Genomic DNA, 110,891 nt, shown 5'->3' with positions numbered 1-110,891 from the left:
TACAGTTCCACCGTGTCATTTCTTTTCCTTTATCTTCTCTTTATTTAGTAGTTGTAGTTATTCACTAGTGTGGATGGAACTTGTGCCATGCTGAACCACTCTTGTGTTGAAGATTAATCAACTGAGCCTGCATCACTACATGATTGCACTTGTACAGTATGGCAAGGGAAACCAGACAGTTTTCAACATTCAAGCTTTACCAATGACGTACTCTTATTTTTGTGTCCCTATACTGATAATGTAACATGTGTTTGGTGTGTTGTGTTAATTCTATAGTTAACTTACTGACACAGGGTAGGCATGAAAAACTCATAAAAAATAGGCAGCTTTAAAATTAACTAAAGCTCCTGCTAAAAGCCCCTCATATTATGTGTTGTAGTTTTGTTTTTGTAGCAGGTTTTTCACAACACAAAAATTGCAACTCAGTGTATTTGCAATGAAACTCATTTTGTGTTTTATTCCTTGTATATAGTATACTGTTAATGACAGTGCATTCAAAATTTTGACAGAATTCGAATAATGGTTCCAAGACAGACTAAATACAGTGCTAGTATCAGTTATGGGCTTTACTGTGTTGAAAACTGTTAATTTGGTGGACTTCTCATTACTGACATGAAACATTAAACATTGAAGTCATGACAATATTGGTGAGATTTATATTGGTGAATATAAAGCCATTGTTATAAATTGGATTCTTTGCCAATTGAACCACATACAATCCATACTGGTGCAGAATACACATGCTTACCCTGTGCTATAGCTATCATATACAGTCACAAGATTTATAACAAGATTGTATAGGTGGTCATATGAACAATATAACTGTTGTGTTAGCTTTCAAAATAACTCCATCGATGGAAGGGCAACTTTAAATGAACCCTTCTTGCCTCGCTTCTTGTAGTACACCCCCCTCAGTAAGGTGCACTCAAAACCAGACTGATACCCTGCAAACCCTGAGGAACTTAAAAGAGTATACAATACGGGAAGGTAGTAGACAAAAGTAGTCCATATCTCAAATGCATTATTGTGTGTAGTATGGAGTGGACAGACAAATTCAATGACAAAAGTTTTGCAGATGGTTAATATAAGTCACTGTGAATACTAACTGTAATGATAATAATTTGTACATATGTGTATTATCATTTCCATGTTTTACGTATTACACAGCTGTGAAGAAAAGGGTTGAGCTGGTTGAAAAATGTCGATGACTAAAGAAAGAAGGGAATTTTACAAAATATATGGAGGGGGATGTACTACAAGAAGCATGGCAACAAGAGATCATTTAGAGTTGCCCTTCCATCGATGGAGTTATTTTGAAAGCTAACACAACAGTTATATTGTTCATATTACCACCTATACAATCTTGTTATAAATCTTGTGACTGTATATGGTAGCTATAGCACAGGGTAAGCATGTGTATTCTGCACCAGTATGGATTGTATGTGGTTCGATTGGCAAAGAATCCAATTTATAACAATGGCTGTATATTCACCAATATAAATCTCACCAATATTGTCATGACTTCGATGTTCAATGTTTCATGTCAGTAATGAGAAGTCCACCAGATTAACAGTTTTCAACACAGCAAAGCCCATAACTGATACTAGCACTGTATTTAGTCTGTCTTGGAACCATTATTCGAATTCTGTCAAAATTTGCACAGTAATACCACTACTGCTAATAGAAAAGTTTTTGTTCCAAGACAGAGTAAGACTGAATAAATACAGAGTTAGCATCAGTTAGTATCAGTACATGAGTTTTGCTGTGCAATATAGTTAATAGCCAAATGTAGTCCCACCAACTAGACCAGGCATACAGTATATCCTTGCTCTGCTTAGGTTTGTGTACATTTTACTGGAGTATCTGTTTGGGTTGGTAGCCAACCCATCTGTTTTATATATAGATATTTGACTATAGCATCATGACATGTAAACATAAACTGCTTCAAGTACATACACTCTTGCACGTGATCCTATGATACATACACTTAGTCTAGTATGGAGTGATGTAATCACGTTCTGATTGCAAACTTTCAAAAGAAAGAAAAAGTATAGTGAATTGTCGAAAATTCTCATACTACAGTTTTTGTTAGGATTCTGTTGAGAAGTTTCTGTTTAATTAAGCTTTTTTTTGCAATTCCCAGCAAGTCACTACTTACTAAATACTTCAAATATCAGCTGTCCTAATATAAAGTATATGCATGCATCCATCAGTCTCTGTTGAGAGAACTATTGTAATACACACCCAATAATTATGCATACTTTATTCCTTTTAAAATGTACAAAGTTTAATATCTATACATTAATATAAAAACAAAGACTGCAGGTCAAACAAAGACATACCAGCTCAGTGCATAAACAGCCAATTAAGTCTTGTAACACTTTGGAGCCATGTAAAGTACAGGTTTACAAGACTTGCAACAGTTGACTGTGGTTACATTGCCAGACCACTTATTGTCAGGTCTGCCAGTGAATGTTCTATAATTGCTATATTCTGACAGATTCCACTATGGTTTCACTTAATTGTTTATTTGTGAAGATTACATTCAAGAGGTTCGTACTGATCCTCCTCTCCTATATGTGGAACACCACTAGACTTTACTCATCAATACATGCAATGAAATAACATGGTACTTATTAATGCTGTATACACCTTAACTTGTTTCGAATATAATAAGAGCTGGTCTTATTAATGAGATGATGAAGCTATGTTTGGCGTGGTCACTATAATGAGGTGGTCTTACACCTAAGCTAGTTAAGTACTCTAGTTAAGTACTCACTTATTAGATTAACACGTTGCTTGTAGGAAGATTATTCCAATTATGAAACGAATGATCCTTTTGTTAAAGGGTTCATTTCTGGTGCTGACATAATTTTCAACGGAATCAAAGTATGTGTGTTTATCGCTATTGTGCATACAATGTGTGTGAGATGTGGATTTAATTAATCACAATGTATTACATGTGTGCACATACATTCAAGAGTTCAAATAAATCTGTGTATTGTGTTTGCACACAAGAGTGTGTATGTGTTTAGTGTCATGCTGGTGTTATTCCTCAACACAAATGTATCGTAATGAAATAATCTACAGCAACTTCCTTTCCTCAGAGAAAGTTTAAAGCTCCCACCCATTAAAACTTTCAGGGTTGCCGTGCCAACACATTCTATAATACTAAAGCAATCAAAACAGTGAAGTTATCAAACAGTTTGCTAGACCAAATAGTGCCACCTAATTTGATTTTCCTTCTCTGTTATTCAGTACACAACATACCAGATCAACAAAGCTACCTACTGTACAATGTGTACATTTTGCTATGCTAATATTTACATATGCTACAGCAAGTGTATATATACATAATTTGTTTCTAGGTGTGAGGAGGAGTTGCCTGTTTGCTACAGCATTAGTATGTCTATGTGTATTAGAAAATTCAGCCTTCTTATATCATAAAGCCCTTTTGTTAAAGTCAGTGGCATACGTATCTAGACTATTTAGTTCGGCAAGGTACAGGGATTATCACTTGCTACCATCAAAGGTGACTCAGTATACTAGGACCTGAGATATCCCCTTTTAGAATTACAATTATAAGAATGAAATTTAAGCCTATTTAACTTAACTATCACTGATAATGTTCATTGAAAGTTTTTTTCCAAACTTTGAACTTAGACTGGAACACTGTTTTTGACACAATAGGACATGTGTAGTTCAGAATGACTTGGGATTTGGTTAATAGATCATGGTGCTATGAATTGTATTATCACTTGAACTCACTAGCAGCTATCAAAATCATTACCATATTATTCAAAACTGACATGGCTACAAGAAATGTCCTTTTAGTGGTGATCTAGCACATGGTACAAGTGCCACAATAAGGAAACGTGGTACAAGAAACGACACAGTAGCTCTAGACATTATGCATATACCAAGTATAAACATTGTAAGTGCCCTATTAGAGTATTTGACTGTGACATTAGGGTATCTCAACCTTGTATGTTTGATTGGACACAATGAAACCTAGAAATGCTTTTAAAGTGACCCCAATGATTTGTACAAATAAAAATTAAGAAGTTTTCTGCTGACTAAGTAACTAACTAATGTGACCGGTTTGATGTTTCATTGTTAGCTAGACATTGCTGTTGCCCAAGCCCTTGCCTTTTGGTGTCCCACAGAAAATATAATGCCAGCATAATGGGATGTCCTTCTTATAAAGTCCAAATTATTTTCTCTAGTAGTGCAAATGTGTTGATTTGTGGGTAACATGTGAATGGCTTTTCATGTTAATTGTTTACAAGAATTGTGCATAAATTTATCACCACACCTCCAATGGTTGATTTTAAGTGGTGGACTTTCTCCCTTATGCATAACATAGTTAACTTCATTGGCCAATAATTTAATCAGAGGTGCACATTAATCATGTGTGTGGTACTGTTCTTTTGTAGGAATCATTACAACAACAAATGCTGAAACAAAGAAATCATCTGACATACAAATTTAATCCCTACTTTATTTTGTTGCTAATTAGTAGGGCTGAAACAATCATGGTTTTTAGTATTAGAGTACTCTCTAGAGTTAATGATTGAGTACTCACGAATACTAACTACTTGTAGTCATACCCTGATTTGACATGTTTTATACTGACTTTAAGCAGTTTACAGCTTTTTCAACAATGGTACACACAATGTATTAAAGTACTGATGTTAGTGTTCAGTTATGCCAATCAAACACTATAGCCTTCATTGTGTCACTCCTTGATGGCAAATGCATCATGTTGGCTGGGTCATGTGATCTTAATGAGTACTTGAGTACCAATATTATTACCTGAGTACCAAAATCCTTAACAAGTACTTCAGTGTTTGCAGTATTTGTTTCAGCCCTACTAATTAGTGTAACTGATTAAATTTGCACAAAAGTGATGATTCCATTGTTTAAACACGTCCTATTGTAATGATCCTCACTGTTTTGTAAACTTCATAATTTTCTTACACTTGTTTTAGCATATGACTGGTACATGCAATTAAATGTTTAGTGTACGCGCACATGACCATGTGCACACATTGACAGATCCACACATCAGTGTAATGAACAGACATATATACATCATGTGCGTATTGTACCGGTATTATGCTATGGTGATAATTGAATGCGCTATATGTGGGTTCAGAAACAATACAGTGAAACCTCAATTAGTTACTACCTCATCAATTAGGCCACCTCATGATAGTGCTGCTGTGTGAAAGTTTACTTTGTGACCTCATTAATAAAACCATCGCATTCTAGTGGTCATGTCAGGTGGCATTTAGTACCATCAATACCCATATTAATACAAATATTGATTATGTTCTGTAATGAAACCATCTTATATCGTCAACGAGGCCTAAAAGGCCTGAAATAGAATTTAAGTCTTATATACCTCCCAGTTATCTGTGTTGTCACTGTACAACAGCACCCTATGACTGGGAGGACTTGTAGCACAAAATATCACTGTTTTGATCTTTTACACCAGCTTCTAGTTAGCTAATATATATGACAGTGACACATTGTTTTGTGTTGATCCCAGTGTAAAGAGCTATCAAAAAGTATTTGCTGTGTCAGCAAACACATTGGCTGCTACTGTGTATCTGTTGCAATATTAAAGGGAAGACTGCTCAGTATTTTTATACTGACCAGTTTTCCCTTTAAAAAAATCATACAGTTAAATTTGACTAAAGTTTTTGCAGTGGCAATGTATTATCATTAGTCCATCAGAACTATGACGGTGAATCTGAGGCTAGTGTTAACAAGTACATTAACTTGGAACTATATGTTAAACATTTACTCCTACCTTACCACAATGATGTGGTACATACTGAAAGTGTTCAGTAAGTTCTTTAAATGAATAACTGGAGTATGCTAAGAAGGTGATGAAGTTTCAGAGCCAATTGGGGAGGTACAAATGTTCTTATTGATAATAAGAAACCCAGCAAGAATGAGTGGTGAAGTGGTCTTGACAGCCGCTTTAGATCTGGAGAAAGCCATCAACCAAAGAGTGTTGCTAGTACACTTAGTCAAAACATGTACTCTACACACTGTCTAATTGGCAAGGAATTTTAATTGAAAAATTGATTATATATTTTTTTGTATCTGCTAAATTAAAATCTCGCCAATATTGACGTGACTCCAATGACCTATGGCTATCTGTGACCAAATTAACAATTCACCAATATCTTTACATAGTGAAATCACCAAATACAATTCCCAATGATAAAACCATGTATATGGTATGTTGTTATTAGTTTAGACCCATTCTTGGCTTAATAGGACAATGTAGTGCAATAACTGTGCAAGAAAGAAAGTTTCTACACAATTTGTACTTCCTGTGATATTTATTTTTAGATATGGTGTCTAGCACTACTTCACGCTCAGGACATATGTGTATAACTTGTACTAAGATTTTTAGTACCGGTCTGCACACCACATGCATGTTAAGTCACTGCTCATGCACGTACAAGTTTAAATCAAAGTTTGTGTGATGTCTTGTTGTGCAATGTCTAAACAGCTAACACATCCGAGAGTTTTCAAATACTTGGCAGACCAAACAACACCACCCAGCATGATATTAACAAGGCATAACACCATCGCCTACTCAATGTTTATCTCTACCTACAGGTAGCTACATTGCTGATACAAATAATATTCATATCATAGATAATATTATAGTAGCTATACATACTGGAATTCACAACAATGACATCATTCCCAATAGTGTACCCACAGGCAATGGTTGCTATGAGAATAGATTTTGAGTAGCCATATTTTGCTAACACTTAATGAAATTATCTTGACAGTTTATTACATTGGGTGAGTGTTATCAAATCACAGTGGTACGCAGCCCAGGCGTGGTACCAATACTTTTGCAGGCACCATTACCGAATAGTTTATGCTCTATTAGCTACAACACAGTTTATTATAGCACCACAGTTTTCAGTAGTTCTTTATTGTGGGAGCATTAATAAAAGTTCTCACAATAATTTAGATGTCACAATGAATATTCACACACACATGATTATATAAAACTGATAATAAAAACTTGTTCCACATAGGGGACATGGTATACCTTCCTATGAGTTAAACATCCTGTCCTAAAAAAAGAAGAATTTTGAGTAGTGCACAGGTATCCAATGTTCTCTATTGGCAGTGATGCTGTGTGATGCACCTGTTTTGCTCTTCTGGCATTAATTTAATTTGTCTATAAAGTTGTGGTACAGTACATGCTATCATACATTGCTGTTACAGTCAACTAAATTTCCCAAAGTGTTCAACTTGTTGTTCTCAAATCTAACCAATGAAATTGTTTACTAGATTGAAGACCAGATATACAACTGTCGCTTCAACTAGGTAACATATTATTACATTTTATTATGATGGGTGTATTGTGTTTTGTGTAGCTTGGGGTGTACAGTTTGACAACAATTTGAGGATTCTGGTTGGCTATTTTCATTGCTAACAAAGTGGGCCATCCTGGACAAATTTGCTTGTCTCCCACAAATGGAAACCATCCTAAACCAGAGTGTCTCTACAACAACCTGCAAAGTGGTAAATATTTTTTTGAACAAAAGAATTTTAGTCAAGTATGTAACAGGAACTCCTTGTTTAAAGAATTTTTCTAGGAATATATTTTTATATGTTGAACTTAGCAATACAGTGTGTATTTTAACTGAATTTGTGGATATTTTTGGATGCACACTAAACTCACTACAGTATGTGTAAATGTTGAGTAACTTCAGATACATGGTTTGATTATAGTTATAGAGTCCAGTTTACCTAAGCCCTCATTTTTCTTTAATATAACTACCAAACCATCACACAGCTCTGTCATCTGCCATCAAAATATTTAGTAGTTCTGTGAGCCTTTAAATGCTGCAACTGTTTACCAAGAAGTGCTGTAGAGAAACAAATGAGTTATGAGCCTTTATGAATATTCCACACTGTTACTCTGCAGTAGCTACGTAATAGGTGATATTGAGTCAATATGTTAACAAGATGTCCATTATTATAAAGTGTGCATGTTTCCACTCAATTTGAGTGGAAACATGCACACTTTATAAATGAGTGGAAACATGCACACTTTATAAATGAACATCTTGTTAACATAATGAAGTGGTTGTTCCTGTACAGTACCACAATGAATGTCGATATCTTTACATACCGAAATTCAAGTGAATACAAACAGTCAGATAAGTGTGCTGAAATTGAGTGACATTAAATCTGTTATCCGTGATAATGCTTAACAGTAGCTAACATATTGAACATGTGTGCATGTGTAGAACTCTTTTATAAGTGTAGATTTCTGTAAAGCACTTCTTGTCATTCATTCATGCAGTGTTATTGTTATACAGGTGAGCAAGATACTGGACTACTGGGGCTCAGGGTCTGGCCCACTAGTATGGAGGTTGACACTAGCTGATGTGAGAAGGACACTTCACCTCAGGTAGAGTGCAGCATTGTATATTATGTATGAATGCAGAAGTAGAAATAGTTTGATGGTAATTAACAAACTTGTTGTACTGTATACAAGAAGCTATGGTGGTTTAGTATAGGTTGATTGCAAAGGGGGAATACAGCGTTATCAGGGTAGGGTGGGTAGTGTAACCATCTTTGTGCTTACTTTTTATGTGCATGGAATCTAGGGGCCATGCCTACTAAACTGTCAGATTGTTTCTAGTGCATTCTCAGGTAAAGTATCTGAGAATAACATGCCACTCCAGAAAATCTTTGCATTTTAGACTCTCGTGGTGTATTCTCAGGTACCTGAAAATGTGATATGCTGCTCCAGAAACTTTTGTATTTAGACTCTTGTAAATTGCTTTTCTAAACATGCCGCTCCAGAAAAAAATAGTGATTTAAACACTCGTAAATTACTTCTGGTGCATTCTTGTGTACTTGAAAATGACATGCCACTCCAGAATTTTTTTGGATTTTAGACTCTCTTACATTGCTTCTGATGAATCCTGAGGCACTTTCATTTTAATTATTGTTTAAAATTTAAGAGAGGTGAGAATTTTTCAATGCCCCCTGCCCCCCTAAGTGAAACCCTAAATCTCTTTTAGCCACATGAACTCTAAACTACTTCAATAAATGACACAGTACTGCCTTGAATTATGATCAGTTGTGTGTGTGTGTGTATATATATATATATGTACCACTTTCACACCTCAGATCAAAGGAAAGCCAGTGCATATACACATATCGCACTGACTCAAAATGTTAATGAGATATACGCATTGCTACCAGTGCGTATTTCTTGTTAAGGCAGTGCGTATATCTCATTACACACTGCCTTAACGAGATATATGCACTGCCACCAGTGCATATATCTCATTAACTCGGGACATTGCACACCTAATAGGAGTGCACACTATATCCAGAAATCATCAGATTTATTTGATGTTATACTGTTATCCTCTTATCTTATATAGGGAACCAAGCAAGCTGTGATTGTGGGATTCAATTTTAATACATCAACAGTAGTTGTTTTTTACTTTTGTAAATGTAGCAAATTAAAGTCTCTTAAAATTGCTATATTAGCAAAAATAAAATCAAACTACTGTTTGATGTATTAAAATTGAATCCCACAATCACAGTTTGTTTGGCAAAATTCAATCCCACAATCACAGCTTACTTGGTTCCCTATACAAGAGAAGGGTATAGCAGCTAAAGATTTTGCCAATTAGGTGGGTCTACATGCTAAAGTAGAACATATTAGTTATACCACGGGCACTTGTGCTTTGCCTGTATATACGCACTCGCACTTGGGCCTGTGGCCCTCATGCTTGTACGTATATATCAGGCAAAACACTTGTGCCCATGGTATAACTATTACATATATATATATATATATATAAACAATGTGGCCCCATTTAGTTGCCAGGGGTAGACAGCATTATAAAATCACTAAATATCAAGTTTCAAACATGCAGCATAAGTTTAAATCAACACTTAGTGCAGTTGTAATTACTGGTATTTTCTAATAATTCTGCACTTGTAATTTTTTTATCACCCAGACGAATCGTAGGGGCGAGTGCTATTTCATTCTGGAAACCCCAGAAACCCCCCTAAAACTGCCCTTGCTGTGCCATTAACAATGGAGCAAGAAGCATTCTCTGGCTTTATTAAAAGTATGTAACTTGAGGAGGTGCAACAAATAAGTGATTTCAAGGGATCATGTCATATGTATGGTATATGTGCTAGCATTTATATGTATGCCAACCTCATATACTGTAGTTACCAGCCTTATTTATTTAATAGCACAAGTGCTGAAGGTCTGTAGGACACCTGGTTCTACAGCCTATTAAAGATGTTATATTAAGTACAGGGGTGGATCTATATAGGATTTCAGAAGTGGGGGTGCTAACATGGACATGCGTATATATATATATATATGTGGCAAGAAAGTTGATCATGATACAACTAGTGTGTGAAGCACACTCAGCATGTGGAACATGCTCTATCTAGGGGGTCTAGGGGCATGCCCCCCACAGGAAAATTTTGCAAATTTGGCCTACTGAGATTGAATTTGGTAGTAATTTTGAGTGAAAAATGATGTCACTTTGTTTATGTGATACCATTATTCCCCTACAGTTTGTCAATATAACTAAAGGGCACAGCCAATAGCTAAAATTCAATCTTATAGATTAACATCTTAAAGAACTAGTAGTGGAAACATTATGGGTATCAGCTGCACATGATCAAATTTAGTGTTTTGAAGTATAGTATAATATACAGTCTCATGGCTCAAACTACACTAGCTGTCCAAATTAATAGTAGAGATGAGTGGAGAGGGCAAGTAGGCTCACCAGTGCGTGGACTGCACGTGCACTCAGCATGTATAGAATTCTCCAGCCAGGGGGCTCTGGTGGTATACTCCCCTGGAAACTTTTGGAAAATGGTTATCACAAGATTGAATCTAGAAGCTATTTTTAACCAACTGTGGGTACAAGATGAATGAGTTCAGTTGAAAATAATTTTAATTAAAGAACAGAACTATATATACACTGTTTCTTGTTATTGGATTTTAAGAAACTGTCAAAGAGAATAAAGAGTGTATAGTTAATTGAATGTAAGGTCAAGAAGAACATTTAAAACACAGGATTGGATCTACGCTTAAAGCTGAGTTTCAAGGGACTTGATAGTTCAAACTCCAGAAGCTGCTATATTTAGATAAATGTAGCATGAGATTTGATCAAGTAAGGGAAAAAAACAGCTCTCAGATGTTGCAGCCTTGTGAACTTTATAAATGCTATGAAATTCACTATTATATAAGACCATTATTGTTTAACTTGCAAGAGAAGCATTTCACTGACCCAAGAATCAAGTTTGTAGTAGAGCCTAAAAAACTTAAACTATTTGACAGAAAAGGTTATTTTCAGAATAGATTTTCAATTAATAATGTTTTATACAACTTAGTACATTAAAGGTATAAATCTTTTACCTAAAGTGATTGGTATATGGTAGGATGTTTGGTACAATGGTGAGGGTAGCAGTGCATAGGTCTAGAAGAATAGGTTTAATTTCAGTTTACACTCTGGTAAATTCTTGAAAATTATAGTTTTAACGATGGTTGTTCTATTAGAGTAGTTGACTGTTCTATTAGAGTATTTCGATTTTAGCAGCTTCTAAAAAAGGTAAGACTTACTCCAAAAGAATAATTTTGAGCCCCTCTTAGTAATTCTTGTATAAGATTAGCTATTCCCCTTGCTCTTTCCATCTTTTCATTGCCCATACATGTGTATAAGGTGCAACTGCACCTGTACTACAGCTTCTAGAAGCTTCCTAGCTTGCTCATTTTAAAATTTTGGAGGGGGTGCTTCAGTCCCCCAAGTGGCCCCCTAAACCCGCCCTTGAAGTATGTTTGAAATGAAGCAGAAAGGATGACAGGACCTGGACAGCCTTGAACCTGCAACCATCCCATTTAGGTTGAATAGTTGCTTAAAACACAATATGGTCAGTTTCAACAGTTTTTTCCATCATATATTTAGGAATAATAAACACATGTGGGAATTGAGCATTACATATCCATTACAAACAAGAAAACATCACAAAAAATCAGATATCCTAGGTAATAGAACAGTCATGAATTCTAATAAACTAAAAAGACTGACAATTCTAATAAAGTAGTCAGGTTGGCATGACTATGAATATAGCAACCAGCTAAACAAAATGTTTATGGTCTAATACAGTAATCAACAAATATGATTGACAGAAATGCTGGCATGGTGAGCATTTCCAGTATGCATAATGTGTGGTTATTAATTTGGGAACTGCTCAAAAAGCATGATGATAGGTTTTGTTATCTTAAGCATGATGATAGGTTTTGCTCTTTAGCTCTATACTTGGAAGTACAATTAATATAAAATTTCATGGGTGATCTCGTACTAATTATTCATTTTTACATCATCAAAATTAAAATTTTAACTTGTAAAATCATTTCATTCACTTCAATTGTTGTTAAGACACTCGAGGAGTTAGTGCACAGAGCTGTTATGTCTGCTCTGGAGAAGCAGGGGTTGCTGAGTAATCACCAACACAGACTTCGTGCCAGGAATTATACTGTGAGTTTACTTTCAGAGACCATACATGATTGGGCATTTGCTCTTGAGCAGAGAAATAGTGTTCATTCTTTGTTTCTGGATCTGGTCAAGATCTTTGATTTTGTGTCTCACCACCAGCTGTTACTGATACTGAGGACTGGTTTTGACATTTTCTTAATACTTGTCACAAACAGAGAGAAATTGTTAATGGTCAAACGTCAGATTGGCTCCCTGTAAGATCTGGAGTTCCATGCTGGGCTTTTACTGTTTATATTGTACATCGACCCACTTCACCACTTAGTGATTAATTCTACTCTAGAAGTTGTTTTGCTGATGATGTTACTGTATACAAGGTAGTCCCAAGCGTCTCTGATTGTCAGCTTTTGCAAGATGACTTGTCTCATTTGTATGATTGGACTGTTGTCTGGCAGGTGCACTTGAATCCTACAAAATGTGAGGCTCTCAATTACATTGAATAAATGGCATGGTCTCCTCCCCTGTTTACCTATACCATCAATATAGTGGAGTTATTTCATAGAATCTTTGATTGTATATTTAGGCGTATACATTAACATGGCCCGACCATTGTAAACTGACAGCTTCCAAAGCCACAAATATTTTGAATATTTTGTGTAGAACAATGTTTGGGTGCTCTGCACTTAAAGGATGTGGCATATAGGAGCATTGTCAGGTCTTGCATGGAGTATGCCTGTGGGATGTGGAACCCCTGTACCAAAAAAAACTGTGCCGGTCCTAAATCATACTGCGTGCAAGATAATGAAAAGCCATTGGGACTTGGAAACTTTGAAGTGGACAAAATCCTCCAGAAATTGTGTATCAGATTTAATTGGCCATTTCAGATTTAATTGGCCATTCTTTTCCACTAAAAAAGGATCTTTTTAAAGTTTTCACAGGAAAATTATATCCAAACCTAAAGACCACATTTAGTCACCAGTTAACTTTCCACGCTATTTCTTCTTTTATTAACTCCTACCAATATTCGTTAATAGTTAATGGAATATTTTTGTGAAACAAGATTCCTTCATATGTTTTAAAAACAGGAAACTCTATCTCCAAATTCAGACCGGCATTGCATAGATGGTTATAACTTCTATTTTGTTTTGCATCTATGTTTTTTGTAAATTAACTAGTTAGTACTTTTTCCATTTGTTTTTTCTGGGGAACACCTAATGCAGGCATTTGGTTCTTTTGTGCAACCAAATCCAAAAAAAAGCAAAATACACCAAAACAGTGAAGCCATATAAAGGGTGCGGCCTTCAAAAAGCCTGGGTGAAAAGTTGTGAAATAAAGGTGGCAGCCATAAAATAGCTGCAGTGATGTTGATGATATTAATTCACAAGGCCATTATTAAACTTTATTATCATCCATACGCATCATTGACAACTTTTTCACCCAGGCTTTTTGAAGACCGTACCATTTTTATACAGTTTGGCTGTTGTTTTTTTTTTGTGTGGATTGATAATAATCTTATCTAATTAATTTAATGTATTTATCACTAAGCATGGATCCACACTACGTGTATGAAAGCATGTGTGCACATAAAACAATATTGATAAACTTGCTCTGTATCCGGTCATGTGCCCCCTCCATCTACACAAAATTGGGATACTCTAATAGAGCAGTCAGTCAAATACTCTAATAGAACAGTCACCACTATAACTATTGAGAATCCTCCACTGAGTATCATCTGCAGCACTAATCCATGGGCACTGTAACCTGCTAGCAAATTAAATTCACTTGGATAAGTTATGATTATATACTTTTAGGCTCATATCTGAATTCATAACTGTCACTGATCCCTATGTGCAGCTCTTGACCATGTATATCACTTAGAAATCACTATGATTTATGCGTAAAATTACTCTACATCAAATTTCAGTCCTGCATGAAACATATGTAAAATGCCTATAGCTTCTAAGGGCTGCTGGTACTCCCTAGATTCCCTGCTACCCACTGATCATGGTGCACCCCTTGTCAAATCTGGATCTGCCTCTGGTATCTACTTTCAGTGGTGTGAGCTAGAGTATGTACTTAGTTTGTGGGAATAAATGAGGTGTTTAAGAATCTTTAAGCTTTATTTCAAATCATGTAGTGATTCTGAATAAAGCTTAAGATATAAACCTACAGCAATTCATCAAACCTTCCTCCCAAAAATATACAGAATAAGTGTGTTTGTTGATGTTCAATGTGTTCTACTTTCAGAGAGGACTTCAAAGGTGATGATATTCTCTCTCTCTCACACACACACGCACGTACGCACGTACGCACGCACGCACGCACGCACGCACGCACCACGCACGCACGCACCGCACGCACGCACGCACGCACGCAGCCACGCACGCACGCACGCACGCACGCACCACGCACGCACGCACCACGCACGCACGCACGCACGCACGCACGCACGCACGCACGCACGCACGCACGCACGCACCACGCACGCACGCACGCACGCACGCACGCACACACACACACACACAAACTCTGGTGAGTCTCACAGTATGCACAGTCGAAATTTAATTTCTGTACAAATTTTACATGTCACAGTATTCAAATGTAATCAGTTTACATGGATATCCTTCAAGCACCTTCAGACAACCATAACCATGTTTACCTGGTGACCTATGTAGGCGATAAGCTGACCAGGGACTTGAACAAAATACTATTCAATTTTTCACTAATTTAATTATTGCTAGTACAGTGATTGCCTTGGGGATCATCCATAATTTTCAGCATTTCCACAAGCGTACAGAGAGTACCCTTTTTGCTTAACCCCTCCCTCCTACCCAAAAGCGTACTATAAAATGTTGATGTGATAGCTATTGTACAGTCAATGTTAAATTTCTTCGATATACATCTACCTGCACCTGCTAATCCTCAGGAATTAACATAAGCATTTGAAAGAATGTTGATTTATTTAGATATAGCCTTGCATGAAGCGGCAATCATTAAATTTTAGTGTCCAGCTGCAACTCAGCTTTTCACCACCTTAACATTCTAACTTCTAATCAAACACTAGTACTAAATTGCTTTATTTGGTGCCAACATTTTAAAAAGCATACAGGTGAATTTTACCCCCTCCCCCCAAATGTACTCTCTGTATTCTTGCCAAAATGCTAAAAATAATGGACGATTCTTTAAAGCTAAACCTCATAAAAGGATGGCAGGTTACTTGTACACAAGCGACACTTCTTGGGGATTATCACAATGGCCAATTTTGATCTAAGTACATATAATTTATAGTGTAACAATTTTATCAAATAAAATATAACACTTCACTGTACTGATGTTAGAAATAATAATTTTGCACTCAGTACACCAAACAGAGTGACCCACCCTGAGGTTGAAGCATGGGAGTGAAACACTACCCATCCAGTTCATTACAACCAGCAGTTCCAGTAATGATGTGTACAGGAGCCTTACAGTTGATATAGTCATGTTGGACCACCTCAAGATTGTATACTGGCCACATCCTCTCATAAGAGTGCTCATGACCAGTGAAATAGCTAGGAGAGTGCTATCTTTAATAGCTGGACTGTATAAGAATAATTCAGTTCATATGCTGAGTAACCTCTTCCACTTCATTACATTATCCAGGTCCCAATATTTCTAATTAAGGTATATTTCATGACCACCTCATAAAGAGACGTGATAAGACAACCTAGCCATGTGTAAAGTAACTTTCACTGGGGTAAGAGTATATTAAGAAAGTAAAGCATTCTGATTTTATCTTAATGATTACAAAATAATTTGCCCTGCAACAACAATGATTGTAATATGCACTAAACAAGGTACTAACTTTTTCGGTGCATGTATGCAAATAATTTGTTGTGAGTTGACAAATTAAGTTATACTGTTTCATAATGAGCTAAATATAGCTGCAATAATATTGATCATGAAATTTCAGTTGAACTCCTACTGTTCCAAATGTGTCGACAGTTCAGTATTCTTTCGTTGAGGCACTCAAATGTATAATCCAGATACCAGCACAATTGTGCACCTGTGTAAATGTATGTACATCTGCACAAAAAATATATACATGCACAAAGTTGCTTTATGTATAACTAGCAGCAATGCCTCCATGCAGGATGGACACATAGTATTACAGGGATTATCTGGACAGATACAACAAATCACATTCCAAGGTGGTGAAACATTAAGTGCACAAGCCAAAAGTTCTTTGACACCTCAAGAGTATTAAGCATATGCTGGTAGTAAATGGGAGGAAATAACATGGGTGTAGAAAGAAGGTCTTACCAGGGTTCTGAAACTCCTTTTGAAATATATATATATATATAAACTAGTGCATGGGCTTGCAGTACCTATCAAACTTTGGCATCACAAAGAAGGGTGCAGAAGATGGGGTTAGAAACCACAGAGGGAGCTTTCCCCCTGCACTATTTCAGATTGAGAATTTAGATACTCTAATAGAACAGTAATGACCTCTAATAATAAAGTAGATGCTGTAAAACAACCAACATAATGAACATATAGTCTACACCTGTTTTAAAGTCTATGGTGTATGCTTCAAGACCTTGAAAGCATAGGAGGCAGAAGACCTAGGGTGCCCAAAATTATGTTAAGTGCCGGTATGAACCACACACAACATGCTAATTCTTGGGGGTCTGGGGGGCATGCCTCCTGAAAAATTAAAAAAATAGGTGCAAGGAGATTGAACTTCGGTGATTTTTTAGCAGTTAATCAAGTACTATTTATTTTAATATATGCTTGACTGTTGTAGTATGGTGACTGCTCTATTAGAGTATGTATGCAAATTACAGTGGAACCTCAGTTATCCGAAACCATTGGGTTCAGGGGTGGTCCATAAATCTGAAAAGTCCATATCTCTGAAACTGTGTTTAAAATAGCATAAATAAAATTTAAAATATCTGTATTATCAACTACCCTAATAGAACAGCCACTACACTAATAGAGCAGTCAATTCCATGGTCCGATTAATCGAGAATCTGGAATTCCAGATAAGTGGGGTCCGCATAACTGAGGTTCCACTATATAAGGCCACAGTTATCTTACTGATGGGATTTCACCATGTTTAATCCAACTAACTCAATATCTATACAGTAACAAGTTGGCCATTTTAAGTAATGTGGGATTGTCTATATCTCAACTGTAACTTTCCTATCACACACACACACACAAAAATTTACACACACATTCTTCTGAACATGCACCATACACTAAATACAATAGTTTGTGAGAATAACTTTAGAAAAATAACATTACTACATAGTTACTTTTTGATGGTTCATAATCCTTAAAGTCCTTCACTGTGAAAGTAAAGTTTTCTCATTTTTTTGATGGTTTCGTCTGTTGTGACTCAGCTGGTTGTTGAGCTGGTTTTACTGTTATGATCAGATTATGGCTGTTAGCTACCATCATGTCTGTAACTTGGTCAAGAGACTTTCCAGTGACCTCAATACCGTTAACTTCCAGTATTTCATCGTTCACTGCCAGTAGGCCAGTGCCTTCAGCCAACCCACCTGGAACAAGCCGTGAAATGAATATGCCTTGGACTTCCTCTAAACCATATGGAGTCACTCTGACACTGTTGCCATCTTTTATGTAAAATCCCAGTGGTCTGTCTGAAGAGTGTTTCAATAGTTTTACTCGACGGAGGGTGTCAGGAAGCATATCCGCATCGACAATGGATGATACTACTCTAAAATTTTGTGGGATCCCAATTGCCTTCAGTTTGCTTTCATTGGAGTAGCGATATCTTGAGCTGCGCTGATGGGCTGTCATATCTGCCAACATTAGATCTGTAAAGAGGGGATATATTTAATATCTACTGCACTTGCACATATGAATGGTTGAACATGTTGTAATTCTGCATCATGCCAGTTGAAAACAACATTATTTTATTATGCTATTTATTGCTTACCCTGTTCTCTGTAAATGAATAGTCTTAGCAGTGGCATGGCTGTCGTGTAGGCTCTTAACAAATTATCATCGTTGTTGATTGGCAATAAATCACCATTACGTGGATCGGTGTAAGATACAGTGAAATTAATGTTATTCGGTAGACGATGCAATTGTTTAATGAGAAGGTGAAAGTCAGTGAATTGCTTCATTTTAGCTCGGTTGATGCTAAACCTCCGAAACTCACACTCAAACTAAGAAAAAATTACAGCATTACTTTGTTGTTAGACACAGCATAAACAAAGTGGTGAGAAAACAGAACCCATGTCAACAACTGGCAAGGTACAACTATGGACAGCCTCATAATTCTAAGCTACTTTACATAAGGCCACTCCAAATAAATTCTGTTTCCCGTCCTGGACTCAAGCATATTTGCATGCGGGTGGGCGGTCTATTTCCATTATTCATTATAAAATTAGCAGCTTTTTAAGCCTTATTTGTCTAGCACAAATGTGAAGTTTGCGCTGACTTGATAGCACTACCTACACGTGAGCTGACATGGTTTCAAGTGAGCCTGTCAGTATGCAACAATAACTGGAAAATAATGGAAAAATACGGAATAATGGAATATTTAGAGCTGACAGTAACTAGGTGCGGGCGGTGGACGGGAAACAGAGAATTTATTTGGAGTGGCCTAAGGCCACACCAAGTCAAACCTTAGTTTCTGGTCACCCGCCCGCATGGTAAACCTGGAACCCTCGTTTATGAGGACTATTATTAATATTACAGGTGCTTAAGTGCATGTGACCCAGCAAGACACTTATTTTTTACTGCAAAAGATCGAGATACTCTAATAGAGCAGTCAGGGATTCCAATAGAGCAGTCACACTACTCTTAACTCTAATATTAGGTATATATGCGACACTAATAAAATGTTTCTAACTATAGCTAGTTTTGTCCTTGATTATATAGCTGTTCAGATTATAACTGTTACTAATACTTTTGTAACCAAAGTAATTTCAGTAGCATTAACTACTAGCCCATGCAGATGGGCCATAGCTTTAACTTTATAATTCAAATGTAGTCCTCTAATGATTAGTCTAGTAACTTCAAATTCCTTATCACTGAACACTGCAGGGGTATGGAAAGCCGGCAACATTCGGTGAGCTTAAACTTAAACTTTTCCATAACTAAAATTAGATTGGCAAGTAGAAACCCTTATAGTTTAACATTCCCAGATGATCACTAAAAAACACTAGTCTGGAGTACTCAATGACTCAAAACTTTGACAGTTACTTTTCTCAAGGTTTACTGAATAGAAGGCTGGAAACACATAGCTAGTGGGCTAATACTTCACATTTGAATGAAGAATTTCTGATGTGAAAATAGAAGTTAAATTTCATTTTGGATCATGATCATTTGAACAACTTAGCTATAAGTCATAGTAATACTTTCCTGACATAGCTAATGAGACATTTATTTCACTTGGAAAGCATAAGTAGCTACATGAGCAAAACATTTCCTATAGTATATTCTAAATAAATAAATAAATATACTTAAATGCTATACATCAGTGTATAGCTAGCCATGATCCATCAACAACTTTCTTAGTGCATTTTTTGCCGAAGCACAACTACTTATGTTGTTGGTTAAGTTTGACTAAAAACAAAATCAACATGAATTTGCTAAATTGAGCAAATAATAATACCATACAGTATATTGTCACAGTAGAGTCTATAGTCCTGAAGTCCTGATCATCCGCCCGCCCGCATCCATTTTAGGCTTGGGAGTGACCAGAAACTAAGGTATGACTTGGAGTGGCCTAATATCTAACAGATGCGGAAATATTAAACTTAAATCTGTGAACTATGTGTTTTTCACAGAACTGAAGCTGCCACACACGCAAAAAGTATAACTACAATTTTCCGGGTTTGTTGGCGCACGACCATAAACATCCTGTTCAATTACCCTTGTAAGTTTTCCATTATTATAACGTAACTATGAATAATTATACATGGTTAAAATTCCGTTCTGTTTATCACTTTAGGTGTTCATTACTCACCTTCGACTTGATCTCTACGATGCTAGGATCATAATTCATGTAAGACGCGTTCGCTCCTGCCATAACGTGACGGCGTGTAGCTAGATCACGAAATATATTCTTGATGAATAGAAGTGCGCTGCCCGTCACGCTAGCTCAATGATATTGATATTTAATACACAGGTCTATAACTCGGCCGTGTAGGCCCAATTGTTTCTCATCCAATTACACGTACGTAAACATTAATACTTATTCTGACCGAAAATAACCGTATAACCATAGATAGCTAGTATATTCTCCGTACCCATAGTATTATTACACCGTACACAAAAGTTTGCAAGAATAAATTTAGCGAGGTTCCACATTTCCTTTACCGGAAAAGTAACATCTTTGTGAGGTTTGTTTCTACGGATCCTTTACGACAAAATTAATACTATATAAAGTTTTCACAACTTGAGATGCAGAGAAAGGTTTGATTTCTCTGAGAATCTGGGACTCATGAGCATCCCTAATATAAACCATAGAATTTTACAACAGTACCATAAATGTAAGTATACGGAAACTTCTTGGGACCCGTACCACCTAAAGGACATAAATAAAATAGAAATGACACAACATAGAGCAGCTAGATTTGTCCTGAATCGACCATGGAGAAGGAATATGCAACTGAAGATAGTATAACTGAAATGCTAACATCATTATGATGGCCACCACTCCAATTAAGGAGAAAATGTGCAAGATTAACTCTATTATACAAGATTATCCACAACCTAACTGAAATACCTAACAGCTACTTACCAACATTATCACCTGTCACCATTACAAGATCTAATCATGAACAAAAATTCCTACACTATCATACATCAATAGCCAACTATAAGTACTCAGAACTGACAATACCAGAATGGAATGGACTACCACAAGACATCATCAACCAACAAACTATTGACAGTTTCAAACAATTATTATACAATCACTTTTAATTTTAATGTACATTAGCACTTATGCCCCAGGCGGGCTCTGCTAATTAAACAATATAATATAATAATATACCTACTACAAAGAAAAACTGACTAAAAAACAAACTTAAGTTACAATTACACTACCCAGACTAGCCTACTGTACTTACACCCCTAATATTGGTCATATTGGCTACAATTATGCATTTCAATGTTGCCTGTTTTCTTAAGAGTTGCACAAATGTCCGGCATCTAAATAAACCATCTTTCAGTCACTGCAGCAATCTTATAATTAGTTCATTTGTTTTCTTCTGTTCAGCTGAGAATTTTTTCTTCATCTAAGACCTTTGACTGAAACTTTGAACTCTATTGTGATTCTGATGGCAAGTGATACCCTATCATGTTGCAACAAGATGATTCTTCTCTCCATTCTACAGCTCTCCAAACTCTTCTGATGTCTCCTTACTCATGATAGCTGTGCTTACTCCAAGCTCATCCCCATGACTGCACCAGGTTGATTTCATTAGTGGTTAAAAATTTTTTGTATTGGAAAAATGCATTTTTATTCTGAATTATTCATTATCTTTTAGCCTAGAACAAGTTTTGGCCTTCATATACAGGTAGAAAATTGCGAGCAAATGATGGCATAAACTTTTACTTAATACAGTGGAACCTCAGTTATCTGGACCCTACTTATCAGGATTCTTGGTTAACCGAACTACGGAAATGACTGTTCCATTAGAGTAGTTGATAATACTAAGATTTTAAAACTGTTCTTTATGCTATTTCAGTATTTATACATAGTTTCAGAGATATGGACTTTTCAGACTTATGGACCACCCCTGGTCTCAAGAGGTTCAGATAACTGAGGTTCCACTGTATATAGTGGAGAATAACACAATTGAGGTAGCACATGAGACTTCAGTTTAAAATTGGTCAACTGGCAGAGTTGGAGGTAACTAGTTACTTTGTAACTAAGTGATGTAACTGTTACTTTACCTGTAACTATAAATATAACTAGTTACATGTTTTGTAATTAGTATCTTATAACTAGAAATAACTGTCTGAAAAGTAACTAAGTTACAATAGTTACATTGTAATTATAGGTATACGTAATTATGCTTAAATTTTTGGTACCATACTATTAATATTTAACAGTGCATATAAAAGTACTGAGAGCCAATGGCAAGTGCTGCCAAGGACTCAAACTAACAAAAGAGGGAATTACAAAAATAAAATAATTAATTAGGTAAGTTCTCTGTGTAAGGGTGTCATCGATGTTGTGACACAGTGGAAACACGGGCAATTGTAATGAAAAGAATGAACATTATAGTATCATCAAAATATTGGATAAAGTGTTCCCACTTGTAGTTATAATATAGAGTTTACGTTTGACAATGCAAATAGGAAAAGATAAACTTATTCTTGGCAGAGAGTTCCGTAGACATGGTAGGCGATGAAAGTAAAAATTCTGTGCGATATTAGATGAACATTTGTGGTGGATCATTTTCTGAGATGAACCGATTCTTGTTTTAGAGGTATACTGAATTGAACATACTAAGCAATGTTAAAACACATTGATGGATGAGCCACATTAAGTGGTCACATTCTGGCTATTCCTCATGATTCTGCTCAAGTTACAGACGTAGCAATAATTTAAACTGGCAGAATTGTTATTTTCAGTGCACATATGTATTGCATGTTCTCTCCATCCCTTGTTATTGCATATATAGCTGAACAAAACACTCATGAAATTATGTTACAAAAGTGCTAACAAACAAGCTTAATTTTTATTATGAAAGTAACCAGTAACTAAGCTACTTTACCTTTTGAAAAGTAGCTGTAACAGTTACTAAGTTACATGGGATAAAAGTAATGAGTAGCTACTAGCTAGTTACTTTTCTGAAGTAACTACCCCAACTCTGTCAACTAGCATGCAAATTTTAAGAATATGATCAGTGTTGTTTGTCAGAAGTGGATGACCCCTTCGATTCTCACTTCAGAGGAGCCTCTGTTATTACACAGTCATGTACTCTAATAAAACAGTCAAGTTCAGGAACAGCCATAAAATTCACTATTACAAATAATCTATGAAGATACCCCAAGCTAAAACTAATGAAAAGGTATATGTGACCGAATTTGACAAAACCAGCTTCCACACACATCCAATTCTTCAACTTTAACCACTTGTAACTTGACCACTCAGTATGCTATTGACCTACAATTTTCACAACTTTCTGTCATTGCATTGTGCAACAACAGGTCAAACTTTGAAAGTGATGGCTTACTTCTACATTGAGTTATGATCCTTTAAAGTCGTAAATCTGGATGTGTGTGGAAGCCTGGTTTTGTCAAATTCGGTCACATATAATGAAAGCTGCATGTGGTAGAAAAAACATTGTGGTAACATTCACACTTACACTGGGTGAAAAGTTCCATGTCCGCTTGTAGATAATGCGTATAAAATGGCCATGAAATTTGTCATTTCAGCCACATTTCATACTTAGAACATTAGTAGATTTCAGTAAAGTTTCATACAGAGGATAGAGAAAGATTTACTACATCTAGAATGGAGCTGGAAATGAGGCAGTGAAGAAATGTACATTTTAACACTGTGAAATGCATACAGGATGTAAAAAATCCTGTAGCTGAAATCAACATTTTCTATATTGTGCATCTGCTTTATACTGCGCTAGTAATATAGCTAGCAATGTCTCGCTCCTGTGTTGTATTTACTACCCACAATACGTATTTCATTAATAAGTAAAAAAGCACATCATTTGTACAGCAACTATAATTTTCAGTTCACAAATTGAAGTTCTTGACACCTTCAGGATTCTTTTTTTCTGAGGGATGTTACATCACTAAAATTAATGTAGATTTGCTCTTTTACTTCTGTCCGTTGAGTGCAGATTTCTTCTCCTAATCTGTTTCATCACTAGTTATATATAGTTCTTATAGGTAGCATCTGTAAAAATGTTGTTACAATAAAAATATTGCTATAGCAATTTGTTTCTGTGACAAACCTTGAATTAATGTATACTATTCCTTGTACAGTGTCATTCATAGCTTTCACAAGATCCAGCCATGATCACAGGTTTCTCCACTGCCTAACTTCAATAGACCACAAAATACTCATTTCCAAGAACTATAGCAGAACTTACTATGTGATTTCATCTACAGTACTACCACAAGACATCATCAGCAGTCCAAGTTTTGAAAGCATCAGTAACTACTTTGTAACTTCCTTTGACAACTTTACGTAGCTAGGTGATGTTGATGGCAGATCCCACTGCCATGCAAATGATAGATAACAAATTAATAATGAATCATGAATTAGCCAAATCTTCTTACCTCACAATTGCTACAAATGCAGCTCTTCCTATATGTCTTTCTGCAAAGTTCCCTATGTCAGGGTAGCTTGTCATCTATAAAGTAGACTTAACCAATTCACTGTGAGGTAGTTGTACTAGAGATGATGAGTGCTTGTGGAATGCACCCAGTTGTCTCTCGATCCAGGGGGTGTTATCCTCTACTCCTTTTGCCAGCAGGCAACATGCGATTTTGTAGCCGCCAAATGCGTGTAGCACTGTAGCTAGCTACTGTAGCAAAGGTATACAATTGTGGCGTCGCTAGAAATTGGCGGAAAAAGATTGAAGAGGCGATATCTATGAACGATCATAAATGCTGTGACAGTCTTTATAGCTATACCTGCAGGTAAGTCTGCCATGGAGCACAAGCACTGTTCTAGTTCTGGATGACAACAAGCTGCATCATTGCTAGAGCCTCGTTATTAACTGCGACTAGAACAATGGGAAGAAACATGCAGCGAAGGTGATTGTGTGCAATCCAGCGGCGGAGGAAGTAGTTGATATGAGGGGGGGCTCTGCTAAGGTCACAACCAACTGACAAGAGTTTTCCACCTCACCAGCTACCATTTCTAGCTGATAAACTACATAAAAATCCTTACATAGCTCGCTACACACTGACTACTTTATTAGAGTGACTGCTCTATTAGAGTATCTCGATCTTTATATCACGGTTTTCAGCCCCACTCCAAGAAAGATAATTTCGGTGTGATATTATTCTGAGGGGGGCTTCAGCCCCCTAGCCCCCCCCCCCCCCCCCCCCCCCTTTCCGCCGCCTATGGTGCAATCTGTGCATGCATGCATGCATGCTGTTGGTATATATATACGAGCATGATAGGGCGGTGACCTCATCCATGCGCAGCCATATAGCTAGTGCGGTGGATGCACTGTGGCTAATTAGATTGTCCACACTGATTAGTAAAAATATTCATGTACTTGAATGCATTCCTGTCAACTTCTTAGTCAGCCTTAACCTAGACTAACAGAACAAAGCCCAACACACAAACACATACAAACACACACACAAAAGACAATACCTTCTCTTCAGCTACCACTTGCCTACCTGACTGCATCTGTGTGCTAGCTACTCATGTAGGCTGGTGCTAAGAGTCATCGTAAGCATAATCCTTCGAGGGCAGGACTAGTATTATACGTAACTCACAGAAAGGTGTACCATACAGTATCTCATGTGAATGTGTGGGCATGGCAGCCCAATTAAATATCACCTGTACCTTCACCCACTACATATTTTATATTAGAGCTATGGATGGTCTGCCTCCCCAGTTGTCATTAGGTTGCCACTTAACACCTGGGTAACTGTACTGGGCATCAAACCTGGCTGAAACCTTTCAATTGCCAAACTCAGACCACTTATCTTAACTGCCTCATTTACTCTCTCTCTCTCTCTCTCGCACACACACACACACACACACACACACACACACACACACACACACACACACACACACACACACACACACACACACACACACACACACACACACACACACACACGCACTAGCTACTACACAACATTAAATTTTTCCATGTATCAAAGCACTGATTGTGTCTACCAAAGGTAATGGATTTGATAGTGACAGACTGTTAGCAGCTACAGAATTTTTTTGTGATTTATAATGTCTGTGCTTGCATGCATGCATGAGTCAAAAGCAATAGCAAAGTATAAGTCCTTTCAAACTATTGGCACACAGACTAACAGCTGTTCCTTCAAGCCATTAAAATGAATATAACCATTAACACTAATGAAATAATGTGCTGTGGTGGATTCTCAGTATGCAAATTCATAGAGTTTTTTGCACTACACATCACTTCCTGCTTCGAAGAGCTTTTGCTCAATATGCTTCACACATCACTGTGGAGATTATTGTGAACACTTGGCACTTTTAAGTTAGTTTTAATATAGAAAAAGCTAGCTACCACCATTAGCAGGACACATGTGCATAGATGGATTGCATTCCATCTTAAGAGCCTCTGTGATTGAAACTTACTTTGCTACATGCTTAATGCATGTTCCGGACATGTAGATATGTATTATAGTGCACACAATAGTTGCTAACAGGTGACTAGAAATTCATTTACAACAGAACAAAGTAATGTTATAGTTTAATATGTATTCAACCAAAAGCATTTAAAAGTAGGGCTACCAAAAAAGTCACCATTTAAGAAAGGCCCCTATTTAACAACTGGGTAAACCGGAGCAATGTGAGTAACCTTTCTTGCTCAAGGAAGCAGCAACAGCAACTGAGCATTAACCCTGGCTAAAACCTTACAATTACCAAACTTTGATTGTGCCTACTAAAATTCATGCATTTGATAGTGACAGACTGTTAGCAGCTATAGAAGTTTTTTTGTGATTCAAAATGTCTATAGACCATGTTTACATGAATGAATAGCAAAGTATATAAGTCCCTTCCAAGCATTGGCAACACAAACACACTAACAGCTGTTACTACAAGCCACTAAATGGATATAACCACTAATGAAATAACGCTAACACACTGTGGTGAATACCCAGTATGGAAATTCATAGAGTAGATTACTAAGCTACACTTCACTGCCTGCTTTGAAGAGCAATGTGTTTCACATATTGCTGTGAAAAAATTGTGAACACTTGACACTTTAAACACATAAAGCTGCAGCTACCACCATGCAGGATCAGGTAACATAGTTAAGCAGGACACATGTACATAGATGGATTGCATTCCATCTTACGAGCCTCTGAGATTAAACTCTTACCTTGCTGACATGATAGAATTTTGTTCACACATTGCTGCTAAGAGGTGACCAGAAACTCATTTACAACAGAACAAAGAAATGCAGCAGGTAGCTATAGTTTATGTATTTAACCAAAAGGTCTACCAAAACATTTGTATATAGTTATGTGTAATTCTTCAACTCTATGAATATGACCAATTAGCTGCCACCACCCTTCTCACTCATGCAGTTTCTTAGCAAATAGCTAATTTTAGTAGGAGAACTTTATTCCTCATGCAAGTCCTTGCACATTACTAGCTACTAGTTACATGTGAATGATGATCACATCTAGTTGGTCTCATAATGTTATTAAGGCATACAGGTCTCCAAATCTGTATAGTAAATCTGTGAACTAAAAGAATTTAATGTGATACTAGCTATAGACCACCATATGAGAGTGCTGTAATCCAAACATTTCGTTTTCTTACTACATCATAATTCTTGCATGGCTTCTATTTAACTGTAAACCAACATTGCAATTAATAAACCATCTAAGTGTCATTAGTATTTTTTCCTGCAATAAAGTTCTACCAATAACCTCTTGTACCAAGAGTCCATACTCTTTATTATGAACTATTGATAGTACACATATACAATCAAAAATCAGTAATTTATTGTTAGGGACCCGCCGATTATGCTAGCATAATTTTGAGCATAATAGGTACCTAAAAGCATTGAGCATAATGCCAGCATAATAGGTTAAATATTTGTACGATAGTGTAAACTCTTGCTGGAAAAATGACAATTGCAAAATAAGATCGATATACTCTAATAGAGCAGTCAGTAACTCTAATAGAACAATCATCAAAGTGACTGTTCTATTAGAGTATATCGATCATGTCTCTTACATGCAGGCATGCAGCAAGAATTTATTATTTGTGTTCCAGCCGCTCATTTTTTTCTTTCTATATAGTGTTAAACTAGTAGCAAAGCATATGAACTAAGGCATGAACATTGAACATAATCGAGCATAATAGGTAAATATTGAGCATTAATTTAAGCATAATAGGTGAATTTTTGAGCAGTGCAGCATAGCATAATAGGTAAAATTATGAGCATAATCGGCGGGTCCCTATTTATTGTTATACATTACATACACTTGTCAGAAAGTGCCCAGTGGTAGTGACACAAAGACTAACACCTGTTAGTTTGACAACCATCCACTATAGGATTGCGGGAAAGATTATACTACAGTTGGCTGTGGTGCCAAAACAGAGACTAGGGGAGGTCACAACGTTACAGTATACTGTGTTAACGTCATCCATGACTGACCAAAGAGTTGAGATTAGCCATATTGTATTTTATTCTCAATGTAGACTTGCGTGCATCATGTATCAGGTAATGTAGACAGTACGATGCAGCTATTGCACACAGAAACTAGCTATATGTAAAATGATGTGATATCATCATAGCTAAGTTGATAGCTTGCTTCAGTTATAAAATTAATGTAAAGCAACATTACAATAATATGTCACCCGAGCGATAACCGGGAATGCTAGGATGGCATCAACTTAGTCACTGCACTGTAGCTATGTTACACATAATCACACACATAACTGTAAAGGCATATATTCCCATTCCTTATATATACACTAGGGGAAATGTTTATGGTGTACATGTATAATATTCATAGCCACTTACATTTCCTTTATTATTATATTCATGAAATGCACTATTTCTTTTTTATCTCCTGGCAACCAAGTGCAGGTTATTTTATCGTAGTAATCAGTACCTTTCCACAAATCCAGGTATATTATTGTAGTATATACATTAAAGTACATAGCATGAAGATGGTGAACCGCTGAAACAGTAAGTAAAGCCATCGCTAGATATTTACTAAAATAAACACTTTGTCACAACGCCATACTCCCCAGCTGTCTGTCACTATTCATGACAAATTCTTACATCCATATTGTACAAAGACACAAAGTGTAACACACAATTAAGGCCATAATATTTACCTTGGCATACAGTACATAACTATCCAGCTCCGTGTGTTGACTGTTTATATTGTCATGTTGAAAGCCCTAAAGGGTTGAGTATCATCACTGTATGCCATAGCTTGTTTTTTCTGTAGCACGGTAAGTCACTGAGAAATATGATTTAGATACAATTCTGGCATCACGTAAAGTTAATTTTAAAAGTAAAATAGAGCTTCCTTAGTATAACAATTCATATACCACTAAAAAGTTATTGCAGCAGCATAATATGGGTTACAGTGTTACACATTGTTATAGAGACACTCTGTTATATGATGTTGAAAGCCTATGTTGTGTTGAGAACCACGTTTTGGCTCAGTATTACACTGAGCTAAACACAAGAAACCTGTAGTATCCATTTGATCAGTTTACAGTTGCATTTTCACTAGTCATGAATGTGGTGAAAATCTTAATACTGATTTTATCTACATTTCTTGTAAATGTTAAAACAATTTACTGCAATGTGACACTAACAGGAAATTGTACAGAAAATGTTCAAAAACATTTCCTGCTGATAACTCAAATAGGAAATTCTAAAGGAAATCATTAAAAAAATTTCCTACGTGCTGACACAAGCAGGACATCTTACTTTTCGTGCAGTGTTAGTCTATGAAAGTCTCAATTCCACACACCACACTAAATACCAATGCCTTATGGCATGGGTTGTCTATAAAATAGTTTCAGTTCCATCTCATGCCCCATTCATGTTACTGTATTTTAATTTCATGTTACTCTTTCATAAGTTTAAGCAAAAATTTCATGCATGGTATCTGCATGTGATTTGTCCAATAGTTAGAATTCTTTACCAACATAATTTAAAACATGCATGCTAGCTGTATACTTGTCCACAATTTAAAAAGGTTAAAAAACGTTTCCCCAATGCTCCAGCCTACCAGAAAATAATTATGCCATAATCTCAGGGAGTGGCTGAAGAAAAGGCTGATGCTGTGGTGACTGGTAAGGAAACTTGTGTCAGACTTTACAGGTGCATTGTGTAGCTATTTTCCCACCACAATGCAAATAACCAAGGAACAAACGCATTTGTTGCACTATAAATATACTTATTTACCATGCATTGAGGTGTATTTCTATTGCAGTAAAGTATGTATGTTGACTAATGAGAATGTGTTGTGTTAATCTCTCATGGACAGCTGAAAACATATGTTACACTGTATGTATACTAGGCTAGGTACTGTTGTTTGATGCTTGGTACGTTAATGGGTCAACATACAGGTTCTTGGAATGTAAGATTTCACTGGGCCACTGTGATTTTCTGGTCAACCAGTCTGGACCATGAAGCAATAAATCAGATGTTTTGATGCTATCAGAGGAAATCTCCCTTGTGATGAGGTCAGCTGGGTTACATTCATTGGGGCAGTAATACCAAGTAAAGTTGGGCAGTAACTTGTGGATCTCATTAAAAACACGATTGGCTAAAAATTGCTGCATTAGGCCACTCCAAGTCATACCTTAGTTTCTGGTCACTCCCAAGCCTACAAATGGATGCGGGCGGGCGGATGATCAGGACTTCAGGACTATAGACTCTACTGTGACAATATACTGTATGGTATTATTATTTGCTCAATTTAGCAAATTCATGTTGATTTTGTTTTTAGTCAAACTTAACCAACAACATAAGTAGTTGTGCTTCGGCAAAAAATGCACTAGGGAAGTTGTTGATGGATCATGGCTAGCTATACATTGATGTATAGCATTTAAGTATATTTATTTATTTATTTAGAATATACTATAGGAAATGTTTTGCTCATGTAGCTACTTATGCTTTCCAAGTGAAATAAATGTCTCATTAGCTATGTCAGGAAAGTATTACTATGACTTATAGCTAAGTTGTTCAAATGATCATGATCTAAAATGAAATTTAACTTCTATTTTCACATCAGAAATTCTTCATTCAAATGTGAAGTCTTAGCCCACTAGCTATGTGTTTCCAGCCTTCTATTCAGTAAACCTTGAGAAAAGTAACTGTCAAAGTTTTGAGTCATTGAGCGCTCCAGACTAGTGTTTTTTAGTGATCATCTGGGAATGTTTAAACTATAAGGGTTTCTACTTGCCAATCTAATTTTAGTTATGGAAAAGTTTAAGTTTAAGCTCACCGAATGTTGCCGGCTTTCCATACCCCTGCAGTGTTCAGTGATAAGGAATTTGAAGTTACTAGACTAATCATTAGAGGACTACATTTGAATTATAAAGTTAAAGCTATGGCCCATCTGCACATGATGGGCTAGAAGTTAATGCTACTGAAATTTCTTTGGTTACAAAAGTATTAGTAACAGTTATAATCTGAACAGCTATATATAATCAAGGACAAAACTAGCTATAGTTAGAAACATTTTATTAGTGTCGCATATATACCTAATATTAGAGTTAAGAGTAGTGTGACTGCTCTATTGGAATCCCTGACTGCTCTATTAGAGTATCTCGATCTTTTGCAGTAAAAAATAAGTGTCTTGCTGGGTCACATGCACTTAAGCACCTGTAAAATTAATAATAGTCCTCATAAACTAGGGTTCCAGGTTTACCATGCGGGCGGGTGACCAGAAACTAAGGTTTGACTTGGTGTGGCCTTACTTAACAACCAATGTGAGGTAATTTGACTGTCTAACCACATCACAGCGGCGGAGGAAGTAGTTGATATGAGGGGGGGCTGGGCTGACCCAGACTTATTTCTATAGTTTGGTAAGGTGAGACCAATAAAAAAAAAAAAAAAAAAAAGGTCGCAACCAACTGACAAGAGCTTTCCACCTCACCAGCTACCATTTCTAGCTGATAAACTACATAAAAATCCTTTCATAGCTCGCTATACACTGACTACTTTATTAGAGTGACTGCTCTATTAGAGTATCTCGATCTTTATCACGGTTTTCAGCCCCACTCCAAGAAAGATAATTTAGGTGTGATATCATTCTGAGGGGGGGGGGGGGGGGGGGGGGGGGGGGCTTTAGCCCCCTAGCCCCCCCCTTTCCGCCGCCTATGCCACATCATGATATCAAAATGGAGATGGTGAAAGACTTCAATACAAATTTACCAAGATGTCACCAACCAACCACAGCTGCCATTAACTCTAGACTTGGGAGTATGTGATTCTTCATTGGAACTATTCTAGTTTTGAAAATATATCTGATTTTCCTGGCAAATGTATATCACTGTTCTGTGTGTCTTCTTATCACAAAACACTTTCCTAGACACAGGGTCAGTTAATATCTTGGAAGTAAGAAGTCAGTAGTGCCTTACAGGTGTTCAGCAATTTTTTGCCTTATGCTTCTGATCTAGGGGCTCATCCCAATCACCACCAGGCCATCACAAATTCTTGCATGAAGATTCTTGCTTGAACTATAATAGGTGAAAGGATTTTAAGAGGATTGTGGACTTTCCTAGAGCATACTTTTCTTTGAGACAGACTGGTCTTCCTGGGCCAGATTGAGGAGAAACTGATTTGTTGTATATAACTAGTAGATGTATTCTACAATAAGCCAAGTTGGTTAACTGTTGTGTTAGTATCTGTACATGTTGCGCCTTCTTTAGTTGCCAGCATTTGTAACTCTGTGCAGTTTAGGGCACATGATCTCAAGTTAAATTTGACACCATTCAAACGTGATTCCTTCTCACAGCTTGTGATGTAGTGACACAACCAGAAAAAATGATGTTGATATTCTCCATAGTTATGTTATTTACAGGGGCGTTAGTTACAGTTAGTTAGTTACATGACACATGTGTATGTTTGCCAAGTTTGTACAAATGCTACAAAATTGCTCATTGTTAGTTAGTTACAGGTAGTAGATAACCACAAGAAACTCGTATATAGTTCCTGTCTACTTCTGCTTGTAAGAATGCCTTTTCCAGATCAGTGGGATGCGATCAAAATACTACACATGTCAGTCAAAGTGAAGGCCTGTCAGAAGGCAATCATTTCATGTTGGGGTTTCCCAATGAATGGAAACTACAGTTATAATTTCCCGATAAAGTGTTGTCGATGAGGCCTTTCTTAGCAAGTTGTGTGGCATATAGTGGACACCCATGGTTTTTCATTTCTTTGCTGTTGTTCCACAATAATTTTACAGTAGAGTTGTAGGAGTCCTTAGTCTTGGGTTAGTTTGTGAGCTAAGGAATGAGTCTTCTTCATACACGCAGTATAGTTTGATGGGAGAGGTGGGTGCTCCTGTTTCCATGGAAACTTGACACAGTAAGCACTCAAAGATGTCCTGATTTGTGTCAGTCCGTGAATTTTTGCTACTCAAAGGGGTGAATTAGTATCCTCCTTAAGACTCATGCCAATTATGCTGGCAAAATTTCAAGCAAAATATTGACCAACAAACACTTGAAAAATTCATATTTCCTGGTACAGGGCAGGCAAAGGAAACTCAGAGAAAAGTTCAAATTTACTTTTCTTGTGGACACATGATATACCCTGTTAAATTTGACTATAGCACAGAACATGTTTCCAATTTTCAGACACATGATGTGCACAATGGATGTCCTGATATATGGTGTGTCCTAAATCAAAGTGGATGGTACGTATATGGTGTGTGCTTAGGTGCAAGATTTATGGTGTGTCCTGAAGTACAAGATATATTATGTTGTGTCCTTAAGTGCATGGTATATGGCATATGTGCTTAGGTGCAAGGTACATGGTGTGTCCTAAGTTAAACAAGTACATGGTGTGTCCTAAGTTAAACGAGTACCATGGTGTGTCCTAAGTTAAAAAAGCACATGGTGTGTCCTAAGTTAAAACCATGTCCTAAGTTAAACAAGTATATGGTGTGTCCTACAGTAAGTTAAAAAAGTATATGGTGTGTCCTAAGTTAAAAAAGCACATGGTGTGTCCTAAGTTAAACAAGTACATGGTGTGTCCTACAGTAAGTTAAAAAAGTATATGGTGTGTCCTAAGTTAAAAAAGCACATGGTGTGTCCTAAGTTAAACAAGTACATGGTGTGTCCTACAGTAAGTTAAAAAAGTATATGGTGTGTCCTAAGTTAAAAAAGCACATGGTGTGTCCTAAGTTAAACAAGTATATGGTGTGTCCTACAGTAAGTTAAAAAAGTATATGGTGTGTCCTAAGTTAAAAAAGCACATGGTGTGTCCTAAGTTAAACAAGTATATGGTGTGTCCTAAGTTAAAAGCATATGATGTGTCCTGAAGAACATGACATAAAATGTGTTTTGCGGTACATGATATATGGTATGTCCTGAATTTTAAATGCTGCACAGGCCAAATTACCAATTCCAGACATGTGGCATGGACAATGAATTTCTGAGGACCATGATATTATGGTGTGTTCTGAGGTACAAGATATGAGGTGTGTTCTGGACTACCAGACAGTTGACGTTTTTTTTCTGTGAAAAGCATTAAGCCAGCATAATAGGGTGATTATCAACATTTTAAACTAAATGTGCAATGTTCATGCCAAAAATACAGCAAAACATGACACACTACACATTATTACTAACCTGTTACTGTTTCATGGTTGATTATTGACACTTTGCAGAATAATAACAGCAGTCGGGAAATGCTGATATACTTTAATAAAACAGTCAACTATCAAGCATAGCCTTGAAATTTTTGAGCATGATAGTCTTGATTTTTGAGCACTGCTCAAAAGCATTTTAAAAGCATAATTGTCTCAAGCCTAACCCTCCTCGATTGGTATGGAGACATGTAACGTGCGCACACGTGTGTACGTGCACACACACATGCACGCTCACACAAACACACACAAACACACCAGAGAAGGGTTGGTATAGTGTGAATGGTCCATATAGGAGGTATCCTTGCATGGTGGGGACTCTCATAACCTTGCACAATACAGTCCCATCTAACTGCCAGTCATAATCTGCCAATAGGGAGCTTCAAAATCATTGCCCTTAGTAACTGGATTCAATTGGCTAATTGGAAACCATCATGTCCAGTAATTAGCTAAGTGTTCTAAGCGGTAAAGGTACAGCACAAAATTAGTAGAGTGATCTTAAGCATTTCAATGTTAATTGTTGTAACTCACTAAGTGTTCGAAGAATGATAGCTCTCCTCCGAATGCAGAAATGTAAATGTTTTCACTATGTTGTCTTGTTGTACATAAATGAGCACTATGTACAGTACCTTCATGAAAACCCTTGATTGAATGAAATGTTTGGTTTTGCATGTACGTCTTCAAACTAGGGGGGGGGCACGTGCATCCGCCACTATAACCTATTACATGCACAAAGGAGACAAATGTTAAATCTAACTGAATAATTTATTGCACATCACATGAAAGGACAGGACATGCATATTCTCCTCAAAAATTAGGTTACACAAACGTGATATGATGGCCTAATCATAGTGCTTGTTGTGAAGCTTAAGGAATTTTGCGTGCGCCACCAACCTTAAGAAATCACGTGATCGATATAAAGAATTCCGTAAAACATCGTGGCTTTCCACATGACGTAACGGTGTTCCGTAAATATACGCGTTGTCGGGTCGGATTCTTCTGAAGATCTCAGAGGATGTTCGGAGCATTGAAGTACAGCGCTTGGTTTACAGCACTTTTTGTCCTGATTTCCGCTAATGCATTAATATGGAAGAGTCCTCCCCAAGCTACGTGCAAGTTAGATTCATGCGGTGAGTGAGTACTTTCGGCACAGTTTAACCACAAAGGGCATTATTAAGGTTCTAGGAATTTCTGAAGGGGATTTCCGGCGGTAATAATAAATTTAGGTGTCCCAGCCTGCCAGATGTTGAAAAGTTTCTATCTGAGAGAAACTGCAGAAAGCTGTGAAAAGGAATGACATGTAGTGGTGGCCAAGATAGAAGAATTCCATCTTGGCCACCACTGCATAAATGCAAGTTCTACAAGCATTTAAATCGTTATACCCTAATCTTTAGATGTAAAAAAGCCAGTGCATGGTAGCTAAAGCATGCATTTCTCCATCCACTGACTACTTTAATGCAAAGGGATCATCCATAATTTTCACAGAGGTACTCTTTGCTTACCTCCTAGTCCCTCCTACCCAAAAATGTAATATAAACAATGTTGATGTTATACTGTATATTCAGTATGTGAACAAGTTTTTCCTTATAGTGAGTATATCTGCTTGCTTCATCTTCTGATTTATCAGAATGTAGACATCGAGAGAATATTGATCTTGTGTACACTATTAATTTTGGCTGCATAGCCAGCTCTTGCAGCAATTTTTCAGACTCCAGCTGTGACTCAGCTCCCACTACATTCTAACCGAACGCCAGTGCTAAATTATTTCTATTTATGGTGCTATTAAGGCCAACATTTTAAAAGTGCATGAGTAAATTGTGAACTTCATGCCAGTGAGTTCTATGCCAGTACAGTACCAGACTTGTCCTTTACTACTGACCATGATCCTGTTCCATTTGGATGTGTTCTGATCGAGTGAAAGCATACTCTTGGTACTGTTACAAATAAGCTAAAATAATGGATGATTCCTAAGCAGTTCTAAAAACAGTTATTGTTCAGTGGATGCTTGCTTGCTTTTAAACTCAGCCTTCCATCCATGTCCTAATGCCACACTGCAGACAGACAGATAATTATAAATATAGCTCACATGACCCAGAATGCAATGGTTTTAGTCTGTTCTGCTGTAATTTTTTATTTGTTGCATTTAGTCACTATAAAATGATTGATGCAGCAAGGGAATGTGACAATGTGGGAAACTATCAGGTTCTAATGATAAGCTCTGTAATAAAATAGAAATGTTATAGTAGCTGGATATACTTGTATAATAGAAGAGTGTAAAACACCTAATTTTCTTGGGGGTAGGGGGGGCATGCCACCAGTCCCCCTAGAATTAACATGCTTTGCATGCTGGGTGTGCTTTGTACACCTACCACTAAGCGTCTCTAAAATTAATCATCATGTTGCTGGTGTTTACATCATTCACAGCCTTTTAAATTAGCTTCACAACCAAAGGTCAAAATGGCAAAACTCAACACAGTGAGATGCTACTAAGAGGTGATTACAAAGCAGCAAATAACAAGGAAATCTGCTCTCCCCAACCTGCCCTAACCACTTACAATTTAGCTGTTTGTGCCCCTCCCCTTGCCAGCTCTTGGATTTGTCCCTGGGCTGACCCATATAGAGCTACCGGTAAAGAAAACACACCCAGGTGGAAGTATCATGAGGAGGAATACTTTTATTGTAGCTGGCTAGTTAGCAAAAAAATAATTATTGTCATTGTAATATAAGTAGCTAACTGTTATTACATTGGTGTAAAAGTAAAGAGTAATAGGTAATATCCAAGCTACTTGTTCAACACTGCTCCTCAGCTGTCATAGTGTCTTTTCTGATGAGAAATGCATCACATTAGCTGCTAAATGAACGGTCATATGATTTTATTGAATACTCGGATACCAATTTTCTGTCTAAATAATGAAATCTTAAATAGGTATCCGAGTATTGGCTAGGTATCTGAATATTGGCAGTATTTGTTTTGGCCCTACTTTTACCATAGCATTTTAGCTCAAGATGTATATGAAAGGCATAGAGTATGTGCTAACTCAGAACCAAGTGTCATGACTTTAGGTGGTTCATAAACTCCTGTTGAGGTTGAGTTTATCAAACAGTATGGTAATACTGTTTAAGTAGGGATCAGCCCAAAAATAACGTGCGCCGCCTAAAATTCCACCCTTAAAAATCATACACGACAAAAATCACCTTTATAGAATAAAATTGGTCCATCTATCACCAAATACAGCATTAAAAACAAGATAACACTTTGGATATAGCATTTTAAAAAATCACCAAAACTCTAATTTTTGTCTGCCTGCCTGCCTGCCCGCCCGCCCGCCCGACCGACCGACCGACCGACCACAGTTGCAAGGGTGGAGACCAAACGAAACAGCGCTTGGCCAACATTTTACACCACAATAGCAAACTCACCAGTGGGATGTGCCTTTTGGGGTTCCGATGACTGTGTGCCCTCTGTGCCTGGCTTTCATTTTATCTTCAATCAGGCTGGCTCTTCATCCTTCTTCATGCAATGAAACCATATCGAGACATTAATTTTCCCTATCAACACTTTCCTTGAGCAGCATATTTAGATGCCACAAACTTATTTTTATGTTCGGTGGATACCTGTAACTTCACAATAGGTTTAATACCATGTCTATTAACCATTGATTAATAATGATCGAGCACTGAGAACATACCTCTCTTAACAATCTTTTTACTTAATCGCAATGACACCCCCTGTTATTATTGGTCTAGCTGTATTCACAATGCTAGCACAGGTGAAATAGTGACACAGCCTCCTAGTAGGTGAAAGGCTGACTTGAGATAGCAGTAACAGTAATAGGGCAGTCACATGTATATAGCTGTATGCTACCACAAAAAATCTAACAAACTAGTATATTAAAAATTATTAATTAAGTAGGGAGCTAAGCAATAACAAGTAGTGAAACAAGAGACGAATGATGGTATTACAACATAGTTTGGTGGGAAAATTCCCACTTTGGCATTGAACAAAATCATTGTTATAACATGCCAAAGTAGGGATTTACCCAGTGTGCTATGCTGTAATACCATCATTCATCTCTTGTTTCACTACTTTTTATCACTTGGATCCCTACGTCATTTTAAATAAATAATTTTTAATATATTAATAATATTACAGTAATCAATCTGCCTTTTGCACATGAATCGCTACAACTTTTGGTGCTTTCTTTATAGTGGGATAGTGGGATACAGGTAATGAATCGATGATAATAGTAATAATGTGTTTTGAATACCTTTGATTGTTATTATTAACACTTTACAGTGACCAGCACTGAAGTAATGTAGCTCTTTGCTTTGGTTTTGAATGAATATGTTTTAGCTTAGGGGGAACAGTGCTAATTTCGGCTATTAGTGATAAGTAATAAGTATTGAAATTGTCTATCTGCTTTGTATATAGGTACCTCAAATGACAAAGTTAAAGATGTCCATGTGACATATTCTCCTCATCCACCACAAGTAAATAAAAATGTGACAATATTTTTCAGTGGAAATCTGGGTAAGACTTGTAGCTATGCAAAATAGCTGCATAATTATACAAATGTGTATGTCTATGTAAGAAACCGGGTCAGGTTCCTGGTCACCTAGGTCATATTTTGTCTGGGCTAAGTAATCTTGCACCAATATTGCTAGCATAATTTGAGCGTGATACGTAGGTTTTGAAAAAGCACTAAGCAATATGGCAGAGCAATAAGGTGGTTTAATTAAATTGAAAATGTGTGTGCCAACAAGAAGCAATTAATGAACACACTTGAGCACACTACACATTATTGTTGCGATTAATATTCTACTGTTTCTTGGTGAATTGTTTGCATCCTTACAGATACTCTAATAAAACAGTCAGCTCTCAAGCATACATAATTTTGATTTTGAAAGCATAATTTTGAGCTTAGTAAGCATTGCTCAAAAGCATAATTGGCTCAAGCATAATTGGCTCAAGCATAATTGGCTCAAGCATAATTGGCTCAAGTCAAATGGGTCTCACCTACTTCATAAAACATCTAGATCTGACCCAGACTTGACGATGTGGACAATATGGAGGGCAGTGATTGAAGATTGGGTCATTGCTGGTGAGATTGACTGCATATCATGACCGTAATCTAATACCCCAGCCCATTTGGCAGGGTGTTGCTTATGGATTAACCTTTATAAGTGCCTTCTCGTAAGATTTCTATTTGATATGCACCAGCTTAGGTACCAAACTAAAACCCTGAAACCTTTTTGAATTGTGAGCAATTGCTCAAGCAGTAAGAAATAAGTTTTGCCATCTGTAAGTTTATGTGAGCCTTTCCCATTTACCAGGAATATGTATTGCTGTCTGTAGGCTTATGTAGAGCTACACCCATTAACCAATCACCACAGTACACTAGTACTGTATATTAGGGATGATGGAGGTGTGTACTTTTATATTGACAAGCAATTAGCTTACAATACCTTCATGGAGCGGTTAGGTATAACTAACCCAGAAGTATCTTCAGGGCAGCCAAAAATGTTTCTGTTCAGTTGCTACAGAAATATAATATTTTTATTTTAATAGCATTTTCTATTGATTTACTAACTATTTAACTGCCTTCTTGCTTTACACCTTCAGACAAGTGTAACTCAAGGCTACAGGCTTGATTTTTTCACTGTTAGATATCACTCTAGCCCACAGTTCCATGCCACAGTATGTAAATGTTTGCATGCATCATGGACTTAACTTTGTCCTCCTTTGTGTCCCATTTCATTTTACTAACAGTGGAAGGTGTTGTTTTATGGTAGCGCATTATGTCTTCCTTATACTTGCATCCCTACAGTAATTCAGTAATGTGGAGTAAGGGTTAAATGTCAGCTAGTTTATATCTTCATTTGTAAGTGATCCTCTTTGTTTTGCTACATTTATGAGTGAGCTATAAAGAGTGTGTTGGTAATATATATATATATATACCATGATCATGTGAAACTTTAAAGGCGCCACTGGTTGCATATAGGGCATATATACCCCACAACTACAGGTGACCTTCCTGAGGTGAGTATATATATATACTCACCTGGGTGGTCATGTGACACATTACAGTGTCATGATTATGGGCTGATAACCCGACGTAGGCGAGCAAACGACGCCCACGCTAGCATGACTAATCACCCAGATGATTCAGGCTAATAGCCCTTGTCGTGCTAGGCGACCAATCACCCCAGCCAGTAAGAGTGTAAGCACTAGATTCGTTTTATAGACATACCTGAAAACTTCGATGATGTGGTTAGCGGCAGGTAACGTTGTTACTACGTTTGTTGATATGAACGGACAACTCCTAGCAATATACGGAAATGTATTTAACAAGTGCCACAATCGATTTTGCGTTGTCAGCCAACTGAATCGCGAGGATGACTATGCTGCAAGCAAATCTACCATGCCTAACTACTGTGAATTACGTATGAGTTCCTTTATACGTTAGTTAGTGTACGTGTGGTGTTTGTATGCTGTGCGTCAATTAAGTCATGGCATACATCATGGCTACTTCGGTATATTCTACATATATACAACCCAATCCTAGGCTCAGTGACAGGCATAAAAGCTAGACCGCACTACGTGTGGATTCCAGTTTATCAATTACAAGCACATTATTGCCTACACTTTTCAACAGGTACAAACTCAGTTTAAATTACAAAAATAATCACATGTTATTCAGCAATGCAGAACAGCTGCAAGTCACCTTACACTGAAGTTAATGGTGCACCCTGTCAGGTTGCTAAATTGTAAGCCTCTCATGATATCTATAGCCTCTTCCTTAGTACCTGATACTGTTTTTCCTCCAGACTCATCCTTTTTACTTTCATCCTCGACAATCGGGTTTTCATATCTTGATGTTCATTAACAGTGTCCTTACTACTTGACATCTGACTCTACTGTATTGATGTCATCTTGGTAGACTTTGGGTAGACCTTTTCCTTTGTTCCCCATTTTAGCAGCCATTAACGGTACACTAGAAATTGTATCACATACTGTTTGCTGTTGGGCTAGACTAGTGCGTTCATAAGGATGCATGCCATTAGCTGACAAGTGACCAGACTTTTCCATGATGAGCTTTTCAGGCACTCTGCCCTCGTACATCCAACTGATTGCAGTTGATCGTAAGCTGTGGTTACTTTTGTCTGTTACATCTAAACTTTCTGCTTTTGCAATCTCTTTCAGCATACTAGACAGAGTGTTATGACCAATTGCTATATTCATATACCATGGATCGGCTGGTGAATCTGGAACACAAGGTTTTAGCTTCATATAGAAAACATCACCTTGAAATACACTGTTTGGTAGCTTGGACAAATGCAGCTCAAGTAAAAATACATGGCATTTATCTCCCAGCTCTGGTTTGACAAACTGAGTCACAACCTTATTGTTTTCATTAAGCTGATGGCTACCACCAGGGTGATTTTTAGATCCATGCTCTGTGTATTGCTCATAGTGAATCATCTCACGAGGGTTGTCAGGATTGGCAACCTCACTATAAGCAAACTGTGATATCTTTAATTTGCGATGTTCATCGCCCCCTCGAAGGACAAAATTAAGCCCATTCAAGTAGGAAACAGCACGAAGAAGCCCCAAAGTAGACTCACTTGATAGTACACCCATCTGCTGTAGTTGTTCTTCTTCATCACGAGTGATAATCTCAGCCTGTTTTCTAGAATTTCCAACGCAATGCGAATGCAACTCACGAAATCGATTGTTTAGTGCTTGATGTAGCGGTTGAAAGCTAGTATTAGTTGGATCGGCAAGTCTAATAGCACAGCCTTTTTCATTGGTGATGTATCGCTGCAACCCTGCAATGTATTGAGCAAGAGACCTTGGAGTGTATTCGCCACCATCTTCTTTGCGTAGTCCTATTAGCGACGTACACAGCTAGTGACACAATGCACCATGGTCATCACTAAGCAGGATATTTTCTGGCACCTTGTTTTCGACAGAGCGTTCATTCCTTTGTTTGTACCATAACCTTACAGCCCATTTAGTTGACTTGCTCGTATTTTTGGGAACACTGTGCTTCCTATATCCTTACTAGAAGCGACAGCAAAACAATCCTTAGAAAATTTATCTGCATTTATTGTTATAACTTTAGAGATAATCTGCTTCGCTTGGCGTCTGGAGCCAGGTTTTCTTTTTCAGATATCGCAACAAAAATTGCCATTGTACACACAAAATTTGAATAGTACGCATTAGCAAAGCGACTTACCATTGGCTCACATTTGATTGTGGGTTTCATTGCTGTTCAAGCCTTCGTCATCATTCGTCATGTCCACTTACCTCTGCAAATTACTACAAATGGTTAGTCTTACATATTAGTTAGTAGGTTTTTATGCATTTTTAATCATATTTTATATATTTCACGCTAGTCAACTAGCTAGTCATAGTATATATCATATGAACCATGGCTACTTTGGTGTTTGGGCTTGGGGTTTATCAGCGGTAAACTTCCTCTGACCTCGGACTCGGGTTGTATATATGTGGAATACATCTCGTAGCCATGGTTTATATATTACATAGAATATATATGTTGTTTTAATGTGTGTGTGTGTGTGTGCGTGTGCGTGTGCGTGTGCAATTTTGATATGTAATGATTTGTATGTAATATGGAGCTAAATGTCCTCTAACACTGTGCCACACCTGGTTGTCATGTACCTCCATCTTGAAATTTTGGCCTTTATAATTAATGCTCAAATGTAAAATATAATGTATAGGTAGTAAATAGCTAACTGTTATTTGTTTGGTGAAAAAATCTTTTGCATTTGTGAGAATTTCAATAATAGGGCCACCTCCAGAATATAAGACCGCCTCCTTAATAGGGCCACTCACTATGTGTCATGTAAGTGATCCTTTTACAAGTATCATAAGATTTTACTGTTTAACCATACAGTACATATATGTATACATAAAATAGTTGAAGAAGTTGATAAAGGAGAAATGAGTTTTAAAGTTACTTTTAATTCTTATGAAGTAGATAGAACTCTAAATCTGTGTCATGTCTTGGCTGATGCAAACTTGACCTGTCCACTCCATCCAGGTATTCATGTTCGGTTCATTATAGTGATTTATATCATGTGAATTTTAGGTCCTTTCAAGTTTGCGTATACTGTACCTGTACCTCCAATTGTTCCACGAGTAAGTTTATGTTTTGTCATTAATCAAGACACACGGTAGTGTGTCGTGCGGCCAAGAAAGCCAGTACACCACACCACAAGTATATTGACAGAAAGAAAGAAAACAGCCTTTTCATGCGTACATAGCTCCGTGGCCTGTTCTCCAAAGCACACCATTTTAGCATTATAGCTGTCCGCCAGGTAGGGTAGGCCACACAGCAAATGTGATTAAATTTGTAACAGCCATTTGCTAGATATGGGAGTTTGAAATTTCATTTTAATTTCTTTGTTTTTTCTCCTTATGTCATACAGGGCTACGGGGGCTTCAATTTATTTTCGCATACTTTGCAAAATTGCTGTAAAATGGAAACGTGCATGTAAATTGATTGCCTCAATCTTTGGCACAAATGAAGAGCATGTACAGGTAGATTCAAATACCAAGTTTGCTGTAAATCTGAGGAATATCCATAGATAGGCTGATCATCGTAGCGGTGCCTTTTGATAGTTTGAACAGCGACAAAGTTATAAAGCAAAAACCAAACCAGTGTAAAATTGTGGGATCGAGATACTCTAATAGAGCAGTCACCATGGGGTAAAATGGTGTGCAAAAAATGTCAAAAAAACCTTACCAGAGTTCAAACCATGCCTAACACCTGCATCCTTAACCCCTGAACCGCTGCTACCTTGGTGATCACCTCACTTAATTTCTGCTTTATAAATGAAATTTCTAGTTTAAATCCGCTTGTAATCAAACGTTTATAATTTCATAGATCTACCGATGGAAGTACTAGATTCTTCTAGAACATTCTATGTATGTTCTATTAGAAATCCTCAAACAACTGTGCACTCTATCAGGGAATTACAATAATATTATCGAATATTGAATTGAATCATGCAATACATTTGTAAGTCTGTCTTCAATAATTATCATTGTGTCTGCATAGAAAAAAAGAAATGTGAGTAAAAACAAACCTCAAAGTCAGCCATAGGTTGGTTTTGGGGCCTCTTTAAAGTAGTGAAATCCACACAAAAACAGCCAAGCTGTGAAAAAATGGTGCGGCTTTAAAAGCCTGGGTGTGAAAAAGTTGTGAAATCAAAGGTGACAACCAAGAAATGGCTGCAATGATGTATGCTAATAAAATTTAATAATGGCTGTATACATTGTTTAAATTTATTAGCTTTAACATCATTGCAGCCATTTCTTGGCCACCACCTTTGATTTCACAACTTCACACCCAGGCTTTTAAAGCTGCACCATTTTTTCACAGCTAGGCTGTTTTTGTGTGGATAATACTGTACAAAATAGCTTGATTGTAAATAAAGGGTGAAACTTCATAATAAGGCACAGTTGTTGTCCCTAATGTGAATGTCTAAAGTAACCTTTCCACATTTTAAAAGGATAGCATATGCTATGTGACCTGATTTTGGATATTAACCTACAGTGTACATTTGTAAATAAATGGTATTTTTAAATGGTAATAGCTCACCAACCTCAGCAGCTATGTTGGTGAAATTCTCCCTGAAGATGAAGACATCTATGGCCTTTTAGAGTACAAGAAGTAGCCTCTGCAAATTCTTGCAATTTTAGATGGTTTTTTCATGTTTGTTGCTGGATCATAAATCCTCATGAATGTTACTGTATCACAAGTCCTCACGAAGGGGCGGTCATTGAACAGTCATTATCGCATGTTGAAGCTACCTTAAACAGTGCAAATTCGAAGTCCTATCAGTGGTGATTTTCTTGTAAACAGACATGTATGTGTGTAAACAAACATTATTCCACTGGGAAAGGTGATTATTGCAGCAAAGCCAATCACTAGAGCTTTTTTGAATAACTGCAGCTTAGATTGAACGTCATGTGCATAGGGTTCAGTGTGTGCTACAACATACGTAAGAAACAGCAGAGATATAAAGTTCATGCAGTATGCTACTAATACCATTTTATGCCAAACTAGCATATACAAAGCGAGTGGAACCTTTCGTTATTCAATGTGATAGAAGTTGTTTAAACTACTATATAGGACAACACTAAAAGACAGCATGAGGCATTGTAGTGTTCCAAAATTCTGTCTTTGAATCCAGACTCTATATATACAATGATAGTAGATGTCAAGTTGTAGATGTCGGTCAATAATTGATTCAGCTTAGAATACACTATATATATATAATTATTGTCGACTTGTGTAGCCTTGCTGTACTCCTGATTAGCACCTTGTAGCTGTAATTGCTTAACAATTAGCTAGCTAGCTTAAATAGGTGTGCACACTGCACAGTAAATTATAGTGTTTTCAGTGTTAACCAAGAATTATGCTTTGACTAATCCATGCTCAGTAAATCATGACATAATCCGCTAATATTTAATTTAAAGCCAGTTAAAATGCTGAGTATTCATCAATGTCTGTGGTCTGTGGACCCACGTTTTGTGATCATGTGCTCCTCGAGGTAAAATCCCTCTGGTTATGGGCTTACTATGCATGCATATATATGTGTGTGTGTGTGTACATATGTATGTAACATTGTGAACTGGAACTATTATTGTTATTATTGATAATATTGTAACATATGATCTTGTAAATGTATGTGTGATTATTGTTGTTGTAACATATACCAGTAATTTGATTGTGTGCCTTAATTAGAGGAGTGTGTTGTAATTGGAGTTTGGTTGTAACACGTGTCGATTATTGAGTTTTCAATTCTATTATTACACTGGTAGCAGAGGATGGCCGAACGTCATATAAGCCTACCCAAGCCATTTTCAAGTGGGGACGTGGAAGAGTGGTTTCAACGCTTCGATATTTGTGCTCGAGCGAATGGATGGGAGGCGGGGACAAAGGCGAAGAAGCTACCGACGCTGCTTGAAGGAGAGGCCTTGGCGGTTTGGTTGGAACTGACACAAGAACAGCAAGATGACTACGCGGTAACAAAGAAGGCTATGGAAAAGGCGATGCTACCCATGAATTTCGTTTCACTGGACGACTTTCACCGCAGGAAGTTCCGCCTTGATATAGTGTTTAAACGTTTGCTGGATGCTGGTTTAACCTTGAGGGGCTCAAAATGTCACATAGGAATGAATACTGTGCACGACTTAGGCCATGTGTTTTCAGGTACAGGTATGTCACCTGATCCCAACAAGGTACAAGTAGTTGTATTGTGGCCAACTCCAATCAATCCCACTGAGGTGCGCCAGTTTCTTGGCCTGGCTTCATATTATAGACAATATATTCCCCAATTTGCTAATATTGCCTCTCCTTTGTACTCTCTTACACATGATGGCATGACCTTTTCATGGAATGGTGACTGTGTAAATGCCATTGAAATGCTTAAGCAATGTTTAACTAAGGCACCAGTCCTTTCTTACCCCATGTTTGGCCCAAATGCTACAGAATTCATACTCGAAACAGATGCTAGTGCAGTTGGTCTAGGAGCTGTTTTAGAGCAAGATTGGCACCCAATTGCTTATGCTAGTCGGTCTCTCACTAAATCAGAGCGCAATTACAGTGTCATTCAGTGAGAATGCTTAGCCATTGTGTTTTCATTGAAGCAATTCCGCCACTACTTACTTGGTCGACGATTTAAATTATATACAGACCATGCTCCATTGCAATGGCTATCAGCACAAAAGATGGAAGGTATGCTGTATCGATGGTCTCTGGCTATACAGGAATACGATTTTGCAATTGTTTACCGTAAAGGATCTGCGAACAGTAATGCTGATGCACTTTCCCGTGTTACAATCTCACCATGTGCTGCTACCATAAGCTTACCGCTTTACTCTCATGAGGACCTCCATGCCAGTCAGTCTAAGGATGCCATCTTGTCAACTGTTCTTCAAGCCCGTCTGGCTTTGACAGATAGTCCACAGAGTGCAAAGTGGAATAAACCACCACTCTATAGATATAAACAGCTTTGGCACCAACTCAAAGTAATTGATGGTGTACTATGCCGCCAGTATTCACCCAGTCCTATGCAGCAGATGGTCACAGTACCCCTTCTGCCCCCAAGTCTCAAGAAAGATGCCCTCACCCGTAATCATGATGCTCCGACAGCAGGCCACTTTGGAGCAGACAAGACACTTGAACGTTTACGTCGTGATGCATTCTGGATCAATATGGCCAAGGACGTTGAGGAATACTGTAAACAATGCTCCACCTGCCAGCAGTCAAAACTGCCCATGCCACAACAAGCACCATTACAAAACATCCCCATTGGTCAGCCATGGCAAATGATAGCGGTGGACATCTTGCAAGTGCCATTGTCAACGAATAATAATCGCTATTTGCTGGTGATACAGGATTATTTTACTAAGTGGGCTGATGCCATCCCCCTTCCAGATCAAACAGCGTCTCGTATCACAGCAGAGCTTATCAAGTTTTTTAGCACATATGGTCCACCCCAAATATTACACTCTGATCAAGGTCGTAATTTTGAAAACACAATGTTTACACAAGTCTTACATGCATTTGGTGTTCGCAAATCACGGACTACTCCATACCACCCCCAAGGGGATGGTATGGTAGAAAGGTTCAATAGGACCTTGCTACAGCTGTTGCGAACATATGTTGAGTCACAGAGTGATTGGGGATTATAGAACATCCCAACACACCACAACAAGAGTTTCTCCATTTTTGCTTTTGTATGGCAGGCATCCATCACCATGTCCAATGGCAACACAATTAGGTTATGACCCACAATCTTACCCGGCTCAAATTCAAGCCAGACTTGCAGAACTGCAAGACTTTGTCCACACTAACATCTCCAAAGCTCCATTATGACCAACGTACCAAGCAACCTGTATTTGGTGTAGGCAACCCAGTTTGGTTGTCTATCCCTACAGCAGGGAAACTTGATCCTAGGTGGGAAGGGGAGTGGGTTATTAAATCTATGAAAAGTCCCATTACTGCAGAAATTTGTGATGGCAGACGTACTAGAGTTGTGCATACTAATCGATTACAACGTCGTTTTATTCCAGGCCAACTTGACACCGCTGAACTAGATGACATCAACAACAGACATGAGTGTACAGACTGGGCCCCTCCTTCAGTTGACCATATTGTACTCTCTCCAGCTGAACAAACTGTGACCCCACGCTATCCCCAAAGAAATAGAAGACCACCTGAGTATTATAGACCATAAGCTTGTGGTCAAGCTTCATCTGGAGGGGGCGAATGTAACATTGTGAACTGGAACTATTATTATTATTATTATTATTGATAATATTGTAACATGATCTTGTAAATGTATGTGTGATTATTGTTGTAACATATACTAGTAATTTGATTGTGTGCCTTAATTAGAGGAGTGTGTTGTAATTGGAGTTTGGTTGTAACACGTGTTGATTATTGAGTTTTCAATTCTATTATTACATGTATGTATGGTTACTTACATTTGTAAATATTTGAATAGGTGCAATTACATTTATTTGTCTTGTTATAGGGTAAATATGGTGCAGTTGCCAATGCTACAGATGAAAACCAGAATGCTCTGTTTTGTCTCAAGGGATTATGTTCAGTATATTAAATGCAAATTGCGTAGCTACTGATATGCTGCAACTGGACATCTTGTGTTCATATTTGTATCATAAATTCACATAGCTTGCAATTGTGTGTTGATTAGCTAAATCAGACCTTTGAATCTTTTGCTTTACCATAGATAGCTATTATCATACAGTATGATAGTACCGTGTATAGTAGGGACCACAAAGGTGTGGGCGTGGCCCATGAAAAAACATCACCCAAAAAGCAGCCTTACTTTTCCCTGACGATAATGAAGCAGTATTGGTTAGGTACAACTAATCCCAAACAAGCCTCAGATCAACCCAAAACTCTTTTAACAAGATGCTATTAAATTTAAAAAAAAATTAAATGGAATTTTCTACTGACTGACTGACTGATTGACTGATGCCTTCAGATAAGTGTAACTCAATAACAGCTAAGGCTAGGGGCTTGATTTTTTTTACTGTTCGACATTGCTTTGGCTTGAGAGGTGCCTTTTGGCATACAACAGTATATACAATGCATTCTTGATGGACTTACCAGTGTCCCCCTTTGTGTCCGTTTGTTGACAACAAAAAGTGTCAATTTGGCTTTAGCACGTGATGGCTTCCCTTCGTAATGGAAATTGTCTGTATTTTTCATAGTGGCTATTTTGATTGCAGAGGTGCTTTTCATACAGTTCTTGATTCGTAATGCTGTGTAACGGGTTGAACATAGCAACGAAGCGTGATGGATATTTCACTTTTCAGACGATAATTGATAGCTGGGGCGCGTAGCTCCATTTCTTTCTTTTGATGCGGTATGCATGGGTTCACCAATCATAATAATTGTATTTTACAAAAAAGTTAACAAGCAACTACACAAAAAAATTGAAATTTTTAACTAGAGTAGGAACCATAACACATTGATAAAAAGTACTGAAACAAGCAGTAGTGTACGATATAAAATCACAGTAAAATGATAAGAAGTGTTATATCCCTACTGTGCTCAAGATACCATAATGGAAATGCACAGTAGGGATATAACACTTCTTATTGTTTTAGTGTGATTTAATATCATGCACTACTCCAGCTTGTTTCAGTACTTTTTATTGATGTGTTATAGTCCCTAATCTAGTTGAAAATTCCAATTTTTTTGGTGTAGCTATTTGTTATAGATCTAGATCTAGAATTTAATGTGGGTGTAGTATACTGGCTTCTTTATACTAATAAGTTTTGGGAGGTATACTGAAATACATTAATTTTATAGTAATAATTTGATGTAAGGAAGAATTACATAAATGTGCAGGAAGTCATAAGCAATGATTGTTACAAATATTTGAAGAATCGAAAGTTACGTATCAATACAGTTAGCTATAGCCTAGCTGAGCTTGTATGATATAAGGACTGGTGTTAATTGGGGAAGTGTTCCGTAAAAGTACCAGTATTTTCACCACTTAGTGTCAGTTTATGGTGAGTAGATGATTTAGTGGAAAGGGCAGAAATTATTGAAACTTATGAATGTCCAAATGACTATGCAGTGATCACTAATAAGAGTTTTCCCACTGATCACTCCAATGTGTGATGGTGACACATCTGCTTTGGTCAGCAGTGGCGTAGCTACCATTGAGGAAACCGAGGCAGCTGCGTCGGTAAAAAATGCTCAACCCAGTTTTGGCACCCCAAATTTTCTACTCAAACGTTACTAGACAGCATTACTGTACTACACACAATAGTATCTATAGCTGTAGTGCTAAGCAGGGCCAGAACCCATGGTGACACAGTCTGGCATTCACTTTTCAGCTACTTGAATTTGTAAAAAGATCGAGATACTCTAATCTAATCAAAAAACAGCCAAGCTGTAAAAAAAGGTGCGGCCCCCAAAAAGGCCATGGTGAAAAAAGATGTGAAATCCAAGGTGGCGGCCAAGAAATGGCTGTGATGGTAGGTTAATGGTTAAATTTTAATAACGACAATTCAGGTGAATTTGGTGCCAAGACCAAGTGGCACAAAATTCACCTGAATTGTCATTATTAAAATGTAACCATTAACCTACCATCACAGCCATTTCTTGGCCGCCACCTTGGATTTCACATCTTTTTTCACCATGGCCTTTTTGGGGGCCGCACCTTTTTTTACAGCTAGGCTGTTTTTGATTAGATATCACTTCTTTTTGTATTTGTATACTGCAAAGCCGGCCTATGGCTGACTTTGGGACTTTTTTAACCCATGTGTTTTTTTCTTTACCACAGGAAGAAGAAAAGAACTTAAAGAAGATTTGTAATACTTCAATTATTTTTGATTTTATTAGTAATTATACACATTATATACATATATTTATTACATGCCCATTATTCCCCACAGGATATTTTTTTGCAGCTGATCTCTCTACTGGGTGACTTGAAATGTAGCTGAACTATATACAGGATGGTTTCTTTGTAGCTGAACTCTCTACAAGGTGACCTCTTCTAGCTGGCCTATCTACAGGGTGATTTGTTTGCAGCTAAACTCTCTACATGGTGCTTTCTTTGTAGCTGAACTCTCTACATGATGGTTTCTTTGTAGATGAACTCTCTATAAGGTGACTTCGTCTAGCTGAACTCTCTACAGGGTGATTTTATTGTAGCTGAACTCTCTACAGGGTGATTTGTTTGCAGCTGAACTCTCTACAGGATGGTTTCTTTGTAGCTGAACTCTCTACAAGGTGACCTCTTCTAGCTGGTCTATCTACAGGGTGATTTGTTTGCAGCTAAACTCTCTACATGGTGCTTTCTTTATAGCTGAACTCTCTACATGATGGTTTCTTTGTAGCTGAACTCTCTATAAGGTGACTTCGTCTAGCTGAACTCTCTACAGGGTGATTTTTTGTAGCTGAACTCTCTACAGGGTGATTTGTTTGCAGCTGAACTCTCTACATGATGGTTTCTTTGTAGCTGAACCCTCTACAAGGTGACTTCGTCCAGCTGATCTCTCTATGGGGTGATTTGTTTCTAGCTGAACTCTCTACAGGTGATTTTTTGCAGCTAAACTCTCTACATGGTGGTTTCTTTGTAGCTGAACTCTCTACAAGGTAACTTCTTCTCTACAGGGTGATTTGTTGTAGTTGAATTCTCTACAAAGTGGTTTTTTTGAGGCTGAACTCTCTACGTGATGGTTTCTTTGTAACTGAACACTCTACAAGGTGAATTCTTCTAGCTGATCTTTCTACAGGGTGAATTGTTTGTAGCTGAACTATCTACACGGTAACTTCTTCTAGCTGATCTCTCTACAGGGTGATTTGTTTGTAACTGAACTCTCTACATGATGGTTTCTTTGTAGCTGAACTCTCTACAAGGTGACTTCTTCTAGCTGATCCTTCTACAGGGGGATTTATTTGTAGCTGAACTCTCTACAAGTGATTTATTTGCAGCTGAACTCTTTATGTGGTGGTTTCTTTGTAGCTGAACTCTCTACAAGGTGACCTCTTCTAGCTGATCTCTCTACAGGGTGATTTGATTGTAGCTGATCTCTCTACAAGTTGATTTGTGTGTAGCTGATCTCTCTGCAGGTTGATTAATTTGTAGCCAATCTCTCTACAGTGTAATTTGTTTGTAGCTGAACTGTCTATAAGGTGATTTGTTTGTAGCTGATCTCTCTGCAGATTGATTTGTTTTAGCTGAACTCTCTACATGGTGATTTGTTTCTAGCTTATCTCTCTACAGGTTGATTTGTGTGTATTACTAACTGATCTCTCTACAAGCTGATTTGTTTGTAGCTGATCACTCTGCAGGTTGATTTGTTTCTAGATGATCTCTCTACAGGTTGATTTGTTTGTTGCTGATCGCTCTAAAGGTTGATTTGTTTGTAGCTGAACTCTCTGCAAAGTGTTTTGTTTGTAGTTGATCTCTCTACAAGATGATTTTTTGTAGCTGACCTCTCTTCAGGGCGATTTGTTTCTAGCTGATATCTCTACAGGGTGATTTTTTGTAGCTGACCTCTCTTCAGGGTGATTTGTTTCTAGCTGATCGCTCTACAGGTTGGTTTGTTTGTAGCTGAACTCCTTACATTGTGTCTAGTTTCTAGCTGATCTCTCTACAGGGTGATTTTGTTATAGCTGATCTCTCTACAAGTTGATTTGTTTGTAGCTGATCTCTCTACAAGTTGATTTGTGTGTAGCTGATCTCTCTATAAGGTAATTTGTTTGTAGCTGAACCCTCTATAAGGTGATTTGTTTGTAGCTGATCTCTCTGCAGGTTGATTTGTTTTAGCTGAACTCTCTAAAGGGTGATTTGCAATTGCTTGTAGCTGAACTCCTTACATTGTGTCTAGTTTCTAGCTGATCTCTCTACAGGGTAATTTGTTTGTAGCTGAACTGTCTATAAGGTGATTTGTTTTTAGCTGATCTCTCTGCAGGTTGATTTGTTTTAGCTGAACTCTCTACAGGGTGATTGCTTGTAGCTGAACTCCTTACATTGTGTCTAGTTTCTAGCTGATGTCTTTACAGGGTGATTTTTTTATAGCTGATCTCTCTACAAGTTGATTTGTGTGTAGCTGATCTCTCTGCAGGTTGATTTGTTTGTAGCCGATCTCTCTACAAGGTAATTTGTTTGTAGCTGAACCCTCTATAAGGTGATTTGTTTGTAGCTGATTGATCTCTGCAGGTTGATTTGTTTGTAGCCGATCTCTCTACAAGGTAATTTGTTTGTAGCTGAACCCTCTATAAGGTGATTTGTTTGTAGCTGATCTCTCTGCAGGTTGATTTGTTTTAGCTGAACTCTCTACAGGGTGATTGCTTGTAGCTGAACTCCTTACATTGTGTCTAGTTTCTAATTGATGTCTCTACAGGGTGAATTTTTTGTAGCTGAACTCTCTACAGGGTGATTTGTTTCTAGCTTATCTCTCTACAGGTAGATTTGTGTTGATTTGTTCATTGCTGATTGCTCTAAAGGTTGATTTGTTGTAGCTGAACACTCTGCAAAGTGTTTTATTTGTAGCTGATCTCTGTACAGGGTAATTTGTTTGTAGCTGAACTCTCTCCACAGTGACTTGTGTGTAGCTGAATTCTCTAGAGAGTGACTTAATTGTAGTTGAATTCTCTACAGGGTGCATGACTTGTTTATAGCTGAACTTTCTTCAGTGTGACTTGTAATGTTCTGAATCTCTATAGTGATATATTTGCTTAACTCTCCACATGGTGACTTGCTTCTTGCTGCACTGTCTATAAGATTAACTGTTTGCAGCTGAACTCCCTACAGAATAATGTGATGTTATAAAATTCTATAATGGAGTAAATAAATTAGCCGAATGCTCTATTAGGGTGACTGTTCTATTAGAGTATCTCGATCTCGCATTTGCTACACGTAGTTGGCTTTAGAATCATAACTCAGTGGTTTGTAATCCGATTCTTCTGTACTACTGCAAGGCCTTTCTATGAATATTATTCCAGCTATACACCGATTTTCAGCTCATTGCTCTAAGCGGTTTGCCTAGTAGGTGTGAAAACTAATACTTTTTTATTCGTAAAAATCGATCGCGTAATTTTGACACAGGTTGGGTTTTGTATCATCTCCATGGTCTTTATCTCGATTCCTTTCAAACCACCAAAAGGCACTCCTACGATGGTTACTCCATCTACATAGCAATTTTCAACTCATTCCATGAAGCGGTTTACCCTGTAGGCGTGACAACAAATCGATCGTGTTTTACGCGAATAATCGGTCATAACTCCTGAACCATTCATCGGATTTGTACCAAAGTTGATGCTAGGATTCGCCTTTGGACTCCCTTTCTGTGTGCCAAATTTCATGGCGATCGGAGTACGCGCTTGCTTGTTATAGCAATTTTTGCAAGTGTGCGAAAAGACGAAGAAAAAAAAAACGAAGAAAAAAAAACGAAACTTTGGCTGCTCGTATCTCGGAAATGGCTGGAGCGATGTCCTTCAAATTTGGAATGTAGACTCCCCTGGCTGGCGGGCAACTGTGTAGCAAATTTGGTTCCAATCGGATAAGTGATCACTGAGATACAAAGGTGTGAAAATGACGTTTTCGTTCTTCCTGTCAATATACTCACGGGTGTGGCGCGCCGGCTCCTTGGGCCGCACGACACACTACCGTGTGTCTTGATAGAGCAGTTATCGTCAAAATACTCTAATTGAGCATTCAGTACAGATTGTAGCCACTGTTCTCATTACCAGGGGCGGATCCAGGGGGGTTCAAAGGGTTCCATGGAACCCCCCTTTTGAAGAGCCTTTCTTACTCGAGATACTCTAATAGAGCAGTCAAATCGAGACACTCTAATAGAGCAGTCACAGTATCTTTTGAGGAGCAGTGTAGCAAGCTATGTATCTAGCTAGGCTGAAGTTGCAATTCCAGAGTGGACCCCCCCTTTTTAAAAGTCTGGATCCGCCCCTGATTACACTACTTGGTCTAAATCATTTTATTGATCATAGCAGTTACAATAAAAAAATAGCCTCCACACAGGGGTGGAGAAAGTAGTTGATATGAGGGGGGCTGGGCTGACCCAGACTTATCTCTGGTTTGGTAAGGTGAGACCAAAAAAAAAAGGTCACAACCACCTGACAATAGCTTACCACCTCACCAGCTACGCATTTATAGCTGATAAACTACATAAAAATCCTTACATAGCTTGCTACATACTCATTGCTTTATTAGAGCGACTGCTCTATTAGAGTATCTCGATCTTTATCACGGTTTTCAGCCCCACTCCAAGAAGGATAATTTCGGTGTGATATCATTCTGAGGGGGGGCGCAGACCGAGGGGGGGGGGGGGGGCTTCAGTCCCCTAGCCTCCCCCCCCCCCCCCCCTTTCCGCCGCCTATGCCTCCACATGCCATTTCAAAGCATCATTACCAACTATTTAATACTTAAGAACGAAAGACTGCTCTATTATAGAGAGTTTTAAAATTGCTTTGTTATAAATCATAAATAGTTGTACTGAGAGCTAATTGATGTGTGCAGACAGCTTTATTGATCAACCAGTAGCTTATCTAACTAATGAAATCCATACAAGTGCAAATTACATTCATATGATTATAGGTGTCATTTAGTCTGGACTATGTCGCCACTATTATCTTAAACAAGATTCATAGTTGCAATGAATTCATTAGCCCATATGCATGGTACTGCTAATAATACTCTAAAAGTCAAAGCCTACAATTATTCTTTGAAGGATTACTGTGCGCTGTAACAAAAATAAATCTAAAAATGGGTGACTGTTTTATTAGAGTAACTCAAAATAATTGTACTCATAGCAGTAGCAGTTATACACTTACAATCACTTTTTTTGCTTTGACGTATTGAGTGGTTAGATGGCTGTTTATCTAGCTAATGAAATCCCTACAATTGTAAACAATATTCACACCGCTACTGGCGACACGTCTGACACGTTTGACTTCTATAATGTGATTCATTATTAAGGGAAGTTTATTAGTCCCTATGATGTATATAGCACTGTACTAAGTGTTTCTGCTTAAAAGTAGTCTTGAAATACTCTGTATAGTAGGGCTGGGCGGTTTCTCGGTATTATAGTAATACCGCGGTATTGCAATGAAACGATATCTGTATCGCGTAGATTTCGGTGAAACGTTAATATCACGATATCGATATTATTACGATTTTTAGTGTTTGTGACAGCTTATTAAGCCCTTAAGGTTGTTATAATGTACCTCAAATAATCACGTGATACTACTGCAAACAAGGACCTAGTACTAGCTAGTCAATTTTTTTACAAAGATCGAGATACTCTAATAGAACAGTCAGCTAGGATCGAGATACCCTAATAAAGCAGTCAGCTACTCTAATATAGCAGTCATCTTTAATAACCGCGATAAATAGTAATATCGTGATATATTTCTGCACGATATATCGTGAAGCGAAACTCCAATACCGCCCAGCCCTACTGTATAGTACCAAAATCCATAATGACTGTATTCACTGACTCTAATAGAGCATTCACCAAATTCGCAAAATTGTTATGTTATGATATATTTTCAAAATTTTCCTTGAAGGAGCATCCCTAGCTTGACATGCTTAGCACATGTAGTTGAGCATCACATTAAAGAGATAATCTCTGACTTAAACATCACATCAGATCAATACTGAAAAAAGTAGTGTGCATGACTATGACTTGCAGTCCATGATGGCCTGATCACTCAAATTACCTCTGGATTAATTCAATTTTTGTGTTGAGTGCAATTACACTAGTCTAATAATTGAAGCATGGTATACTGTAAGCTGGAGCATTACTCATGACATGTAGAAAATGCTCAGAGTTTTCTGAAACAATTTCTTCCATCCAACCAGAGAGTCAATCTGCAAATGCTGTACCACCCATGCTTGAAAGTGTGCATGAATCACTGAGTTGAGTCAGAAGCTGACCCTCTCAATTATTTCAATGTATAAACTTTGCCTTAGTAAAAATTCTTTCCTGGCTACGCCACTGGTCAGTTGTTTAACTATTTAATTGACAGTGAACTGAATAATAATATTATATTTATTTATTTATTTGATTTAATGCACAAAGAACTCAATCATGAGTGTGTAAATGTGCATGTGTGTAATTAGTCTGAAAGTCATCAACATTTTCAACAGCAACAACTTCGATAGGGAGGGAGTTCCAGATTCTGATGGTTGTGGCAGAAATGAGTGGTAGCAGTTGACCCTGGTAGAAATAGGGATGAATCTTTGTATGTGATCACGTGTAATTGTGGAGGATGGGTGAAGATATGGTAGAAAGTCAATTGAAACTGCATTATGTAGCATTTTGTAAAACATAATAACTTTAGCATAATTTCTCCTGTCCTCTAGCGTTAGCCAATCCGATTTATTAAATAAAGCTGTCACACTGGTGTTTCTAGTATAAGAGTTAAAAACAAATCGAGTTGCTTTATGTTGTACCATTTCTAGAAGGTTCTTTTGTGACTGAGTATGTGGGGACCAAACAACTGAAGCATACTCTACTATAGGTCTAACGTATGCAATGTAAGCGAGGGATTTAACATTAGTAGAACATTGCCTTAAATTACGTTGTAGAAATCCACGAGTTGAGTTGGCTTTGTTGGTAATTTTTGTAATATGGTACGGTCTTTCCATGAGAGATTTAGAGTAATAGTAACTCCAAGATATTTGGCAGATGTAACTTTATTGATAACAGAGTTGTTGATCTTGTATTCTGAGTTTAGTGGTGTGTGTTTGTTTGAAATGGTGAGATGTTCACATTTAGATAATATATTGAATAGCATAAACCAGTCTTTTGTCCATTGAAAATAATATAATTTACATCCTCTTGTAGCTTCTTGATGTCATCATTTGAGTGAATAATTCTGTAAACAATAGCATCATCTGCATATAATCTTATGGTAGAAGTAATGTTATTAGGTAGATCATTAATATATAACAGAAACGGTAAAGGCCCCAAAACAGAGCCCTGTGGCTGTGGGACACCTGAGGACACTCTGCATGGGTTACTGTGACAGTTGTCTAGCATAACCTATTGCCATCTATTGAATAAAAAAATGTAATCCAATTATATACCGGGCCATTGATTCCGTAATGTAACAATTTATGTAAAAGACAATTATGAGACACTCTGTCAAAAGCTTTCAAGAAGTCAAGGAATAGAATGTCCACCTTGTGACCTGCATCTAAAACCCTAGCCAATCATTAATGGACAATGGTTTCCAACAGCTGTGTCTCACAAGACTGAACCCGTGTTGGTTTGAGCACATGATATTGTAGTCTTTAACATGAGAGGATATAGTAGAGGAAATGATGTGTTCTAGCAGCTTGCAGTAGATACAAGTCAGTGAATAGCAGTTGGCTTCAAGAGTACATCTCTTGTTTACATTATGTACTCTTGTATACAGCGGAATTGCCTTCTGCTTGAATGTATCACGTATGTAAACTAAAATCCCTATGTTGAACAGTCATAGAAATAAAGGAGAATAAAATTTGATACATTGTATCTAAAAAGCTCTTGAGGTGACTCATGTGAATGTACAACTGTTAATTACAATAGTCCCAAATGTGCCAGTATCTGCATTGCTGCATGTGCATGGTTTTAGAATTATCAAATTATAGTGGAACCTCGATTATCCGAACACCGATTATCCGAACACCAAATCGACTGCTCAATTAGGGTATTTTGTCAAAAAGTGTATGCTTTATTAGAGTAGTTGAGCAAAGCTCAGTATATAAATGTATGGATATTCGATCTTACGTACTTTCAATTATCCGAACACCCTTCCCCCCAATTAGTTCGGATAATTGAGGTTCCACTGTAGATACATGCATCCATACATGTGTAAAGGTATTGACGGGTATTTTATTCTTGATTGTGTGCATGTATAGAACTAGTCATTACCTCTTCTACCCACATGCTTAATACTGTACACATATATCCAAATTTTTGTGTTTTTCTGATCCTCATGGCTGTGCATATTCTGTTTTGCTTGCAGTTCAAGATTGGTTACCACTTCTCTACTGAGGAATTCCATTTTGTATGGTGAAATTGTATTTTGTGTTGTGGGCTGTAATTTCTGTAAACTACAATTTCAACACTGAAGTTATAAGGTTTCCATGCATTTACAGGAACCAGCCTATGTGGTTATGTTTCTGCCTATTATATTCTGCAGTGCTGATTAATTTTTACCTACTATGCTCCTTGATTGTGTGCTCAGGGCATATCACATTTTGCTCAACATTTGGATACACAATTGCTTTAGAAGGCAGTAATGGCAACTGTAGTTGCTATGAGGTTTTGCAAAATTAGATAGCTTTATTAGAATGGCCAATTATGCAATATTAAATTATACTGAGAAATTCATATAATTACATACATGTCCACTGGCTAAGCTTCTAAAAAACTGTGCCTATTATACTTGATACTTTCTTTATGCTCAAAATTATGCTAACATAGCTTGTCTCTGTAGTTGTATCCAAAAATTAAAGTCTTCAGCTTTGCATTTAGCTAGCTAGATGTGACTTTTGTGCATTAAGTTGCTACACCTTTACTAAAATGCATAGTAACAATTAATTTTAGTCTGTCTTGAATGCATAATTTTTAATTGCAGTGGGACACTAACATATTTCAACAGTGAGCTGAAAAAACCTTTCTGTTACTGATATCTAATCCAAAACAGCCAGCTGTAAAAAAGTGTGCGGCCCTCAAAAAGGTTATGGTGAAAAAAGATGTGAAATCCAAGGTGGCGGCCAAGAAATGGCTGTGATGGTAGGTTAATGGTAAAAATTTTAATAACAACAATTCAGGTAAATTTTTGTGCCGCTTGGTCTTGGCAAAAAATTCACCTAACTTGCCGTTATTAAAATTTTTACCATTAACCTACCATCACAGCCATTTCTTGGCCGCCACCTTGGATTTCACATCTTTTTTCACCATAACCTTTTTGAGGGCCGCACACTTTTTTTACAGCTGGCTGTTTTGGATTAGATTTCACTTCTTTTTGTATTTGTATACCCCAATGGGACTTTTTTAACCTTGTTTTTTTTCTTTTCCACAGGAAGAAGAAAAGAGGAAGCAGATGTACTTTAAATATTTCTGATTTTATAAGTAAATGTACAAATTATATATATAATACAAATATTTATTACAGAACTCTCCATGGTGGTTTCTTTGTAACTTAACACTCTACAAAGTGACTTCCTCTTGCTGCTCTCTCTACAGGGTGCATTGTTTGTAGCTGAACAATCTACAAGTAAATTCTTCTAGCTGATCTCTCTACAGGGTGGTTTGTTTGTAGCTGAATTCTGTGCAGGTGATTTGTTTGCAGCTGAGCTCTTTACAGAATGGTTTCTTTGTAGCTGAACTCTCTGCAAGGTAACTTCTTCTAACTGATCTTTCTACAGGGCAATTTGTTTGTGGCTGAATTTTCCACAGGGTGATTTCTTTGCAGCTGAACTCTCTACATGGTGGTTTCTTTGTAACTGAACTCTCTACAAGGTAATTTCTTCTAGCTGATCTCTCTACAGGGAGATTTGTTTGTAGCTGAACTCTCTACAGGTGATTTGTTTGCAGCTGAACTCTCTACATGATAGTTTCTTTGTAGCTGAACTCTCCACAAGGTAACTTCTTCTAGCTGATTTTCTATAGGGTGATTTGTTGTAGCTGAACTCTCTACAAGGAAACTTCTTCTAGCTGATCTCTCTACAGGGAGATTTATTTGTAGCTGAACTCTCTACAGCTGATTTGTTTGCAGCTGAACTCTCTACATGATGGTTCTTTGTAGCTCAACTCTCTACAAGGTGACTTCTTCTAGCTGACCTTTCTACAGGGAGATTTGTTTGTAGCTGAACTCTCTACAAGTGATTTGTTTGCAGCTGAACTCTCTACATGATGGTTTCTTTGTAGCTGAACTCTCTACAAGGTAACTTCTTCTAGCTGATCTCTCTACAGGGAGATTTGTTTGTAGCTGACCTCTCTACAGGGTGATTTTTCTTTTGTAGCTGAACTCTTTACAAGGTAACTGATATCTCTACAAGGTCACTAGTTTGTAGCTGAACTCTCTACATGGTGGTTTCTTTGTAACTGAACTCTCTACAGGGTGACTTCTTTTAGCTGATCTTTCTAGAGGGTGATTGTTTGTAGCTGAACTCTCTACAGATGATTTGTTTGCAGCTGAACTCTCTACATGATGGTTTCTTTGTAGCTGAACTCTCCACAAGGTAACTTCTTCTAGTTGATCTTTCTACAAGGTGATTTGTTGTAGCTGAACTCTCTACAAGGAAACTTCTTCTAGCTGATCTCTCTACAGGGAGATTTATTTGTAGCTGAACTCTATACAGGTGATTTGTTTGCAGCTGAACTCTCTACATGATGGTTTCTTTGTAGCTGAACTCTCTACAAGGTAACTTCTTCTAGCTGATCTCTCTACAGAGAGATTTGTTTGTAGCTGAACTCTCCACAAGGTAACTTCTCCTAGCTGATCTTTCTACAGGGTGATTTGTTGTAGCTGAACTCTCTACAAGGAAACTTCTTCTAGCTGATCTCTCTACAGGGAGATTTATTTGTAGCTGAACTCTATACAGGTGATTTGTTTGCAGCTGAACTCTCTACATGATGGTTTCTTTGTAGCTGAACTCTCTACAAGGTAACTTCTTCTAGCTGATCTCTCTACAGAGAGATTTGTTTGTAGCTGAACTCTCCACAAGGTAACTTCTCCTAGCTGATCTTTCTACAGGGTGATTTGTTGTAGCTGAACTCTCTACAAGGAAACTTCTTCTAGCTGATCTCTCTACAGGGAGATTTATTTGTAGCTGAACTCTATACAGGTGATTTGTTTGCAGCTGAACTCTCTACATGATGGTTCTTTGTAGCTCAACTCTCTACAAGGTGACTTCTTCTAGCTGACCTTTCTACAGGGAGATTTGTTTGTAGCTGAACTCTCTACAGCTGATTTGTTTGCAGCTGAACTCTCTACATGATGGTTTCTTTGTAGCTGAACTCTCTACAAGGTAACTTCTTCTAGCTGATCTCTCTACAGAGAGATTTGTTTGTAGCTGAACTCTCTACAGGTGATTTGTTTGCACCTTAACTCTCTACATGATGGTTTCTTTGTAGCTGAACTCTCCACAAGGTAACTTCTTCTAGCTGATCTTTCTACAGGGTGATTTGTTTGTAGCTGAACTCTCTACAAGGTAACTTCTTCTAGCTGATCTCTCTACAGGGAGATTTGTTTGTAGCTGAACTCTCTACAGGTGATTTGTTTGCAGCTGAACTCTCTACATAATGGTTTCTTTGTAGCTGAACTCTCTACAAGGTAACTTCTTCTAGCTGATCTCTCTACAGGGAGGTTTGTTTGTAGCTGACCTCTCTACAGGGTGATTTTTTTTTTGTAGCTGAACTTTCTACATACAAAGTGACTTGTTCTAGCTGGTCTCTCTACAGGATGACTTGTTTCTAGCTGAACTCTACCGGGTTTTTTTTTTTTTTGTTTTTTGAAACCATCAGAATAATGATGAAATGACAAAATTACATACAGAGCCTCGGACACATGCGACTACAAAGATAAGATCCGCGTAGGCATGGCAAGGATACATACAAAAATAATTAACTACAAAACTTAACTTAAAGTGTCCAGGTTGGATTACTACGTGCATAAAAGATTCTCTGAGAGGAAGTTATAGCCACAGCAGCTGCTCTATCAAGCAATGCTTTCGTCTTGGAAAAACTCAGATTTGAAACTCTTTTCATAGATGTTACTGTCTCTGTAAGGTAATGGCCAAGGCAACCAATTTCAACTGTGTGGTAATGACTAACAAAACCCAAGCGGTCAAGCTCAGCAATAATTTGCCGAGTAATTTGCAGATATTCTGGCTTCTCCTGCTTACGTTCTCGTGCAGCAGAAAGGTCAGCACGAGAATTAAATGGGCAGGTAAGTTCCAGAAGTACAACAGATTTCATTTCTGCATTATATATAACAATGTCAGGTCGGTGAGAACTGTCATGCGACAATTGGTCCCCCCAAAATCAGTCCCCCCGGACTAGTTAAAGCCGCGCTATGTGGTCCCCCCGGACCACTTGAGACACTTCAACTTGTCCCCCCCCCCCCGGACAACCTAGAGCGCCACGGTTGGTCCCCCTCTGCTACAAGTGGTCCCCCACGCTGAATACGATCCAGGCGCGGCAAGCAACACGGCCGGATCAGTTTCTTCGTACAGCTTGTTTTTAAACTATAAAGCTACAGTGCCAGTGATCGGGTATGAGGCTACAGGCTGTGCCTTGTATGCTCGGCTAGGCCTGTGCTTCGTGGATTCTCAGCCATGATGCCGGTGATCAGTCTATGTTGTCAATTCACTACTAATGTATTCACTGACATGCGTCATGCCAGGCTATATAGCTAGCCATAAAAGCGATGCAGCTAGCATAATTAATGTATGCCATGAAATAGCTAACTAGTTAGCAAAGTTTGCCAATATACATCAACAATTGTTACAGTCATTAGCTAATGTGTAAAGTCTTTACGTTGTTTGACACAATCAATACAGTTAAATTCATAAGAGGGTGCTGAAGGGTCATCCACAGTTACTCCTGAGCAGATTACATGCACCCACGCATTACAGTTACCACACTGGATCTACATACACAATAAATATACATAAAGTTCTCACATGAATAATATATGTGTATAGCATACCCAGCGATCAGTATAATCTTCATGCTGAAAACTTTCTTCAGATCGTCCACACATGATGCAGCGCTCAGTCATGTCAACTGAATTTGAAACACACGTATATATGCACACTTTAACGCAGAGCAAATTACTTGAATTGGTGAGGAGTGCTGTGCCTATATCTATTCTGGCTTTCTTCATATTCATTTGCAAAATGGCGTCTTCGTCGATACGGTTAAAATTTAACAATTGTTCAGCAATCTGTGTATAGTACACAAACTTTATAGCCTTAGCTACAAAAGCGAGATGTTATACCTTTAAACTCAAAACACCACAGTTGAAGCTGTCTCCTGGCTTTTGCACACCTTTCTTGAGCTGAATGAGCTCAAACTTGTCCAATGAGACGTTGTCTTGACCAACGCAGTTATATCTCATAGCAAAGAACCTTCTATGGAGCATATAAAACTAGGTGTAAAAGTGCATTGCATCAATTTAGTTCACAGTGATGCACTGTATAATTATGTTAACAGTCAATGTTACAGTATTAAACATACTTCAAACCTGTGTATGCTCCACGTATGGCTCGCGATGGTCCAAGAGGATTGATGTAGTAAAACTTTTTTTCTTCCATGTTGATTGCCTACAGAGCAGCACAACAAGTGTATTGGTATCACCCTATGCAAATTGCTTACAATCAATATCCAGTGGTTTTCTCCATGATTGTACATTCCAACAATAAACACTTTGGTGCTTAGCGTCTCCTATAGTATGAATAAACTAACTCCTCCACGTAGCATTTGTGATCTTACCTTGCTTAAAAGGTGCGATGATTTCCCAGATTTTGAGCGATTAACCCAGGCAGTGATGGTTTGTGACAAGACAGCAAAACTGTCATTCCTCAATTCAACTAGCATGCGTAAATATCCATTCACTATCTATAACATTAATTTTAGTGCATCAAATTTAGAGGTATATAATACAATGCACTGACCTCATCATTTAACCAGTTATTTCCTTTCAAGTTGTGAAAGCTACCTTGATGTATAGCCAAATGTCCAAACCTAGCTTTAATTACATAGCATGGCTTTCTTTTCCAGATAGCTTTTAGCTGATCCTGTATGTATATATATGAGTCATATGTACCACAGCACAAAAACATACATAGGCTGTAAGTGGTATGATGCTTCCATTGTTGGCTCCGGCTGTATTAATCATTCCTGTTACTGCTGTAGACATTGTAGCTGTTACGTTAGGTGTGGCTGTTATCTTGGATTCCACTGTCTCTGTTGTTGTCGCAATCATAGGTGCTACCACTGATGGTTCCGCTATTGTAGGAGGCTTTGTTACGGTGTTTTTCTGAAACTCCTCACATCTCTGTGTAATGGTAAGCACACAATAATTACAATAGCTGTCAAGGAATTATCACAACAAAATACAACCTTTATAAGCTTGTGACGTCATCTCAATGGCTTAACTGAATTCGTATCAGGACTATCAGAGAAATTCAGCTTTCTCTTGGTAACAATGTGCTTTGGTGGTGAGAATATCATATCAACAACCCTCTTTCCTATTGGAACTGTTGTGATGTTTTTCCAGCTATCACAATTTACCTTTATCAGATGTAGGCTTTATTTTAAATTCATTGTGTTCCAGTTTTTGGCTGTAAATAGGTGATAGCGCAGGTGCACTAAAACTGCCAAACTCTGGGAAGTAGCCTCCTGCTTGTTTGGGGGAACTGTAAACCAATGGGCAATTCTGAAAATAGACATTAGTAAGATATGTGAAGAACGAATTGGAGGAACCTCTAACCACATTAATAGCAACTGATACATTGTGCCCTTGCTCCTTATTCATTCGTACTAGATCTTTACAGTGAGTGATATCTTCCTCATCCCATCGTGATATCAAACTGGGATAGCTGGGTTCCTATTACATGTACTCATATAGAATTCCACGTGGGTGTATATAGTATGCTACAGTAGCTATGTAACCAGCAAATCAGTGAACTTATTAAAACTACTCAAAGTATGTATGCTGGCTGCACTACAACCATAGTTACCATGCTTGGCAATAAGCCTATACATTACTTACTTTGTCACTCATGATGCTGCTAGGATCATAAGAAATGGACGTTCTTGAAGAAGAGTCACTCTGATCATGAGATGTACGAGCATGTAGGAGCACTGATATGTTGCCATCATCCATTTGGTCCAAAATTTTGGTCTTAGTATCTTCATCACACTGAGATGTCAAGATGGGATCCTATAACATGTACATGATATAAATATTACAGTATAGTATCAAATAATCTTACTTTATCACTTTTGGTGGCACTAGGTTCATGTGAGATAACGGACACTGTTGGGTTGTGAGATTTTGAAGTATGTGTACAAGTATTGTGAGTAACAACTGATGTGTTGTCCTCCTCTATTTGGTCAGTCTTGATATTGTCATCATACTGGGATATCGAGTTGCATGGTTCCTATGTATTGCAAGATAATATTACATCAATTAACATGCAGTTATAAGTTCTTACTTTGTCGCTCACACTGGCACTAGGATCATGTGAAATGGATCCTTTTCCACTTCTGACAGATGTGTTGCCACTATTATCACTTTCGTCATGAGATGTTGAGATACAACCAGTTGCCTATACAATTATAACTTACATAAACACACACCTGTGTGCCGCACATACATGCATGTACCTTCTTGGGTGGATAGAACAATTTCAAATGTGTACCATGGACTTTTAAAGTCTGTTTAATGTCATTGGTGTTTAGGATCTGAAAAATTCCTTTACCAACAGACTTCACAACTTTATAAGGACCCTGCCACTTATAATCCATTTTTCCACCAGCCCGCTTTTTCCTCTTCATATCTTTTCTAAGAACCAATGCTCCAACTTTGAATGTAGCTGGGTTATGGTGCTTCCTGTCATACACTTGTTTTTGACGCTTTTGAGCGGTGAGTATGTTCTCCTTCACAATTTGTGCTACTTTTGTTTGATGAATGAAATGTTGTTCTATAACTTCATCATTATGATCCAAGTGCTGTACGATATCTTCTTCTTTGGGATATTGAATTTCAACAGGTAACAGAGCTTGTCGTCCAAACATCACAGCAAAAGGGCAATATTTTGATGACTCGTGTTTAGAAGTATTGTAAGCAAAAACACAGGTGTCTAAATAATCTTCCCAGAGTTCCTTTTTCTCATTAACAAACTTTACCAGCATATTCTGGATGGTCTGGTTAAAACGCTCAACCAAGCCGTTTGCCTACAACAGACACATAATACAGTTGTATCTACTTAAAGTGCATAAGGTAAATATGCATATTATAGCACTATGCATTTCTTTACCATGCAACTATTAATGTTGATTAGTTACAACATAGCATATAATATAGGATAGTAGAGTAGTAGTTACCTGAGGATGGTAAGGGGTAGTCAAACGGTGGTCAATTTTCATCATCTTCATCAATTTCTTGTCAAGGCGATTGTTAAATTCACTTCCTTGATCAGAAGTAATTACTCTTGGTAATCCAAACTGCATGAATAACTGTAAAGTATGTAATATGCAAGTAAATAACATGGTACACTTTGAATTGCATGGTTCTGGTGGCTGCTTGGGTTATAATGACTACTTCATTCTGTTAGTATTTAATTACATTTTTGCAGCACACTATAATACATTGTTTGTCTTGGGTGTGTGTGTGTGTGTGTGTGTGTGTGTGCGTGCGTGCGTGCGTGCGTGTTCATGTATATGTGTGAACTTTTCTGAATGTATTAGTAGATTTTATTTTGCATTGTTTTATTGTTACTGCATGGAAACAGAATTAGATGCAACATACAAAAGTATTCTTTAAGTCAATTTGGACACCTGTGGATGTTATTAACTGCATGCACAGTTTCACATTAATGACAAACATTCAAAGTACATGTATTACTTCTGCACGGTTATTCTGTATTCCGTAATCTCCCAAATATTGTGCAGTTGTTTTACATACTCCTACATACAATAAGCAATCAAGTTGAAATTTTCAGCACCTAGCTGCTTCTCTACCATCTCTATCTAGCTACTTTTCTACCATCCAGTAACCAAGTCAAAATATTTTGGTGATCATAGCATAGGATTGTGATAGGCTTAATTATAAAGGATCCTTTATGATGAAGCTATGACAAAATTAATAAGTTTCAGCAGCCGCGTGAAAGGATAGGAATACTAAAGCTAATCTATTGACATCCAAGTAAGCAAGATTCACATCTTGCTAAGATAAGTGATTTAGCCAAAGGTTTTCATACAGCTATACAAAATGTTTCAATTAGACGTAGAAAATGAATACTGGAATTGGTATGCTGGGAGAATACGGGTTAAACGGCCCACATAACTGGCTATACAACTCTTTTCCGACCCATATTATATAGCTGCTTTAACAAACATATACTGTAGTTCTGTATTAGTCTATACGTCCAAGTGTTTGCAAACTTTAAGTAAATATGTGCATTATACACACAACATATATATATATATATATACCTTAAACAAAGCACTAAACACGGTTGAGGATTCCTTATTGCTGCAAGCAAATGCCTGCACAAACTTGCTAAAGTAGTCTGCTACTGTCAGAATATAGCAATTTCCTTGAGTGGACTTGTGCTTTAGTGGTCCGACAAAGTCTATTCCAATGTGGTACCAAGTTGCTACAACTGGAATAGGGTTAAGTTCTGGTACCCCTGTGTCCATTTTCTTTGTCATCCGTTGGCACACATCACATTCCTTCACCTTAGATGTATAGAAAAATGTGATGATGCAAGTTTATTACTGATGAAATATTTTGCATCTTGTGCAAAGGCATTATGTATACGTGCATGGTAAACCATTGTTCTTTACAACCTGAAAGCATACAAAATTAATAGAGTTTTGCAGTACAGTTCTATAGCAACTCCAACATGTTGATTGATATAATTGGGTCATTTTTTATTTATGTAGCTATTTAGAAAACAGAATACTGCAGTTGCAAGTGGTATAGAAGCATGCAAGCAGGGTAAATTTTCAACATAATCATAATTATTATATATGTCTACAACATTATCATAAAGTAAAACTGACAAGACCAAAAAGATGTAACAGGGGCATCATACTGTAATAAGCAACCAAATTACATAGCTGTTTGGTATACGTATTGTGAAAGCTGAGTATTAGTCTGCTATTCTAAATTGCAAGGCATCAACTGCATGATATACTTCCGCATATATGTATACCCCCAAGGTATAGCTGTATAGGTATGTACTTACAAATGCTTTTACATCCTTTCCTACTCCTTGCCACATGTAGCGTTCTGTAATCCTTGCCTGTGTCTTCTTTGTCCCCATGTGACCTGATGTAGGGTGTACATGACAACCTCGCAATATCCGCTCTTTCTCTTTCGGGTCTAGTATGTATCTGACCTATACAAACCATACACTTGTATTACCAGTCACATACACTGCATTATAGTATGCTGAGTCAGCAGCTATATATGGCCCTACAGCTCTATACAACTTAGAATTAGAGAGTCAATAGGGTCTTGAACTAAAAGAGAAATTATCACACCAAGCAATTTGTCCATGTAGACAACAGCAGGCCATGCAAACTAGGTGGCTACCAAGTACCGGAACCATAACATCCTGAACGAAAAGAACTTCTTATTTCAGTGGAAACTGAATCAGTTCTGTTTCATTTACCAGAGGTTGCACTATATGTATGTTTTGCATTGATTTTGCAAAAGTTCAGAAATACTCTATAGCAGCCAGCCACTCCAACAGAACAGTGACAATTTTGTTTATTCAGCTGTGCATAGCAATTCACTAAAATGGTCCAAAACTTTATTTCAGTTGACCCACCCTGTTTAAGTGAAAAGTTTGGAAGCCATATAGTTACTGCTGCAAAAGTTTATTCCTGACTCATAGGTTTGCTTTCTGTACTCAGGGTTACTGTGATTAAACAAATAATAAATATGGCAGGGAGACAGAAACATAACTATATGTTTAAGTTTTCATAGTACAATTATCTGGAAGCTAGCCAGATGTAATAAATAACAGAAAGGAACCATGGGACACGTGGTAGACTGTAAATACAATGGCTTATACGTTGGCAGCTGCATTCGCAGTTTCTAAGTGTGACTGCTCTATTAGAGCAACTGACTGCTCTATTAGAGCAACTGACTGTTCTATTAGAGTAAGTGGCTGAGCCACTTTCTTTCTACAATTATAGAAAGTAAGCCCGACTCGGGGAGTCTATGCCACGGCCTCCTAATGCTGGCTTCTCCACCTCCGTCCTATGCATACATGATGCATTATAATAGTAAATCTTTACCTTGGTCTTGTCCTGTTTGGTGTACAGAAGCGCTCCATCTTCTAAAGTGTACCTCATTGCCTTTCTTCTAATACACCTCTTCTCGTTCTTTGTACATTCTTGTCTGTACCTCTGCTCTTGAAGATACAGTAAAACATCCTCGTGCAGTTGTCTCTCAATCTCTCCACGACTATCTTCCGACTCCGTACATTGGCTGCTGCTACTGTGACCAGCAGGGTTAGCGGAGCCATCCGCCATCATCCTTAAACTGAACTGTTACAAATACTGCTCTAAGCGTCCTTAAAGTGCGAGTTAAAGTGACGAGCCCTCAGCCGAATCAGTACAGCTATAAACTTGAATCAAGTAAAGTCACGCCAACAGTCGAGGCCAACAGTCGCTGTTCAGCAACTGACACATGTTTAGACTGTAGATCAACCGTATCAATATAAAATATGGCTGAGTCGACAGCTGCCAGTCACCTTTGAACTCCTTTCGACACGATCATCAAAGGCAGCGGTGTGCCGGAAAGCTACTGATAACATCCACATAACTGAGTTTTCCGGTAACGAACAAGTAACCCATATCTAACCGGCCTCTATACAGCTGTTTCATTGGGGGGACCAATTGAAGCAGGGCGGACCACTTGACGAAACTTCACATGGTCCGGCCGGACAGCCTGAAGTGCGCTAGTTGGTCCGGCCGGACCACTTGGGGCGGGGGACCATCTGTAGCGTGACAGAACACACTAGTACAGCAGGGGGAATGGTGGCAGGAGGAGAGTCAGACGCACGTTTGCCATCCAAATCAGCAAATATTTCTACATTATCCAAACAAGCTTGCAACTCAGACATCAAACATAATAAAACAGCATCATGACGAAAAGTAAACCTGCCTTGCTGCAAAGCCACAGGACACCCATTTAGCACATGGTGACAAGTTGGACGAGGTGACAAACAAAGTGAACAAGTTGCACCAGTGATCTGTTCGTAGCTGAACTCTCTACAGGATGATTTGTTTACAGCTGAACTATCTACATGGTGGTTTCTTTGCAGCTGAATTCTCTACAAGGCGACTTCTTCTAGCTGAACTCTCTATAGGGTGATCTTCTCGTAGCTGAACTCTCTGAAGGGTGATTCGTTTGCAGCTGAACTCTCTACAATGTAGAGGGTTCAGCTGCAAATGAATCAAGAGTTCAGCTAGAAGAAGTCACCTTGTAGAGAATTCAGCTACAAAGAAACCACCATGTAGATAGTTCAGCTGTAAACAAATCATCCTGTAGAGAGTTCAGCTACGAACAGATCACCCGGTAGAGTTCAGCTAGAAACAAGTCACCCAGCAGAGAGATCAGCTAGAAACAAGTCATCCTGTAGAGAAACCAGCTAGAACAAGTCACTTTGTATGTAGAAAGTTCAGCTGCAAAAAAAAATCACCCTGTAGAGAGGTCAGCTACAAACAAACCTCCCTGTAGAGAGATCAGCTAGAAGAAGTTACCTTGTAGAGAGTTCAGCTACAAAGAATGGTTTCTTTGTAGCTGAACTCTCCTCAAGGTAACTTCTTCTAGCTGATCTTTCTACAGGGTGATTTGTTTGTAGCTGAACTCTCTACAGGTGATTTGTTTGCAGCTGAACTCTCTACATGATGGTTTCTTTGTAGCTGAACTCTCTACAAGGTAACTGATGTCTCTACAAGGTCACTAGTTTGTAGCTGAACTCTTTACATGGTGGTTTCTTCGTAACTGAACTCTCTACAGGGTGACTTCTTTTAGCTGATCTTTCTAGAGGGTGATTTGTTTGTAGCTGAACTCTCTACAGGTGATTTGTTTGCAGCTGAACTCTCTACATGATGGTTTCTTTGTAGCTGAACCCTCTACAAGGTAACTTCTTCTAGCTGATCTCTCTACAGGGAGATTTGTTTGTAGTTGACCTCTCTACATGGTGATTTTTTTTTTTGTAGCTGAACTTTCTACATACAAAGTGACTTGTTCTAGCTGGTCTCTCTACAGGATGACTTGTTTCTAGCTGATCTCTCTGCAGGGTGACTTGTTTCTAGCTGAACTCTACTGGGTGATCTGTTCGTAGCTAAACTCTTTACAGGATGATTTGTTTACATGCAGCTGAACTATCTACATGGTGGTTTCTTTGCAGCTGAATTCTCTACAAGGTGACTTCTTCTAGCTGAACTCTCTATAGGGTGATCTTCTCGTAGCTGAACTCTCTGCAGGGTGATTCGTTTGCAGCTGAACTTTCTACATGATAGTTTGTTCATAACTGAACACTCTACAAGGCAACCTCTTCTAGCTGATCTCTTTACAGGATAACCTGTTTCTAGCTGAACTCTCTACATGGTGATTTTTTGGTAGCTAAACTCTCTACAATTCGATTTGTTTGCAGCTGAACTCTCTACATGGTGGTTTCTTTGTAGCTGAACTCTCTACAAGGTAGCTTCTTCTAGCTGATCTCTCTACAGGGAGATTTGTATGTAGCTGAACTCTCTACAGGTGATTTGTGTGCAGCTGAACTCTCTACATGATGGTTTGTTTGCAGCTGAACTCTCTACAAGGTAACTTCTTCTAGTTGATTTCTCTACAAGGTGACTTGTTTCTAGCTGATCTCTCTACAGGGTGATTTGTTTGTAGCTGAACTCTGTACAGTTTGATTTGTTTGCAGTTGAACTTTCTACATGGTTGTTTCTTTGTAGCTGAACTCTCTACAAGGTAACTTCTTCTAGTTGATCTCTCTACAGGATGACTTGTTTCTAGCTGAACTCTTGAGAGGATGATCTGTTCATTGCTGAATTCTCTACATGGTAGTTTCTTTGTAGCTAAACTCTTTACAAGGTGACTTCTTCTAGCTGATCTCTCTATAGGGTGATTTGTTTGTAGCTGAACTATCTGCAGGGTGATTTGAACTCTCTACAAGGTGATGTTTTCTAGTTGATCTCTCTACTCAGTCTGGATGACTTGTTTCTAGCTGAACTCTCTACAGTGTGATCTGTTAAGTTTCTATGATCTCTCTATAGAGTTATAACATGTTTGTATAGCTGAACTCTTTACAGAGTGGTTTTTTGATTGGTTGCTGAACTCTCCAGCTACACGGTGACTTGTTTGTACTACAGAATGACTTGTTTGTAGCTGAACTCTCTACAGAGTGAGTTACTTGTAGCTGAACATAAGTGACTTGTTTGTAGCTGATCTAGATGAACTCTCTACTGGGTAGCTTTTTTTGTAGCTGAACCCTTTATGCAGTGATTTGTTTGTAGCTGAATTCTCTACAGAGTGACTTGTTGTAGCTGAACTCTCTACAAGGTGACTTGTTTATCGCTGAATTCTCTTCAGTGTGACTTATAATGTTCTGAATCTCTACAGCAACATATTTGTAGTTGAATTCTCTACAGGGTGACTTGCTTATAGCTGAATTGTCTATAAGATTAACTGTATGTAGCTGAACTCCCTACAGAATAACTTGCAATGTAATATAATTCTATAATGGAGTAAGTTATAAACGTAGCTGAATGCTTTATTAGGGTGACTGTTCTATTAGAGTATCTCGATCTCGCATATGCTACACGTAGTTGGCTTTGGAATCATAACTCAGTGGTTTGTAATCCGATTCTTCTGTACTACTGCACGGACTTTCTATGATAATTATTCCAGCCACACACCGATTTTCAGCTTACTACTCTAAGCGGTTTGCCTGGTAGGCGTGAAAACTATTAGTTTTTTATTCATAAAAATCGATCGCGTAATTGTGACACAGGTTGGGTTTTGCGTTATATCTCGATGGCCTTTAACTGGATTCCTTTCAAACCACAAAAAGGCACTCCTACGATAGTTACTCCATCTACATAGCAATTTTCAGCTCATTCCTTCAAGCGGTTTACCCTTAGTCTCGTGCCCAGACCCTATTTTTTCTTTTGTGTGGGGGTGGAGAAAAAAAGGGTCTGGTGGATCTCCAATAGCATTTTTGTGCAGCCGGATCTACAACTTTTGGGGATGGTTGATTATTATTATTATTGTTACTGAGCAGACAGCACAGCTGATATGCTCAGGAAAAAAAAGCAATCATAAAATGAATTTAGCTACGTAGTTACAAAGATTACAGTTATAGAGTTCCATACAATGTTTGCAGTTCCGCTGAAAAAGAGTCAATATTGTTGCTCTCAATGATGGATTGGTGGTGGTGGATAACAAAGGCCTGTTAACGAAGCGAGAATTGGAAAACGGCGCGCGTACCAGAGTTTCGAAGGCTTGCAAAGCAAACGCGCGCCGTTTTCCAATTCTCGCTTCGTTAACTGGCCTTTGCTATCCACCACCACCAATCAACAATCCCCAAAAGTTGTAGATCCGGCTGCACAAAAATGCTATTGGAGATCCACCAGACCCTTTTTTTCTCCGCCCCCACACAAAAGAAAAAATAGGGTCTGGGCACGAGACTAGTTTACCCTGTGGGCGCAGCTACCCAGAAGGTGATGGAGGGGCAGGCATGTCCCCACGAAACACTCAAAATCATTTATAATTGCAAAAAAGGCTAATGACCCAATGGTGGGCTAGCCAACACACGGTGTTGTATTATTACAACTTAAATAACTAGCTACGTAACCATTTCAGTACTGACTGCTTCCAATCGAGGTAGCTATATTCGTCGAGCATCATCGCACGTGCCACAACTGTACTCCAACAAATTCATCCACAGTCCTGTAGAGCTAATACTTTAGTGCAAATACAGGTTACTTTACGTTAGCCACAGCCTGTGCTGCAGACTTAGCACACTGCTGACAGGATGACGTATTCACTCACTCCACTCAGCGAAATTCAAATGCCATGTATTGCACGAAATCCCACCTGTCTTGCTAGCAGAACTTGTAAGCTTGACTGATCCACCTGACTGACTGACAAAGTAAAAACAGACTGCACTGCTGTATGTACAAAGGTCCAGTGTGATCGACTTGATAAAATAAACCTGGTACATTTATTTAGCTAACACTTTATCACCTCGTAGACAGTAGGTTCGTAGCATCATCTGGTCTCCTTTGTCACTTGTGAGTTGTGACTCCTGCCGTGGAGAAGCGGGTCACTCTTTTTAGATTCAAAAATGTTCTATCACGCGAGTAATCTAGGCTAAATATAGAAGTATGTGTCTAATATTTTTGTTCGATGGATTCATGAGCGAGTTGAATGTTGTGTGTGCGCATTCACTAGCAACCCTTGGTGATACCGCGTAGTAGTGTACATAATTTACAGTCATTTGCGTGTCAGTTTAATACTGGTAAACTTGTGACGAAGGTTTTAAAAAAAATCATTTAGTGATGGGGGGGCAAATGCCCCCCCTTGCCCCCCCTTAGCTACGCCTCTGTGTGGGCGTGACAGACCTTCGACCTTATTTTACGCAAATAATCGGTCATAACTCCGTGAATGTTCATCGGATTCCTACCAAGCTTGGTACTGAGATTCGCCTTAATGAGCCCTTTAAGTGTGCCAAATTTCAGCCCGATTGGAGCACGCATTCGTTTTATTTCGGATTTTACAAAGTGTGCGAAAAGAAGAAGAAGAAGTACAAGAAGAAGAAAAAAACGAAGAAAAAAACCCAAACTTTGGCCGCTCGTATCTCGGAAATGGCTGGAGCGATTTTCTTCAAAGTTGGAATGTGGACTCCCCTACCTAGCCGGCACCTCTGTAGCAACTTTGGTTTCAATCGGATAAGGAATCACGGAGCTACAAAGGTGTGAAAATCGCGTTTACTTTCTTCCTGTAAATATACTCACGGTGTGGCGCGCCGCCTTCTTGGGCCGCACGACACACTACCGTGTGTCTTGATTATATTACAAATCAAAGATTCATTATGAAAGTTTCGCTGAGTTATTGACTGCCTTGAATCCAATACTCCTATCAAGACCAACATAATTTTCATAATTCTGAGGTCAATCACTTCTCCCAATTTCCATCAAGCCTCCTCATACAACATCTGACAAAGAATGATTAATGACAGTGACATGGGAATTTAACAGAAGAATCAATAAATGTCAACCCAAAATTCCAATAACCACCAGAGACCAATGCTGTGTAAAATGTTATTACCAGGACTTCCATCTGGGATTTCCACCAACTAAATTTTCTCAATGTCTCCAACTAAAAAATTACATTAGGAAGTTCTGCACACTTTTGTTGCAACTGTTATTATTAAACTCTATACGTGACCACAGTGCTTGACAGCTTATTCCATTGCTGTATGCATGATAGGGTTGTTTTAGGTGTTGATATCTATACGGGAAGTTTTAAAGTTCAGTGTATTATTTTTTTACTCAAATAGCTATACTGTTTTGCTGATTAGGGGCTGGATAAGTAAGAGATAATATTATACTCACTATTATAACATGCTTCAAGCATTGCTGAGTATACCAATGCTATTGCTTGCAAAAAAAGAAGAAAAAAGAAAGGAGGGTCTACCAATGTTTGTATTCCCCTGCACATTGATTGTAGCCATGTAAACACAACCATGCAATTGTGTAAAACCAGGGTTACAAGAACTTTTATGTGTGACGTGTACACACAAAGAATGCATGAATAACATTTTAGGGCCTTTGATTCTCCAAGATTGTCATTACATTTATGTAAATACTCTTCAGTATCACCAGCATGTGACTGCAGTTACCAAGATAGTTCATTTTACCAAGTCAATTGATAGTGAATAATGTTCAATAATGTTTTTGCTTATGCTGGCGTACGATTAATTTAGACCTTCAATGTTGATCACTGTAAAGCTAATAATCTATATCTGCACAAAAACAACAAACAGCCAAGTTGTGGAAAAAGTGCGGCCTTCAATAGGCAAAAAAAACTTGTGAAATCAAAGGTGGCGGTTAAGAAATGGCTGCAATTATGTCAATGCTAATAAATGTCATGAGCCTTTGCTAGTTAGAGCCATTGCTACTAAAGACATGGGACAAGGCTGCAAAACCACAAGTATACAAGTGCTTGCATGTATAAGCAAAAAGAGATAACAGAGGTGATCATTATGTGGGTGTTATGTATGCATTCAGTCATTTCCATTCTTGTACACTCAAAAGTTGGTAATGGAGAATAGGTCAGTTCACTTTACTCGGTCAACTAGCTGGCTAATAGCTATTTTGATGTTTACATGCATGCAATCATAATCATAGCCCCACATACCATACTCAAGTGAGTTTTAATTAATTTTGATTCACATGTTTAAAGCACAATGAAAACAGCAAATGTAAACAATAGTGCAATGACTATCAAATGAACAACAAAATCCGCAGTGGTTGGATTTTCATTGCATCTTTATGTTCATTTGTAATGGTAGCTACTAAATTCAGCTAGACAACTGCATACTAAATAGCATTTTCCATGTCGGTCCTTTATTGCCCTTGCACATGCAGTGTGGTAGCAGGGTATACAGTTGCTACAACTCCTTCAAATTCCAGCCATGCACGTATCTCCTCTAACATAGCATGACATGCAAGCACATGTCTCATATAAGGATATTGTCACTGTCTGGTAGAATCTCAACCTGGTCATCCTCAATCTGGATAGTGCCACTTCAGCTACGTACCATGGGATGCACAACCAAATTAGTAGCATATAAGTCAAATTGTACACACAGTCAGTGCACACATGGCATACATCAAATAGCCTGCTAATTTAGGAAGGGCTGTTGGTTTGGCTCGTGGTTTGGTTTTCTTCTTAGTGCCAAACAATTACAGGTTTCTCTGCTACCTTGCTTCTGCCTATGCCTTTTCTTCACTTATGTAGCAGTTTTACATCTCCAAAAACTAATGTGTTACATTTGCAATGCATTACCCCCAACTCTGCACACAACGATACTTTTACATGTAGGTTTCCTAAAAACCAGCAGTCACTACACTAGTATAGCTACACAAAACCATATTCAAAGTAATGCAGCTGATTTGCCATGCCCAACTCTACCTTTAAATCAGGGATACCACAACAGAGAAAGTTTATGGCATATACTGATATGTCATTGTATGACATATATTATATTTTTGTAAGATATAATTCCTTTATAATTTTGTGGTTTCTATATACAAATAGTAAATAGGTTCTGTTAGCACAAGTTGCATGGATGTATAGTCATGGTGTTGTAAAGCAGGTTTTCCTTTGATTGATTGATTGATTTATATATTTAACCTCCAAGCACTTTTGCTACAGCCATTCTTCCTTGCCCGGAGGGACACATTACAATACATAGACAGTACACACAAAACTAAACAAAGCAAGGTAAAACTGATACAAAGACAACCATTACAATACAACTTACAACACAAAAACATACATAGATACAATCATAGTAATATTATCAAAGGAGTGACTCACACTTTACTAAGCTTCTATTCACAGCCAAAACAATAACTTTCATCTCACTACAAAAACTGGACTGGAACCTGCATCATGACAATCCCTACATCCCTATTTCGAAGATTACAAAAGTAGGTTTGTCCTACCCTCAAAGGTACATACAGGTATATGCAGAGCAGCATTGAAATTGGGTCAGGTCAACTAGGTCACATTTTGTCAGGGTCATCCAGGTCTGACCCACTTTACTAGATTTATAAACTAAGGTTTATAAATCTAAGCTGCAATACGCCTAGTGATAGTGGCTACACATATGCCTACAGTCAGTAATCCCAATAACTGGGCATGGCTCATAAAAGAAGCAGCAGAGCTACCACGTTAGTTCACTTTCACATCGTCAGAATAATTCATTTCACACATGATCCAATTTCAGATAATCTTACGATTGCAGCTTGTGGGTATGCAAGAATCCATGTCTGTAGGCTACTGTGGAACCATGCCCATGCACTAATCAATTATTATTGTTCACGTCATAGTATAATACCGGTAATGTGGTACTGGCAGTGAAATTTGGGTCTGCTCAGTGGGTGATCTGGTTAAAATTATGAACATGTGTATCATTAGTACTGCTTGATCGTCTGAATCATGGCATCACATTCTACACACCTATTAGTAGAAGTAGTAAACACAATTAACTCTGTGCAACTAATATGCATTGCATACCACAAACACAAAAACAACAAAAACAATTTGATTGATGTTATGTTACAAACCAGGTAAATCTTTGTGGCTGGAACTGATTTAATTACTATTTATAAGTGTTTCTTAGTTGAAAATTAAGTACAACTATATTCCCATTTACTACTATGAGCTCTCTATCAAAAACAGACCTCCTTGGTTCTTCTATCATTTTACTACTCCCATGCTTCAAAGACATCACAGGTATGCATTGCCCTGATGATACATAAAATTACTGTATACTGACAGGCATGATAGGGGCACACATATACATAACTGCATTGCCTGTTGCACTCTAGCTAGTCTTGCTTAGCCAGACCTTCTATATGTGCCAGGCACTTATCAATTTTTAGATTATAAGTGCCTGCTGTAGATCCTATTTCAAATTAGTACGATTTGTACATTAGGATGATTTTTGGTGTCAATGATTTACGGCCAGTGCTTATAGGCTAAAGATTGATAAGCACCTGGTGCATAGAAGGTCTGGCTATGTGAGACTATAGTTGTACTCATGACTTATGATAGTACCTGTAATATCCATATGATAATTGTACAAATCAATTGTTTAGCTGTCTATTGCTACAACGCTAAGAGCATTCACCAGATAAAACTTAAACCTAAACAGCCCATTCAGTGGTTTCACCCACCTGATGTCCAACAAGTCATAAAAAAGAAGTTGGGTTTTGTATTCAGTTGGTCACATATCTCACTTTCCCTACTTGATACCTTAATATAAAGTGCCCCATAGTAGGGTAAATCCAGTTATCATTGTAATACTGTATTTGGCTACAGCCGTTCTTCCTTCCCCAAGGGACACAATTTGAGTTTGTATGCATGCAATATAGCAATCATAGTGTAAAATCCCCCACCTAAGGTGCACCACAGGAGACTTTAGCTTGACGGTGTTAAATTGTGGTATCAAAAAATTGGTAGAGTGCTTAATTGATCATGCTACATCCTTACTGCAGCTGCAGGTCTTCATCTATTTTTAAATTTATTTACACTGCTGGTATGCCATCTGTAAGACCTAGCTCAGTAGTTTGTCTGGACTTAGCTCTGGGCTTAACTAAAACAGTCACTTCAGTCACTGTGATTCTCTCTCTGCTGTTGCTAGGAGGTTGGCTGCATCTCTAGTTGATCCGGCCAGCCTTTCAGCTTTTACTGCTTGCTGTCTTATTGCTTTAGACAAACATCCAGGAGTGACGCCCATTGGAGTTTGAGAGGTTTGTAGGCGACTTCTTTCTAGGACGGTTTTATGTGTTATTTGAAATGATGTGTTGTAGGCTGCTGGTCCCTTGCAATTGTGTGCTGGCCAACCTGCTGGTTGTGAGGCGGCCATCCATGCTATGAGAAAGGTTTTTGATTTGTCTGATGCGGAAGTGGTCTTTCAGGTGGATGCCACTAATGCTTTTAATTGCTTAATTCATCAAGTGGCTCTTAGAAACATTGTCCATCTTTTGCTAGAATTTTATTAATACATATTGTGAGGATTCCAAGCTTTATATTGATGGTAACTATTTACTTTCCCAAGAGGGCACAACTCAAGGCAATGCCAATGTATGCTCTGGGTGTTGTGCCTCTGATTAAGAAATTAGCTGATATTGATGTCTCTCAGATGTGGTATGCTGACGATGCCTCTGCATGCTGGGGGCTCTCTGGAGAGTCTCCGCTCTTGGTGGGATCACTTGATTTGTCTGGACCTGATTTTGGATACTTTCCAAAATATTTTAATGCGGTTAAGACTTGCTTTATTGTGAAGCTGCAACATCTATGTAAGACTAGGGCTTTGTTTCGGGGAATTAATGTAGTCATCACTGATTCTGGTATTCTGGACCTTGGCTCTGCATTGGGCACTGATGAATTTGTGAACAGTTACGTCCAAAACAAGACTTCTACATGGGTGGGTGAGATGGAGAAGCTTTCTGAAATTGCTATCACCCAACCACAGGCAGCACATTTGGCCTTTACACATGTGTTTCTGCATCATTGGTAGGCACCAACCTATTATGCTGGCATAATAATTTTGAGCATAATAGGTGCCTGAAAGCATCAAGCATAATACTAGCATAATAGGTAGAATAATTATGTCATACTGTAAGCAAAAATGCATGCCACTGAAAAAGATGGACAGAACAGTTGATGCCGCAGTGGAGCATAGTTATTTGACACAACTATTATTATAGTTTACAATGCAGCCAAATTCTTAATGCACAACGAGCATTAACTTTTACATTTAACCAGTTATTCATAAGCAAAAGTTTATCATTATCCATTAGAAAGTAACAAAACATGGGAACTGCAGACATAATTATGAGCATAATAGGCAAAAATTTTGAGCACTGCAGCATAGCATAATAGGCAAAATTAAAAGTATAATAGGCTGGTGCCTAATCATTGGTGTTATATTGCTCGAACAGTGCCTATGAATTTTGAACTATTCCATCCACTTGATGATGTCCTGAGCCTTCGTTTTCTTCCTGCTATGACCTGCCGACTAGCATTTGGTTCCATCGAACGAGAGCTGCTTTCACTACCTGCTCACCTAGGAGGGCTTGGTGTCATCATTCCAACTGTTCACTTTTCCTCATCGTTTTTGTCTTTGAGCCATGTTGCTGCTGACCATCTTTTAAGAAAATGTATATCTCGTTCCTTAGATGTTTATCAGCAAATGTACCAGTTTGATTTATGGGTCTCTCGCAGAAGTGATCTATCTGCTCAAGCAGACTTGCTTTGTGATCAACTGTCTCCATATCTGTGTTGTGCCTTTGAAGCTGTGTCAGAATGAGGTGTGTCATGTTGGCTAAGCTAACAACACTCCCCATTGCTGAGCTTGGGTTTGCCTTAAGCAAGGGGGAGTTTCATGATGCTCTGTGTTTAAGATTCGGATGGCAACCTGTTAACTTGCCTCAGACATGTGTTTATGGTAAACCAGCATTTTGTGTGGAGCATGCCTTTACTTGTCCCTGTGGTGGGTTTCCATCTATCCGCCACAATGAAGTCAGGGATTTAACTGCAAGTCTGTTGAGTGAAGTGTGCAGTGATGTTGGTGCTGAGCCTGCTCTCCAGCCTGTTGAAGGCGAGCCATTGCAATTTGCTACTGCCAGTAGAGAAGATGGTGCCGCCCGTCTCGATGTTGTTGCCAGGGACTCATATCCAACAATTAAGCGACTTTTAATAAAAAAATTTTTTTTGGCAAGATACACGCGTCTACACTGGAAGCAGGTTTTCAAGGCTCTGTTATGGAGCGTCAGATAACTTTTAAACCCTTTCCAGGTTCTAGCAGGAATGGCCAGCATGACATCTACTTTCACGTAAAATGTAACAGCTTAATACGGCCTTCTTCATGGTACAAAGTAGGGGGTTTAACATTACACATAGAACCATTGGCCATGAAAATATTGGCTCACCTCAACAATCCAGGCGCAAACTTTTTAACGATTCCAGGTTATACCAGGCTAGATCTATCCTTTCTTGAATACTTCAGCTAGCTATACCGTTCGTGACGAACGTTTTACACGGTACAAATAATTTTATAAAAATCACTATCTCAATCCAATAGTCGCATACCCTGGCTGAGCACTGATTATTAATGACGCGCGCGCTATATTGCGTGGGCGAGTTGCAATGGAGAAGTATTACGTTCTTGAATGTTTAATTCATCAACTTTTCAATGGTCAATAGTCCTTGTACATCATGCTAATAACTTTTTTAGATCACGTGATACATCTTTGTATTTTGTACATGTAATCAAATAAATATTTTGAAAAATGGTCATTATAAAAATTTCAAGTTACTTGTTTGCAGTTCTCCAACGTATAAACCTGTGGAAAAAACAGTCACATTTAAATTGGTGAATTTAAAAAATCTTTACCACGCACACACTACACACACACTACACACACACACACACACACACACACACACACACTACACACACTACACACACACTACACACACACTACACACACACTACACACACACACACACACACACACACTACACACACACACACACACACACTACACACTACACACACACACTTCACTACATATTCACATAAAAATAAAACACTACAAGGTATGGTAATGGTTGTTTACATTGGTTAATTTTGTGGTGTGCCACATATAGCAACAAGGGAAATGTGTATCTGTGATCAAGAATTTAATTTAGTTTGTAATATCAATCTTTGTCAACTAGAGATGAACTGGCTATTGGTAAAAAGCGAGGGGTAGCCAATGCCTTGGGAATCTTGTATGCTATGTGAGAAATCCAATCAGAAATACACAAATATATTAGAAACCAAATCCTAAATCCTAAATCATGTAAAAATAAAGGAGAAAGTGAGTTTAACAAAGTAGACAATGATCGATCATGAATAACTAGAACAAGATGTAGATCAACAACTGTACAGGTAGTTACTAGTTAGCAATATCACTAAATGCTTTTAAAAATACATAAAGATTGGGAGTCTCGTATACGCCAGTTGGGTGCTTTGCTTGGGCATTGACAACCCCATTTCTGTGTTTTGCGTGGGCGTTGGCTACCCCTCGGGAAAAATAAAATAATGAAAGACTATACAGAAGCTGATCTGTACAGAAGATGAGCCCTGCACAGCTACGTGGGCTTCTTTTTACAAAGCATACGCTCACCTTATTTGCACATTGCCCAATCATCATCATGGACGCTTCCACCTCCCACCGTGCACTAAAGTAATAGAAACAAACATCATTAAATAATATAAGCATTAATATTATTATAGCATAACACAGCAGCACAATATTACAGCATGATAAACAAACCAAAGTATTTATACAGAAAACTATGTCATAGACATTTAATCGTCTTTGAGCAAGGCCATTTTAACGAAGGCGCAAATTGGGCGTGGGCGGGCAATTCATTACATTCTTTTCGCCGTTTATAACTATCACTGGCAAACTAATGCATATACTATATCAAAGAACGTATATATTTAAACAGTTGTATGATACTTATAGACTGTTTTTTCACTGTCAACCACTTCTTGCGCGTGGGCGGCTCACCACCCCTCCCCTCCGCACCCTCCCACCCACCCCCTATATGATATACGTGCTATACAGCTGAGCATATAAAAGTTGCTAAAATTAACAGGTTTTTGTAGAATCAGTTTTATTTTTAAAATTCTAATTGAACAAACAGTACATTTTCATACTGTAGCTGAATGACATTTAAATACATTGAATTGTCTGATATGTTTTGGGGTCGAAATAGGTAGTGTGCGTTTTTCGATGCCCGGGTGTTCAACCCTTTTGCGCGCTCCTACAGTCAGATTTTCGTTCCCAATTGTCTAGATGTTATCTGCTTGAACGTAAGAAAAGACGGGCTTATGATGAGCGTGTTAGAGAGGTTGAGAAAACTTGCTTTTCACCACTGGTGTTTGCAGCTACTGGTGGCATGGGGCCCACTGCTACAACAGTTTATAGAAAGTTTGCTACAATGTTGGCTGAGAAGCGCAGCATTAATTACAGCAAATGCTTATTCTGGCTGCGATGTAAGCTTTGTTTTTCGCTTTTAAGATATTCAATGATGGGTCATCGCTCTTCGAATCGTCGTCCAATAACATCGGGCCTACTCCGAGGGTCGCTTGGAGTCTAGTGGCCTTGTTTGATTGCTGGTCTTTCCAGCTGTCCAGCACTTTAACACCTAGTGCTGGTGGCAAGGGCAGTCCATCTAGCCCGGATAAAAAAAAAACAGTCACTTCCATACCGGTTGATACGTGATCAAGAAGCTTGATCGTCAAAATTTCGACTTGATCGCCGGCTTGTTTTCACTTGTAAAAGCGAGTATAAAAGAACCTTGATTCTTGATTTTTTTTCCCTCCGGCCCTAATGGAGTCCCTTCCTCCCACACATCTCTATAGAATTCTAAGAAAATATTTGAAAAATTAATTATAACCTACAGAAAGGAACCTACACAGAACTTACAGCATGCCCAGGGTTCAATGGGCAGGAAGGTGCCCTTCAGCAACAGCACACATGCAAGATCAACTGCTGGAGGCATACATGGACACTTGGATCTTGAGCGTGATCCCCTGATGCACATACCTGAAGAACGGAGCAAGGAAAACCCCAAACCACAACAGAGCCAGCCCATCACCCCAAAATATGGGGAATTCCACTTCTCGCCCAGCAGGTGGGCAAGATGTTCATAAGTGGTGGTAGCAGCCCCTCCCATGCCACCTGAAGTGGAAAAAACAAGGGGGGTAAAACTCTCATGCTCCACCTCCCGAATCCGTTCCTCATAGGCACGACGTTTCTTTAGGTCATGTTTTCAAAAAGCAGTAGATAGTGTAGAGGAACGATTAGAAGCTGCAAAGCAGTTAAAAACCCTCACATCAAAGAAGGTATGATGGTATAGGCACCTCCAGAAGCCGGAAGCCCTGATGTCTACCCTCGCGTCATCATCCTGAATGGCAGAGCGATAATGCAAAATGCAAAGTCTCACCAGACAAAGGGTGCAGCTGTGGTTCAATCTGGACATTATGGCAGACTTCAGACATCAAACTAGCTGTCAGATTCCTAATTTCATTATGCCGAATAATCAGAAAGGCACCATGTGGGCAGCTAAGGGTGTGGGATAGGCTAAAATCCTTGCCACACACACAGTGAGATGGTAGTCGTGATGGCATGTAGCTATACCTTAAACAAATGGCATCAATGAACTCACCCTTATGAAGTGCAAAGCCATAGTCTACTGCTCTAGAGGAAGAGCAGTAAGCCAAGAAGAAGACCCTTTCTTGGTGCAGCATTCAACAGCTCAACGCAAAGGTGGAGGGCAGCTGGAAAGAGTGGACTGTAATTGGTTAGATAAGGATCGCTGTTTGACAGAAGATGACGAAAAATCTTATGCTGATGATAAACTACATCTTCAGACAAAGCAGGGTTTTGATGGTAAATCAAATCTGTTAAGCCATGCAGCAGCTCCCTTGAAAAAGTGTACTGCTCATCAGATGTCAAGGTAGGATTACTGATGCCCAGACCTCCAAAACGCACAGGAAGGCCAAACAATTCTCGCTCAACGTCACCAACAGGATACAGTACTAACTTAGGAAGAAAATGGCTGCGAACAGCAGATTGAAGAGGTGAAAGCCAGTTGGAAGTATTTGGAGTGGTACGAAAAAAGTAATTCCACTTGGAAAGGTAACCTGGCATGGGCAAAAGCGGCATAAAATGCGTGAGGCTGTGTCTCAGCAAAAGAAGATAGGCGAGAGACTCCTTGAATCCATTCATCAACACCTTGATTCTTGATCAACCACACTCTGAATGTGTTAACCATTCAATGCAATAAACTTTGGCTAGTTCTATGAACACCGGTACGCAGGTGGCACTAACAGCCACCGAATGCATGGCTATTGCCACCGGTGAACTAAAAAAAAAAAAACTTAAACAAAAAAGGTACTGTAAAACGAAAAAAAAAGTTAGGTTAAAGCGGATCCCCAACCCCAGACTCTCCGTATTTCATTCACCAGTGTTGGGAGTAACGCGTTACTTATGTAACGCGTTACGTAATATTATTACTTTTGTGGTAACAAAGTAATATAACGAAATACGCTATGAAAACAGGTAATATAACGCAAGATACTTTACTTACAAACGTAACGCGCTACCTAAGTAATATAATTACTGTAACGAGTCTAATATGACGTAATATTATTACTAAAAGTAACGAAGTTACTAATCTCGTTAGTAATCGTCTGAGTAACGCCTAACCACAACGAAGTAACGAGGCATACTGAATGAAGCTTATTCACTAGCTTCTTACTTATAACCAAGATTTGCACATTGTCCAACAACGCAATCATGTCACGTGATAAGGTGGTAGTTTCACACGTGACAGCTTAAGGCTGTGGACACAAAGTAATATAATATGTAATATTATTACAGTTACTTTATTTTATGGGTAATATGTAACTGTAACTAAATAGTTCTGTTGCAAGTAATATGTAATAAGTAACTAGTTACTTTTACAAAGTAACTAGTTACTTTTACAAAGTAACTTGCACAACACTGTCAGTCACGGGGCCTACCACTGAGCCACTGCTGCCTTTCTTTGTTTTCTACGTTATAAATGGAACTATAGTAGCAAACTACAAGGGTGTACTATATTATTAAAGAACAAGGAACCAAAGCTGAACCCGACCCTAACCCTAACCCTAACCTAATGTTAACACTACTTTTCGCATCCTCTAAAGTCGAATGCTCGGGGCAACTACTAGACGCTTCCCCTAAAGTCGAATGCTCGGAGAACTACTAGACGCGTGCCCTAAAGTCGAATGCTTGGGGCATAGCTAGTGGGTGGTTATTATTGACACCGGTATACCGGTGGATATAGACACTCCTATAAACTTTTTAATTCGGCGCATGACCGCCCAGATGTCTGCCGCCCGCCCCTTCGCTTTACTGCAACTTTTTTGCCGAAGGGGTGGGCGGCTCCAGGAAGCCGGACTCGCCAGTAATTTCAGACGCATCGACATCGTATAAAAGCGAGGTTGGTGAATATTGATTAGAGTCACATCGACATTCATCAGTCGACAGATGTTCACGAATGGCAAGAGACATAGGTACCAGTGGTCTCCGGAGTGGCATGACAGAACTTTGGACTATAACACCTCTTCTATCGTCTATGATGACCTTAGATGCAGTCGGCATGACTTCACTCGTGAATATGAAAGTGGTGTTAACACCAATTTGTCACTGTCATCTTGGTCCGATTTCATCCAGAACTATCGATCACCTCCGAAATCTGCTGCGTTTACTTCACTACATCAGCAAATTTGCAGCGTTTGCTATGATGCCGCCTCTCCCGAAGTTTGCAAGAGTTTGTTTAGAAGAAACATACGATCAGAAGCAAGCCATGCTTGCAGAGGCAGCAACCAGTGCCATGAATTTGACGTAAACACGTGCCAACCTGAACGGCACTCTCATTGCTTTAACGTTGCAATGAATAAAAACGGTAAGTGAAACACCGGCATACATTAGGCTTATAGGCTATAGGTTGCACAATGTGTCGTTGCATGTGAACAATAACAAGAAGGTAAGTTGTCTACATTAGCTACACTTTGAGCATCTTACGAATGCCCGGGGAGTGCCATTTAATACTATAGGGCTCGCGTATAGGAACTATAATGGGCTGTAGCTATGTGAATGTGCATGCATTAGATTGAGCGATGTTAGTGAGTGGTTTATTATTATTTTTGTATTAGCTACTCAATTGTTTTTGTAGTACAATATGTAGCTAGCTACTCACATGCATGTTTCATCATTGTTACATAACTACAATCATGTTGTACATTATTATACTGTATATCTCTAGCTAATCATGCATGATGTAGTTATCTGTGTGCCTATAATTTTGTGTATAAGTTTCTGTACACAGTAATAATAATAATAACAATTAGTATTGTTATGAATGTACAAAATTAATAGTGACTCAGCATAGGTACTTATATCAGGCTTTGTTTCCATGTGACTGAGACATGATTCTGCATAGTTTTCAATTGGTTACAGTAAACAGGATGTGAAGAAACCTTATATGAGAAACCATAGTCTTACCACGAAACTTAAGTCACGCTATTCTAGCATGATGTCACATTACGCGTAAGGCAATGCTTCGGGCCTCGCGCTAATAGCGTGATTGTGCATGGTGCTTGTATATACCAGCGTTGAAACCGGGTCGGGTCATCCGGGTCTGACCCGGTTTACAATTTATCCGGATCTGACCCGGATTGGATCACGTGAGAAACGAAATTGTTCGTTTGACGTGGAAACTTATAAACGCTATCGCGTAGCTCTTTCGTGAGCCACGCCCACTTATCGCATTACCAACATACGCTCAGCCACGCCCATTTGCTAGTAAGTGCAGTATATAGCACGAATCTGAGGGTATCTATGGTGAGGGGTAGCTATTGTCAGTAGGTGAAGACCTTTTTTTTTTTGGTCTTCAACCTACAGCTAGGCTGAAGTTGCAATATTTACTCAACACGAATCGAACGCTCAAAATGTAGACTCGTTCGCTCGCTCGAGACTAGCCGAAACACGTCTCGGCTTTAATTAATGCGGGTCACATCCGTGTCAAATCCGGGTCAGTGGGTCATCCGGGTCAGCAGTAGTGACCCGGTTTCAACGTTGGTATATACTGTATTCTACAATACTCACCAGTACACAAAAAATTGGAATTATCCACTAGAGTAGGGACCATAGCACATCAATAAAAAGTACTGAAACAAGTTGGACCCTAAGTGTCTAGATAAGCAAAATTGAGCCTTTTATCCTGTATAATTGCCACTTCTGATACTCAACTCCAAGAACTGGGATTGCAACTGCATTTAGGAGATTCCTACCTATCCTACCTACAGATTAATGATTCTGATTACTCAATCTTGTCAAAAGCCCAATCCCAACTGAATTCACTTCCAATGGCTAGTCATCTGTACTTGTAGTCAAAGAAGTAGCTCATGAGCATATGATGCACCTAGCTATAGGTACACTATCTGTTCAGTCGAAGTTGAAAAACTCGATCACGCTTGAATCAAGCTGGAATAGACTGTTGCTTGGATGTAACCCCTTTCTTTTATTCTTCTGACACTTTGCCTACATCAGTCAATTTAAAACGTTGGTATATTCAGTGTGGGTCAAAGTGTACATTGTGTGGGTATTCCCAGCCTACAACAGCTCATGTTTTGGGTGGCTGTTCCATAGCTTTGTCATAAGGCCATTTTACTTACCGTCATGATAAGGTCCTGCATTGTTTAGCCACTGAACTGTTGAAGTTCTTTGCTGAATCAGGTGTGATCTTGCTATATGCTGATTTACCCGGAGTGCGGGCAAGTGACTGTCTCCAGCCTCCTTCTCTGCTCATTACTCTATCGTCCAGACATAGTGATTTACAACAAGGGAAAAAACTCAATCGCCATGTTAGAGCTCACTTGCCCTTGGACTCAACTCATCATCTACAGGCTGCCAGAGATCGCAAGCAGGGAAAAATGGAGTACCAAGGGATTATGTCTGAGTTTGAGCATATAGGAGCTGACTTGTTATTATGATACATTAGAATTGAGTGTTTTACGCCACCATCACTAACATCCCTTAAAAACTGTGTTAACTACATTCAGGGTGAAGAGAACTCCTCTAACTCAAATTGTAGGAAAATTCTTGAATTGGTTGCTGCTATTTCCATCTCCTCTTCAAGGAGAATATTCTTAGCAAGGAACTGCCCAGAATGGTCAGAGGATACTTAAACATTTATATCAACAACTATATAATTTTTTGTAACATTTTTTTCTTCTTTCTTTCTTTCTTTCTTTGCCACACCCACTTGTGGGGTAGCACTGCCTTATCTGTGGTAGTGTGTGTCCAAGAATTCCCTTAATGTAATTTTACTTATGCTGTTTTCATCGATAATATGATGGTTTTTCTCAGTGCATGATACGTATTAAATCACAGTAAAGCAATAAGACGTGGTATAATCCCTACTGTGCTCAATGCCATAATGGAAACGCACAGTAGCTAGCATAGGCGGCGGAAAGGGGGGGGGGGGGGCTAGGGGGCTAAAGCCCCCCCTCAGAATGATACCACGTCGAAGTTATCCTTCTTGGAGTGGGGCTGAAAACCGCGATAAAGATCGAGATACTCTAATAGAGCAGTCACTCTAATAAAGCAGTCACAGTATTAGAGCAGTGTGTAGCGAGCTATGTAAGGATTTTTATGTAGTGTATCAGCTATGAATGCGTAGCTGATGAGGTGGGTAGCTATTGTTAGCTGGTTGCGACCTTTTTTTTTTTTTGGGTCTCACCATACCAAACCAGAGATTAAGTCTGGGTCAGCCCAGCCCCCCCTCATATCAACTACTTCCTCCGCCCCTGGTAGCTAGAGATTTCTCATTCCCACCTAGAATTGTAAAAATTTGGTATGTGATTCTGTGCATTAAATAGAAAGTGCTGGAGATTACTTGGATTAAATTATGTAGCTACTTGTTGAATTTTTTGCAATATTAGCTGCTCATTTATCATTATAGCACTTTTAGTGTGAACAACTAGTGAATAAGCCAGCTTTCATCTCTGTTATGAAAATTGTCACGTGTACAGCAGCCTTGTTAGTTATACCGGTTAAACCATCTGTAAAAACACACATGCATAAAATAATTATGTAGCCAAGTGCACACAGCGCATTTCATACCAATTGTAAATTCCCTTAGCGGTTTGCATTAAACTTGAAAAAATATTAGTCAAATGACATGTGTACTTGTAGATTTAATTTCTCAGTCTTGAATGTCAAAAATAGCTGCATGTATTTTAGTGGTACTTGGTAACAGTGGTTAACCTATTTGGTTCCAAATGTCATTCCAGGGTTGTACATAGTTTATACTTTCCTACTGTACGAATATGAATTATTATACACGTGTGACTAATATTCTTTCATGGTACAGGCTAGAAATATCCATAGTAGCATTCTGGACAAGTTGCAACTGATATAACTTCAACAGCTGGTTCCATAAAAGAATACATTTGAAACCTTGTGTACTAAAACAAAGTATGCGTCACACAATTTTAAAGGGTCATGCAATAACCTATGCAGTTTGTAGAGCAAGATTGTGTATAACATGCTGTGTCGAAAATTGTAGATTCACTTACTTAATCTGTTGAAGGTTAACTGTAAATTATTCAGAAAATTCCGGTGTAGTCAGAGTTGTTTTTCACATTCATTTTCTTCATTCTATATAGTTGCTACTGAAGTTGTTGATGTCAAAGAATGTATACGGTATGTATGCATGCTATAATGGGTGTCCCACCATTTTGTTACTAGTGTTAAATTGGGTAAAGGGCCTTTCAGATTCACTCGTTGTGCAAGGGCGGATTTAGAGGATGTTGAGGCACTCCTATAATTTTGCATGTGCAAGCTAGGAAGCTACAGTGCTAGAAACTGCAGTACATGTGTAATTGCATATGATGTATTCATGGACAATGAAAAGATGGAAAGAGCAAAGGGAATGACTAATTTCTTCTACGAATTAACAAGAGGGGTTCAAAATTATACTTGACTAACTAAAAATCTAAATACTCTAATAGAACAGTCAACAACTCTAACATCATTAAAACTGTTCTATAAGATCAAATTAAACCTATTCTTCTTGACCTGTGCACTGTTATCTCATTATTGTGCCAATAATCTTGCCATACCAATTGTGTTTGATCATCAGTTCAATAATTCTTCTTGAATATCTATTCTGAATGCAACTGCTTTTATAAAGTGCTGCATTGCTGCATGACTGCACTATTCTTAAAAGTTTTCTAGATTTGAGCCAATAACATTTTGCCTTCAAAAGAGCCTGTTGTGCTTTTAAGCATTGCTGGAATATCAAGCCTATTATATACTCAAAATTATTGAGATAGTATTCTGACTTGTATTTTGAGTGACTGTTGTATTAGAATATCTTGATATAAAGTGTAAATCAATGTTTTATATGCATGTATGTGTGGTAATTATTATTATTTTTAGCAAATACAAGGAAAATTTGGAATTTTAAGTTTGATTAGAGACCATAGAGATGAAACAAGGGGGTCGCTTGCACTGTAGTGGACATTTAATCCCTAATTCAGTCATGGCTATAGACTGAAAAGTATAAGGATTAAATGAAAATATCTGCAGGTGTAGGCAATCTCCCTTGTTTCACTACTTTCTATTTCTATGATCTGTTATTAAACTTAAGATTCCTTCAGTGTACTTCTGTATATATCCATTTGAATAATTATCAAAAGAAATATTGTAAAGACGATTCCATCATAAAATAAAAGCATTCTTTTATGCAAAGCAAGTGTGTGGAAAGCGCACTGATGGTAACTCTAAAGTGATGACTATATATAGCTGAATTTACAATAGAGGATGTGTTAGACCACACTGCAAATTGGGAAGAATGGAAAAGTGAGGAGTGTTTTGACTATTTACTGTATGGCAACATTGTCAATCATCATTAGTGAAATGAAGAAAAGATTGCTTTCATAAATTACTGAATAGACTTTGTCATAATGTCACATTCTTCTCAGGATGAATGTACACACACACACACACACACACACACACACACACACACACACACACACACACACACACACACACACACACACACACACACACACACACACACACACACACACACACACACACACACACAACTCACACACACACACACACACACACACAAGCACACAAGCGCGCGCGCGCGCGCACACACACACACACACACACACACACACACACACACACACACACACACACACACACACACACACACACTTCTACAGACTTTCTTGTCATCATCATTCTAGATCTGAGGTTCATCATGTTACATTAGGGAAGGTATACTGGAAGTCTTCTATCTTTGTTGGCAGTCGGTGGCAGATTTTTATTCTGTTCTTCAAGGTTTTCTACATTTTTTTACAAACATGAGTGTTGTGAATGGAGTGCATTCCCCCCTAATTTTGATAAGCCATTGCTTTAACATGTTTTCATCATCTAATGGCAAGTGATAAAATGATAGCTTTGATAAATTATTAGCACACAAAGACACATTGCAATTTGAGACTTTATAAGGAAAAATTCAGACTGAAATAGTAACTACGTTAATGAGAAATACATGTATCTTATAAATGAGTATTCTTACAAAAGCAACTTTGTTCCATTAGTTTTATACAACTAACATTGTAAAACCCTCTTGAACAGAATGTCTGTGGGTTAGCCCTGCCAAATTCATGTGAGAAAAACTAGCTAGAGACTTGACAAATTTCTACAACAAAATGTGCATGAGCACATGTACACAAGGATCAATACACATTCAAATTGTTCACTTACTATCAAGTAGCTTCATTGATGTACTCAGCAGAAAATAAAATTGTCCAACATCACTACTACTATCATAACATTTACGTAACAGCTAGAGGTTGCATAAAATAAAGTACACCCAGGTGTGACATACAAGTTAGGAATATTATTCATTAGCCACACAGCTCTGAATTGGCTGAAAATGAAGGGATTGGCAGAGACATTTGTGTATATACTTTGCAAAGTTATATAGAAGCCTTACTGTTGTTATGTGGTTTCAGTGCATGGATAAAATTAACATTAGTCTAATGATGTTCAATCAACTTGAATCAAGGCAATTCAGTGACAGCTCCAGAGGTGGTCACAGGGTGTATGTTGCCTCCAACAACCTCTCCCCTACCATTCTCCAACCTCAAACCAAAGAAATGCTACATACAAGATTGAGATTATAATAGAACAGGCTGAACAGCCCCCTCTCTTCAAACCCTGGATATGCCCCTGACACATTAGCACTCTCTTTAAAGAAATGTTAAAGACTTGAAACTTTGCTCCACAAAGTATTCAGCATGAAAGCATAAACATCTCACATTTATAAAAGCCGATACATACGTATAAGGTGTTTTGTAAACAATGCTCGCAGATGGCCTGTCAGGTACTTCAGTACTAAAATCCAATACTAAAATAAAAGCCTTCAGTAGCTACAATACGTTACTTCTAAATAATTATGGGGTATATAAATTCAGCACATAGTACTCCATAGGTGCTAATAACTTAGAACAACTTATCATTCACCATTCACACATGTGTTCACGCCAAATAACATACACTTGTAATCATGTGATACACTATATTAGTATGTATTTATGTTTACAAAACTGTATAACGCATTAGTCTAAGAATGTGTAATATACAATGTTACACTTGTCCCTCCCAGATGAAGCTTGTCCACAGCCCAGATGAAGCTTGTCCACAAGCAAACGTGTCATGGGTGGTATCCACTGCTTGAAGGTTCTTAGTTTACTAATTTGTTAAGCTGTTTTACTGTAGTTGTACCCAGTTATACTGATAGTAAAATGTCAGTAACTTTTAGTATATGGAACATAATTGTTTTACTAAGTTTTAAACTTTCAGTAAACATCAGTGAATGCAGGTTTACTGAAAAGCTACTAAAATTCCAAACAATTAACTGTTCCATATACTGGAGATATACCTCTCTAGTAAACTAAGAAACTTCAAGCAGTGATCTCTCTGGTGGTTTGTGATGTCTTTGAGGGTAGCGTTGCACTGACTCCTGGGAAACTTCAGCTGGTGGTAAAACTAAATGTTCAATTTTTGGTGGGGACCAGTCATCCTTTGCACTATCATTAGCATCATCAACTTGCTCGGCCTGAGTGGCAGTGTCCTTTGTGCCTGGAATATGACGATGTTGTAGTCTATTAGTGTGTATAACCTTAGTTCTTTTGTCATCACAAACCTCTACATTAACTGCACTTTATATTAGCTTGACAACCCGTCCCCCCTCCCATCAGGGCTCCAACTTGCCAGCTGTTGGTACAGATAGCCATACAGGCTCAACGAAGATGAACTTGTGTGCTGGTCATACAAGCAGTGGCTGCCTGTGCTATATTAGAATGAACAAAATCCTGTCATTCAGCAAATCTAGCCTGGATTATAGCAGTAAGATAGAGAGTCATAGCCAAGCTTGGTGGCCCCTTGCAATGATGGTGGATCCTTACCATACAATGGAGAAACTGTGCTGCTGTAACATGCAGTCTGGTAGACATATAGGACTTGGGGTAAGTAAGTTTCCCAGTCACTTTGTGAAGTAACATCATACAGTACGATAATACTGTATAGTAGGGATCACAAAGGAGTAGGCGTGGTCCATGAAATAACTTCACCCAAAAACCACACTCAATTTTCCCCTACAACAGGTAAAACTAGGCCCAAACAAGCTTTCAGATTGACCCGAAACACTTTCAACAAGTTACTATGGAATTTTAAAAATAATTTATTTAACAAAATTTTCTGCTGACTAACTGACTGCCTGACTGACTGATGCCTTCAGACAAGCGTAACTTGATTAGGCTACGGGCTTGATTTTTCACTGTTTGACATTGCTTCGGCCTGAGAGGTGCCTTTTGGCTTACCGAGTATGTGCAATACATTCTTCATGGAGTGTCTTCCTTTGTGTCCCATTCATCTTTGCTGACAGCAAAAAGTGTCGATTTGGCAGTAGCACGTGATGGCTTCCCTTTGTAATGGAAATCGCCTGTATTTTTCATAGTGGCTATTTTGATTGCAGAGGTGCTTTTCAAACATTTTTGATTTGTACTGCAGTGTAATGGGTTGAACATAGCCGACAATGAAGCGTAATGGATACTTCACTTTTCAGACGATGATTGATATAGCTGGGGCATGCGGTGCCATTTCAGATTCGGTATGTGTGAGTTCACCAGTCATAATAATTATTTACAAAAAAGTTAACAAACAAGTACACAGAAAAATTTGGAATTTTCAACTAGAGTAGGGAGCACATCAATAAAAAGTACTGAAACAAGCTGGTGTACTTGTACTCTAAGTATTTGCAGCAATGTCCTATTGAAATGCTCAAACATTCCATCATCCTGTGGATGGTATGGGGTGGTGTGGGACTTATGAACACCAAATTCCTGCAGGACCTGAGTGAAAATAGTGCTCTCAAAATTGTTCCCTTGATCATAATGAATTATCTGTGGTGGAACATATGTGCAGAAAAACTTTATCAATGCTTTAACGATGTGATTTGTTGTTTGGTCAGGTAAAGGGACAGCATCAGCCCGGTGAGCCCACTTAGTATAATAATCTTGTAGCATAAATAATTGAAAGGGAAGCTTGCAATATGTTCACAGTGACCATCTGCCAAGGTTGTCCAATTGGGACATTCTGAAATGGAGCACGTGGTGGCGGACTGCTGAAAAGTAGTGCAGCTTCTTAGGAGTATTGTTCAACATCCCGTGCCATGTTGATCCAATAGGCATTTTTGCACAATTTCTCTAAGGTTCTATCCACCTCTTGATGGCCTGCCATAAGCGCATCATGACTCAGCCTTAGTGCTTCTCTCTGAAAGGAAGGAGGGAGGACAGGAAACGTGACAACTGGTTCCAGTGGCCCAGGTGAGTATTTACGACAAGGGTGCTATCAGCAATAAGTAAATGCTTCCATAGCTGTTTAAATCTGTGTACATTGGAAGACAAAAATCTAGCGTGGCATACACAGGATACAGTATAATGGAATCCTGCATTTGGGTTTGTTGTAATTCTGGTGCTGGGCATGGTGGTAAGGAAACAGTAAAAGCATATGAAGTTGATGGCAACTGTGACAGTATATCAGGATTGGTATTAGTCAATACACAATTTTAGAACTATACTCTTGCATGGCCAATGAAATAACACTCCTTCCATCTTTTGCTAAGCTAGCAATTGCAGGGGAGTGTGGTCAGTATAAAGCCGAAACGATCCACCTAGAAGATAGTGGCAGAACTGTTTGAGGCCAAAAACAATAGCGCGGCATTCCTGCTGTTTTACACTGTAATTGTATGTTCATATGATGTCAGAGAGCAACTAGTATAAGCTATAACATGGCTGTGTAATATTGTACCTATCCCCACTGCACTGTCATCTGTCTGTAGGACAAATTCTTCAGCAGTAGAGGACAAGCTAGAACAGGGGGCTGTACTAAGTGAATTTTTCAAGCTTGGGAGGCCTCACTACATTTTGAATCCCATGAAAATGGCACATCCTGTTGGGTTACTGAATAAAGTGGTGCAGTGAAAAATTAAGAATGTAACATCTATATAGTTGGAGCTGGCCAGTCAGTAATGTCTTGGACCTTACTGGGGTCAGCAGAAATACCTCCAGCCTAAAATACATGTCCCAGATAGCGTACACTAGACAACTTGATGTGGCATTTAGCATCTCTAAGTGTTAACCCGGTATCCCTAATGTACTGGAACACAATCCTTAGATGGTGACAAATGGCAACCCCTGCAAAGTGTTGTCTATGAGATGCTGGAAGGAACTTGAAGCACCTGTTAACCCAAAGGGCATCCTACAAAATTCATATAGCCTCATACCAGGGCCCTGACAAATGCTGTTTTCTATCCACTGTATTTACTGGCAATTTGCAATAGCCACTGTGCAAGTCAAGGTTTGAGAAGATAATGGACCCAGCAAGCCTGTTTTGCACTTCATCTGGCAGTGGTAGCGGATAGGAATCTTTGGTGGTACGGTTTTTCAGTTCTCTGTAATATACACATATTCTTAGCTTGCCTGACTTTTTAGGTACAAAAACTGCAGGGGCCATCCAAGGACTTTTACCATGTGTAAAAATACCCTGCTCTAACTTTGTCTCAAGCTGTTGCATAATCTCAGTCCGGTATTGTGCTGGAACATATCTGGGTGGAACCCTTACTGGATTACCAGTGGTGGGGATGAAGTGATATGCATCATTGGTCTTGCCAGGGGTAGTGCAAAATACAGCCTTAAACTCTTCTACAATGCCTTCTAGTTAAGGGTTACTACAGTAAAATTCTGCTGGGCCCTTGTAGTCAGGACTAGTACACTCATCTACCACATCCATTTCCAGTTTACTTTGGAATTGGGTCATGCACAAGTGGGCTTGGTCCAGATGTGCATCCTCGAAAATGGAGATAACTTGAGTTAGAGCAACATGATCTGTAGGTATAACAGCATTAGGAAATCCCTTATGGACAGTAACTGGTAAGGTAGAACCATACCATTTGCTGTAGGAAATCAATCTCAAGGATAACTAGGGTCTTAACAACCACAAAATTGTGCATAACATTGAACTCACCAAGCTTAGCACATGTTCTCTTATATGCCTAAGAATAGGCAGCTGGTCTCCCAAGGCTGTCACAAGTCACAGCGATTTAGCACACTGGACATCAACTACATCCTTCATACCGGTTAGTATATCACACTGCACTAGTGACACAGAGGATCTGGAGTCCAACAAAGCAGCTACTGCCACACCACCAAGTTCTCCTTTAACTATTGTAACCTAACTCCTTATTACTGCTACAGTTACAGTCATTACATCAGCTGAATCAGTAGTAGGACTCACTGATGGGGGTGCCTGTTGAGGCATCCCCTGTTCATTTCCCTGGTACCAACAAGTGGCTTGGCTGGCCACAAGAGAAGCACAAACGACTCTGGCCACTTTAAACTGGACAATTATGTTGCACATGACCAATTTGGCCACAGCTGAAACAACTGTGGTCTCCTTTGTTGCTGATAACCACTCTGATGTGTTGATAGGGAAGCCACTTACACTGTCAGCAGGGAAATTTGATCTCTCAACTCCTGTAATTCTGTGTGTCCCTTGGCCACCTCTTTTACTGTGGAAACTGACTGTGAATCAATTGTCTGGCATCAATAGTCGAGCACAAGTAAACGCCGCTTCATGATTTTTTCACTTCTCCTGAAACCCTCAACTGCTTGGTTATTGGTTCTGGCAAGCCAGCAACAAACTGATGTAGAAGAAGGGGATCTCTCACTTCCTTATTCATTCTCAGAAATTCTATCTCTAGCAGCTTCTTTAGGTTGTGAACGAACACGGAAATTGCTTCACCAGGTCGTAGTTTTCTTCGGTCAGTGAAACTCCTATAGAGATATCAACCCCTTTGGCATCAGTTATCGCATTTTGTATTTCTTTCTTGGTAATTTCATAGTCTTTCTGCTGCTCTGTAGTGAGTTTCAGCCAAATAGCCAGTGGTTCCCCTTCCAGTAATGCCCAGTTGGAAGCTTAATTGCTTGGTCCTCAGCCTTCCAACCAATTGCCGCCAACATATTTCAAATCTCTGAAACCAATCCTTGCCATCTCTACTAGCAAAAGGCCTTAGTAAACTGATGTGTCATTCAGCTATCCTCTGCTACAAGTATAATGGTGTAATGCCTCACAGCAACTTATCATTCACACCAAATAATGTACAGATACAATCACATGATACATTATTACATATTGTGTTTACAGAACTGAGTATAATAATGTGTAATGTACAATGTTACAGTGTATTTGAAATCAGATACAACAGTTCACTGCTACAAGCAACAAATAAAGGTGAAGTCTTGTGACTGCATTTTATCCTGGAAATGCAAGTGAAAGGTCAATGTCCAAATGACTATATGCCATACACTTGAACACCAACTACACTACCATATATGCAACCATCAATTTGTGCCAGGTGAGTTTTAGAAGCTGCATAAGCAAATTGGTTGGTTGTGAACTTTAGCAAGTGCAGTTCACAGCTTTTAATTGTTAGGGTTTTGAAGTTTCAAGGGGTAGCTAGTTGTAGTTCACAGCTTATTAATAGACTGCTGATGGTTGTTGTATTTGTAATGAAACAATGCACATGTACATGTAGCTATAACGAATCAATCTGTACGTGCATGATCATTGATGCATGTATGTTTAGGATAATCCAGTTTGTAATGCAGATATTAAACAAATTCTAGCTAAAGTTCAAAGGGACTAGATCAGAGTTAATTGGCCAAGTAATATGTATATATATATATGTGTGTGTGTGTGTGTGTACCACTTTCTCACCTCAGATCAAAGGAAAGTTAGTGCATATATATCACATATCGCACTGACTCAAAATGTTAATGAGATATACGCACTGCTACTAGTGCATACATCTCGTTAAGGCAGTGCTTATATCTCGTTATACACTGCCTTAATGAGATATATGCACTGCCACCAGTGCGTATATCTCAATAACTTGAGACATTGCATACCTAATAGGTGTGCACATTATATCCAGAAATCATCAGATTTCTTTGATGTTATACTGTATCCTCTTCTGTTATATAAGGAATCAAGCAAGCTGTGATTGTGGGTTTGAATTCTGCCAAACAACCTGTGATTGTGGGATTCAATTTTAATACATTAACAGTAGTTTGTTTTTTTGCTTTTGTAAATGTAGCAATTAAATTAAGTAACATAATTAACACTAGTCTCTTAAAATTGCTATATTAGCAATAATAAAATCAAACTACTGTTTGATGTATTAAAATTGAATCTCACAATTACAGCTTACTTGGTTCCCTATATAAGAGAAGGATATAGCAATAAAGATTTTGCCAATTAGGTGAGTCTACATGCTAAAGTAAAACATATTAGTTATACCATGGGCACTAGTGCTTTGCCTGTATATACGCACTCGCACTCGGGCCTGCAGCCCTTGGGCTTGTACATATATATCAGGCAAAGCACTCTTGCCCATGGTATAACTATTACATATATATATATATATCAAGACTCACGGTAGTGAGGCGCATGGCCAAGAAACTACGAAGTGCACGCCCAATTAAAAGATGCGGCCACTACTGTGAGTTATTTACGTGTAGGGTCGGTTTCACAATATTAACCCTGGATTATGCAACATCTCTCAATGGATTTGTATTGGGTTACGTAATAAAAAAATCTTTAGTCGTTGTTTTCTTGCGACCTTGCTAAAATAAAAAATATAGCCGTATTTAGACATATTTCACTTTATTTCTCTACCTTGTATTACACGTATCGTCACATTATACCAATCATCTTACCCGTGTTTGTACCAGCCATCTAGGCCTGACATTATCTAATTCTGGTTGGCCCTACGCGTATTTTCTCCATTCAAATGTCTAATCCCTACAATAACTTTTGAAGACACGATGTGGACACAAGCCCTAATGTCTGACAAAGAAGTTGTGAAAGCATACAGACCCGTAAGTTCCCTAGGAAGGCATTTTAAGCAGAAATCTTTTAGAGTCCATTTAGTGCCACGCCCCATGCGAGCATTTATAATCGGCAGATGTCTTATAAATAAGGTGTGAAAGCGTGATAAAAGAACGTACAGACACTAGTGTATAAATCGTTAGTCAATACTCCATTTAGTGCCATGCGCCACTTATGCACCTATCAATGTATTGCCCCACTACCCCCCTCCTCGGGAATATGTGGGATTTGACACAGCCGAATGTCAAATGCCCCATAGTAGGGCAAACCTATTGTGTCAAATCCCCACCGTTGGCCCCAGTTGCAACGCGGGATTTGACATAGCGAAGGAAGTTATAACAAAAAAATATTTGGGTGCATACTGAACAATCGTCAAATGCCCCATAGTGGGACAGCAGTTTCGTGTCAATTCCCCCTGTAAATCCCCACTTACGCCCGAGGGGGGGTGGTGGGGCAATACATTGATAGGTGCATTATGATACAAGAAATATTTTGTAAGTTCACAAACCACATTCCAGACAAAAATTTGTTGCCCTACATTACATACATAATGAAAGCCACAACACAAGCTCCGCCTTACACTGATGGTGCTTTGTGGAAGTGTGAAACTGCCGTGGAAGTGTGAACTGCCGTGACAGCTACTAATAAGGCAATTCTAATTGTGGATAAGATGGCTGCAGAATTCATGAAAATTTCTTGCAGTAGAGTAAACATGTAACAGTGCTATTATAACACATAACAAAAATTTAATAAACATCAGTTTAACACCAAGTGATTATTTCTTAGATGTCTTCATGATGACACAAGATTAAGTGAGCCCTGTAAAAGAACAAGTATGCAGGCACTGAATTAAACATTAAAAATTATATTCAAGGCTATAGGTGAATCTGGTGTACCAGAGGTAACGTAAATGTGTTTTGGTGCCTAAGTATGTAAACATGAATACGAGGAGACCTGTCAAACAACAAGTGGCCACCAAACAGAATGTACAACATGTTAAATATATTTTGTAGCTATACAACAGGAAACTCAGGATTGCAATTGTTGCAATTCCCACTTTTAAGCTAAGCAAATACCTGATATATTGTTTAACCCATTTTACAACCAATGCCTGATCTTAAGTAACATTAAGTTACACTTGTGCATAAAAGTACAACTTACAAAGCAATTGCTGTGAGCTTGTGCACATACCTTAAGTCAAAGCTGCTAATCAGACAACTGGCCAATTATCGCTAGGGCTGAGCTTGTGGTCACCACAAAACACATCTTGCTTGGTATTCTGACAACACAAGAGACCAGTCCTGTAAAACAACAAGCAAGCATTTTCCCCTGGTCAAACGTGACTTACCATGACTACATCTGACTGCTAGTACGTGAACTGTTATGACCAGATGGCGCCTGCAAAACCGACGGTGTCATTAATACGTACAATACACCAAAAAATCTGGGTACTAGGAAAACATTAATACTATACGCACAACACGTAAACTGACCTGGGTATTAGTTTGTTACCATCATATGAGATAGTACAATATCAACTAATCATGTAGAAATTCATGACACCTTTTGACGTCACAATATTGAGCACTACAAAAAGAAAACACCATATAATTCCTCGAGTTCTGTATGTAAACTGATCTGAAATTCACAATACTAATAAGTGTCCTACCTGGTCCAGAGTTAAGTATCACAACCACATCCACTGTTGGTGGGTAAATCACTATGACTAGATTGCCTGTAAAAACAGATAGGTGAGCATTAAATGTAATACACTTAAATTTGTTACTTTTTACACAAAATAAACATTTGGGGATTTTATTCGTTTAAACAGTTGACATTGTTACACAGAGACCTGAATAGACAGGCATATCAAGAAGTTTGCGGACATTTGCTATATTTTTGTTCATGGCAAAAATTCCATCTGGAACAGGCATGTCCAATACATTTCAATTGAATAATTATTAAAAATTTAATTAATTATCGTTTACCGCCTATCTCGAGTCTGTTTAGTAACTTTCTGAATTTGATACATGTAGAGCAACTCTCTGCAAGTACAATGATGCTAAACGAAGTCCAATTCACAGAAATTTTGGCTCGTCAAAATGGCCTAAACTGACCAGATTTCCCATACATTTTGTATTGAGTGTTTTGGAGTCATGCAATAAAAGGCATAATAACTAGTGCCAGGGGCATAGCCAGGATTTTTTGAAGGGGGGTTCCAGCACCAGCATTGAGTTACTAGGAGCAGGGGTCTGGGGGTGCAGCCCCCAGCTGCTGAGAGACTTTCAATATTTTAATAAATCAAAACTTAGCAAATTGCTATATTTTATGCAAAAAAGTACATTAATTATGATGCATTAAGTGCCCCTGGGATGAAGGTAGTACTAGATAAAGTCACCTAGTGGAAACAGACAGCATAACACATAGAGACACATATAGTAATCTGTAAGTGATGGTTATATCTCACTGTGGTATAGGGGCCATGAATCCACTGATACAAATGACAATCAAAACAATATAACTATACAAATATGCATAGCATGAATTCATTTTGCATAACACAAGTGATAAATTACTGGAGCTCTATATCTTTAAACACTGCACACCAAAGCTATAGCAGTATAAGGTCATGCTAAGTTTTACATTTAATGTTGGAATGTCTGAAAAACTTCATATGGACATGGATATTTACATGCATGTTCTATTAGAGTATACCTGACTGCTCTATTAGAGTATATACCTGACTGCTCTATTAGAGTATATCGCTCTTTTGAAGAGGGCTCATGTTACCTCTGTAAATCCTTCCCTGAGAGATAAATGTAAGTTTTATCAATTGTTGTGCTGTGCCATTACACTATATTGCTCACTCATTTTGTCCTGCCACACTAAATGGTGTTAGGATCCTGCTTGCAGAAGTCTAAATTTTACAGGGGGGGTACCTGAACCCCCCGGAACCCCCCCTCCCTACGCCCCTGAGTGCTGAAACGAGTAGCAATTTTTACTATTCGAATAGTTGTGAACAAAATGACCGAATATTCGATTATTCTTTAAGCTTATACTTCTATTGAATAAGTACTGAAACCTTTTGTTAGGGAGCAAGGTAAAGCCTAAGAGCTATTTCTATCCAGCCTAAGAGCTATTTCTATCTTTTCTAAATTAGAATTTTTACGGCATAGATACATCACTTCATTCACAATCTTAAGTTTCAATGCTGGCTTTTCCATCTGAATACAGTGTACAAAGTGCTAACGATTATTCGAATAGTGTGGTAACGAATTGAATAGTGTCATACCAACCGAATAGTCAAATAACCGAGTAATCGTTTCAGCACTAATAATAACCCATGACACGTGATAGATACCTCAGATTCGAACCAGATTTGAAAATAGCAGTGAATAGCGATTAAGATGAGCTATAGCAGAAGGAAATTTAAGCTTGTCATTTTAAGGTTGAAAATCACTTTTTCTATGGCAAATTGAATGCCGGATATTTGGAAAGGAACGCTCTGATTTATTTCGATGTCATGACAGCCATTGTTAACCTTCACTACATAGTGTTACAATGAAACAAAAGCACTGTGAATTAGTTCTGCAGGTTAGTTTGTGAAAATTACAGTGTTCCGTGATTAAGCTAAATAATGTCTGTGCCATGCAGCAAATTAAACTTCTTCATATGTTTCACTGTACATAAATTCATGATCAGTAATTTAGACCAGAACATGTAACTCATGATGGGTATACCTTTTCATACAAACATTGATATCTGACACAGATTCGCTTACTGACTTTCACCTGCAGCCAAAGTTCCAAGACTTCTAATGATGATGTAAGTGGAAAATGACAAGATACCCACGGTTTTTTGGTAATTGGTCCGTACACCTTGTCAACAATCTCGCCATGAGATAATACGAGCTAGTGGAGCTACCAGGAGTTTTCGCCTGGCGGGTCACTAAAATACCGTAAATTCGGTTAATCAGTGCGTGTCGATGATCTAATCAGTTTCGTTAACCTCCACTCCAGACCAGCGGCGGAGGAAGTAGTTGATATGAGGGGGGGGGCTGGGCTAACCCAGACTTATTTCTATAGTTTGGTAAGGTGAGACCAAAAAAAAAAAAAAAAGGTCACAACCAACTGGCAATAGCTTTCCACCTCACCAGCTACCATTTCTAGCTGATAAACTACATAAAAATCCTTACATAGCTCGCTACACACTGACTACTTTATTAGAGTGACTGCTCTATTAGAGTATCTCGATCTTTATCACGGTTTTCAGCCCCACTCCAAGAAAGATAATTTCGTTGTGATATCATTCTGAGGGGGGCTTTAGCCCCCTAGCCCCCCCCCCCCCCCCCCCCCCCCCCCTTTCCGCCGCCTATGCTCCAGACTTTTATTCTTTCATACTTCAGCAATGGTGTACGGCCTCTGCATTAAAGTACACCTCACCATGAAATTAAATCCAGTTACAATAAGACTTAATGTAGTCTCGTTACTTCTCTCTCACTCTCCTTCTTTTGGACTGCCATTTTAAACAACATTAGTTCAATTTTAACGAGAATTTTAATTAAAACCGCATATCACGTGTGTCCGCTTGGGACATTCCAAGGGACTTCACCTAAATAGATCACATGATAATTGTCAGTCTTGTGTGGTACTTGTCCTTAGTCATAGCACAGCAATGCGGTACGTGTGTACTATATCCTAGCTATATATAGGGTTGTTTGTGTGCTGCTAATTTTTTGTGATGATGCATATGGTCGCATAGAACGCGTGATGGTAGGGCAAATGCCCACCCCTAGCTATGCCTATGGCATTAACTAGCTTTTTTTTATAGCTACTCTATTATATGTTACTGATACATCAGGGGCACCAGAGTAAAGTGAAAGTGGTAGCTAAGACTAAGTCAACTGGTCTATATAGTCTGGGCCTCTGGGGCATACTCCCTCAGAAAATTTTAATTAAGTATACTGCAACTTTTAGTCCTTCAGTGACCAAATTCGCTTCATCAAGATTGAAAGTTTAATTCCAGTCAAAAAGGCTAGGATCTCAATGCACTGGTTGTATCTGCTGTATTGGCTCTGATGCCCTATATTTACATTGTCCAAAAGATGGTTAGAGTCCCATATTAAAATGAACTCTTGTTATATGCTTCCATGGACTCTTGATAATAATGGCTATACTGATGTATTTAGCTTTCAGGTTGCGTATACAAGGTATTCTTTCATCTGCCAGTATAAATTGCTATTCCATGCACTATGAGGCCTAAGGCTCTATAGCTACACACTAAGAATCATCTACACAATGATAAGATAATTGCCAGAGCAGAGTTCATGGTTATAGTATCAGCAAAGAGTTTTAAATATTAATTGAGATGTTTTATTTAAGTGCATTTTGACTGTTCCTCCTATAATTATTGTTCAGTTATCGGATGTCTTGTTGGTTTCCCTCCATCCTCTTTACTGATCCCTCTTTATTGATTCTATATGACTAGAAAATCTGTACATCTTGTCAATCCAGTTACAGCAGTTGATCTAAATATGATGATGATGCAGTTATTGAGACGAAGAGATGCATAGTGTTTCCCTACAGTGCCACAACATGCAAACACTTGAAATGTAATCTGAGACTTATGTGTATATAGCTGCAGTGAACTAAGTAAGATCACTATAGCTGCTGGTAAGCATTGCGTCATATTACCATCCATCAGTGCTTGTGCAATAAATTGTCTGTATTATGAATTCAGTCAAAATTATGTATAGCTAGCTGTGTAGTAATTTATTAGGCACCCAGTTAATGCTTAAGTGTGAGCATAAGATGCCTGAAGTATTTACCACAGATATATTTTGTAAATAATATTATAAAAAAAGATAAATATACTCTAATAGAACAGTCAATGGCCAGCTGTGTAATAATTGTGAACTAATTAGGCACTTGCTAAGTATGAGCATAATCTAAAAGCATTTACCACAGATGAGATATTGTAAAAATTTGATGAATTCCACAGTAAACATAGATCTATACTCTAATAGAACAGTCTGTCTATTCTACACTGTATATTCATACTTCCAAATTTACAGTGTGAACAGTGTCTGTAATGTGCATGCCTTTGTCAAACACAATGACAGGTGCACATGTTTGACTCTCCAAGGTAATAATATTATTCCAAATATCAGTCATCTAAATGTTACCATTTTAACAATTTTGTTGTTCCACCAGTGAGACTATCACTATAACAAAAATGAGTGATATCCACCCCAAAAACACCTTCACTGTAAAAAAAAAAGCGCGTCCAAGAAACTACAAGTACCTGTAATCTAATATAATTAAAAACAGTTCAGTTGTAGGGAAAGACTTCAAGAAAGTAAAAATAACTGGTAACTTAAAGAGCTGATATCTGGAGCGGCCAAGAATCAATCTTAATCCAACTACTTATACAATTTTTTTTTAATCCATGCAAAAACACCTAGCATTGGCTGTAAAAAAAGTGCACCCATGAAAGTAACTGGCAATTGAAATAGCTGATATCTGAAGCAGCCAAGAATAAATGCTGATATACAACTAATTGGAATTAACAAAAAGTTTAACATTGAACCTTTATCTTTCAGCTGTGTTCTACATTCGCTCTTGCTGCATCATAAATTGATTTCTTTTAACTCTAATTAGCTGGTAATTTGGCCGCCTTTTTTAATATTCAGTGTATAGAGCAAAAAAAGGGGGCCAAATTACCAGCCAATTAGAGTTAAAAGAAATCAATTTATGATGCAGCAAGAGTGAATGTAGAACACAGCTGAAAGATAAAGGTTCAATGTTAAACTTTTTGTTAATTTCAATTAGTTGTATATCAGCATTCATTCTTGGCCGCTTCAGATATCAGCTATTTCAATTGCCAGTTACTTTCATGGGTGCACTTTTTTTACAGCCAATGCTAGGTGTTTTTGCACGGATTAAAAAAAAATTGTATAAGTAGTTGGATTAAGATTGATTCTTGGCTGCTCCAGATATCAGCTCTTTAAGTTACCAGTTATTTTTACTTTCATGAAGTCTTCCCTACAACTGAGCTGTTTTTAATTATATTAGATTACAGGTACTTGTAGTTTCTTGGACGCGCTTTTTTTTTTTACAGTGAAGGTGTTTTTGGGGTGGATATCAAGACTTACGGTAGTGAGTCGCACGGCCAAGAAACTACAAAGCGCACACCCAATTAAAAGATGCGCAGCCACTACTGTGAGTTATTTACGTGTAGGGCCGGTTTCACAATATTAGTCCTAAATTACGCAACATCTCTCAATAGATTTGTATTGCATTACGTGATAAAAAAATCTTCAGGAGTCGTTATCATCATCATAGTTTTCTTGCGACCTCGCTAAAATAAAAAAGTAACCATCGCAAAATAAAAATAGGCGTATTTCACTTTATTTCTCTACCTTATGTTACAACTACTGTCACGATATACCAGTCAACCAGTCAACATAGCCATGTTTGTATAGTCCATCTAGCACTGACATTATCCAATCCTGGTTTGCCTATACGCGTATTTTCTTCAATCAACCTCTAATCCCTACAATAACTTTTAAAGACACGACGTGGACACAAACTCTAATGCCTGATAAACAAGTTGTGACAGCGTGCTGAACCGTAAGTTCCCTAGGGATGGCGTTTTAAGCAGAAATCTTTTAAATTCCATTTAGTACCACACCCCATGCGAGCGTTTATAAATCGCCAGTTGTCTTATGGTTTGAAAAACAAAATCACTAGCGAAGGTGCTTTAAGCATACTCTTCAATTTTCTATTTACATGTAATTTTTAATAGATTAACCACAAAGGCCGGTAAGGTGAATACAAAAGGTAACAAGCCTTTAGGGGTTACCACCTCTATGTAGTGTGTACCATGTAGCTTGTGTTGTGGCTTTCATTAAGTATTATGCACACACAAATGGTGCAACAAAATTTTGTAATGGATTGCTCGAATGTGGTTGGTGGTGTTGTGGCTCGAATGTGGTTCGTGGTTTGCCAGTGACCATGTATGAGTTGGGGTTGTTTCAAACAAAACATACACAA

At 38.3% G+C, this 110,891-nt stretch overlaps 3 protein-coding genes and 3 long non-coding RNA genes across 10 annotated transcripts; 1 reads left to right on the top strand and 5 right to left on the bottom strand.

The window, feature by feature from the left end:
- Positions 1 to 17,678: 17,678 nt before the first annotated feature.
- Positions 17,679 to 20,793, bottom strand: LOC136264002 (partitioning defective 6 homolog gamma-like). Its single transcript, XM_066058671.1, has 3 exons — positions 20,527 to 20,793; positions 18,487 to 18,718; positions 17,679 to 18,364 (listed from the first exon to the last, which is right to left on the bottom strand). Exons 1-3 carry the CDS (start codon positions 20,587 to 20,589, stop codon positions 17,892 to 17,894), a joined length of 768 nt encoding a protein of 255 aa, XP_065914743.1. The 5' UTR covers positions 20,590 to 20,793; the 3' UTR covers positions 17,679 to 17,891.
- Positions 20,794 to 24,175: 3,382 nt separating this feature from the next.
- On the bottom strand, positions 24,176 to 25,301 carry LOC136263423 (uncharacterized). 2 transcript variants are annotated; one of them, XR_010704640.1, is made up of 5 exons: positions 25,176 to 25,301; positions 24,819 to 25,132; positions 24,629 to 24,756; positions 24,491 to 24,578; positions 24,176 to 24,432 (listed from the first exon to the last, which is right to left on the bottom strand). It is a non-coding gene; the product is annotated as an uncharacterized lncRNA (long non-coding RNA). The 2 variants fall into 2 exon arrangements; XR_010704641.1 differs by lacking the exon at positions 25,176 to 25,301 and having other exon boundaries at positions 24,177 to 24,432; positions 24,819 to 24,870; positions 24,919 to 25,100.
- Positions 25,302 to 36,034: 10,733 nt separating this feature from the next.
- On the top strand, positions 36,035 to 49,844 carry LOC136264315 (putative phosphatidylglycerol/phosphatidylinositol transfer protein DDB_G0282107). Its single transcript, XM_066059030.1, has 5 exons — positions 36,035 to 36,199; positions 39,502 to 39,600; positions 44,015 to 44,137; positions 44,186 to 44,235; positions 49,647 to 49,844. The coding sequence occupies exons 1-5, from the start codon at positions 36,085 to 36,087 to the stop codon at positions 49,728 to 49,730; spliced, it is 471 nt and encodes a 156-aa protein (XP_065915102.1). The 5' UTR covers positions 36,035 to 36,084; the 3' UTR covers positions 49,731 to 49,844.
- Positions 49,845 to 64,550: 14,706 nt separating this feature from the next.
- Positions 64,551 to 66,109, bottom strand: LOC136264064 (uncharacterized). The gene is made up of 9 exons (XM_066058747.1): positions 65,969 to 66,109; positions 65,799 to 65,921; positions 65,617 to 65,742; positions 65,500 to 65,568; positions 65,362 to 65,447; positions 65,123 to 65,255; positions 64,960 to 65,068; positions 64,832 to 64,908; positions 64,551 to 64,771 (listed from the first exon to the last, which is right to left on the bottom strand). The coding sequence occupies exons 1-9, from the start codon at positions 66,107 to 66,109 to the stop codon at positions 64,640 to 64,642; spliced, it is 996 nt and encodes a 331-aa protein (XP_065914819.1). The 3' UTR covers positions 64,551 to 64,639.
- A 17,774-nt stretch (positions 66,110 to 83,883) lies between these two features.
- Positions 83,884 to 85,234, bottom strand: LOC136263287 (uncharacterized). Its single transcript, XR_010704540.1, has 2 exons — positions 84,859 to 85,234; positions 83,884 to 84,030 (listed from the first exon to the last, which is right to left on the bottom strand). It is a non-coding gene; the product is annotated as an uncharacterized lncRNA (long non-coding RNA).
- An 18,142-nt stretch (positions 85,235 to 103,376) lies between these two features.
- LOC136264016 (uncharacterized) lies at positions 103,377 to 106,852 on the bottom strand. Of its 4 annotated transcripts, XR_010704935.1 has the most exons (6): positions 106,619 to 106,852; positions 104,507 to 104,572; positions 104,331 to 104,424; positions 104,186 to 104,235; positions 104,029 to 104,138; positions 103,377 to 103,656 (listed from the first exon to the last, which is right to left on the bottom strand). It is a non-coding gene; the product is annotated as an uncharacterized lncRNA (long non-coding RNA). The 4 variants fall into 4 exon arrangements; XR_010704934.1 differs by having other exon boundaries at positions 104,029 to 104,235; XR_010704936.1 differs by having other exon boundaries at positions 104,029 to 104,235; positions 106,623 to 106,852.
- Positions 106,853 to 110,891: the final 4,039 nt, after the last annotated feature.

The sequence above is a fragment of the Dysidea avara genome, chromosome 8 (assembly GCF_963678975.1).
Source record: "Dysidea avara chromosome 8, odDysAvar1.4, whole genome shotgun sequence".
Taxonomy (NCBI): Eukaryota; Metazoa; Porifera; class Demospongiae; order Dictyoceratida; family Dysideidae; genus Dysidea; species Dysidea avara.
The sequence above is the reverse complement of the archived record's forward strand: the minus strand, read 5'-3'. Positions and strand labels throughout refer to the sequence as shown.

What these genes read in the sequence shown, in the direction of transcription:
- LOC136264002 (XM_066058671.1), bottom strand. Translation starts at nt 20,589, where the DNA reads ATGGCAGGAGCGAACGCGTCTTACATGAATTATGATCCTAGCATCGTA. An exon ending in TCGTAGAGATCAAGTCGAAG is followed by an intron (nt 18,719 to 20,526) that starts GTGAGTAATGAA and finishes ATTTTTTCTTAG; the next exon opens with TTTGAGTGTGAGTTTCGGAG. An exon ending in ATTCATTTACAGAGAACAGG is followed by an intron (nt 18,365 to 18,486) that starts GTAAGCAATAAA and finishes CCCTCTTTACAG; the next exon opens with ATCTAATGTTGGCAGATATG.
- LOC136264315 (XM_066059030.1), top strand. Translation starts at nt 36,085, where the DNA reads ATGTTCGGAGCATTGAAGTACAGCGCTTGGTTTACAGCACTTTTTGTC. An exon ending in GTGCAAGTTAGATTCATGCG is followed by an intron (nt 36,200 to 39,501) that starts GTGAGTGAGTAC and finishes CTTTGTATATAG; the next exon opens with GTACCTCAAATGACAAAGTT. An exon ending in ATTTTTCAGTGGAAATCTGG is followed by an intron (nt 39,601 to 44,014) that starts GTAAGACTTGTA and finishes TACATAAAATAG; the next exon opens with TTGAAGAAGTTGATAAAGGA.
- LOC136264064 (XM_066058747.1), bottom strand. Translation starts at nt 66,109, where the DNA reads ATGATTGCGACAACAACAGAGACAGTGGAATCCAAGATAACAGCCACA. An exon ending in TCATACCACTTACAGCCTAT is followed by an intron (nt 65,922 to 65,968) that starts GTATGTTTTTGT and finishes ATATACATACAG; the next exon opens with GATCAGCTAAAAGCTATCTG. An exon ending in CATCGCACCTTTTAAGCAAG is followed by an intron (nt 65,569 to 65,616) that starts GTAAGATCACAA and finishes TTCATACTATAG; the next exon opens with GAGACGCTAAGCACCAAAGT.